The 144179-nt window shown below is 43.9% G+C and overlaps 1 protein-coding gene across 1 annotated transcript; it reads right to left on the bottom strand.

Moving 5' to 3' along the window:
• Window positions 1-52392: 52392 nt before the first annotated feature.
• On the bottom strand, window positions 52393-122505 carry LOC126291493 (odorant receptor 49b-like). Its single transcript, XM_049985001.1, has 5 exons — window positions 121667-122505; window positions 115835-115976; window positions 112870-112971; window positions 104006-104161; window positions 52393-52566 (listed from the first exon to the last, which is right to left on the bottom strand). Exons 1-5 carry the CDS (start codon window positions 122503-122505, stop codon window positions 52393-52395), a joined length of 1413 nt encoding a protein of 470 aa, XP_049840958.1.
• Window positions 122506-144179: the final 21674 nt, after the last annotated feature.

Here is a 144179-nt window from a genome sequence, read left to right as displayed (position 1 = left end):
TATCGCAGACTCGTTGCTCCTCTAACTGTACCATCTCGGAATTCGCAAAATGTGCGACACAACGTTCTACTCAGTACAGCACTCAACAATAACTAACAGGCAAACAACAATGAAACTTCCGGAAGTTACATCTTAAACACAGGCGTGTGCAGGGATACTAACCGCATTTCACTCCAACACACCTTTGGCGCGAAGTTTCGAATATTCCGGAATTTTTTGAACAGACCACACACACACACACACACACACACACACACACACACACACACACACACACACACAAACACAAACGTGCAGATGAATGTAACATTTTAGTTGGATCATCTCATGAAATCCTGACGCAACATTTTGGAATGCATCGTGTGTGTGTGTCTTTCTCTATATTCAAATCAGGCCCACAGAACCTATAAGGACATGTTGACACCGTGGATCTTTGTGCCCCTCCCAGGACAAAAAAGAGTTCTGTATCCACCGCTGCTTGCGTAGCATCTGTACAATACAGAGGGGTCCAAAAAAATTTATCCACTGTTTAAAAGTCCATAACTTGCAAACTAATTGACGGAGTTGTCTAATTTTTGGTGAAAGTGTAGCTTAAAGTCCAACTTAAAGATATCACTGTAGGTGTTCTAAATGGTCACCATTAACATCCACACACAAACGATGCCGTCGAACTGCAGCACTAACTACTGACTGCAACGTATTCCGTTGGATATTTACACATGAATTTATGACGCATTCTCGAAGTTCATCCAATGTGCGTGGCTTTTGTCGATAAACGATGTCCTGTAGTGTTCCGCACAGGTAAAAATCCAGAGGAGTTAGGTCTGGGGAACTTGTTGGATACTCCACAGCACCTCTACGGCCTATCCATCTTCCTCTACATCTACATCTACATACATACTCCGCAATCCACCATAAGGTGCGTGGCGGAAGGTACCTCGTACCACAACTAGCATGTTCTCTCCATGTTCCACTACGAAACAGAACGAGGGAAAAATGGCTGCCTGTATGCCTCTGTACGAGCCCTAATCTGTCTTATCTTTGTGGTCTTTCCGCGAAATATAAGTCGGCAGCAGCAAAATTGTACTACATTCAGCCTTAAATGCTGGTTCTCTAAATTTCCTCAGTAGCGATTCACGAAAAGAACGCCTCCTTTCCTCCAGAGACTCCCACACGAGTTCCTGAAGCATTTCCGTAACACTCGCGTGATGATCAATCTTACCAGTAACAAATCTAGCTGCCTGCCTCTGAATTGCTTCTATGTCCTCCCTCAATCAGACCTGATAGGGATCCCAAACGCTCGAGCAGTACTCAAGAATAGGTCGTATTAGTGTTTTATAAGCGTTCTCCTTTACAGATGAACAACATCTTCCCAAAATTCTACCAATGAACTGAAGACGACTATCCGCCATCCCCACAACAGCCATTACATGCTTGTCCCACTTCATATCGCTCTGCAATGTTACGCCGAAATACACTCCTGGAAATGGAAAAAAGGACACATTGACACCGGTGTGTCAGACCCACCATACTTGCTCCGGACACTGCGAGAGGGCTGTACAAGCAATAATCACACGCACGGCACAGCGGACACACCAGGAACCGCGGTGTTGGCCGTCGAATGGCGCTAGCTGCGCAGCATTTGTGCACCGCCGCCGTCAGTGTCAGCCAGTTTGCCGTGGCATACGGAGCTCCATCGCAGTCTTTAACACTGGTAGCATGGCGCGACAGCGTGGACGTGAACCGTATGTGCAGTTGACGAATTTTGAGCGAGGGCTTATAGTGGGCATGCGGGAGGCCGGGTGGACGTACCGCCGAATTGCTCAACACGTGGGCCGCGAGGTCTCCACAGTACATCGATGTTGTCGCCAGTGGTCGGCGGAAGGTGCACAACCCGTCGACCTGGGACCGGACCGCAGCGACGCACGGATGCACGCCAAGACCGTAGGATCCTACGCAGTGCCGTAGGGGACCGCACCGCCACTTCCCAGCAAATTAGGGACACTGTTGCTCCTGGGGTATCGACGAGGACCATTCGCAACCGTCTCCATGAAGCTGGGCTACCGTCCCGCACACCGTTAGGCCGTCTTCCGCTCACGCCCCAACATCGTGCACCCGCCTCCAGTGGTGTCGCGACAGGCGTGAATGGAGGGACGAATGGAGACGTGTCGTCTTCAGCGATGAGAGTCCCTTCTGCCTTGGTGCCAATGATGGTCGTATGCGTGTTTGACGCCGTGCAGGTGAGCGCCACAATCAGGACTGCGTAAGACCGAGGCACACAGGGCCAACACCCGGCATCATGGTGTGGGGAGCGATCTCCTACACTGGCCGTACACCTCTGATGATCGTCGAGGGGACACTGAATAGTGCACGGTACATCCAAACCGTCATCGAACCCATCGTTCTACCATTCCTAGACCGGCAAGGGAACTTGCTGTTCCAACAGGACAATGCACGTCCGCATGTATCGCGTGCCACCGACGTGCTCTAGAAGGTGTAAGTCAACTACCCTGGCCAGCAAGATCTCCGGATCTGTCCCCCGTTGAGCATGTTTGGGACTGGATGAAGCGTCGTCTCACGCGGTCTGCACGTTCAGCACGAACGCTGGTCCAACTGCGGTGTCAGGTGGAAATGGCATGGCAAGCCGTTCCACAGGACTACATCCAGCATCTCTACGATCGTCTCCATGGGAGAATAGCAGCCTGCATTGCTGCGAAAGGTGGATATACACTGTACTAGTGCCGACATTGTGCATGCTCTGTTGCCTGTGTCTATGTGCCTGTGGTTCTGTCAGTGTGATCATGTGATGTATCTGACCCCAGGAATGTGTCAATAAAGTTTCCCCTTCCTGGAACAATGAATTCATGGTGTTCTTATTTCAATTTCCAGGAGTGTATTTAATCGACGTGACTGTGTCAAGCGCTACACTACTAATGGAGTATTCAAACATTACGGGATTCTTTTTCCTATTCATCTGCATTAATTTACATTTATCTATAGTTAGAGGTAGCTGCCATTCTTTACACCAATCACAAATCCTGTCCAAGTCATCTTGTATCCTCCTACAGTCACTCAACGACGACACCTTCCCGTACACCACAGCATAATCAGCAAACAGCCGAACATTGCTATCCACCCTATCCAAAAGATCATTTATGTAGCTAGAAAACAACAGCGGACCTACCATACTTCCCTGGGGCACTCACCTCCGATGAACTCTCACCATCGAGAACAACGTACTGGGTTCTATTACTTAAGAAGTCTTCGAGACACTCCCATTTGGGAACCAATCCCATATGCTCGTACCTTAGTTAGGAGTACAGTTACCGGTGAGGTGTACCTTCAGAAGCTTCAGACGTCCATTTTACCTGCCATCCGAGACTTGCATGGAGACGGAAGGGATACTTTCAAGATGGTGACCCTGCCCACTACCAAAATCGTGTTAGGGCGTATCTCAACGAAAATCCACCAGCAAGATGGATAGGCCGTAGAGGTGCTGTGGAGTATCCACCACGTTCCCCAGACCTAACTCCTCTGGATTTTTACCGGTGGAGAACACTATAGGACATCGTTTATCGACAAAAGCCACGCACATTGGATGAACTTCGAGAATCCATTGTACAAATGGTTCAAATGGCTCTAAGCACTATGGGACTTAACTTCTGAGGTCATCAGTCCCCTAGAACTTATAACTACTTGAACCTAACTAACCTAAGGACATCACACACATCCACGCCCGAGGCAGGATTCGAACCTACGACCGTAGCGGTCACACGGTAGACTGTAGCGCCTAGAACCGCTCGGCCACCCCTACCGACAATCCATCGTACATTCATGTGCAAATATCCAACTGAACACGTTGCAGTCAGTAGTTCGTGCTTCAGTTCGGCGGCATCGTTTGTGTGTGGATGTTAATGGTGACCATTTCGAACACCTTGTTCGTTGGACTTTAAGCTACACTTTCAGCAAAAATGAGACAAGTTTGTCAATTAGTTCGTAAGTTATGGACTTTTAAACGGTGGATACATTTTTAGGACCCCTATGTATTTACGTTCAAGCGTGCATTTCTTTCGGTGATCGCGCGTTTTGGTCCAAACCCTACAGATGAGTGGAAACAGGAAATGTCTTACCTCACAGCGTGACAGCTCGCGCTCCCTCCGAGTACAGAAGGTTGCCGGAGCCCCAGCGTCGTGTGTCGCAGTCCCGGAGCGCCACTCCTCCAACTGGTGCGTGGTGGCGAGTGCTTACCGGTGCCGGCCGGCCGTGAGTCAGCTCCACTGTGAGAGACAGGCCGTAAAGCGCGCAGACGGAAGGAGGCGGCGGCGGCGACCTTGCGATGCCGGAGAGAGCGGGACCGCCGACCGTGACCGTGCGGGTCAACGATCAGAGCTGGTCGTGGCGACACGTGTGTCGGCGCGACCAGCCGCAGCCATTCATCGGCCAGCCAGGTCTTACCGCCTGCCGAAAGTCGCAAGTCGCCGCTCGGCGGAAGAGCGAGGTACTGGTACTTGATGCCGATGATGACGTCATAGCTGCAGTTTTTTGTCACGTAGCCGTGTAGCGACAGACGATTGGCCAATGGCTACCTACACAAGGTCGTGCTTAGATCGCGTGTTGCTAACGCAGAGCAGGAATAGCTGTGCAGTGGTACACTATTATATCAACAGCATCCAGGCACCTATTAGGGGACATTACACTGAGGCGACAAAAGTCGTGGGATAGCGATAAGCCCGTATGGCAATGGCTGTAGCATCGCCTGCACAAGGTACAATAGGGCAGTGAATTCGCGGGGCTATCAGTTCTACTCAGGTGCTTAATGTGAAAATGTTTCCCTATAGTCTGGAACCGAGCGACCGTTACGGTCGCAGGTTCGAATCCTGCCTCGGGCATGGATGTGTGTGATGTCCTTAGGTTAGTTAGGTTTAAGTAGTTCTAAGTTCAAAAAATGGTTCAAATGGCTCTGAGTACTATGGGACTTAACAGCTATGGTCATCAGTCCCCAGTCATCACGAGGCAGAGGAAATCCCTGACCCCGCCGGCAATCGAACCCGGGAGCCCGGGCGCGGGAAGCGAGAACGCTACCTCACAACCACGAGCTGCGGACTCTACGTTCTAGAGGACTGATGACCTCAGCAGTTAAGTCCCATAGTGCTCAGAGCCATTTGAACCATTTTTTGAAAATGTCTCCGACGTAATTATGGCCGCACCGCGAGAATTAACAGAATTTTAACGCGGAGTGGTAGCTGAAACTAAACCCATGGAACATTTCATTTCGGAAATCATTAGGGAATTCAATGTTCCGACATACAGAATGACAAGATTGCGGGAGGGAACACCAAATCTGAGACATTACCTACTACGGGCAAGTCAGTGGCCGATGGCCTTCACTTTACGACCGAGGGCAGCAGCATTTGCATAAAATTGTCAGTGCTAACAGACAAGCAAAAGTGGGATGCTTTAGGATAGTACGGTGAAATTAGACGTTAATGGGCTATAGAAGTAGACAAAAGACGATACCAGCATGATACTGTATCATCTGCAGCGCCTTTCCTGGGCTCGTGGCTTTGTCGGCTGTATCCAAAGTCAGGCCTTGTCAGGTGAGTACCGATTACAGTTGGTGAAAGCCGATGGTAGGGTTCGAGTGGGGCGCAGACCCTACGGCAATATGGATTGACAGGAACTGGAAGAAAGACGAACGTAATGGGAATAGCAGAAATGAGAGCAGCGAGAAACTTGACATCACAACTGGTCATCACGACGTTGAGGAATTCTGCTACCAAGGCAGCAATATTACTCACGACGGATGGAGTAAGGAGGACATAAGACGAAGAGTAGTACTGGCAAAAAGGGCATTCCTGGCCAAGAGAAGTCTAATAGTATCAAATACTGGCACTAATTTGGTGAAGAATTTTTTCGGAATGTACGTTTGGCGCACAACGTTGTATGGTAGTGAAACATGAACTGTGCGAAAACTGGAAAAGAAGAGAACTGAAGTATTTGATATGTGGTACTAAAGAAGAGTGTTGAAAAGTAGGTGGACTAATAAGGAAAGGAATGAGAAGGTTCTGTGGAGAATCATGAAGGAAAGGAATATGGGGAAAACACATACAAGGAGAAGGGACAGTATGATAGGACATCTTATAAGACATCACGGACTAACTTACATGATCGTAGAGGGAGCTGTAGAGGGTAAAACCTGTAGAGGAAAACAGAGATTAGTATAAATCCAGCAAGTAATTGAGGACGTACGTTGAAAATGCTATTCTGCTGCTCTAAGATGAAGAGACTGGCGCAGAAGAGGAATTCGTGGGGGGGCCGCATCAAACCAGTCAGCAGACAGAAAGAAACCCACACAATCTTTACGTTTGGTGCACATTGGAGTCAAGCGAATTTCCGCAACTACACAGCGAAACTCCACTATATTCTATCGGTATATGGTCTAAAAATAATGTTCCTCCGACAGCCCATTCGATAATGAGTCTGCAATAGTAGAATAAATGAAATGAAATTAAAAAAGCGGGTGGTTTTGTACGATACTAACAAAAATCACCAATTTAAACTACAGTTGCAGTTTGTAGTGGGACGCGAAATTGAAGCGTCACCCATCCACCAGTGTCAGCCCAGTTTGCAGGTGAATATAAGTTTAATTTAGTGTGTTGTTTATGCATTTTTGTAATATTTGTAATGTTTGCGAATTATCTAAAGTTTTGTATTTATTTTTATGTTTCATGTACGGAGAGGGCGGCGCAACGAACGGAGACAGCATCTTCGCTGCCGGACCAGAGAGGAAATTGCTGGCCACTAAAGGTCGCGGGTCGACAGCCAAAGAGCAACAGAAGATCCTGAAACCGAGTTGTTGCGTCGTGGTCCTAAAAACTGAAAAAATAAGAATTTGTAATGTTTCTACAACAATGCCGTCATAGAAATTTTAATCATGTTGTAAATGTTCAGTCCTACCTTGTCAAGGCTCAGGTTCACGTCTATGTGGTATATATGAAGATAATAAACAAGTGTATACTACAAAAGTTTAAATACGTGTTCCGAGAATTTATTTATGAAGAATTATATTAAGGAAGAAGTATTACTGATTTATTTGACAAGATTATTAATTTTTGACAACGTTCATCACGAGTTTGAGTCTTAAAAGGTTATTCCATGTGGTTGTAATATTTATTAAAGCAGATAACTTGCATTCATATAATTTCTGAGAAGAAACAAACGACATCCTAATTGAAAAAAAGTTTGCGCAAACCAATTGGACTGAGCGACCTAATTCTGCGTATACGACTCAAATGATGATGTTTTAATTACAGTTTCGTTCAAGAACCATTCAGAGACAACTTTAAAAAAACTTTAAATAATTTTGAAGTGTTTTGCAACTGACGTAGGTGACGAAGTCTGCACATGGTCATATGTCAAAAGAAAATCATTTATACAAAACTTACGTCGTTACACTACAAATCCATTTCGGAAATCTACATCTACATCTACATGGATTCTCTGCGGAATCACATTTAAGGGGCTGTCAGAGGGTTCATCGAACCACCTTCACAATTGTCTATTATTCCAATCTCGTATAGCGCGCAGAAAGAATGAACACACATATCTTTCCGTACGAGCTCTGGTTTCCCTTATTTTATCTTGGTGATCGTTCCTCCCTATGTAGGTCAGTGTCAACAAAATATTTTCGCATTCGGAGGAGGAAGTTCGTGATTGGAATTTCGTGAGAAGATTACGCCGCAACGAAAAACGCCTTTCTTTAATGATGTCCAGCCGAAATGCTGTATCATTTCTATGACTCTCTCATATTTCGCGATAATGCAAAACGTGCTGCCCTTATTTGAACTTTTTCTATGTACTCCGTAAGTCCTGTTTGGTAAGGATCCCACACCACCCAGCAGTATTCTAAAAGAGGACGGACAAGTGTAGTGTAGGCAGTCTCCATAGTAGGTCTGTTACATTTTCTAAGTGTCCTGCGAATAAAACGCAATCTTTGGTTAGCCTTCCCCACAACAATTTCTATGTGTTCCAATTTAAGTTGTTCGTAATTGTAATACCTAGCTATTTAGTTGAATTTACGGTGAGCCGTGGTACAAAATGTGCTGTTTTGAAGAGAGCGCCGCGGCGCGTTGTGTGAAGCAGTCGCCCTCCGTTTCTCCCGGTGGCGCCACTATGGTAATCGTAGCTTTGGTGTCTCCCTCTGGTGGAAAAGGGGAAAGGTTGCCTGTTCACGTGCATTTAAGAGGCGCTATTAGTTCTGTAGAGGATCCCTCCAAAACCCAGGCGATCATTGTAGGCAAAACCACCCCTTCCTTCCGCCTCCTTGATTTCTATCTCACCGTCTATGGCTGTCTTATGGCCCTCGCCCCCACCCTCAAGTACTTTGGCGTCACCCTCGACCGTCGACTCTCCTGGACCCCACATCTCTGGACAATCCAAACCAAGGCACACTCCCGACTCCTTCTTCTCAAGCTCCTTTCCGGCCGTACGTGGGGTCTGGACACCTCCACCATACCCCTCATTCGCCCATCCGTCCTGGATCTCCGCCCCCCCCTACCTTTCACAAATCCCTCGAAGTCCTTGAACGCCGTGCTCTCCGCCTCGCCTATCACAACCGTCTCCCCTCCCCCACACAGATCCTGTATGATCTCATTCCATTCCCCCATCTCCTCCTTTTCCTTGAGAGGATACGGATCCTGTACACCTCCCGCAAACTCGACCCTCCTCACCCATTTGTCTCGCCCATCCTCTCCCGCCCCCACCCGCTGCCGTGCCTGTATTCCCACATCCCACCCGGTCTCCATTTCTCCACCCTCCTTACCCTCTCCCAAGGTGGCTTCCGCCAGCTCCCCCTCCCTGACGATGTCCTCCTCTCCTCCATATACCCCTCCTACCAACTTTGATCCTCCTTCCCTCTTCCTGTGTCTGTTCCTTCGGGCACCCTCCCTCCCTCCTCCCCTTCTCCCCACTCCTCCCCCGGGCTTCCCCTCCCCTGTCCCTGTTCTCCTCCTCCCATCTCCTCAGCCATTGGCGTCTTTGTTCTCCCCTCCACCCTCTCCACCCCCCCTCCCGCCCTTCTTACCCTCTTGGCAGGTCCCCGGACTCGCACACGCTACATGGACTTTCGCGCGCCGGAGATCATCGCCATCAGTGTCTCGTGTGTGCCATCGTGTTTAGTGTTCAGTGTTCACCGTCGCCCTCCATCGTTCACCTGTGCCATCGACATCTTCAGTGTTTGTGTGTCATGTCAACAGTTTCAAGTGTGGATAATCGTCGAGTGTGAACGGCTCCATGTTTGTCTTTCTGTGTCAACTGTTTTCTTGCCCACCGTTCTGTAACCTATGTGTAATCTTTCTGTATTTCCTCATTGTGTATCCTCTGGCTGAAGAGCGACAGCCTGCCTGTTGTACAGGTTTTAAAATAACAGTAAAGAAAAAAAATTCTGTAGAGGGCAGTCGGTCAGTCGAGGCGAGTCTAGTCGGTTGATCAGCCAGCTCAGTGTTGGGCAGTTAGTGCCTGTCGTGCGAGTATGTCTGTCGTTTGGATCAAACTTTAAGTTGGAAAATGAGAGTGTTGCCACTCCACCAGCAACAGAACTCAGTTAGTGGTCGCCCGGTCGGGGCTGAGTTCCTGCATCTGTCAATCTGCCATACATTAATAGCTGCCTCTGTTATGTCTGTCGGATTCGGTGTTAACGAATTTATTGCTTAAAGGCCGAATTCTTGAAATATGTTTCTATCTTGCTTATCATCTTGCGAGGTGGTGTATGTGTAATGTTGAGCATGTTGCACACTTTATGTAAGTCTGAATTTCATGGGTTTTATTTCAATAGCCATTTTTATAAAGTTGCCACCCTTCCACCGTAAGAGCCCATTTAAAAACAAATTTCACTTTTGGTGGACAATAAGTTCTTAGTGTGAGTGTTTGTACCATTTCCATCCCTCTTACAGTTCAAAATGGTTCAAAAGGCTCTGAGCACAATGGGGCTTAACATCTGTGGTCATCAGTCCCCTAAAACTTAGGGCTACTTAAACCTAACTAACCTAAGGACATCACACACATCCATTCCCGAGGCAGGATTCGAACCTGCGACCGTAGCGGTCACGATGTTCCAGACTGAAGCTCCTAGAACCGCACGGCCACACCGGCCGGCCCCCTCTTACGGGGTGCATAGTTATTGTGTTTGTGTGAATTGTTAAAACTTTAAGTTTAAAGTAATCTGGTGTGTTGCAGATTTAGATTTGCACCAGCCCGAAGGCTCCTACTGTGTATATATATATATATATATATATATATATATATATATATATATATATATATATACTCCTGGAAATTGAAATAAGAACACCGTGAATTCATTGTCCCTGAAAGGGGAAACTTTATTGACACATTCCTGGGGTCAGATACATCACATGATCACACTGACAGAACCACAGGCACATAGACACAGGCAACAGAGCATGCACAATCTCGGCACTAGTACAGTGTATATCCACCTTTCGCAGCAATGCAGGCTGCTATTCTCCATGGAGACGATAGTAGAGATGCTGGATGTAGTCCTGTGGAACGGCTTGCCATGCCATTTCCACCTGGCGCCTCAGTTGGACCAGCGTTCGTGCTGGACGTGCAGACCGCGTGAGACGACGCTTCATCCAGTCCCAAACATGCTCAAAGGGGGCAGATCCGGAGATCTTGCTGGCCAGGGTAGTTGACTTACACCGTCTAGAGAACGTTGGGTGGCACGGGATACATGCGGACGTGCATTGTCCTGTAGGAACAGCAAGTTCCCTTGCCGGTCTAGGAATGGTAGAACGATGGGTTCGATGACGGTTTGGATGTACCGTTCACTATTCAGTGTCCCCTAGACCATCACCAGAGGTGTATGGCCAGTGTAGGAGATCGCTCCCCACACCATGATGCCGGGTGTTGGCCCTGTGTGCCTTGGTCGTATGCAGTCCTGATTGTGGCGCTCACCTGCACGGCGCCAAACACGCATACGACCATCATTGGCACCAAGGCAGAAGCGCTGAAGACGACACGTCTCCATTCGTCCTTCCATTCACGCCTGTCGCGACACCACTGGAGGCGGGCTGCACGATGTTGGGGCGTGCGCGGAAGACGGCCTAACGGTGTGCGGGACCGTAGCCCAGCTTCATGGAGACGGTTGCGAATGGTCCTCGCCGATACCCCAGGAGCAACAGTGTCCCTAATTTGCTTGGAAGTGGCGGTGCGGTCCCCTACGGCACTGAGTAGGATCCTACGGTCTTGGCGTGCATCCGTGCGTCGCTGCGGTCCGGTCCCAGGTCGACCGGCGCGTGCACCTTCCGCCGACCACTGGCGACAACATCGATTTACTGTGGAGACCTCACGCCCCACGTGTTGAGCAATTCGGCGGTACGTCCACCCGGCCTCCCGCATACCCACTATACGCCCTCGCTCAAAGTCCGTCAACTGCACATACGGTTCACGTCCACGCTGTCGCGGCATGCTACCAGTGTTAAAGACTGCAATGGAGCTCCGTATGCCACGGCAAAATGGCTGACACTGACGGCGGCGGTGCACAAGTGCTGCGCAGCTAGCGCCATTCGACGGCCGACACCGCGGTTCCTGGTGTGTCCGCTGTGCCGTGCGTGTGATCATTGCTTGTACAGCCGTCTCGCAGTGTCCGGAGCAAGTATGGTGGGTCTGACACACCGGTGTCAATGTGTTCTTTTTTCCATTTCCAGGAGTGTATTTCTGCCTCTGAATAATTGTAACTTGATATTTCGAGGGTACTTTTCTGCTTATAATTTTAAAACTGTTTTGAATAAGCTTTCAGGCATAAAATTCAAATTTGTTACATTGTAACTTGATATTTCGAGGGTACTTCTCTGCTTATAAATTTTAAATCTGTTTTTGAATAGGCTTTCATGAATAAAAGTTCCATTGGTTGAAATTTAATTTGTTTCCATCAGTTAGTCCTTGGCAACTGCTTCCACGCTCACATAGTGTGTTAATGTTCTTGGTGAATCGCTAGTAAATAAAGTAAATTCTTTAAGAAAAGAATCTGAAAGTAAATTTTTACGGTTCACACGGCTTTCAGATTAGACTGATTTATCGTGCAACCGAAGTTTAACGAGTTCCTTTTAGCACTCACGTTGCTCTTCTTTGATGCAAACAGACAGTGTAGCAGCCATGATTAACAGCAGGGCAGCGATAACAAAACTAACCTAGCAGCTTGAAAACTGCAAAAATATAAGAACAAATAAATAAAGCATGCGTCATCAACGTAAAACGGCAGTGCCACCAAAATAAACAAAAATATAACTAAATTGCGGATAATAATTGACTTACCCTCTTGCCTTGTCGGGACAACGCCACACTTATGATAAATAAGGGACGATCTCGTAAAATACGGGACGTCTGATCACCCTCGCGTAGCTGCTGTTGGGGCCGTCTCACATAGATACTACAAATTGTAGTAACTGTTTAGAACCTGCTCTTCATTTGCACTCAGGTGACAAAAGTCATGGGATACCTACTAATTTGTATCTAAGCTCTATGGGACTTAACATCTGAGGTCATCAGCCCCGAGACTTAGAACTACTAAAACCTAACTAACCTAAGAATAACACACACACATCCAGGATTCGAACCTGCGACCGTAGACGCAGCGTGATTCCAGACTGAAGTGTTTAAAACCGCTCGGCCACAGCGGCCGGGGCCTATGCAGGATTTTTGTGAGCAAACTGACATCTCGATTACGTCCCTTTAATGTTCGATGGGGCGTCATTTCAGGCGATCTGGGTGACCAAATAATTGAATTCTCCATATAATTGAATTCTCCATATTCTTCAAACCAATCACGAAAAATTGTGACCCAATGACATGGTACATGGTCGTCCATAAAAATTCCGTCGTTGTCTGGCCAACTAACCAAACATAACCATTTCCACCTACCGATCGGTTCAGTTAGATAAGAGGACCCAGTTCATTCCGTATAAACACAAGCCGCCACCACCTTGCACAGTGCCTCGTTGTCAACTTGGGTCCATGGATTCGTGGGGTCTCCGCCACACTCGAATGTTGCTGCCAGCTCTTGCCAATTGAAATATAGGCTCCTCTGACCAGGCGACTGTTTTCCATCAGTAGGGTCCAACTGAGGTGGACCGATGACCATCGCAGTCTGGTCCCATCAATCTCACAAACCAACCAACCGACTGAGGTGGTCACGAGCCCAGGAGAGTCGCTGCAGGCGATGTCTTGTTAACAAAGGCACTCGCGTCGGTCGTCCGCTGCCAAAGCCCGTTAACGCCGGACTTCGCCGCACTGTCCTAATGGATACGTTCGTCGTGTGCCCCACATATTCAAGTATTGTTGCTTGTCTGTCAGCACTGACAAGTCAACGCATACGCCACTGCTCTTGGTCGTCAAGTGGAGGCCGTCGTTTTCCGAGGTGAGGGGAAATGCCTGAAATTTGGTATTCTCGGCACGCTCTTGTCACTGTGGACCTCAGAATATCGAATTACCTAGGGATTTTTGAAATGGAATGTCCCATGCTGCCTTCAGAGTCTGTTAATCCCCGCCGTACGGTCATAATCGCGTTGAAAACCTTTTTCACATCAATCACGTAAGTACATGCGACAGCTCCGCCAATGCACTGTCCTTTTATACCTCGTGTATGCGACACGTACGCGTGCACATCGCTATACCGTGGCCTATGCCACCTCATTGAAATTAAAGCTAATGCCGATTGCTCAGTGGGAATTACATGACCGCGCTTGAGACATTCCAGATTCTCACGTGGTTGAGAAAATGCGAAGCTGAGGTAGTTTTTCCGAATGAATAATATTTTCTGTCCTAGTCTCTTTAAAATCTTTGAACTTTCGCCAGTTTAATTTACCCAGTTCTTATTGAGCCAGTAGGCTGAAGTTTAAGCCATTAGTCAGCAAGAAACAATATGAAAAAAGGGGGATACGGAAGTACTAAGGAATGACGAGATACGGTTGAAGTTCTCTAAGGCTATAGATACAGCCATAAGGAAAAGCTCAGTGGGCTCTACAGTTGAAGAGGAATGGAAATCTCACAAAAGGGCCATCACAGAAGTTGGGAAGGAAAACATAGGTACAAAGAAGGTAGCTGCGAAGAAACCATGGGTAACAGAAGAAATACTTCAATTGATCTATGAAAGAAGGAAGTACAAAAATGTTCCAGAAAACTCAGGAATACAGAAATACAAGTCACAGAGGACTGAAATAAATAGGAAGTGCGGGGAGGCGAAGACGAAATGGCTGCAAGAAAAATGTGAAGACATCGAAAAAGAAACGATTGTCGGAAGGACAGACTCAGCAAACAGGAAAATCAAAACAACCTTCGGAGACATGAAAAGCAAGGGTGGTAACATTAAGAGTGTAACGGGAATTCCACTGTTAAATGCAGAGGAGAGAGCGGTTAGGTGGAAAGCATACATTTTAAAGGCTCTATGAGGGGGAAGATTGGTCTGGTATGATAGAAGAAGAAACAGGAACTGATTTAGAAGAGATAGGGGAGCCAGTATTAGAATCAGAATTTAAAACAGCTTTGGAGGACTTGAGATCAAATAAGGCAGAAGGGATAGACAACATTCCATCAGAATTTCTAAAATCATAGGGGGGAAGTCGCAACAAAACGACTATTCACGTTGGTGTGTAGAATGTATGAGTCTGACGACTTACCACCTGCTTCGGAAAAACATAATCCACACATTTCTGAAGAAGGCAAGGGCTGACAAGTGCGAGAAATAACACACAATCAGCTTAACCGCTCATGCATCCAAGTATCCAAGTTGCTTACAAGAATAATACACAGAAGAATGGAAAAGAAAATTGAGGATGCGCTAAATGACGATCAGTTTGGCTTAAGGAAAGGTAAAGGCACGAGAGAGGCAATTCTGACGTTGTGGTTAATAACGGAAGCAAGACTAAAGAAAAATCGACACTTTCATAGGATTTGTCGACCTGGAAAAAGCGTTCGGTGCAGGGGGGACATCAGTAGCAGACTAGTAATGAATAAAGTGTACTAATAGCAAATGTAGGCCTTAATTTGAGTAAGACATTTCTAAGAATGCATGTCTGGAATACAGTATTGTGTGGTAGTGTAACATGGACTGTGGGAAAACCGGAACAGAAGAGAATCGAAGCATTAGATGTGTGGTGTTACAGACGAATGTTGAAAATTTAGTGGACTGATAAGGTTAGGAATGAGGAGGTTCTGCGCAGAATCGGAGAGGAACGGAACATATGGAAAACACAGATAAGAAGAAGGGACATGATGATATGACATCTGTTAAGACATGAAGGAATGACTTCCATGGTACTAGAGGGAGCTGTAGATGGCAAAAACTGTAGAGGAAGACAGAGGTTGGAATACAACCAGAAAAAATTGAGGACGTAAGCTGCAAGTGCTACTCTGAAATGAAGAGGTTAGCGCAGGAGAAAAATTCGTGGCGGCCCGCATCAAAGGAGTCAGAAGAGACTGATGACAAAAAATAAATAAATAAACAAATAAAATACGATTTTTACCCTCCACGCTGTCCTACAGTACTAAATTAGTGATCCCTTGATTCCTCAGAAAATGTCCTACCAAACGATCCCTTCTTCTAGTCAAGTTGTCCCACAAATTTCTCTTCCCAAATTCTATTACCGAGCGAGGTGGCGCAGTGGTTTGACACTGGTCTCGCATTCGGGAGGACGACGGTTCAATTCCGCGTCTGGCCATCCTGATTTAGGTTTTCCGTGATTTCCCTAAATCGCTCCAGGCAAATGCTGGGATGGTTCCTTTGAAAAGGCACGGCCGACTTCCTACCCTAATCCGATGAGACCGATGACCTCGCTGTCTGGTCTCCTTCCCCAAAGACAACCCAACAGCAACCCAAATTCTATTCAGTACCTCCTCATTGGTTACATGATCTACCCATCTAATGTTCAGCATTCTTCGGTAGCAGCACATTTCGAAAGATTGTATTTTCTTGTCTACACCAATTATCGTCCAGGTTTCACTTCCACTCATACCTAGATTCCATAAAAATACTTTCAGGAACTACTTCCTGACGCTTAAATCTATACGCGATGTAAATAAATGTCTCTTCTTCAGAAACGCTTTCCTTGCCATTACCAGTCTACATTTTATATCCTCCTACTTCGAGCGTCATCAGTTATTTGGTTCGCGAAATAGCAAAACTCATTTACTACTTTAAGTGTATCATTTCCTAATCTAATTCCCTCAGCATCATCCAATTTAATTCGACTACATTCCATTGTCCTCGTTTTGCTTTTGTTGATGTTCATCTTATATCCTTCTTTTAAGGCACTGTCCATTCCGTTCAGCTGCTCTTCCAAGTCCTTTGCTGTCTCTGACAGATTTACAATGTCATCGGCGAACCTCAAACTTTTTATTTCTTCTCCACGGATTTCAATTCTTACTCCGAATTTTTCTTTTGTTTCCTTTACTGCTGGCTCATTGTAGAGATTAAATAACATCGGGGAGAGGCTGCAACCCTGTCTCATTCCCTTCCCAGCCAATGCTTCCCTTTCATGTCGCTCGACTCTTATAACTGCCATCTGGTTTCTGTACAAATTGTAAATAGCCGTCCGCTGCCTGTATTTTACCCTTGCCACCTTCAGAATTTGAAAGAGAGTATCCCAGTCAACATTGTCAAAAGTTATCTCTAAGTCTACAAATGCGTTTCCTTAAACTATCTTCTAAGATGAGTCGTAGGGTCAGTATTGCCTCACTTCTTTCAACATTTCTACTGAATCCAAACTGAGGTAAAATTTAGCGCGAGTTGTAGTCAAATTGTTGTATTTGACCACCAACGAAACCCGTTTCATGTGCCAGTCGTTGTCAGAACACTGTTCTATGTAGTTTTCGGTTCATTACGCCGGAGTTAAGTGATTTCGAATCTGGGTAAATTGTTGGTGCTCGTGTGGTGAGTTTTTCTGTCACCGAGGTAGTCGCAGAGTTTGGTGCTTCCAAGTGCACCGTACTAAAGATTTACGCCGCATACTGGGAAACCAGAAGAACATCATCCTCTAAGTCACAACGGGGACGAAGGAATGTATCGAGTGACTGTGACAAACGGTCACTGAAGAGGACTGTGAAGGAAAATAAGACGACACCTGCGAAAGTTACTGCAGAACTGAATGTCGCATTCGCGAACTCTGTCAGCACCAAAACAACACGAGGGGTGCTCCACAATCATGGAAATGATGGAAATGCAGTACCGAGCAGAGTGGCCGCGTCGTTTGAGGCGCTACGTCACGGATTGCGCGGCGCCTCCTGCTGGAGGTTCGAGTCCTCCCTCGGGCATGGATGCGTGTGTTCTTCTTAACGGATGTTAGTTTAAGTAGTGTGTGAGTGTAGCGAACGATGACCTCAGCAGTTTGTTGCCTTAGGAATTCACACACATTTGAACATTTGAATTGCAGAGCAGCTGGAATTCGAAAAATGCTCATCACAGATGGAAATGCCCTGAACAGGAAAACTTAGTGGGTGCGAAGCAATAAAACCTGGACTTAAGCGCAGTGGGAGAAAGTCATTTGGTCAGACGAGTTTTGTTTCATACTCTTTCTAGCTTCTGGCAGAATTTAAGTACCAAGACTGAAACCTTGCGAGAGTAGATGATGATTTGGACAGGCATTTCGCGGTGTACCATGGGCCACATAGTTACTCAGCAACGTCAAGCATTATGTGACAATTTTGGCCAATCAGTTACGAGGTCTGTTCAAAAAATTCCCGAACGCTTGTAGGTTCGCGCCAGTGGTGCCTTGTAGCGAAATACGTTTGGCATCCTTGCACACACCTGTGTTTAATGTGTAACTGCCAGAAGTTTCATTGTTGTATGTCAGTTATGTTCAGTGATGCATTGAGTAGATCGTCGTGTCGCACAGTTTGCGAATTTCGAGATGGCAGAGTTAGATGGCAACGCGTCTGCATTAATTTTTGCTTGGAACTCAAGGAAAACTATACAGAGACATTCACCAGACCATACAGGAAGCCTACGGTGTTGAGTGCTTAGGCCGTACTCTGTGTTGCGAATGGTTCACACAGTTTAAAAATGGGAGAGTGAAGTTACAGATCACTCTCTCAGGACGCCCTTCGACGTCTACCGACGACGCTCCTGCCAGGAACGTCAACGAAGTCTGTCCGTGAGATTACAGAAGAAAGTAACGTTTCAGTTGGATCATGTCATGAAATCCTAACACAGCATCTTGAAATGCATCGTGTTGCCACCAATTTCGAAAGACTAAGGCTAAGGAAAGGCAGACCTACGTTTGTAGCATTTGTAGACTTAGAGAAAGCTTTTGACAATGTTCACTGGGATACTTTCTTTCAAATTCTGAAGGTGGCAGGGGCAAAATACAGGGAGCGAAAGGCTATTTACAATTTGTACAGAAACCAGATGGCAGTTATAAGAGTCGAGGGACATGAAAGGGAAGCAGTGGTTGGGAAGGGAGTGAGACAGGGTTGTAGCCTCTCCTCGATGCTATTCAATCTGTATATTGAACAAGCAATAAAGGAAACAAAAGAAAATTTCGGAGTAGGAATTAAAATCCATGGAGAAGAAATAAAAACTTTAAGGTTCGCTGATGACATTGTAATTCTTTCAGAGACAGCAAAGGAGTTGGAAGAGCAGTTGAACGGAATGGATAGTGTCTTGAAAGGAGGATACAAGATGAACATCAACAAAAGCAAAAAGAGGATAATGGAATGTAGTGGAGTTAAGTCGGGTGGTGATGAGGGAATTAGATTAGGGAATGAGACACTTCCAGTAGTAAAGGAGTTTTGCTATTGGAGAGCAAAATAACTGATGATGGCCGAAATAGAGAGGATATAAACTTTAGACTGTTGATAGCAAGGAAAGCGTTTCTTAAGAAGAGAAATTTGTTAACATTGAGTATAGATTTCAGTGTCCTGAAGCCGTTTCTAAGAGTATTTGTATGGAGTGTAGCCATGTATGGAAGTGAAACATGGACGATAAATAGTTTGGACAAGAAGAGAATATAAGCTTTCGAAATGTGGTGCTACAGAAGAATGATGAAGGTCAGATGGGTAGATCGCGTAACTGATGAGGACATACTGTCCCACAGGGAGCTGCTTGATAAGAAGTAATAAGACACAGGTTAACAAGATCGGGGGTGCTACGGCGTAAAGTCCAGCGTCGGGACGCCAGTCGAGAACGAAAGAACTGAGATGGCTGTGACAAGACGTCAGCCAATCGCACGCTGACCGACCACTCTCCAGGACGACAATGCGACAGCAGCGGCCTCTGTGCGGAGAGGACACGCGGCCCAGTTCTACAGGTGCTTCAGGACTAGCGATGTGAATAGAAGCCTCAACCGTATTTCTTCGCTTGTATTAGAATTGTTTATACTGAAGAACCATTTACTTGAGACACATCTATGTAATTCTCAAAGTAATCTTATTTACTTTTCTTAATAAAACTCATTTCTGCGATTTGCTTGAATTGTTGTTTAGAGATCCGATAAAGCAGGTTTCCTAGACACCCCATATTCGACGACTGAGCATGATTAAATAGTTTATTACGACCACAGGAGAGAGATTTAATAAGGAAGGAAAATTCTTCTCAATAAAATGTAATGCAATTTCTCAAACACTAACATGTATACGCCTGGAACAGTCAGTGAACAAACGTAGTGGGGTGGGAAGACTTCGCCACTGATAATCCCTAAGGACGGAGGTTAGAGTTGGAGCTAACTGGCCGAGAGGTGCGCCTCGAGATGTCGCTGGGAAGTCGCAGGTCCAGCTGCGGTGGCTTTTGGCCGGGCGCCGACTGACGGGCTGCTAAGAGCCGGCGCGTGAGTTGGCCCACACCTCCGGTGAAGCGAACAGCAGACGTGTCTTTTTTTTTTGATTTTTTTTTTGTAGTTTCTTCCCTGTGCTCCTTGTGGCAGCGGCACACTGCGCCGCTCTTCAGCCTAGCGAAATATACAAATGTAAGAGAAAGAGAGTTTAAAAACGACAATCGGACAAAATATTAATGAATTAATCAAAAGGAGGAGAAAGTAAATGGGGGACATTGTCACAATTTAAAACCACAGAGTGAATAAATAAAAATTAAATTGGACGAAGACAGTGAAGAAACGCAGGCGACAGTTATAGCACGATGAAATCGTAGGTCATAGCATTAAAACCCACATGGCACGAAAATATTTTACAACACCATACTTGTTAACAGAACACAAACTGAAGTCACGAAGCACTCCACAAGTTAAAACGAGAAGGACCTGCCAAGTGAGGGGAGGACACAGGGAGGGATGAGAGGAGTATGATGAGGGGTAGGCGAGGTGGGTGCGGTGGGGAGAAGTAGCTGGGAGCACACCAAGGGAGAGGGGACGGGGGGGGGGTGGAGGGTGGGAGAGGGAGCAATCCAGGAAGGAGCGCAAAGGCAAGGAAAGGAGGGGGAGGGAGCAAGAGAAAGATGGGAGGGGGCCGGGGTAGGAGGTGGGATGCCGCGAAGGGAAGGAGGGAGAGCCCTAGGCAGGAGGGAAGAAGGTAGGGGCTAGATTTGGAAGACCAGCATATGAAGTTTGGAGAGGAGACACAAGGGGGTGAGGGGATTGAGTTTGTGAATGGTGTAGAGGATGCGGCTGTGTTCGAGTTAAGTAAGGAGATGTGGGGAGGTGAGTAGGTCATAAAGGATCCTCGTGGGGGACGGAAGATGGGTACGGAAGATGAGGCGGAGCGCATGGCATTCAAGAATCTAGAGGGATTTATAGAATTTAGGAAGCGACGTGTCATTTTGTTTCATAGGGTGGAGCTCCTCCACGCCCACGCCGGCCTGATGGGCAACACTAAAGGTCTACTGCCATCTCTGAGTATTGGTTTTCACGTGAGGTCTCGCAGGATGTGGGTACTGTGATGTTTTCGTATATCTAGTTATGAATAACGATTAATACGCGCTCATCTGGAGATAGATTGGGTCGAAAGTTGAACAAAAGATAGCGGTTTGAAGGGCAGAGGAAACCAAGTGCCAACGCAAGAGCGAAGGGAAATCCTCTTCGACAGTTAGGCGGGTTTCTTGCTGCCTGCGACAGGTCATGCAAGGGTAGGCTTTGTTAGTAGTGGGTCTCATGCAGGTTATGGAGCGGCGGCTGCAGCTGGCTACCGGTGTTGGCTTCTCAGTCAGCGTCAGCACACCTGTAGCACATGGGTTCATCACAGTTTAGTGTCCGATAGGCCGTTTATCAGAAGCACAGCGTGGGGCAGTGCTGGCGGTTTGTTTGTGCGATAGTGTGCGAGCTTGTCGGCTTCCCTGTTGTTACCTGTTGGTCAGCTTTCATAGCAGCTGACATATCCATTGTTGCTGAGTTACTGGGACTTGCCGATGTTGTCGCTTGTCAGTGTATGTTACCTCGCCATAGGTGTTTATGCCCTAGTTAGTAGCGTCTTTGGCCGCTTATGCTGCCACTTATGGTGGTGCAAGGGGGATGGGGGTGGGAGACATCTCTTGTTTTATTTTGGTGTGTTGTGTCCAAAGAGTGAACACCTTTGGCGATTTTTTTCTTCTGGAGTGGCAAGGTGTGAGAAATGGTTTCACTTTATAGTGTATTCGCTTGCAAAGGGATTTGGGCTCTCTGTGGGTCCTTGAGTCCTTTGAGGCTGTTGGTTATAGACGAGTGATGGACAGGAACTAAACCGAATATCTGAAGATTGCATCATTTTTTATGTTCCTATCGGGGTGCAATAACAGCTCGAGGCACCTTGTATTTGTGCCAGTGTTGTGGTAGGGCCTGGCCTACATTCTCAAGTTGACGGACATTTCCCCGATACTCGTCTAATTTGTGAAAAAGACGAGTTGCCTGGTCTTTTATCTTCTCAGCGACGTATTTTTCTCCAGTCAGCTCGTGTATTTCTCTCGTCCTGTCCTACCGCGCGGCGCCTAGAATCCACTTCAAAATCTGTTTTGTAAAGGTTGCAAACTACGTATATTAGAGTCACATGTTGTTCCCCAAGACGTCGAGCCATACAGCAGGGGTGGTTGTACCGTTTCTCTATAAAGTTTTAATTTCGTTGAGGGGTTTATATTCCTAGTCGTGAAATGCGGCGGAGTGCCCGGATCATCTTCATAGTAATCAGTTTTCTGTCTTCGGGAATTATTTCGGCTTGTGCCTCCCTATATAGCCACGGCGCGGAGGAATTCGTGCCGATCCAGTTCCGCACACGTGACACTGTGGAGGAAGTAGGTTTCTGGCATGGAGGACCTCGTGTGGTACTTGTCCTGCCGTTTGTCGCCCTTGCTGTGCTCGATTCACTCCACGGATGCGACGCCTTGTGTTTATGCAACCCGTGATACTCCAATGTTTGAGGGGTTGCCGGGCCGTTTAGGCGAACGGCCGGTACATGGAAGACAGGGGTCCTGTTCACAGAGTTCATCATGCAAGAAGGTATTTGTGAGGAGAACGATGAATTTTTGCTTCTCCCTCGAACACTACAACCAACAGATCTCAATATTTTTGAAGTGCTGTGGTTTACTTTGGAAAAAAAGGATGTGTGATCGCCACAGGCCTGAACTTGCCAGTATTTTGCAGAAACACTGGTATACGATTCGCTTGAAAACAATGCAGAGCCAATGTTTAACCATTCCGAAACGTCGGGAAGCTGTTTTGAACAACTGTTTTCGTAAAGCGTGTTAGGCACGGTAAAGCGTTGTGTCTGAGGTGTTTTCTATATTTTTGTCCCCCTCCCCCCCACAGTATAGCTGTAAACATTTTATTCGGTAATTTAATACATATCAAGTCTAAGCTCGCGATATGATAAAGTGTGACATCTAACATCATCATACTCTTCCTACATACTTCTGTATTTGTTATTGCAGCCCATCTGATGATGAGTCTACAATAGTAGAATAAATCAAATAACATTAAAAAAGCGGGTGTTTTTGTACAACACTAACAAAAGTCAACAATTTAAATTACAGTTGCAGATTGCTATCCGCAATGGATGTAATGATCATGCTTTAGAGCACGACATGATGCAATAAAGCAATAGTCGCCATTGCCGTCAAGACAGAGATTGAACTTGAATGTTACATGATTATTCAATTTTCCCCTTTTTATGTTTTCTTCTGCAGCAGGCAGAAGCAAGTGCATCTAGATATTGTGTGGTAGTGTGTGTGTGTGTGTGTGTGTGTGTGTGTGTGTGTGTGTGTGTGTATGTGTGTGTGGGGGGGGGGGGGGGAGAGGGGGGTGTAAGCTGGCAAAAAGTGCTTTGTCAGAAGGAATTTCTCATGAATACCATGATGCAGTGCCGTGTAAGTATTCTAAAACATAGCGAAGAAGCAATGAAAGGGTCTCAATGGTAAGATTCGCTGTTGGCGTTGCTTTCCTTAATGAAAGTGAAGAAGAACTGCAAGATGTGCTGAATGGAATGGGGAGCCTAGTGTATACGCAATATGGATTGACAGTGAATAGAAGAAAGACGAACGTAATGAGAATAGTAGAAATGAGAACAGCGAGAAACTTGACATCACAACTGGTCATCACGAAGTAGACGAGGTTGAATCCTGCTACCTAGGCAGCAAAATAACTCTCGATGGAGTAAGGAGTAAATAAGAAGAAGAGTAGCACTGGAAAAAAGGGCATTCCTGGCTAAGAGAAGTCTACTAGTATCAAATATAGGCATTGATTCGAGGAATAAATTTTACGGAATGTATATTTGGAGCACAACGTTGTATGGTAGTGAAACATGAACAACGGGAAAACTGGAAAAGAAGAGAACTGAAGTATTTGATATGTGGTACTACAGAAGAGTGCTGAAAATTAGGTGGACTAATAAGGTAAGGAATGAGAAGGTTGTGTGGAGAATCATTAAGAAAAGGAATATGTGGAAAACACAGATAAGGAGAAGGGACAGTATGATAGGACATCTTTGAAGACCTCACGGATTAACTTACATGTTCGTAGAGGGAGCTGTAAAGGGTAAAACATGCAGAGAAAAACATAGATTAGAATAAATCCAGCAAGTAATTGAGGACCTACGTTGAAAATGCTATTCTGCTACTCTATGATGAAGAGATTGGCGCAGAAGATGAATTCGTGGCGGGACCGCATCAAATCAGTCAGAAGACAGAAAAGAAGCCACACAATCTTTACGTTTGGTGCACATTGGAGTCAAGTAAATTTCCGTTATTCCCGACAGCGCCACTCCACTATAGTCTATCGGTATATGGTCTAAAAAATAATGTTCCTCTGACAGCCCATCTGATGATGAGTCTACAATAGTAGAATAAATCAAGTAACATTAAAAAAGCGGGTGGTTTTGTACAACACTAACAAAAATCAACAATTTAAATTACAGTTGCAGTTCGCTATTCGCAATGGATGTAATGATCATGCTTTAGAGCACGACATGATGCAATAAAGCAATAGTCACCGTTGCCGTCAAGACAGAGATTGAACTTGAATGTTACATGATTATTCAATTTTCCCCTTTTTATGTTTTCTTCTGCTTTTTCTTTTCCCAAAACCGCTTCATTCTTTGACTGTGTTCGTGTTTCCTTTGTTCTGTCCATATTTTCCCTGGTTTCTTCCTTTCTTTTACTTCAAATTTCGTGTTCATAATTTTGTTTCAAAATTTGCCTCTTTCATGTATCGTTTCTTTGCTGATTGCTGCGTGTTTAGGTTTTCTTCTATTTCATGTAACCAGTTGGTTTTGTTAATTGAGCTGCTGACTACATCAGAAATCTACTTTGTGAGTCTGATGTTGTTCGTTCTGTGTATGTGCCCAAAGAGTGTTAATCGACGTTTGCTGATTACTTCTGTGAGTCTGTCTGTATGTTCGTATAGTTCTTTGGCTGGCATCTTCATCCGTATACCATCTCTATGTACAGTCCAAAAATTTTCTGTCTCTATGATGCCCCGATTCTGGTCGTTTTTTATGCATAGAGGGCTTCTGGTAGTGCAGCTGTATTGTAGTGACTGAGTTCCGGCTTTCTTGAGATGCTTCTTTTATTGCAACGCGTCCATGTGAGTTTGTACGCTTCTGTCTTGGATACCTTGTTTGATCCTCCTATTTGTATGTAATCTACAAGACACTTCAATATTTTCAATCCCTATTTTTTTTCACTCCCTATGTCGTGTGCATGGATTGTGTTTTGTTGCTCGTTTTTCTATATATTGTTTTTTCTCTGTGATATCTGTAAATTCGTTTTAGCAGACACTTTATGTAAATATTTCAGGGCTTCTTGCGCTGCTTGTCTGTTGCTGCTGAGTATTGCCAAGTCATCTGCAAATGTTAGATATTTTATGATTGTCTTGTTTGCACGTGTTCTTCCTAACTGTATTCCTTTTACTTTTTCTTCCCGCTGCTCATAATTTTGTCCATGACTATGTTGAATAGAAATGGCCAGAGAGCATCTCCTTGCCTGACCCCTGTATGTATCTCAAATGGCTCTGAGATTTCTCCGATAAATTTATTTTGGACGTAGTCTCTGTGAGCTTCTGTTCTATCAGTGCCCTAGTTTTTCTGTCTATTCCATATTCTTCGCGTGTGTCAAATAGAGGCTGCCTCTCAATGGAGTCATAGGCATTCTTAAAGTTCACAAATGTAACCACAGTGTTTTTCGCCTGTATGACATTCAAGAGTGTACACAGGTTCCAAATTTGTTCAATACAGGGCCTTCCCTTTCTGAACCCTGTCTAGTATTCACCTACCTTTGTATCCACTTGTGGTTCCAGTCTATTCAGTAACGTCTTTAGAGAATTTTGTAAGTGACCGGTAATAATGATATCCCTCTGTAATTATTAGGGTCTGTCCTGTCTCCCTTTTTGTGGAGTGGATGAATCAGTGCGCATCTCCATTCCCGTGGAATTTTCTCTGTAGTCAACATTTACAAGAGAATTTTATGACTTTTCTTTGTAATATTTTGGTCTGTGAGTTTCCAGATCTAGGCGATAGTGCCATCTTCCCTAGGGGCTCTGTTATTCTTTAGTTTTTGTATAACCTCCTCTTCGAGTCTGGGTTTGGTAGTGTTTTCGTGAAGTGTAATTTTTCTTTGGGTTGCTCACAGATGAGAACTTTATCAAAGTATCCTTTAAGAATATTGCAGTTTTTTAGTGTTTGTTTCTAGAGTTCCATTTGTTCTTCTGAAGAAGGTATTTGGAGCTTGATAACCCATTATATTTTACCTGCATGTTCTGTAGAAATTTATCGTATTATTTCTCTTAAAGTAGTCCTCGATTTCATTTAGTTTATATTTGCCTTATGCCGTTTACACTGCCCTAATATACACTCCTGGAAATTGAAATAAGAACAACGTGAATTCATTGTCCCAGGAAGGGAAACTTTATTGAAACATTCCTGGGGTCAGATACATCACATGATCACACTGACAGAACCACAGGCCCATAGACACAGGCAACAGAGCATGCACAATGTCGGCACTAGTACAGTGTATATCCACCTTTCGCAGCAATGCAGGCTGCTATTCTCCCATGGAGACGATCGTAGAGATGCTGGATGTAGTCCTGTGGAACGGCTTGCCATGCCATTTCCACCTGGCGCCTCAGTTGGACCAGCGTTCGTGCTGGACGTGCAGACCGCGTGAGACGACGCTTCATCCAGTCCCAAACATGCTCAATGGGGGACAGATCCGGAGATCTTGCTGGCCAGGGTAGTTGACTTACACCTTCTAGAGCACGTTGGGTGGCACGGGATACATGCGGACGTGCATTGTCCTGTTGGAACAGCAAGTTCCCTTGCTGGTCTAGGAATGGTAGAACGATGGGTTCGATGACGGTTTGGATGTACCGTGCACTATTCAGTGTCCCCTCGACGATCACCAGAGGTGTACGGCCAGTGTAGGAGATCGCTCCCCACACCATGATGCCGGGTGTTGGCCCTGTGTGCCTCGGTCGTATGCAGTCCTGATTGTGGCGCTCATCTGCACGGCGCCAAACACGCATACGACCATCATTGGCACCAAGGCAGAAGCGACTCTCATCGCTGAAGACGACACGTCTCCATTCGTCCCTCCATTCACGCCTGTCGCGACACCACTGGAGGCGGGCTGCACGATGTTGGGGCGTGAGCGGAAGACGGCCTAACGGTGTGCGGGACCGTAGCCCAGCATCATGGAGACGGTTGCGAATGGTCCTCGCCGATACCCCAGGAGCAACAGTGTCCCTAATTTGCTGGGAAGTGGCGGTGCGGTCCCCTACGGCACTGCGTAGGATCCTACGGTGTTGGCGTGCATCCGTGCGTCGCTGCGGTCCGGTCGCAGGTCGACGGGCACGTGCACCTTCCGCCGACCACTGGCGACAACATCGATGTACTGTGGAGACCTCACGCCCCACGTGTTGAGCAATTCGGCGGTACGTCCACCCGGCCTTCCGCATGCCCACTATACGCCCTCGCTCAAAGTACGTCAACTGCACAAACGGTTTACGTCCACGCTGTCGCGGCATGCTACCAGTGTTGAAGACTGCGATGGAGCTCCGTATGCCACGGCAAACTGGCTGACACTGACGGCGGCGGTGCACAAATGCTGCGCAGCTAGCGCCATTCGACGGCCAACACCGCGGTTCCTGGTGTGTCCGCTGTGCCGTGCGTGTGATCATTGCTTGTACAGCCCTCTCGCAGTGTCCGGAGCAAGTATGGTGGGTCTGACACACCGGTGTCAATGTGTCCTTTTTTCCATTTCCAGGAGTGTATTTCGATGCTTGTTTTTGGACTTTGTGGAAATCCTGCATGTTTCAGTTGTTCTGTTGCTCCTAAACTTCTTTCATGCCTCAACTCTTCGTTCAACTACCTGGTCACAAGTTGCAATCTACCATTTATGTTTCCGTTTCCTGGGAGGCTGACCGCAACGCATTGCATTCTGAATTGTCTTCGTCAGGTCTGTCCAATTCTCTGTTGTATTCTGATTAATTTCTTCAATAATTTTATCTTTGTTTTATGTATTCTGGATCTGGTCTTATAATTTTGTTCTGTGTTGTCTTTCTGTTCTTTGAAATTGGCCTAATCTTTACTTGTACAAGCGGTAGTCGGAGTCGAAGAACTTTTGGCGAGTTCTGACATTTAGAATTTCACTTGTTATAGCTACGTGGTCTATTTGGAATTCTCCCCATGTGTTTTTGGGCGTTTTCCACGTTGTGAGTTTTCGTCTTGGTTTCTGAAATTGTGTCGACATAACTTTCAAGTTAAAACTTTGACAGTACTTTATGAAAAGCTCCCCATTCTTGTGTGTGCGTTTGTGTGCTGTACGTGGGCCTGTGATCTGCTTGTACTTCATATCTTTGCCTAGTTGTGCATTGAAATCTCCTCGCACAATTCTGACGTGTCTTTGTAGTATTTAGTTTGTAATTTCTTCCATGTTTTCCCAAAAGTAGTCAACTTTTAGTTGTGATCATTTATAGGTGCATGTGCATTGTTGATTGCGTATCCTTTGTTCCCTAATTTGAAGGTTACTGTAGAGAGTCTTCCTGATACTAAACTGAAATCTATGATGCTGTCTATGACAGATTTGTGTACTGCAAATCCTGTGTCGATCTTTTGTGTTCCCCGCCTGACAGCAGGTTTTCCTTTTTATATCCTGTAGTTTTCCATGTTTAAATGGTTCTTTTCAATAGAACGCGTCCTTTGTATTGGGAGGAATTTGATGCGAAATTTTTCTAGTACATCAGTAAGCTGTTTGAGTTTGCCTGTCTTAAACAGTGTATTGGTGTTGAGTGTGCCAATAAAATGTTTGCGAAGCAGTTCCGAGAAGCTCCGACTTTTCTCTGTTTCACGATATATCGATACATATTCTGGCATACCGGCAGTGACAAGGTTCTGGCAGAATGAGGATACCCGAAACCCAGCTTCGATGAAAGACCAGCGAGATAAGCCGAGTTGTAGGTTGTGTACCCGGGAGCGACCTTGGAGAAGAAAAATAAGTAGCGAACTAGAAACCGCGGGCAAGTCGCTGGCCAAACAAGTGACACAGCATTTCAACAGAACGGAGCGTGACTTGCGGACTGTGCAGAGACAATTGGGTTGTCCTTTCCAGTTAGCGGGCAGCGCCGCAGCAAGGGACGGGGCCTTGGAGGAAAAAGTATCCAAAGGCCGCGGTCTCGCTAGGGAGGAGCCACGGCCCTCGCTGTGTTTCGCGTTGCACGACATCACAGGGAGCTAATTTCAGTTTTGTCTGGGACAAAAAATTAGCTAGACTTAATAAAATGATTAAGGCAGTGTGTAACTCACTGATGCGCCAAAGAAACTAGTATAGGCATGCATATTCAAATACAGAGACATGTAAAAAGGCAAAATACGGCGCAGCGGGCGACAACGCGTATTTAAGACAACAAGCGTCTGGCGCAGTTGTCAGATCCGTTACTACTGCTACAACGGCAGGTTCTCAAGATTTAAGTGGGTTTGAACGTGGTGTTATAGTCGGCGCAGCATCTCCGAGATAGCCATGAAGTGGTGATTTTCCCGTGCTACCATTTGAAAGAATGTTCAAATGTTCAAATGTGTATGAAATCTTATGGGACTTAACTGCTAAGGTCATCAGTCCCTAAGTTTACACACTACTTAACCAGCCGGCGGGTGTGGCCGAGCGGCTCTAGGCGCTTCAGTCTGGAACCGCGCGACCGCTACGGTCGCAGGTTCGAATCCTGCCTCGGACATGGATGTGTGTGATGTCCTTAGGTCAGTTAGGTTTAAGTAGTTCTAAGTTCTAGGGGACTGATGACCTCAGATGTTAAGTCCCGTAGTGCTCAAAGCTATTTGAATCATTTGAACCACTTAACCTAAATTATTCTTAGGACAAACACACACACCCATACCCGAGGGAGAACTCGAACCTCTGCCGGGAGCAGCCGCACAGTCCATGACTGCAGCGCCCCAGTGCGCTCGGCTAATCCCGCGCGGCGCATTTCAAAGAGCGTACAGTGAATATCAGGAATCCGGTAACACATCAAATCTCCGACATCGCTGCAGCCCGAGAAAGATCCTGCAAGATCTGGCCAACTGAAGGGAATAGTTCAACGTTACGCCTCGCCTGCGTCCGTCAACACTTACAGTGGACTGTTGACGACTGGAAACATGTTGCCTGTTCGGACGAGTCTCGTTTCAATTTTTATCGCGCGAACGGGCGTGTGTGGGGATGGAGGTAGCCTCATGATGGACCCTGCATGTCAGTAGGGGAGTGTTGAAACTGGTGGGCGCCCTATAATGGAATGGGGAGTGTTAAGTTGGAGTGATATGGGACATCTAATACGTCTAGATAGACTCTTGCAGGTGACACGTACGTAAGCATCCTGTCTTTCACCTGCATACACTCATGTCCGTTGTGCATTCCGACAGACTTGGGCAATTCCAGCAGGACAACGCGATGCCCCACACTTCCAGAATTGCTACAGTGTGTCTCCAGCAACACTCTTCTGAATTTAAAAACTTCCGCTGGCCACCAAACTCCCCAGACATCAACATTATTGGGAACATCTGGGATGTCGGGCAACGGGCTGTTCAGAAGGGATCTCCACCCCATTGTACTCTTACGGTCTTACGGATTTACGGACCGCCCGGCAAGATTCATGATGTCATTTCCTTCCAGCACTACTTGAGACATTAGCCGAGTCCATGCCACGTCGTGTTGTGGTACTTCTTCGTGCTCGCGGGAGTCTTACACGATATTAAATAGATGTACCAGTTTCTTTCGCTTTCCTGCGTAGAACAGCTCTTTGGGCTACCGAAATTTTTCCTTGCTGTTTTACTTTTCGATGTATTTTTCTATGAATCAGAGTTTCTAATTAATTGTACTGATGTTTGTATGATGAAATTAAATGTTTCCTCACTCTGAAGTTAAATAAATGATAATTATAAGCTCGAGATACGCTGGCTTAGTCAGGTCGATCCGATATTGACAGAGAGTATAGCGAACTGGCAGTTGTATTACGGTGGCACAAGCGCGCCAGCAGTTGAGTTCAGTGCAGAGCAGTACGTGGAAGAGTGTTGACAGAGAGAGAGAGAGAGAGAGAGAGAGAGAGAGAGAGAGAGAGAGAGAGAGAGGCAGTCAAGTTCAGTCGCGAAACTACTCTTGTTTGAAAAATGGTGGTGATGCAGTGGTGTTGAAATACATAATGGCTCGGCGTACATCTTGAGTAGATGGACGGAGTACAGGGTGATCAAAAAATCAGTATAAATTTAAAAACTTAATAAACCACGGAATAATGTAGATAGAGAGGTAAAAATAGACCACATGCTTGGAATGACTTGGGATTTTATTAGAACAAATAAAAGTATTGCTAGACGCGTGAAAGACCTCTTGTGCGCGTCGTTTGCTGATGATCGTGTGCTCAGCCGCCGCTTTCGTCTTGCTTGGCCTCCCAGGTCCCCAGACCTCAGTCCGTACGATTATTGGCTTTGGGGTTACCTGAAGTCGCAAGTGTATCGTGATCGACCGACATCTCTAGGGATGCTGAAAGACAACATCCGACGCCAATGACTCACCATAACTCCGGATATGCTTTACAGTGCTGTTCACAACATTACTCCTCGACTACAGCTTTTGTTGAGGAATGACGGTGGACATATTGAGCATTTCCTGTGAAGAACATCATCTTTGCTTTGTCTTACTTTGTTATGCTAATTATTGCTATTCTGATCACATGAAACGCCATCTGTCGGACATGTTTTGAACGTTTCTATATGTTTGGTTCTAATAAAACCCCATGTCATTCCAAGCATGTGTGTCAAATTGTACCTCTCTATCTACATTGTTCCGTGATTTATTCAGTTTTGAAAGTTATACTGACCTTTTGATTACCCGGTATATGTCATTAAAATGGCACACTATTATCACCTCAAGAGGATGCAGATCAACATGAAGAGTGTTGTGGACCCAGTTTCATTTGTTACGGAGCTACAAGAAGAAAAGTCTGTGCCACGCATTGTAAACGAACAATGCCTTAGAATGCTCCGGCGACATCTCAACCTGAAGTAAGATCCAACTAAGTACTCGAATCAGACTTGTATACGGCTAGCCAGAGGTGTAGTTTATTTTGTATTTGAATAATACCGAGTTATACTAAAAAGGCTTTACCTCCACTTTTAGCTAAGACAAAATACGTAAACAGGATCCCTCCTATCCATCACTGACGACCAGAAAGGGCCTTAATGATTGATAAACAACTGCAGTGTTTTATGAAAGAAATTACAGCAACTAAAATTTCAATAATTTGCAAATCAATATTTAATGCAAGTGCTTCAATGTAGTAACGAGTAATTTCACAGACAGTGCTTACCAGAGTAAAATTGAGTAAAAGATATTTTTTGATGCACTTTTTTTCATGGATAAATAAGTTTTCAATTTTATGCAATAGTAGTCAGTCAGAAATACGTGTTAACGCCTTGAGCCAATGATAATAGTAATTGCACAAAAAGACTAGCAGTAATTGTTAACAGTGATAACAGTTGAAGTTACAGGAAACGAATGAGTCAGTAAAATCTTATCATGAGCTTTGCCATAGTTTTACAATCGCCATTTGACTCTGCAAATTACGTGACTTTGTCACATAGGAAAATGATCACTGAATCACGTTATATCATTTCGATAGATTTTAAGCTAAATGAAAACATTCAGTAAAGAATAAATATAAACACCTTTTTTGGAAAATTAAACAGAGAAAGCATTACTGTGAGTGGCGTCTCGAGTTTTTGCATTGACCAATTTTTTTTGTTGGTTTTGTGATTGTAAATAATTAAACTACTGGGCATTAAAATTGCTACACCACGAAGATGACGTGCTACAGAAGCGAACTCTAACAAATAGGAAGAAGATGCTGTGATATGCAAATGATTAGCTTTACAGAGCATTCACGTAAGGTTGGCGCCGGTCGCGACACCTACAACGTGCTGACATGAGCAAAGTTTCCAACCGATTACTCATACATAAACAGCGCTTGACCGGCGTTGCCTTGTGAAACGTTGTTGTGATGCCTCATGTGAGGAGGAGAAATGCGTACCATAATGTTTCCGACTATGATAAAGGTCGGATTGTAGCCTATCACGATTGTGATTTATCGTATCGCGAAATTGCTGTTCACGTTGGTCGAGATCCAATTACTGTCAGCAGAATATGGAATCGGCTGCTTCAGGAGGGTAATACGGAACGCCTTGCTGGGTCCCCACGGCCTCGTATCACTAGCAGTCGACATGACAGGCATCTTATCCGCATGGTTGTAACGGATCATGGAGCCACGTCTCGATCCCTGAGTCAACATATGGGGACGTTTGCAAGACAACAACCATCTGCAGGAACAGATCGACGACGTTTGCAGCACCATGGACTATCTCAGCTCGGAGATCATTGCTGCGGTTACCCTTGAAGCTGCATCACAGAGAGGAGGGTCTGCGATGGTATACTCAACGACGAACCTGGGTGCACGAATGGGATAACGTCATTTTTTCGAATGAATCAAGGCTCTGTTTACAGCATCATGATAGTCGCATCCGCGTATGGCGACATCGCGGTGAACGCACATTGGAAGCGTGTATTCGTCATCGCCATACTGTCGTATCACCCGGCGTGATGGTATAGGGTGCCATTCGTTACACGTCTCGGTCACCTCTTGTTCGCATTGACGGCACTTTGAACAGTGGACGTTACATTTCAGATGTGTTACGACCCGTGGCTCTGCCCTTCATTCGATCCCTGCAAAACCCTACATTTCAGCAGGATAATGCACGACCGCATGTTGCAGGTGCTGTACGGGCCTTTCTGGATACAGAAAATGTTCGGCTGCTCTCCCTAGCTAGCAGATTCTCCAGATCTCTCACAAATTGAAAACGTCTGGTCAATGGTGGCCCAGCAACTGGCTCGTCACAATACCCCAGTCACTACTCTTGATGAACTGTTGTTTCGTGTTGAAGCTGCATGGGCATCTATACCTATACACGCCATCCAAGCTCTGTTTGACTAAATGCCCAGGCGTATCAAGGCGTTTATTACGGCCAGAGATGGTTGTTATGGATACTGATTTCTCGTGATCTATGCACCCAAATTGCGTGAAAATGTAATCACATGTCAGTTCTAGTATAATATAAATGTCCAATGAATACCCGTTGATCATCTGGATTTCTTCTCGGTGTACCAATTTTAATAGCCAGTATTGTACGTCGTTGCATATCATGGGGTGTAGTTGGGATGTCTTTGTACACAGCGTCTTTCGACTTTCACCAAAGAAAAAGCCTACGAGCGTCAAATATAAGGATCGAGCCGGCCAAAATACAGGTCCTCTGCCTCCAAGCCAACGATTTTGGAACAAGTGTTTCGTGCGCTAAGGGCTCGACAGCCATCATTTTGGTACCGTAGGTTCCTCCCAGTCTGCTGAGGAACGTCTTCCAGCATCCGTGGAAGATGGTCTGTTAGGAGGCTGCGATTCTTGTGCACGTTCAGTGTTCCATCTATGAAAAAAGAACCTATGACCTGATAGTTCAGTGTCCCATGCCACAAGCTTACGCACTATGGACGATGACGTTCCGCCTGCCGAAGAAGACGAGGATGTTCAACAGACGAGTAGCGAAAGTGATTGGTAAGTGTCTCGTCACTAATCAAGGCACGTGATACATCTGGAGTATCCTGTCCTAATGGCCATGTGGAGAAGTTGACATGATTCTCATAATCTTGGTGAATAGAGACGTTATAGGGATGGAACCTATGCCTATGGAGGATGCGTAAGACACTTGCCTGACTCATGCCACTTCCTCGTGTGATTGCGCGGGAGTTAACGTGAGAATCAACTGCAACAGCAGAAGGAACACTACCTCCACCTTCTTCTGTCGTCACTTGTTGCCTACTGTTACGTTGTGTAGGTGTTACACTACCACTTTTGTGTAACTGGTTGAACAGGTTGATAAATAATTGCCGAGATGGTTGACGTCTATTGGGATACATTGCCGTCTGCGCCACACAAGAACGAACTGCATTCTTCCTATACTCTCCACACGCTATGGGCATGTCGGCTTTTCTGCATTGGTAAATCCCATCCTTCACTCACGACCTACTGCCTGGACTGTCACACTCTTACTGCCTAGTACGAGGCGCGTTTATTAAGTAAGTACCGTTCTAAAATTAAAAAAAGACGAGCTGAGATATCTCAATAATTTTATTTTTACATGAAAGCCTGTACCTTAATCTACGCACTGACGCATTACAGTCTGATTCTTCCTTGTTTACATCCACATCTAAATTTATACTCCGCAAGCTACCCAACGGTGTGTGGCGGAGGGCACTTTACGTGCCACTGTCATTACCTTCCTTTCCTGTTCCAGTCGCGTATGGTTCGCGGGAAGAACGACTGCCGGAAAGGCTCCGTGCGCGCTCGAATCTCTCTAATTTTACTTTCGTGATCTCCTCGGGAGGTATAAGTAGGGGGAGGCAATATATTCGATACCTCATCCAGAAACACACCCTCTCGAACCTTGGACAGCCAGCTACACCGCGATGCACAGCGCCTCTCTTGCAGTCTGCCACTTGAAGTTTGCTAAACATCTTCATAACACTATCACGCTTACCAAATAACCCTGTGTTGTGTACTGAGTGTTTAAAGACGCCTTCGATAATCTGGAGTCCCGCCGACTGTGAAGTATGGGCTGTTATAAGATTTCTTAGTGTTAAAGGCCTGTGAGATCTGAGCAGTTTACGGAGAAAACATTATGAGTGATGGAATGGTAAGAAAGTGGGTGAGGGCATTTAAAGATGGCCGCACAAATGTGCGAGATGAACAACGGAGTGGGCGTCCTTCGGTCGTTAATGAAAGTTTGGTGCAGGAAGAGGTGAGAGAAAACAGACGCTTTACGATTTCCTCCTTGCGGGATGATTTTCCTAATGTTTCTCGTAGTGTTTTGTATGGCATTGAGACTGTGCGCACGTTGGGTACCGAAAATGTTGATAAATGTACACAAAACCAAACGTTTTGACAGTGCATTGACTTTCCTTGAGCGGTTCCACAACTACGGTGATGATTTCTTAAGTCAAATTGGTACGGGAAATGAAACATGGGTGGCCTACGTCACACCAGAATCAAAGCTACAGTCCATGGAAGTTGAGCAAGGGCATCGTTTTGCTGCAAGACAATTCCCGTCCGCATGTGGCGAATAAGACCAAAGATCTCATCACATCTTTTCGATGGGAAACTCTAGATCATCCTCCGTATCGCCCCGATCTTGCACCCAGTGACTACCATCTGTTCCTGCACATGAAGAAACACCTGGGCGGTCAGCGTCTTCAAGACGATGACGAAGTCAAAACAGTGGTGATTTAGTGGTTAACAAGTCAGGCGGCAGACTTCTATGAGGAGGGTATTCAAAAACTGGTACAACGTTATGACAAGTGCCTCAGTATTGACGGATATTATGTAGAAAAGTAGATTAAGGTACAGGTTTCATGTAAAAATAAAATTATTGAGATATGTTAGCACGTCTTTTTTTTTAATGTCAAAACGCTACTTACTTAAAAAAACACGCCTCGTAAGTCGCACTTCACTCAAACAACAAACAAGCACACTGTAAGCAAACATAACGACGTCGTACCTAGCAGCTACGTAGGCTGAATGGCGCAGACAGGTGACAGTTTGTAAACTTGTCGAATACGATGTCTCGTAAGCGACTGTAACGATCACCACCGTCTTTTCTAACTTACCCTAATTTTACTTTGTTAACGTGAATAGCCACTGTCCCATTTAAATAAAGTGTATATTATCACAAAAATAGTTTCTAAGTATTAGTACAATCTGTTTATTGGCTAACAATACGAGCTTCTGTCTACCAATCCATTCTGTGAAAACCGCACATCAACATTTTCGCTATATCGGCGGTGCAAGTTTTAAGTGATTCACCCTGGGTACTGCACAGTCATCATAACTTAGCGGAATGAGATCTTTCCTCGTCAATCAATCTATTAGTGGGAACCTTAACGAAATACCTGCAGTAGGTCGTGAGATGAGCCCGAACATAGAGACAGAAGCCGCGACAAGGGACTTTTATATACAGGGTGGTCCATTGATCGTGATAGGGCCAAATATCTCATGAAATAAGCGTGAAACGAAAAAACTACAAAGAAAGAAGCTTGTCTAGCTTGAAGGGGGAAACCAGATGGCGCTATTGGTGGCCCGCTATATGGCGCTGCCATAGGTCAAACGGATATCAAGTGCGTTTTTTTAAATAGGAACCCCCATTTTTATTACATATTCGTGTAGTACGGAAAGAAATATGAATGTTTTAGTTGGACGACTTTTTTCACTTTGTGACAGATGGCGCTGTAGTAGTCACAAACATACGGCTCACAATTTTAGACGAACAGTTGGTAGCAGTTAGATTTTTAAATTAAAATACAGAACGAACGTACTTTTAAACATTTTATTTCGGTTGTTCCAATGTGGTACATGTACCTTTGCGAACTTATCATTTCTGACAAGGCATGCTGTTGCAGCATGATTACCTGTAAATACCACACTAATGCAATAAATGCTTAAAATGATGTCCGTCAATCTCAATGCATTTGGCAATACTTGTAACGACATTCCTCTCAACAGCGAGTAGTTAGTCTCCCCTAATGCTCGCGCATGATTTGACAATGAGCTGACGCATGTTGTCAGGCGTTGTCGGTGGATCACGATAGAAAATATGCTTCAACTTTCCCAACAGAAAAGAATCTGGGGACGTCATATCCGGTTAACGTGCGGGCCATAGAATGGTGCTTCGACGACAAATCCACCTGTCATGAAATGTGCTATTCAATACCGCTTCAACCGCACGCGATCTATGTGCCGGACATCCATCATGTTTGAAGTAAAAAAATGGCTCTGAGCACTATGGGACTCAACTGCTGTGGTCATTAGTCCCCTAGAACCTAGAACTACTTAAACCTAACTAACCTAAGGACATCACACACATCCATGCCCGAGGCAGGATTCGAACCAGCGACCGTAGCAGTCGCACGGTTCCGGACTGCGCGCCTAGAACCGCGAGACCACCACGGCCGGCATGTTTGAAGTACATCGCCATTCTGTCATGCAGTGAAACATCTTATAGTAACATCTGTAGAACATTACGTAGGAAATCAGAATACATTGTACCATTTAGATTGTCATCAATCAACTGGGGGCCAGTTGTCCTTCCTCCCATAATGCCGCACCATACATTAACTCGCCAATGTCGCTGATGTTCCACTTGTCGCAGCCATCGTGGATTTTCCGTTGCCCAATAGTGCATATTATGCCGGTTTACGTTACCGCTGTTGGTGAATGACGCTTCGTCACTAAATAGAACGTGTGCAAAAAATTTGTCATTGTCCCGTAATTTCCTTTGTGCCCAGTGGCAGAACTGTACACGACGTTCAAAGTCGTCGCCTTGTAATTTCTGGTGCATAGAAATATGGTACGGGTGCAATCGATGTTGATGTAGCATTCTCAACACCGACGTTTTTGAGATTCCCGATTCTCGCGCAATTTGTCTGCTACTGATGTGCGGATTAGCCGCGACAGCAGCTAAAACACCTACTTGGGCATCATCATTTGTTGCAGGTCGTGATTGACGTTTCACGTGTGGCTGAACACTTCCTGTTTCCTTAAACAACGTAACTATCCGGCGAACGGTCCGGACACTTGGATGATGTCGTCCAGGATACCGAGAAGCATACATAGCACACGCCCTTTGGCCATTTTGATCACAATAGCCATACATCAACACGATATCGACCTTTTCCGCACTTGGTAAACGGTCCATTTTAACACGTGTGGTGTATGACGAAGCAAATACCTGTTCGCACTGGCGGAATGTTACTTGATACCACGTACTTATACGTTTGTGACTATTACAGCGCCATCTGTCACAAAGCGAAAAAGTAGTCTTACTAAAACATTCAGATTTATTTACATACTACATGAATATGTAATAAAAAACGGGGTTTCCTATTTTAAAAGACGCGCTTGATATCCGTTTGACCTACGGCAGCGCCATCTAGCGGGCCAACCATAGCGCCATCTGGTTTCCCCCTTCAAGCTAGACGAGTTTCGTTGTTTGTAGTTTTTTCGTTTGATGCTTATTTTGTGAGATATTTGGCCTGGTCATATCAATAGACCACCCTGTGTATAGAAGATAGAGGATTTGCTTGGTAGCTTTATCCTAAAGTAGTACATTTAGAAAGTCCTTGGTGATGGGGTCCTATCACCATCTCATCTGAACTCGGATCGATCCGCCGGCCGTGGTGGCCGAGCGGGTCTAGGCGCTACAGTCTGGAACCGCGCGACCGCTACGGTCACAGGTTCGAATCCTGCCTCGGGCATGGATGTGTGTGATATCCTTAGTTTATTTAGGTTTAAGTAGTTCTAAGTTCTAGGGGACTGATGACCTCAGAAGTTAAGTCCCGTAGTGCTCAGAGGCATTTGAACCATTTTTTTCCCCGGATCGAATCCTCCGAAATTATGGGACCTAATCGAGGGGTCACCTCATCCACAAAATCTTCTACCAGCCACACTTCCGCAGTTATAGACAGTTGTAGAGGCAGCATGGCTCAATATTTATGCAGAGGACTGCCAACTACTTGTTGAGTCCATGCCACGTCGATTTGCTGCACTATACTGGGCAAAAGGAGATCCGGCACGATATTATAAGGTACCTCATGGTTTCTGTCACCTAGGTGTGTGTTTCTGAGTATGAAATGTAGCTAACATAATAGAAATATCTTTTAACTTTGGGAGAACATTTATATCTATCTCCAGTCTCAAGAAAATGAATTATATGTATTGCACTCACCACCAAACACATGCTCAAGCAATACAGTGGAGTGAACCATGCAAAGCATCCATTGCCCATCATAAATACTTAGAGATATCGAAACAATCTTTTCAGAAATGATAGGAAGTGGAAACCAGAGTATTTTGACACATATCTAACATGAGAAACTTCCTTGTCTACTACGATATGTAAGCAGTTACAGATGTATTCAACAAAAGAAGGTAATTGCTTAAGAGACACCGATAGCTGATGAAATGGCAATTGTCGTTGGTTTGCAACAATGTAAGTGAAAAATTTATATTTATATAGAGAATGAGAGTCTTCGTAAGTTATTGACCTGTCTTGACCTGTGGTGCTTGTTTAGCACACTGTTTCAGGCTTCCATCTTAGTTTCAACTGAATTACTATGTTATGAAAATAAATGTTGCTACTCACCATATAGCGGTGATGCTGAGTCGCAGATAGGCACAACAAAAAGACTATCACAATTAAAGCTTTCGGCCACTAGGGCTTTCATCAACAATAGACGAGACACACACACACACACACACACACACACACACACACACAGCTGCAGTCTCAGGCAATGAGACCACACTGCGAACAGCAGCACCAGTGCATGATGGGAGTGGCGACTGGGTGGGGGTAAGGAGGAGCCTGGGGTGGGGAGGGGGAGGGATAGGATAGCGGAGGTGGCGGATAGTGAAGTGCTGCAGGTTACGCGAGGAGCAGGGGAGAGCTGGGGAAGAGGGGGATTAGTGGGAAACGAGACAAGTAAAAAGACTGCGTGTGTTAGTGGGATGACAGCTGTGTAGTGCTGGAATGCGAACAGGGAAGAGGCTGGATGGGTGAGGACAGTGATTAACGAAGGTTGACGCCAGGAGAGTTATGGGAACATGGGGTGTATTGCAAGGAAAGTTCCCACATGCGCAATTCTGAAAAGCTGGTGTTGGTGGGATGGATCCATGTGGCACAGTCTGCGAAGCAGTCATTGAAATGAAGGGTGGTCCTCTTGTTTCTTGTCCACAGTTTGTCGGTGGGCCTTCATGTGGACAGACAGCTTGTTGATTGTCATAACTACATAGAATCCAGCACAGTGGTTGCAGCTTAGCTTGTATATCGCGTGACTGGTTTCAAGATAGCCCTGCCTTTGAAGGGATAGGTAATGTTAGTGACCGGACTGGAGTAGGTGGTGGTGGTGGGGGGGGGGGGGATGTATGGGACATGTCTTGCATCTAGGTCTATTACAGGTGTATGAGACAAGAGGTAAGGGATTGGCAGCAGGGGTTGGGTAAGGATGGACGAGTATATTGGGAGAGTCTTTTTGTTGCGACTGTGTGCAACTCAGCATCTCCGCTATAAGGTGAGTAGCAACTTTCCTTTTCATAATATTGTTACGTTCTATCCTGGATTCTCCATTACTTGAATTACTATGTTAGTCAGTTGAATGTTTGTAAATTCTACAGAGTTTTGGCAAAAGAAGCAAATTTTAACATGGCAACAATATAGGTGGCAGTATTGCTCAAAGCTCGCCACTGATGACCCTTCTGTGAAGGAAAAAAAAAAAAAAAAGAAAGCAGTAAGAAATCTGGAGGGGGGAGGGGGAGGGGGGAGAATCGCCCCTTCTGTTCCACTTTCGGCTGAATCTTGCACCCTAGTGTGTTTTCAGTAATGAACAGCTGAAAGCGAAATTTATAAAAGGAATTCGTGTCTACAGCTCAGTGATTGGAGGAACATGAAAAAATTCACAAAAGATATCATACCATCTTACCCCCGAACAGAATTAAGGACTGATCATTTCATCTCAAATAGCTTTTACTACACCAAAGATAATAATATTCTATTTGCACTTAGACAGGTATTCAACAGGATTCTACAAATCGTCATAGTGATCGCATTTTCAGTGTTACAAAATAGTTGTGTTGACTCAATTAGATCAACTGTTCTAGTGGCGAAAGGAGCATATTTATATTCCACAAAACGTGGTCGATACCTTTTATGAGCCGCTTGTAAACTGTCTGTCAAGACAAAAATAAATTATGTGGTTAACATATCGCAAGGTATCTGAAATGAAGAAATTCTTGAAATCAGGATAGGAACAAAAAGATGGTGCACTGTGTGCTGGGAATTGTTTTCATATTTCTCAGAACACTGAGCCATTCATTGTTCAAGACATGTTCGGGTACAGGATTCTGTCGAACTTACAACGGATGTGGAAAGTTATTCTTCCAAGACCTATTACTCCGGTTTTTTTGTCACTGGTGATTTTTGAGTAACACCACCAGTTTTCTTTTTCCTGTGTTAAGATTTGCTTCCTTTGCCGAAACACGGCAGTGAGTTACATAATTTTGAAACGTCACAGTGACTATGGTCTTTAATAAAACAATAGACACTTGACCATGAAGCTGACGACTGGAGAGGAGCCAGTGTGTGCCGTGGTAGCGGTCGGGAAAACCGACCGGTTAAAACCGATACTGGTGTTTTTGTTCTGAGTGAACGGTATTTTTCGGTATTTGTTTGACCTTAGTTGTAAAAAGGTGTTTCTTATTTTTTACTAATAACTGAGAAAAAAAGAAACAGAAATATCAATTAGCCATAAAGACAGTGCTAAAATTTTTCGTTTTCAAATTAACATTTTTTTAAAAAAAGTAGTATGTTTCATTGGTGAAAAAGGGAAAGGTGATCAGTGTTATTTTATGAACAACGCCGACAGTGACGAGGAACAAAAAAATGCATAAGACCTGGTAAGGAAGTGCTGAGACAATATGGGTAATATCTGTGTTGCCGTTTGTCGGTGGCTTAAGGTACGCACCTGATTTATACAGCAGTTTCTCGATGTCGTCTCCGGTTATCCGCTGTATTGCAGAATGACGCAAATCCTAACCTGGAATTTTTTTTGTAAAACGATATAGCAATAAAGTTGAATGGTTCACAATCGATACAAAAGAGTTACATGTTTGCACCTGTTGCTTCATTTGCTTAAAAGATTAAAGATTTGTCTGAAATTTCTATGAAATTATATAACAGACAGGAAATTACGGTAACAGTAGTAAATAAAACTTAATTCATTCATAGTATACAAAGAAAGTAACTTATCTGGTGCCTGTGTCTACAAAACACTCTTCATAGTCCTACAAAACGAACAGATTAACACGAAAAATATAGTTTTTCAACCTCAGTTTTCACCCTTTGGCACTGACTATTCGTTATGCCCAGACAGTGATATGAACCTTGAGTACAATTTGATTTTTGAACAGAGTTTCAAAAATTATAATCATTAGGAATAGTTGATCTTTTTATAGTATCCAAACAATTATTATTTTTCGAGAAAAGAAGCGAACGGTGGGCAGACCGAGTTTTCTTTTACGGGGGTTGGAACTTGAATAGTTCACAACCGATACAAAAGAGTTACATGTTTGCACCTGTTGCTGTCCTTCAAAGTAGTCACGAGCGTTGTGTAGAACCTGTCGCCAGCGATGTGGAAGGCGTAGTATACCGTTAGCAGAGCCTGTTATGTTGATGGCGCGAATGGAGAGGTCTAAAGTTATGGTTATTCTCGTGTACGTCTGTGATGGTGTTCCCGGGTTCGATTCCCGGCGGGGTCAGGGATTTTCTCTGCCTCGTGATGACTGGGTGTTGTGTACTGTCCTGAGGTTAGTTAGGTTTAAGTAGTTCTAAGTTCTAGGGGACTGATGACCATAGATGTTACGTCCCATAGTGCTCAGAGCCATTTTTGTGATGGTGTTATCCTAACGTATTACGTTCCTCCACGGACGACCTTCAATGCACAGAATTACTGTTCGTTTTTGCAGCATCACCTGCGACCGGCTTTGTGAAAGCAGCGGTGACACTTTCTGAGAAGCCCACCCACCATTTTTCACGACAATGCGCGAGCGCATACAGCGCATGCTGTGGCTGCTCTGTTCGGTCGATGGGACTGAGAAGTACTGTACCATCCACCATACTCCCCGGACTTAAGTCCTCGTGACTTTGATTTCATTCCGAAGATGAAGGAACCACTTCGTGGCATTCGCTTCAGAACTGTTCCAGAGGTTCGAAAGGTAATAGACCGCTCCATTCGCACCATCAACAGAACAAGCTCTGCTACCGTTATACTACGCGTTCCACATCGCTCGCAACGGGTGCTACACAACGCTGGTGAGTACTCTGATTGACATTAACAGGTGAAAACACGTAACTCTTTTGTATCGGTTGTGAATAAACAGTTACCACTATTGAAGTTCCAACATTCGTATTTCTCTACTTGATTTAATATTTTAATTCTGTCTATCTTGAAAGTGAGAGAGTGAAAAGTTTTCCATCTTTGTTGGATTTCTAATTTTAACTACAGGAACTAATAGGAGTAAAAAACTGAAATCGGTTATTTCACAGACGGGTTATTTTGACCGATTTCAACAGTCAGGTTAAACTGGCGTGGAAAAGAAAACGATATAAACGAAGACCGGTTTTTCAGCGATAACCGCCATCTCTAAGCCATAAGGGTGCCATGGGATACACAACGCGATTCCGTCTGGTTCGCGTCGCCAGTAATCTCGACAGCAGCCGTTACATGTCTGAAGGCTGTTAGCTGTGCGCTATGTCTGAGGTCTCCAAGTCTTAATTTTTCAACAAAATAACGCAAGACCTCTTGTTGTACTAATGTAGGTGAAGGCAGAGAACTTTGGCTGTTGCTCTACGCAGCGCATTGCGGAGTTGTCACTGAAAATATCTGATAGCAAGTAGCAGAGAGATCGACACAGCTGAACTCACCACTCGCCAGCCAGTAAAACTAATGGACTGTGTGTGGAACAGATACGAGAGGCACCACAGAACGGCACATCCGAATCTGTCACACAAGCTCGGTTCGACTCCATGCAAGTCAGACTAGCGCCACTGTTCCTGACACACTTGGCAGCCCTGAGTGCTGTATTTCCACCCTGTTTACCCCCAAATCACGTACAACTTTAATCGTACTGTTCCTGCTACACTGAACATACAGTAAGGTGACCATGGTCACGGTTTGCACATATACAGGTGATGGTAATGTCGAGTACGCAAAGTATAATAGGACAGTGCTTTCGCAGATCTGTCATGTGTACTCATGGGTGATAACGATTTCTGAAGTGATTACAGATGCACGACGGGAACAACAAACTCTCCATCCAATCCAAAGCACACAACCACCTCCGACTCCTCAAACTCCTCTCTCGCCGGACTTGGGGGTTGCACCCGTCTACCATCCTCCACAACTACAAATCCTTAATCAATCGTATCCCCTGTTATGCCAGTCCCACCTGGATATCCACCACCCCCCCCTCCCCCAATTCCAAATTCTATGTCCCTTCAGATCCTCGAGCAACATCCACTCCGCCTTGCCTTCTGTATACGCCTCCCATCCCCCACGCAGGTCCTCTATGACCTCATTCCTTTCCCCCATCTCCTCCAGTTCCTCAAACATATCCGTATACTCTACACCTCCTGCCGCAATGAACCTCCTCACCCCCTGGTTGCTCCTCTCCTCACCCACCCCCGCCCCCTGCCACATCTTCACTGTTGTGGCCCCCCTACCCTCCATGTCTACACCCTTCATCTCCTTTCCCAGGGTGGCTTCCGTCAACTCCCCCTCCAAAATGATGCCCTCTCTCCCTCCATTTATCCCCCCTATCAACTCTGATCCTCCCCTGCTTTCCTTTGTCCTTTTCCCTGGCTTCCTTTCTCCTCCCCCCCTCCATTCTGTTAATTCCCACCTACCCTCTCTCTGCCTCCCTTCTCTCCCCCGAGTCCTTTTGAGTTTTCCTTCCTCTGCCTTTCCCCATTCCCTTTCATGTCTACCCTGCTCCCCCCTCTTCAGTCCTCCCCCTTCGTCGTCGTCGTCGTCCCCGCCCCCCCCCCCCCCCCGCCATTTCGTTTTTTCCTCTCCTCCCCCCACTTTTCGTCCCCCTTCCTCTGTCCAGGTCCCCCTCTCCCATCTGCCCTTGCCTGTGGAGTGTCATCTTCGTGCCGACCTTCTAGTGCAGTGTTCCTAGTCATTGTTACGTGTTGTGCGTCTTTCCAAAGTGTTGCGAACGGACATCATGCTGCCTGTTTTTATTGTTTCTTATCTTCTTCTTATGTTTTAAAAATTCAGTAGCGGTGTACTAAGCTGCTTCCAGCCCGCCCCCTTCTGGGGAGAATCGAAATCCAATAAAGGAAAAATGAAATAACAAATTTTGAACGGGGAATGTTAGTTGAAGCTAGACGCATGGGACATTTCATTTCGGAAATCGTTAGGGAATTCAATATTCTGGGATGCACGGTGTCAAGAGTGTGAAGAGAATCAGTGGCAGTTGCTGTGTCAGAGCGCAAGAGCACGTGAACACATTGTAGATTTATTGTTTTCTTTGAATGTTGCCTTAACGAAACATAGGTGAGGTAATCTGAGACATACGTCTCTTAAATCTACCGCACTAGTGCTCCTCTAGGCTTGGCATCAGGTTCACGGGCACATCTTCAGTTGTACACGTCTTAAAGTGCTACTGCACATATGCAGCTGGGATGACGTAACTGCCTTATGGGTAAAATACATACGGATCTGATTAATAACATGCACTGTTTGTGGCCTGCACAGCTACGCCATGCCACTGAGCTACAAGTGCTACTATGTGGTAGCACATTGTGGCAGACGATGATCTTCATTCGGTTAGCAGTCGGCAAAAGTCCGTTAAATGGTAGCACACCCCTCCGATATCAATTCGCTCACTATATACACTACTGGTCATTAAAATTGCTACACCAAGAAGAAATGCAAATGATAAACGGGTATTCATTGGACAAATATATTATATTAGAACTGACGTGTGATTACATTTTCACGCAGTTTGGGTGCACAGATTCTGAGAAATCAGTAGCCAGAACAACCACCTCTGGCCGTAATAATGGTCTAGATACGCCTGGGCATTGAGTCAAATAGAGCTTGGATGGAGTGTACAGGTACAGCTGCCCATGCAGCTTCAACACGATACCGCAGTTCATCAAGAGAAGTGAATGGCGTATTGTGATGAGCCAGTTGCTCGGCCACCATTGACCAGACGTTTTCAGTTGGTGAGAGATCTGGTGAATGTCCTGGCCAGGGCAGCGGTCGAAAATTTTCTGTATCCAGAAAGACCCCTACAGGATCTGCAACATGCGGTCATGCATTATCCTCCTGAAATGTATCTTTTCGCAGGGATCGAATGGAGGTTGGAGCCACGGATGGTAACACATCTGAAATGTAACGTCCACTGTTCAAAGTGCCGTCAATGCGAACAAGAGGTGACTGAGACGTGTAACCAATGGCACCCCATACCATCACGCCGGGTGATACGCCAGTATGGCGATGACAAATACACTCTTCCAATGTGCGTTCACTGCGATGTAACCAAACACGGAATTGACCATCATGATGCTGTAAACAAAAGCAGGATTCATCCGAAAAATGCCGTTTTGCTATTCGTGCACCCAGGTTCGTCGTTGAGTACACCATAGCAGGCGCTCCTGTCTGTGATGCAGCGTCAAGGGCAACCACAGCCAAGGTCTCCGAGCTTATAATCCATACTGCTGCAAACGTCGTCGAACTGTTCGTGCAGATGGTTGTTGTCTTGCAAACATCCCCATCTGTTGACTAAGGAATCGAGACGTGGCTGCACTATCCGTTACAGCCATGCGGATAATATGCCTGTCATCTTGCTTCCTAGTGATACGAGGTCGTTGGGATCCAGCACGGCGTTCCGTATTACCCTCCTGAACCCACCGATTCCATATTCTGCTAACAGTCATTGGATCTCGACCAACGCGAGTAGCAATGTCGCTATACGATAAACCGCAATCACGATAGGCTACAATCCGACCTTTATCAAAGTCGGAAACGTGATGGTACCCATTTCTCCTCCTTACACGAGGCATCACGACAACGTTTCACCAGACAACGCCGGTCAACTGCTGTTTGTGTATGAGAAATCGGTTGGAAACTTTTCTCATGTCAGCACGTTGTAGGTGTCGCCGCCGGCACCACCTTTGTGTGAATGCTCTGAAAAGCTAATCATCTGCATATCACAGCATCTTCTTCCCGTCGGTTAAATTTCGCGTCTGTAGCGCGTGATCTTTGTGGTGCAGCAATTTTAATGGCCTGTAGTGTAGTAAAATTATATCAGGCGCCATTGTTGCGTTATTATTACTATTATTAATATTATTGGCAGTGGTTGCAGTTTTGTTTATGATCGTAACGGTCATACAGCAGTCGCTGTTTCCTACTTTCAAATTTAGCTGAATCAAAAAATTTGTGAACATTTAAAATGTATGCTCACGAGCCGACACTGCCGAGAATATCACATTTCAGGCATTTTTCTCACCACGAACAACGGTGAGGCCGACAGCCTTCAGTTAACAACCGAAAGCAGCAGCGTTTGCGTAGAGTTGTCTGTGATAACAGACTACGTGAAATAACCGTAGGAATCTGTGTGGGACATACGACGAACGAATCCGTTAGGACACTACGGCGAAGAATGGCGGTAGTAGTGAAGCAACTTAAATCACTTAATAAAAGCAAGTCTTCTGGTCCAGAGTGTATACCAGTTGGGTTTCTTTCGGAGTATACTGATGAGTTAGCTCTGTACTTAACAATCATATACAACCGTTCGCTCGACGAAAGATCCGTACCCAAAGACTGGTAAGTTGCACAGGTCACACCAATATTCAAGAAAGGTAGTAAGAGTAATCCACTAAATTACAGGCCCATATCGTTAACGTCGATATGCAGCAAGATTTTAGAACATACTTTGCTTTCGAACATTATGAATTACCTCGAAAAGAACGGTCGTTTGACACAGAGTCAACATAGGTTTAGAAAACATCGTTCCTGTGAAACACAACTAACTCTTTATTCACATGAAGTGTTTAGTGCTATTGACAACGGATTTCAGATCGATTTCGTATTTCTGGATTTCCGGAAAGCTTTTGACACTGTACCACACAAGCGGCTCGTAGTGAACACGCGTGCTTATGGAATATCGTCTCGGTTATGTGACTGGATTTGTGATTTCCTGTCAGAGAGATTATAGTTCGTAGTAATTGACGGAAAGTCATCCAGTAAAACAGAAGTGTTTTCTGGCGTTCACCAAGCTAGTGTAATCGGCCCTTTGCTGTTCCTCATCTATGTAAACGATTTTTGAGACAATCTGAGCAGCAATCTTAAGTTGTTTCCTGATGATACTGTCACTTATCATCTAGCTAAGTCACCAGAAGATCAAAACAAACTGTAAAATGATTTAGAAAAAATATCTATATGTTGCGAAAACTGACCGTTGACCCTAAATAGTGGGAAGTGTAAGGTCATCCTCATGAATGCTAAGAAGACTCAATTAAACTTCGGTTACACGACAAATCAATCAAATGTACAGGCCGTAATTTCAATTAAATACCTTCAAATATCAATTACGAACAATGGAATTTGGAAAGAACACGTAGATGATGTTGTGGGAAAAGCGAACTGAAGACTGCCTTTTACTAGAGGAAACTTACAAAATGTAACAGATCTACTAAAGAGACTGTCTACACTACGCTTCTCCGTCCTCATTTAGAACACTGCTGCGTGGTGTGGGATCCTTACCAGATAGGACTGACCGAGTACATCGAAAAAGTTCAAAGGCAGGCAGCACATTTGGTATTATCGCGAAATATGGGAGAGAGTGTCACATAAATGATACAGGATTTGGTGTGCACATCATTTCAAGAAAGGCGTCTCTCGTTGCGACGGAATCTTCTCATGAAATTCCAATCACCAACTTCCTCCTCCGAATGCAAAATATTTTGTTGACACCAACCTACAGAGGGAGGAACGATCACCAAGATAAAATAAGGGAAATCAGAGCTCGTACGGAAAGATACAGGTGTTAATTTTCTCTGCGCGCTTTTGCGAGATTGGAATAATAGAGAATTTTGAAGGTGGTTCGATGAGCCCTCTACCAGGCACATAAATGTGACTCAGAGTATCCATGTAGATATAGATGTAGATGTAATGGGCTGTGGCACCAGACGACGGACGCGAGTGCCTTAGCTAACAGCACGACATCGCCTGCAGCGCCTCTCCTGGGATCGTGACCATACACTGTGTGATCAAAAGTATCCAGACAGCCCCCCCCCCCCAGAAAAAAAGTTTTTCGTATTAGCTGCGTTTTGCTGCCACCTACTACCACGTACTCCATATCAGCGACCTCAGTAGTCATTAGACATCGTGAGAGAGCAGAATGGGGCGTTGCGCGGAACTCACGGACTTCGAACGTGGTGAGGTAATTGGGTGTCACTTGTGTCATACGCCTGTAGGCGAGATTTCCACACTCATAAACATCCCTAGGTCCACTGTTCCCGATGTGATAGCGAAGTGGAAACCTGAAGGGACACGTACAGCACAAAAGCGTACAGGCCGACCTCGTCTGTTGACTGACAGAGACCGCCAACAGGTGCTGAGCGTCGTAATGTGTAATAGGCAGACATCTACCCAGACCATCAAACAGGAATTCCGAACTGCATGAGCATCCATTGCAAATACTCCGACAGTTAGGCGGGAGGTGAGAAAACTTGCATTTCATGGTCGAGCGGCTGCTCAAAAGCCACACATCACGCGGGTAAATGTCAAACAACGCCTTGCTTGGTGTAAAGAGCGTAAACATTGGACGATTGAACAGTGGAATAACGTGGAGTGACGAGTCAGTAACAGCTTGCACTGTACGTGCTTGAACATTGTCCTACAAAATGATAGGTCCTGCAGAAAGTGTCTCTAAGCTGCTCGTAGGTTGTGTTCCAAAAATGAACAACACAGAACCAGAAGTGATGACACTTTGTGCACGACCCGACCATCAGTTTGTAGGATAATGCTCAAGCACGTACAGTGCAAGCTGTTTCTGATTTGTTTGACTGATGGGGCTGCTAAGTGCTATACCACCTACTGCACTTCCCTGAGTTAAGCCCTCGTGAGTTCAACTCGATTTCTAAACTGAAGGAAACGCTTCACAACGTTCGTTTCAGAACTGCTACAAATTCGTCGGGCAATAGACCATACCGTTCGAACTGTCAAGACAACTGGCACAGCTAAGAGTATCCTACGACTTGCACATCACTAGCAACGGGATATACACAATGTTGGTGACTACTTTGAAGGTCAGTAAAACTTTGAAACACGTATCTGTTTTGTACGAGCCGTAAATAAATAGTTGCCACTATTTAAGTTCCAACCGCCGTATAAAGAGGAAACTTAAATTTTAACAGTTCATTCATACTTTAAAAACGTCCGCAGCTCGTGGTGTCGCGAACAGGGGGTCCCGGATTCGATTCCCGGCTGGGTCAGGGATTTCCACCTGCCTCGAGATGACTGGGTGTTTATGTTGTCCTCATCATTTCATCATCATGCATGAAATTGGCGAGACTGGGCTGACCACAGGTTGGGAATTTGTACGGGAGCTGATAACCGCGCAGCCGGCCGGAGTGGCCGTGGGGTTCTAGGCGCTACAGTCGGAACTGAGCGACCACTGCGTTCGCGGGTTCGAATCCTGCCTCGGGCATGGCTGTGTGTGGTGTCCGTAGGTTAGTTAGGTTGAATTAGTTCTAAGTTCTGATGACCTCAGAAGTTAAGTCGCATAGTGCTCAGAGCCATTTTAACCATTTTTGATAACCGCCCAGTTGAGCGGCCCACAAACCAAACATCATCATCATATTTTACAAAAAAAAAAAAAAAAAAACGTAATAACTGGTCTGCTGCTAGTGTCTATATAGTATGCCTTTACCTCCTTGTAGTCCTTGAAAGCGGACAAATTATAGCGTAAAATAAAGTTCTTCAGTCTCAGTTTTCAGCCTTTAGCACTGACTGTTTGTAATGAACAAATAGTGACACTTTCCTCGATTACAACATGCTTTTCAAGTGGGGTTTCAAAAACAAAAAATCAGAATACAAGGGATTTTTCGAATATTCAGTCACTTTATGCTTTTTGAGGATAGCAAAAAACAGTAGAGGGACTGAAACTTCTTTTATTTGCATATTTAATGTAATGTTAGAACTCTTTGTATCTTCAAACTGAGGGAGTCAGTGTTTATCAATCTAAGATAGATTATATATATGAGCGAGGTTTCTACGGCTACCTCTCATCCCAATCTCCATCGTTCACGGTCATTCCAATCTCCTCCTTTAAGACCTCTCGCCACCATTGCTTCGTTGACGTCGTCTTTCCAGCATCTCGCAGTTCTACCGCGCTGTCTTCTTTGATGTGGAGTCCATTGCCATATGGCCAACTTGCGTCTGGCATACGCTGTAAGTGACCATACCAGAGTAGGCGCTTCCTTTCTAGGTCTAGGATTGTGCTTTTGACATTCATAACCTCTCTGATCCTATCATTTCTAATATGGTCAAGTCTGGAGTATCCGCAACACCGTCTTTTCGATTTCTACGTTTTTTTTAAAGGAAATAATCGAAAATCGGTTATTTTGAGCGGTTTTAGCAGGCCGGTTAAACTGGCTTTGAAAAAAATAAAAAGCGACTCGTTGCTTCAGCGATAACCGCCATACCTACTTCACAGCGGTTACTGGCAGACACAGCGCTCACCTGTTGGCGCGAGGCGAGCAGCGGGTGTGACGTCACGACTGCAGGCGCGCCGCGTCAGCCGACCTGTCCCGTGTGGAGGCGGCAGCGGCCGACGCCGCACTGGCAACTGGCCGTCTGCTGTTCTCGCGGGGCAGTGGAGGGGGCGGCGGTAAACGGAACCCCACGCCGCTCTGACGGCGCTGCGCGCCATCCGGCTGCACCTGCATCTGGACAGCCACCACGCACAACACGTCGCTCTACAGATGCGCAGCGGTGGGTACTCCGTACCAATGTTAGCGCCTGACGGCTTTGCTGATGACCAGAGACCTGATTATGCACTACTGGCGATTAAAATTGCTACACCAAGAAGATGACGTGCTACAGACGCGAAATTTAACCGACAGGAAGAAGATTCTGTGATAGGCAAATGATTAGATTTTCAATGCATTCACACAAGGCTGGCGCCGCTGGAGAATCTACAAGGAAAGTTTCCAACCGATTTCTCATACACAAACAGCAGTTGACCGGCGTTGCCTGGTGAAACGTTGATGTGATGCCTCGTGTATGGAGGAGAAATGCATACAGTCACGTTTACGACTTTGATAAAGGTCGGATTGTAGCCTATCGCGATTGCGGTTTGGCGACATTGGTGCTCGCGTTGGTCTAGATCCAATGACTGCTAGCAGAATATGGGATCGGTGGGTTCAGGAGGGTAATACGGAACGCCGTGCTGCATCCCAACGGCCTCTTATCACTAGCAGTCTAGATGACAGGCATCTTATCCGTATGGCTGTAACGGATCGTGCAGCCACGTCTCGATCCCGGAGTCAACAGATGGGGACGTTTGCAAGACAACAACCAGCTGCACGAACAGTTCGACGACGTTTGCAGGAGCATGGACTATCAGCTCGGACACCGTGGCTGCGGTTACCCTTGATGCTGCATCACAGACAGGAGCGCCTGCGATGGTGTACTCGACGACGAACCTGGGTGCACGAATGGCAAAACGTCATTTTTTCGGATGAGTCCAGGATCTGTTTAGAGCATCATGATGGTCGCATCCGTGTTTGGCGACATCGCGGTGAACGCACATTGGAAGCGTGTATTCGTCATCGCCATACTGGCGTATCACCCGGCGTGATGGTATGGGGTGCCATTGGTTACACGTCTCGGTCACCTTTTGTTCGCTTTGACGGGACTTTGAACAGTGGGCGTTACATTTCAGATGTGTTATGACCTGTGGCTGTACCCTTCATTCGATCACTGCGAAACCCTGCATTTCAGCAGGATAATGCACGACCGCATGTTGCAGGTGCTGTGCGGGCCTTTCTGGATACAGAAAATGTTGGACTGCTGCCCTGGCCAGCACATTCTACAGATAAAACGTCTGGTCAATTGTGGGCGAGCAACTGGCTCGTCACAATACGCCAGTCACTACTCTTGGTGAACTATGGTATCGTGTTGAAACTGCATGGTCAGCTGTACCTGTACACGCCATTCAAGCTCTGTTTTACTCAATGCCCTGGCGTGTCAAGGCCGTTATTACGGCCAGAGATGGTTGTTCTGGGTACTGATTTCTCAGGATCTATGCATCCAAATTGCGTGAAAATGTAAGCACTTGTCAGTTCTAGTGTAACATATTTGTCCAATGAGTAGCCGTTTGTCATCTGTATTTCTGCTTGGTGTAGCAATTTCAATGGCCAGTAGTGTATGCATTTGCGTGTTGCAGATGTATTTCCACATTTGGCTCCTTTTCTACGGTTGTTGCATATTTTAACCAAAAGCCAGTGATGATTCATATTTTCGCTCTATGTTAAAATTATTTTTAAAAATGTAGGCTGGCAGGCTGTATTTCGGTCTCATTCTGATGTCTCCCAGATCGACCGCGACCTACAATTGCGTGCGATCGCTAACCGAGAGACACTATTCGGAACCCTTAGTCGAATGTCTTCTGTTTCAGCGACCTCAAAGTTGTAACACTGCAACTACCTGACGAAGTATTGTTGTGTTGTCTGCGCGAGTGGATGTTTAATTAACACGGTAACTGTATTCATATTTGAATGCATTATGCAATATGAGGCATGATTACAAATGTTTACTACACGTTTAGAATGTTATTTTTGTTAAACTCATTGCGATGCATTACAAAAGTTTTGATTTAATTTTATATTACTTGCTACAAATATATATAGCACACTTGAAGATAAGATAGTTTTTCCAAGTAACCTATGAGGATTATTCCTCGAGAATCCCAAAAGAATGGCCGTTACCTTACCAGCTGACAAAATCGTCTTTGCACCCTTCGCTGCACATTCACCAGCCTTTGCCCATTATTTTGACTACCGCTTTGACTCCGGTCCTTAATGATGGATCCAGATTTCATTAAGTCACAAATCGGCGCAAAACGTCTTGCGGACTGCGATTCAACATCGCTGGACTTTGGGCTGAAACGCTGTGCCGGATGCGCTTTTGGCCGACTGTGAGCAATTGTGGATATTACGTGCTAACTCAGTTGAGACGCCTACATTCTCAGCAGTCCCACGAGTTTTTAATCGGCCGTCTTGCATTGCCACACATGATGGATTTTGTTTATGGTTTTTGTGATGACCTAAATTGGACGATCTAGCATGTTTCGTCTTCGGTGCTTGCCCAATCACGTTTAAAATGATTAACCCAAAAGTAAATGTTCTTCAATGATGGTGCAAAGTCCGCGTGAACGCTGTCCAGTTCTGTTTTCTATTCGTGCAGCAGTCCAACCTTTTGAATGAAAATGTTTAATAACAGTATGAAATTCGTTTTTCTCGTTTTTAAATTGCAGTCGACAGTTCGACACACTGATCAATTCGTACGGCTGTCAACAATGAACTGTAGGCTATATATTGTTGAAATTCTTTATACGATTCTTTGTATAATCAAACTTTCCAACCATGAAAGAGGAAAAAAATGTTCCATTCTTTCATGCAAATTTACCGAACTGATCAAACAAGCCTGAGCATTCACGGATACATATTACTTCTGTTTGAAATTCGTTCCACAGCATCTGATCGGTACGAGACACACACGCCTGTGAGTCGTACAGAACTGGGAGACAATACAAAATTTCGCATCTCACTTCCACTAGCCCCGCAGTGAACCCTCAGCCCCTATGGTAAGCGGCCAACTTCACTTAGTTCACTGTCGAATTAACCAACATTAGTGAAAATTACGCACATCTTAAAATATTACTGTCTCTCTAGGTATTTTTGTTTCTTACTGAGCAGGAAAACCACACCATTAAGGAGATGTTAACTTTAGCTGAATTCGGCTGTTAATTGCTAGTTGGGTATTATGACAGCAGCTTTTGCTCTCGACTTCACTCGTGTAGATCTCGTACCCGCACGAATTTAGAAAAATCCTAAAGCTTATTACCGATGAGAAAAATGGATATAAACAACTGCAGGCGACGCTGCCGAAAGCGCTCAATGTGAAGTACCGATGTATTTGTAAGCACAGATGCCAATATTTGAAGTATGAAATACCGACAGACCTGGATAGGAAAACAGCCTTGGTGTATTTGAGGAAATTACGAAAATTAAAGGATTTCTTTATTTACAACTTTTGATGCTTTGCCCATAGGAGCCATTAGAAGCAAACTATCTGAGCTAGTGAATTGTTTCACTTCACTTACCTTGATAAGACACAATGAAAACCTCTGCAGAAATGACGAGAGTGACTTTTGGTGTCAACTCGAGAAACTTATAAATATTAATAGATCTTTAGTCTCAATTCCAGAAACATATCAACGAGAATGGCAGCGTCCACTTGACAAAGTGTTGCGAGCAGAAATCATGCTGTCGCTGGATGTGATTTTTGTCTCTTGCGAACACAAACCAGAACGTGGCCGTGTTTTTTAGTTGTCTTTCTATTATTTTACCTGTCTACTACCTGTGTATTTTATTAGCATCGCCAACCCTTTGCTTTATGTTTTAAGTGCCCCTATTTTCAGCCATTTTACCATTAAGTCACCAATGTTATTATTTATCTTCATTTTTTAACAAAAATTCTGTAGGCAGAAGGCGGTGTCCTAAGCTGCTGCCAGACCGCCCCCTTTGGGGGGAATCGAATCTCAATAAAGCAAAAAAAAAAAAAAAAAAAAAAAAAAAAAAGCCGGAGATCATGATGTACCCAAGGCGCCAGCCTCCCACTCTCGGAGCCTGGGGGTGAATCCACCACGTTCCCGCCACTGTAGTTTCATAAGACGTACTGGGAACAAACCCGCCACCAGCTGTTAGTTCGCATTCAGAAAGTCCTTTACAAATTGTCAGCACAGAAAGGGCCTTTTTTGTAGCTAGGATAATGTTTACTTAAAGTAGGTGCTTCAACTGGCGACCCTCTGACGCTACACAAGCTTGGTAACGTCGAACGGTGTTTGACGAACTCTTTCAAAGATTCCTAGCATTGCCCTAATGTGATTGGCAGCATGTTGAATGTGATCCATTAATTCCTCTTGTTTTCTAGGTTGTTTACGTTCAGGTGAACTATAACATTGAAGAATCCCCACAGGAAAAAGTCCAGTGGTGTGAGGTCTGGTGATCGTGGAGTACTTCTGCCAATTATCCGGCCGTCGAAGAGTTCATTTAAATATCAGCGCACAGCATGACTGTTACATGCGGGCGCCAGCTCGCTGGTTAGGTTTTTGCATAAAGTGAAGATAATTTGCCCCAGTAAGTCGAGGAGGTTGATAGACTCGCCCAATCAGATGGTCACCCACAATGCCTGCTCAAATGTTGAGCGAACATCGTTCCAGGTGTCTGTGGGCGTACGTGACGTGAGGATTTACCCCTGCTCAGTGATGGTTTCGAGTATTGTAAACGCCATCTCGATGGAAGGTGCACTCGTCGGTAAACAACACAATGGCGGGGAAGTCGGGATCTCGTGCAACACGTCACAGAAACCACCGGCAAATCCCTAGTCTGTGTTCATAGTCCGCCATATGATTTAGGTCTTGGACAGATTGGAAACTAAATGGATGCTGCGATCATCCCTCAAAACCTCCAAGACTAATCGATTAGTGACCCCCATGTCGTGTCCAACCACTAGAGTACTTGTCGTAGGCGCTTCCTCGAAGAGCTCGACAAGTCTCTTCAAATTCAGCATCTTGTCGTCATCAGTAAACACTTCCGGGCTAAATTGCCGTGGTCGATCTGTAGAACTCCTTCTCCCTGACGTTTCGCTCTCAACTACGGAGAACGTCTTCTGAGGTGAGTCGACCACTGGCAGCTAGGAGCTGGGGCCGCCGCTTATATGGAGATCGTAGAGGGCGCCACCACACGTCACGTGGCATCGATGCGTAGCTATCTCTGGCTATTGTCTGTTCTCTCGATTGCAGGCAATCGATTGTCACGTGACTGATGCAACGTCGACCGCCATATTTTGTCCAATTTTAATCCTTCTTCTTTACGATTAAAATTGTATTGATGTTTGTGGTTTCCAATTGCCTCTCTATATATACGTGTATAATAATGCGACGTCCTCGCTAGCACGCTTGTATCACTGAATTTTATTTCGTGATTTTCATCCTTAAAAACATGTTCCGCTACTGCCGATTTGTCGATATGTCCCAAGCGACAGTTTCTTTTGTGCTCCGTCAAACGTGTATTGATGCTTCTTTTTGTAGTTCCCATGTAAACCCTGCCACAACTACACGGAATTTTATACACCCCTGGGGTGGCTAGGGGATGACGAGCATCTTTTGTTGATCTTAGGCACTCACTAATTTTCTTAGTAGGTCTGAAAATAGTCTCCACCTGAATCTTGGCTAGTGCTTTCCCAATGCGATCCGTGATGTTATGGATGAAGGGAAGAAAAACTTTTCGAGCTGATGGTTGTTGCTGTCTCCTATTTTTAGGCATTTTTCTACTTGGGTGAAGTGCTCGGTTAATCTCGCTTTTCGTATAACCATTTTTCGCAAAAGCCATTCGTAAATGATTTAGTTCTTCTTGTAAGTAGCCTGGTTCACAAATATCGTGTTCGAGGTCATCCAACATCACCATGATATCCCACTAAGCCTGTTTCACCAAGTCGCTGGTGAATTGCTGTAAACATTTGCAGGTGGGAGTGGTGTCTTGCTGGTTACCGTTTCTGATACAACCATCAAGCTTCATGAGCTTTACCATCGGCTAGTCCATCAACAAAACCGTAACTCGTTCTTCAAACGAATACCGTGCCGCCATGCTTACTGTATGGCTAAATCGCAGGTGTCGTGTGTGTGCTCTGAAGCGAAGTTTACGTGCGAGTGCCTCTGACGTGAGGTGGAGACAAACAGCAAGACCTATTCGACACGACTGTGTATCACGTTGGGGCAGTGACGGGGCGAGGGCAATTTGTATGTGTGAACCGACGACCAAAGTGCTGAACCGACAAAAGGCAACAGGGAAATCTCACGGTCAATCGGACCGCGTGGCGCCAAGTTTCTCTAGTTTAAAAATGGTGCGTTGTCGACGTACACAACGTTTGTAACTTTGGTTCCTACTGGCATCATCTATCCAGGGATAAAATTTCGTGACACAATTGCCCTGTATTGATTATAATATGTATAGTTTGGCTCAGAACCGTGGGCCTCACGAATACTTAAGGGCCACATGTGTAGTTTGATGACCACTGGTCTATGTGCATCCATACTAGCCATAGATTGTATCAAGCCTTCACGGTCATTACTCGAAAATGTATGTTAGCGACAGTAGGATCATTTTGAAGGAAGCCGTCGGTTCTTATTTTCTCATTACTGTTTCACTAAAAGAACGTTGTCTTTCCCATGGGATATTCATTAGACTTCACGGAGCAGTGCCAAAGTACTCGCACATTAATCGAATCTGCCAGTAACATGTCTGGCTCACACTTCCAACGAAATCGCATTACATGATTGATTGCTCTGTGGCGTGTTTTAGGTGCTGATTTCACTCGTTTATCAGTTTTTTTTACTGCTCTAACGATACAAATACACTACAATGTTGGTTGCAATGCCCACTACGCTATTGGCAGTAACTCGCTGTAGAGCTACATGGCGACCACTTCATCAGAGGTTTACTATTGCGAAAAATCCAGGAAAGTGTGTGTTAGTGATATCTATATTAGAGTCCCAGCAGGATACAGTGGCAGATGCGCAGTGATCATTATACTCCCAACGAGCTGGGCGAATTCATTCGTTTGTTTGCAAGGGAAGGCACACATTTTTTGCCCGTCTTCGGTCGGTTGGCCGCCCGCTGCGATGACATAATCGAAGCGCCCACAACATTCCTCATAATTCATAAATTGCTTGCGATTGGTAACTGACAGCATGCAAACAGGAGAGCATTTTGCCATATACTATGAGAAACTTCATTACCTACCGAGTTATTCCATTACCTAAAACTCTCGAAAAACAGGGGATAAAAGGAGAACTCTGAAGTCTTGACAGGCAAGCCCTGATTTTCGTTACGTGATTACGATGATCGTTTATCCCTCTGTAGGTGGTTGTCAGTTTATTGACAGTAAGCATTTTCTAAAGTATTAACCTGAGCCCTTTACCATACTGAAATAATGAGAGCTATGGTGTATTTGCCATATGAAAATGGGACGATCAATAACAACAATGATCCTCAAAGTTTACAGTCAAATAACTAAGACAATAGGCAAGCAAAGCACAGTTTGTAAGGTTCCCACGGTCGTTCTCTGAATTTTCCATTCCGATTTCCATACACACTTCTGTACAAAGTTGTCTCTAGTCCACCACAGTTTGGTTTGCCAAATCTAGTTCTCGGTACATACATTTTAATTTACCCTCGTAAACCCATAAATACATAACCTGCGAAATGGTACTAACGTTCATATTGTTTCCAGAAAACCAGGAATTCTTTCCAGTAGAATACTTGGAAAAGTGGGGCTGTAGCTGCATTTCCCTGATGATTCCGTCCTCACAAACCTTTGACTCCTGAAGAGCTATTTCATACCAACATTGATACATTTTCGTGTGTCTTCAGTTGATCTTTGATCTCTGAAATATGCACTAATGGACGACGTTCACCGTGCTGAACTAAATCACTTAATCACTTCAATTTATGGAACTTTCTGCCACAATCACAAAATACATCATTATGAATCTCACAAATACACACCAAAGACAGCGAAGGAGACAGTAGTTTCAGTTTTAGTGCTAGAAATGCATTGCATCTATTCTCGCCACTCACTGGTTAAGTGAAAGTATCATCTCATTAGCTATGCAAAACTGGTGCATTTCCAGCCTATGAGCAGTAGATCAGCAACGAACGCTATGACTGTCGCTGGCCCTTGTTGTCGTTTCCAGTCCTACGTCTAATTTGTTGCAGTTCTCCATGCTGCTCTATACTTTGCAAGCCTCTTCATATCCGAATAACTGCTTTATACTTAAAACTGTTTATATTTCATGCTTACTCATTTGGACTGTATTTGGTAAGTTACCATGTCATGTTTTCTTCTCTCTCATCCTCTTCCTCCTTTTCTTCTTTTTTGGTATCAGACTAAGCATAATGTGTATGTAGCTTAAACTCATCATACTGAACTGTGCATTTTGTCGTTTACCTTTTCCTTTACACTTTTGTTATGTTGTTTAGTCAATCCATGTAGTTGGTTTTCAGTTATATCTAATAAGTGGTATAATGTTTCCTTTATGGAGGTTTAATTACTGCATATGCCTCTTTTCCGTGGTGTGGTTATGTACAATTTATTTTTAAAAGCCTCCATGTCTAGGGTTCAGACTGGAGTTAGGCAATATGCTCTGGTGGGAAGACATTAAGCAAAATGCAGAGTTCCTACCAATTCAAAACAAAATTTACCCGCTAATTTTATGGATTATTTGGATATTCAGGGATTGAAAATCTGTCTTAGCTATGCAGCAAGTAGTGGTGCTTGATAAAAAGTTTTGTGTAAGATTCTGTCTGTTTGTTATGAGCTCATCTGCAATGTCCTTCTTGCAACCTATCTAGCTTTAGGTAGTTATTCACTTTTTGTTTTTCATCCTCTTTCCCATTCTCTTAACTTTTTCCAGTGCACAGCTTAATAATAATGATTAAAAAATGTCTCATTGTCTGACGTCTGATACAATATGGAAAGGAGTAGAAACTGTTCCAATAAACTTAACTTTAGACACTGTGTTTATAAGACTTTGTTAGTTATTTCCAATCTTTTGCTATTAGATGCTGATTCATTCATGATTTTAAGTCTGCTCCATCAAATCATAAGCCATTTTAAAATGAACAACTGTCAACATTATCTTTGTGTTAGACATTCTCATGTATGTAATTAATTGTTTAAGGTTTAGAGTTGCTGTGGACAGGACTGCTGCTTAAAAGTCTAGCTGGATACTTCCAGTTAAATTACCTAACTGAGGATTTCATATGTCCAGAATAGTTTTTGAGAAAATTTCATGTTCTAAGGGTAGTGATGAAATTCCTCCATAATCACTGATATCTGTAGGTGGGTGAATTAACCCAAGCTTACAGTTTCCTGAAATTGTTTATGTATCCCAGACCTAACCTAATTTTTCTTTTAGAATTATGATCCCTAGAGCTTGGCTGTCTTTTGGAATTTCTGCTGTAAGACGAGCTTCACCTGAGGCTTTGTTGTGTTTTAATTGTTTTTTGATCACTTATGTTGTGACTGGGACATAGTGCACACAGAAAGAACAAAACAATCTTCAAATGTGTGTAAAATCTTATGGAACTTAACTGCTAATGTCATCAGTCCCTTAGCTTACACACTACTTAACCTAAATTATCATAAGGACAAACACACACACCCATGCCGGAGGGAGGACTCGAACTTCCGCCTGGACCAGCCACACAGTACATGACTGCAGCACCTTAGACCACTCGGCCAGTCCTCTGTCGCAGAAAGAACAAGTTGCAAAATAGACAGGTAACTTCACACATCACAAGGAATAGTATAAATAAAGACACTGCCACAGCCACATGGCTGCCGTTGAATTAGTTACTTAAAAAAGTCTATATGCATTATGCACTTCTACTGCCTGATAGTTTTGTTATTCAATGACACTTCTTAATTGGATGATGAGTCATAGCCTAATATCTTTGTGCAGACAGGCCCCAAGCTGGACTACTGTGTGAAATCTAGAATAATAAAGTTTGCGATAGTTTCATCCCAAGTCCAAATGATGGAATCCTCAGAGCTCATGGTCAAACAGCTGAGGGCTGGGGCCTGAGCAGCTGGCAGCTGAGTTTGGCAATGCTGGCAAAGGTGGAGAATGTCTGAGGCCTGAGTCCTCAGAGACTGGTGGTCAATGCCACTTGTGGTAAACGAGTTAGCTGCCTGGAGGACAGCACAGATGGACTGCATCTCAGTTCAACTGCTCAATCTGATAAGTTTGGTGACCGGAACTGAACTTTCTAGCTCTGGCCATACTTTGGCATATACTGTGGAGGTGGAGGAATGCAGTGCAACTTACTTGACAGCAAGTGACCTGGTGGATGGAAGAAGTGCCATGATTGTCAAGCTTCCTAAAGATGTTGAGAAAACCATCTGAAGGTGATTGGGTGTTGCTGGTCACAGTAGCGGTTGCCATAATTTGCTATGACGACACTCCACTGCTGTTTTTGTTGCCCTGGATTGCCGAGTTTGGTTCTCAACGATGCTAGTTGTGTTGTCATCTGTACTGTTTTGTTCATTCATTGATGACATGGTGCTTCCAGGCCTGCAATTTGGCAACCTGGAGAAAATTGTGTGCGTTACTGTTGAGCTATTTGTCTGGATAAGGCAATATTGATGCTTGGTTGCTTTGAGGTTTCATTTGGAATATTATCATGACATTCCAGTTTTTTGGTAGTTTGATCTTTTATTGTTAATACCAAACTTCCTCGGTTGGGGATAGAGTGTGGCAGTGCAGTAGTTAGCACACTGGATTCATTTGTGAGGACAATGGTTCAAACCCATATCCAGCCATCCAGATTCAGGTTTTTCCTGGTTTCCCTAAGTCTCTTTACGTAAATGTCAGGATGGTTCCTTCAAAAACACAACTCCCACTGACGTTCTCCATCCTTTTCTAATCTGAGCTTGTGCTCTTTCCCTAATGACCTCATCGTCGTGTGGAATTATTATTAAAATTCTTGAAAATTCTTATAATTTTGTAGGGTGTACTCATGCAACTTCTTTTTATCTGTTGCTGCCACAAGCACTGTGTTCTTTCATGTCCACTGTAACTTGGATTTTATACCAAGAATGACCAATACTAACATTACGTTTTAGAACCATTATTCTATATAATATCATAATTATTATGTTACATTGACAAAACTCAAAAATACTGACATGCTTACAACACTGACATACATCTTATGTAAGCAATTACATGCTTCTTGCACAAAATCTCATAAGACACTGACATAAAATGCCAACATGTCTGCCCCTTTATATATAATTCCAAACAATCCTCAGCATTGTTATAAAGTTTTTTTAAAATAAAATTACAATTAAAACTGTTGTCTCAAAATTAACATATTTCAACAGTTGAACTGGCGCTTATAGAGCAGGTACATACATGGATTTTAAAGCATTTAAGATTTTTTGAGTGTGCAAATACTCAAAATATGAAATGTTAATGATGCCGGTTCTTTTACTATTTTTATAAAATGCGAAAGATACATGGTTCAGAAAATGTTTCTACCGATTACAGGACCTATACACTTCATTACAATTATAATTTAGTAACCAGTTTCATGGCAATAATTCTACAAGCACAGATCCACCTTTTGTTTACATGAGTGATTCCTGTTTATTTCAAACTGGATCGAAAATTACATGTTTTAAATGGGTTTCAATGGACTGTTACATCTCACATGGCACTAGTTTCTGAATATATTTAGAGTTGTGATTTTGTCCGCAAGTATTGTTTCTTTCACAAACAGTTTGATGATGTAGTGTACAAAGCAGCAGACTTGAGTTGTAGAGCTGATAGTGCTATACCAGGCAGATTAGTGCTTGTGGAATGTATGAATCAAGACAAGAAAAATAAAAAACAGGACACTTTAGACTGAATTGGTGCTATTTTTGACAGCAGGTGGAACAAGATTTGGTCACTTGATGTGCAGTACTGATAGAGATAAAGGTGTATAGTAGCAAGAACTTGAGCATTGGGGCTGCCACTGTATACATAATTTGTTTTTTAGTGTCTGTGTTTTCTGGATGATGTATCTGTATCTCAGGAAACAGACACTGTAGATAAAGTAGTTCACAATTTTATGCTGATCTATCATTATTTGTGTTTTACACTGCTCAGCAGCAGTCATAAAAAATTTTTGCCACACTATGCTTCCTTGCAGGCACAAAAATAGTTTACAAACTCAAGGCCAATTTGTTTTTCATTTCAGTTAACTTCCCATGGTATATTCTAAACTGCAGTAAAAATAGATGCATGGTCATCTTGTTTCTCTGTGACTGTGATAATTTTAATAGATTGTGAATCATGTGAATCCCCTGCTGCTGCATTTTGCCTAAAGATATTATGACACAGTGATAAGTGTGACAGATCTTTCCTTCTCAGGTTGCAACAGCCAAAGTTTTCAGAAGACATGAAAAACAGAGTCCACAATGCCAAATGTTTTCCACAAGCTGGACTGCTTTCTGGGCAAGAGTAAGTGATTTTAAATCTTTATGAATAAGAACAATATACATAAAGATTTAAAATCACTTACTCTTGCCCAGAAAAGCGTCCAATATTCAGCAACACATATTTTCAATAAGTTGCCAGCAACCATTAAGAGTTTAGTTTCAGACAAGGCACAATTTAAACATAATTTAAAAGAATTTTGGGTGGTCAACTCCTTCCATTTCATCCATGAATTTCCCAACAAGTGCAGTAGACCATTTTAATTAAAATTGTCTGGCCTTTAAATATGTCTGCTTGTGTCTGTGTATGTGCGGATGGATATGTGTGTGTGTGTGTGTGTGTGTGTGTGTGTGTGTGTGTGTGTGTGTGTGCGAGTGTACACCTGTCCTTTTTTCCCCCTAAGGGAAGTCATTCCGCTCCCGGGATTGGAATGACTCCTTACCCTCTCCCTTAAAACCCACATCCTTTCGTCTTTCCCTCTCCTTCCTGAAGAAGCAACCATTGGTTGCGAAAGCTAGTAATTCTGTGTGTGTGTTTGTGTGTTTTGTTCATGTGCCTGTCTGCCGGCGCTTTCCCGCTTAGTAAGTCTTGGAATCTTTGTTTATATATATATATATATATATATATATATATATATATATATATATATATATATATATATATATATATATATATATATATGATGTAAATAAAATAGAAAGAAACTTCCACATGGGAAAAATATATTAAAAACAAAGATTCCAAGACTTACGAAGCGGGAAAGCGCCGCCGACAGGCACAATGAACAAAACACACAAACACACACACAGAATTACTAGCTTTCGCAACCGATGGTTGCTTCTTCAGGAAGGAGATGGAAAGACGAAAGGATGTGGGTTTTAAGGGAGAGGGTAAGGAGTCATTCCAATCCCGGGAGCGGAAAGACTTCCCTTAGGGGGAAAAAGAAAAAGGACAGGTGTACACTCGTGCACACACACACACACGCACACATATCCATCCGCACATACACAGACACAAGCAGACATATTTAGGCAAAGAGTAAGGGCAGAGATGTCAGTCGAGGCGGAAGTACAGAGGCAAAGAAGTTGTTGAAAGACAGGTGAGGTATGCGCGGCGGCAACTTGAAATTAGCGGAGGTTGAGGCCTGGTGGATATCGAGAAGAGAGGATATACTGAAGGTGAGCTTTAAATTGATCTACAATCAAACAAGTGTGTCGGTGGATAAAAAGGTCTTGGTTTAGAGTGATGGAAGACATTATTGTTAAATATTTCAAGAAGTGCAGCATAAGGAATGCTTTCATTGGCAGCTAAGACCTTCTTATGTATGAAGATGACAATACTGACTACGAACAGGAAGAAGAAGAAGAAGAAGGAGAAGAAGAAGAAGAAAAGTTCAGATGACAGTTTTCAAGAATTTTGAAGGTTCATTTTGTAAGCTAAGACTTTTTAAGGCTGGGTTTACAATTGTATAATAAAAATGGTAAAAATGTTATTTTTTAATAAATTGCTTAAAAATTAAAAATTATTTTATAGTCTGTAATATCTTATACTCTTTAAAGTACAGTACCAGCAAAGAGAGCAATACAGTCTGTATAAAAATTGGTGCACATATGAATCTGTTTGAAATGTAAAATGACAAAGATTTTCTTCAGTTTGCACTCCAGATATTTGCCAGAGAACAATTCAGAGCCAAAAGACGTCTATACATGAACTGGTCTAACAGGTGCATGTAACTAGGAGGAGTTTCCAACAGAGAAAAGCCTTAATTTGAAACCATATCATTTGATGGTTGTGCAGCAGTTATGGGAGGATGACAGTCAGAAACATGTAGATTACTGTACATGGCTTCTGAATAACATCAACGATGGTCTGTTAGACCATTTCCATTACATCATGAATGAGGAAGCATGATTTCATCTTTCTGCTCAAGTAATTCAAGAAAACGAGGTATTGAGAAATAGAGAACCCTAATGTCGTATGTCAGCAACCATTTCACGATGAAAAATCAGTGTTTAGTGTGGTATAACATGAACATGCATCACTGGACTGATATTTTTTGACACTACCCATAATATGGTTGCACATACAGAAATTTTTGATATATCTTGAGCTCAACTCACTGAATGTGAATGATAATAATGCAGCTTCCAGCAAGATGGGGCAACATGCAAAATATCTAAGGTATCTCTGGAATGAGTCCATGATGTCTTCACCAAGGGATGAACTGTCAGCAAATATTTATGTCCACTATGTTCACAGGATCTAACAACATGTGATTTATTTCCTGTGGGAACACTTGAAGAGGAACTGAAAGACAACATCTGTCATGAAGGTGCTGCCATTAATATCCAAATTTTACTTCAGGTGTTTCTGAATATGCTCAGACGTGCACAGCTGTGAATTGATGTTGAAGGGGGCTACTTTCAACATCTTCTGTAAATTCTATAAATTTAATTTTCATTGTATTTTTCATTGTAAATAAATGGTAAGTCCATTTCAGCTCTTCACCTCTGTAACTTCACTGCATTTTCTTTAGACTTACATGGCCTAATTTTTTCCCTATGAACTATGGACCTCGCTGTTGGTGGGGAGGCTTGCATGCCTCAGCGATACGGATGGCCATACTGTAGGTGCAACCACAACGGAGGGGTATCTGTTGAGAGGCCAGACAAACGTGTGGTTCCTGAAGAGGGGTAGCAGCCTTTTCAGTAGTTGCAGGGGCAACAGTCTGGATTATTGACTGATCTGGCCTCGTAACACTAACCAAAACGGCCTTGCTGTGCTGGTACTGCAAACGGCTGAAAGCAAGGGGAAACTACAGCCGTAATTTTTCCAGAGGCCATGCAGCTTTACTGTATGGTTAAATGATGATGGTGTCCTCTTGGGTAAAATATTCTGGAGGTAGAATAGTCCCCCATTCGGATCTCCGAGCAGGGACTACTCAGGAGGACGTCATTATAAGAAGAAAGAAAACTGGCTTCTACACATCGGAGCGTGGAATGTCAGATCCCTTAATCGGGCAGGTAGGTTAGAAAATTTAAAAAGGGAAATGGATAGGTTAAAGTTAGATATAGTGGGAATTAGTGAAGTTTGGTGGCAGAAGGAACAAGACCTCTGGTCAGGTGACTACAGGATGATAAACACAAAATCAAATAGGGGTAATGCAGGAGTAGGTTTAATAATGAATAAAAAATAGGAGTGCACGTAAGCTACTACAAACAGCATAGTGAACGTATTATTGTGGCCAAGATAGACACGAAGTCCATGCCTACTACAGTAGTGCAAGTTTATATGCCAACTAGCTCAGCAGATGATGAAGAAATTGATGAAATGTATGATGAGATAAAAGAAATTATTCAGATAGTGAAGGGAGATGAAAATTTAATAGTCATGGGTGATTGGAATTCAAGAGTAGGAAAAGAGAGAGAAGGAAACATAGTAGGTGAATATGGATTGGGGGTAAGAAATGAAAGACGAAGCCGTCTGGTGCAATTTTGCACAGAGCATAAATTAATCATAGCTAACACTTGGTTCAAGAATCAGGAAAGGAGGTTGTATACATGGAAGAACCCTGGAGACACTAAAAGGTACCAGACAGATTATATATTGGTAAGAAAGAGATTTAGGAACCAGGTTTTAAATTGTAAGACATTTCCAGGGGCAGATGTGGACTCTGACCACAATCTATTAGTTATGAACTGTAGATTAAAACTGAAGAAACTGCAAAAAGGAGGGAATTTAAAGAGATGGGAACTGGATAAACAGACTAAACTAGAGGTTGTAGAGAGTTTCAGGGAGAGCATAAGGAAACAATTGACAAGAATGGGAGAAAGAAATACAGTAGAAGAAGAGTGACTAGCTCTGAGGGATGAAGTAGTGAAGGCAAAAGACGATCAAGTAGGTAAAAATCCTTGGGTAATAGAAGAAATATTGAATTTAATTGATGAAAGGAGAAAATATAAAAATGCAGTAAATGAAGCAGGCAAAAAGGAATACAAATGTCTCAAAAATGAGATCGACAGGAAGTGCAAAACTGCTAAGCAGGGATGGCTAGAGGACAAATGTAAGGATGTAGAGGCTTATCTCACTACGGGTAAGATAGATACTGCCTACAGGAAAATTAAAGAGTTTCAATACATTCAGCATTGCGGCCCTGTCAGCAACTGTATAAATATTAAATTCAAAATTAACAGCCTCAGTTGCGGAGTTACCTAGATTTACCTAGGTTTCAATTGGGATAACCCAACCTTCTTCAGAATTACACTTACTAATGTTTGTCTATAATGGACACTGTCAAACTAAAAATACAAATACACCAAGTGTCATCATATTTTAAAAACTTAACTGAAGCTACCTCAGCCCCACTTCCTAACCGCGATGCGGCAGCCACAAGTGTTGTACTGGAGTTTCAGTACATGCACACAAAAATCCCACATTGACCCACTTCCATCTCTGTAACTTGCTCCATTTATGCACTAATTCTGAAGCTAAGTTTTTTTTTTTACTTCACTCCAGAATTAATTCAGGAAACAACTCTCAAACACTTTGTAGGTATCAAATGAAGCACACATTAAATTTGCCCATGATTGTGCATGCCCTTGAGGTACCTTTTGGCAAACTTAATTTTTGCCTTTCCTGACATTCTTCACTCAAAACCATCTTTACATGCAGCAACAAAATCAACTGGATGGTATTTTACATCATATACAAAGCACCTCATTGATCCTAAATTAACCTATGGAACAATTATCACAGCAGTAGCCTGATTTGCTGCTAAGGAATTTAATTCTGCCCTCGTGTCTTTAAACTGTTGGCCATGCTCCACAACTTCCTTAATAGATTCCAAATATTCTCTGTTCTTAAGCAGCTCTTCCTCACACTTTACTATTCTACCCAACAAAATGTCAACAGATTTATTGGTCTCTTTCTCAAGCACATTTTGCCTCAGCACACGATTCTTAACATCAGCATCCAACTTTTCCTGTATCTTTTCTAACCTATCCCCAAAATCTTTGTCCACTGAGTTGAACCTGGTTTTAACTATGCCCTGCCTCCTCAGAAATCTTACCAAAATCAGCCCTTATAATTTTGAATCAATTATCCCTGCTATATCAGATTTAATTTTTCCCACTTCAATCCTTACACTTTCTGTTACACTTTTCTCTACATTCTCAAATTCTGTCCCTACTGAACTTATTTCTGTTTTAACTGAACTTATTTGTGTTTTAACTGAACATAGATCTGTTTCCAAAGCCCCCATACTAAATTTGAGCGTTCTAATACTAGATTGCATTTCTAACAAAATTTGCATTAATTGTGATGATGTATTATCTGAAAGCTTGCTTCCCCTCCCAGATTTTGGACTATCTATCTCATCAGTGAATTCCTTTTCAACATTTCCACAGTCAGATAAAGGACTAACTGGTCCACTGTTACTATCTAAACCACACAGACTGAGTGAATACTTAATTGTTGGAAGCTCAGTCACTGACAATAACTGTGCAGGTTCACACATCCTATGCAGTTGGTGCAAGTAGTTAACTGATCATTCATGTTTGCTGCTGCTACTGTGCTGCTGTTGCTGTATGCCGATGTCAATGCTGTTGTTGTTGTTGTTGTTGTTGTTGTTGTGGTCTTCAGTCCAAAGACTGTGTTGGGAAGCAGCCTACTCATGCCATATAGAATTCATATGATTTCCATTGAGTGCCAGCCTAGTCCGCTCTAACTAGCTATAATGTCATGAATGTTGTGCAATACCTTAAAAGTAAAGTAAATAATCTGAAAAATTAATAGTATGTCAGGAGTGATGCTAAAATAATAATATGTTAAGTTTCAGTTTAGTAACTTTAACAGTTTTCAAAATTTGGGCCTTTTACATAAAAACCATTGGCACAACAGGAAGGATTCCTTTTTCATTGCAATTTAATGGAAGCAGCATGGTGGATCTCACAAAGTAATATTTGGGTTAAAATTCATGATTTTCTGTTTTGTTGTCCTAAAAGTACAGAAGCAAGATAGAGTAAGTAAGTGATTAGATAAAGCTAGGATGTTTAGATTTAGGTGGAATGGAGATATGCTATAATAACAAAGATGTGAGAAGTTTCCAAAACTATAGCTGTAGCGTCTCTCCAAAGAGGGCACGTTCAGAGCTCATCTATTGTGTGCAGTGCAACTAAAGTAATTCTATCACCAAAAGTATTTAACCTAGCCACATCAGAATATTATTACAGATACTTACCTGTGTGCCGATAGCAAATTAAATTGAGAGCTTCATTGGCCTTCAGCAAATGAAGCAATTAATTATTTAGTAGCTTGAAGTGGTGGTCTGCTAGCTCCAGCAGCTAGTCAGGAAGGCAAATGTTGTCAGCTGTGCCTTCAGCAGTCCACACCGTGGCTACATTAATAAGAGTGCTGCAAGCTAGAGTCAGGCCCCAGTTCTTCTCTAGATTCGTATCTGCACGCACTCTGTGTCGGAAGCCACTTCACGTCTGTGCAGTTGTAAGAAACAGCCTTGGATGCCATATTACGTAAATCGGTATGTATGTAACAATGAGTTCGCATTTGGGGTAAAGTGTTAATTGCAGAATGATCTCAGTGATTTATTCTCAGTTTGTGTATGTCGTATTTTCACATGTAACTGCAGGGCAGACCTTCTACCATTACTAGCGTGGCATTTGATGAGTATTAACATCAAATTTAGGTGAGCATTCACTTTGAACGTTTACATCAATAATGGTTATTGAACAGTTTCATTATCTAGAGCTAATAGGATCCATGCAATAGACTCTGAACAGCTCTGGTAGTACAATAGCTGATGGTAGCATTGGTTCGTTAAACAATTGTCTAGAACTTTACACTTTATTGTTTTCAGAATATAGTGAAAATTGTTATAGTAAACTGCATTTTCTATGAATCCCAGACATCATCCTAAATCCTCAGCATAATGAACTTCAATGATCAATAACTTTATTTCTCCATCAGAGTGGGTACAGTGAACCTTAATTACAGGCATCACGTTTTTGCTAATCGCATTACTACATTGTAGTTAGAGAGCCTGTGTTGAGAATAGCAACAATAGAGATAAATTCTCCATGCGCTGCCCCACAACTGGTTTGATGCAATTCTTCCTGCTACTCAATGCTTTTCAAGCTTCTTCATCCCTGAATAAGTACTGCAACTTACATCCTTCTGAATCTGCTTAGTATTCATCTCTTGGTCTTCCTCTATGATTTTTACCCTCCACACTTCCCTCCAATACTAAACTGGTGATCCCTTGATGCCTCAAAATGTGTCTTAGCAACTGGTCCCTTCTTCTAGTGAAGTTGTGCCACAAAATCCTCTTCTCCCCAGTTCTATTCAGTACCTCCTCATTAATTGCATGATATACCCGTCTAATTTTCAGCAATCTTCTGTAGCACCACATTTCTTTTCTTGCCTAAACTATTTATCATCCATGTTTCACTTCCAAATGTGGCTACACTCCATACAAATACTTTCAAAAAGGGCTTACTGACACTTAAATCTCTACTCGATGTTAACAAATTTCCCTTCTTCAGAAACGCTTTTCTTGCCTTGCCAGTCTACATTTTATATCCTCTCTACAACAACCATCACCCGTTATTTTGCTCCCCAAATAGCAAAACTCATATACTACTTTAATCGTCTCATTTCCTAATCTGATTCCCTTAGCATCACTCAACTTAATTTGACTACATTCCATTACCCTCATTTTGTTTTTGTTGATGTTCATCTTATAGGCTCCTTTCAAGACACTGCCCATTCTGTTCAACTGCACTTCCAGGTCCTTTGCTGATGAACTCAAAGTCACCATCAATAGCCCATGCTGCCATGTCCACCACTGCTGCTGCTATTTGCATGTCACTGAAGTCTCCACTGCTGCTGGCCACTGCAGATTCAAACTCAGCAAGCTTCTGCATAGTCTCCTTCTTCTTTCTTGAAATTCCAACTTTCCCACACCTAACTTCTGCAACTGCTTCTCTGTCTCTCACACACACATAGCTGCTGCAAAATCTTATGCTCTGAACCCCCACACAAACTGTTCATCGTGCAATAGATTTGGGACCTGGATCACAGAATGTTGTAATGTGTTAGAATTAAACTTGTAATTTTGAAGGACCTAAATTAATGTCTTGGACAAGAAAACCCATGTTGTAGTGCTACTTAACAGTTATCTGCTGCGTAGAAGCTTTCTAACCAGAAGTCCATACAAGCAAACCAATTGTGATTTTACCTGATGTTGCTCACACCTTAGGTAATTGGGTTACACTTGGCTCCATTATGGAATAGCTCTATGTAATGAGGGTTGAACTGTGCAGATCTGCTTTCATGCCTAGCAGCTAACTTGCTACTAATAGTAATCTGTAGCTACCATCCTACAGTCAAATGCATTGGCTAGAACTGTGAATTAATAAAATACACAGAAATATAAAATAAAGTGCAAATAAATAATTTATTAAAGGGTTCTACACTAATATCTGTAATTGATGTAGATGACAGAATTACTTTAAATAATGTTCATTCAAGGAAGGAAAGTAGTCCAATGATATGAGTTAATCGGCTGAAGTGGCCGTGTGGTTCTAGACGCTGCAGTCTGGAACTGCGAGACCGCTACGGTCGCAGGTTCGAATCCTGCCTTGGGCATGGATGTGTGTGATGTCCTTAGGTTAGTTAGGTTTAACTAGTTCTAAGTTCTAGGGGACTAATGACCTCAGAAGTTGAGTCCCATAGTGCTCAGAGCCATTTAAACTTTTTTTGATATCAGTTAAAATGCTGACACAAAATAATCTTATCAAATGCAGTAAAGTTTCATTGAGAGTGTTTCATGAATAGTAACAGGATCACCAGGCTAAATAGTCATCAAAGATTAATGAAAATTACGACCATTTCATGATCATGAAGCATAAAATAGTAGCTCATATTCTGTCTACCCTCAGTTCCACAATGCAAGAGGAAAAAGTTAGATTACTGTAGCACTCATTCACCATCCAGAATCAGTTACTTACACAATTGAATAACTCATTTTATCTCAGGCAGGTCTGACTTTGTCACGAACCCAATAAAAAGTGTCCAGGATCGCTCCCTTGAGCTCTTCACTTGAAAAATCTGTCTCCTTTTGGCTCCAGTACAGTTTGACTACTGTCTGCTTTCTCATTCACTGAAGGCCATCCTCCCCAAATACATTGTTCTTATATACTACAGACATCATTCAACTCAACATGACTACTTCCTGGACTAAACTAAAATGCTGGAACAATATTTAAATAAAAGAGATTTGATAAACATTTGGTAACACTCAGATCGTTTAAAATAAATTACAAATAAATATTCATTCATAAATAAATAAAGTAGGATTCTTGTGCAAGATTGCTGCTAAATATTGTGGAAACAATTACTTATAGCTTCTTGACAGGAGTGTCTTTTGTCACTCTTTACAATAGTGGTGTGAGTTGACACATGTCACTGACTGCTTCTTGAATTACCATGATTTTCTGTTAGTGGTTGTAATCAATAGTTAAATAAATATATTGCAAAAATAGTTACATATTCATTAAGTAAATACACACATATGACAAAAAATGAGGTGGTCATACTGCATTCATTTGCTTTAATTATGGGGAACATGATGTTCTGATACACCTTTGTACAATGGAAAGATATAAAAAATATAACAAATCAAGCAACAAAATAGATACAGATAAGTAGCTTTCAAGGATGATAGTTACAGTGAAATGCTATCTGAGATTATTTGTTGAAATTGCATGAAGCGGTTAAAAGTTGATAATTCAGAGGTTCATTGTGAAAATATTTAGTCACTGTAAACAGCCTGGCTTCTTAAGGAATAAGTGTGTGGTATGAAGACCCCTTACCATGATTTTCCCCACTTCTGGTCAAACCTATGTACTTGCACCTGGGCACACCAACAACAGCCACTGTGGCTGGACGAGCCCTTGGGCTGTCTGCTAGCATTCAGCTTCGCAAATAAATTCACTTCAGCTCATATCAGTTCTAGGAAGCCTATTAGCTTGCCTACAGTATGTAAAATTACAACTTGTTTACTGTACTGGAAATATTTCTTTACCATATACCCCACTGACAACAGATAACCAAAACCCCATATAGAATGTTGTTTAAAACAGTTTGAGCCACCCTCCAGTTGTGATCTTCCTCCCTTCCTTTCCACAGTAATGTTCTAGGAATTTCCACTTCTACTCTGACCTCAGCTTCCTCTCCTAAATCCCTGTCTGCTAAGTCCAAGATAATTCATATGGAACACACTGCCATCCATAACATAAAAAGTGATACAGACCTTATCGTTAAGCCCACAGTCAAAGGCTCGAGCATAGTGGTCATGAATCATAATGACTATGCAACTGAGGGTCTCCACCACTTTTCAGATACCTCTGCATACAAAGCTGACACCATGATTGAAGCCCAGAAGTCCAGCATGACCTCAAGAAGCACCTCTAGGCCTCAGGTCCATCCAAAAATCTGACACTTGGCTCCATCTTCCTTCTCACACCAGCAACCCCCTGCATTCCTACCTTTTACCTAATCCACAGAAATCCCTACATGCTGTACCATTGGGGAGAGGTATACTGCCACAGAATGAACCTCTGCCTTTGTTATAATAATGTCCTGTGATCAGGGCCTCCCGTCGGGTAGACCGTTCGCTGAGTGCAAGTCTTTCGTGTTGACGCCACTTCGGCGACTTGCGCATTGATGGGGATGAAATAATGACGATTAGGACAACACAACACCCAGTCCCTGGGTGGAGAAAATCTCCAATCCAGCCAGGAAGCGAACCCGGGCCCTTAGGATTGACATTCTGTCGCGCTGACCACTCAGCTATCGGGGGCGGTCTCTGCCTGTGTTGACCAACAGCGTCTAACCATTGTCTGTAGCCTCTCATCCTACATCCAAGGCACTGCTCACTTCCTTCACTGACTCTCCATAGTTCCTGTCCTGTTACCACCAGACTCCTGGTTGACCACTGTGGATGTGAAGTCCTTGTATGACAACATGCACCCCTGGTGGCCATGGAATACTATCTTTACAAAAAAAAAAAAAAAAACCTTCTTACCATATCCACCACCTCTTTCCTAACCCTCCTACCAGCCACATCCTGATCCTCAATTATTTCATTTCTGAAACCCAAATCTACAGAAAAATCCGTGGTAGTGCCATGGGTATTCATGTGGCACCATCCTGTGCCTACTTATTTATGGACTATCTGGAGGAATCCTCCTATGGAGTCAACACCTGAAACCTCTTGTTTGATTCAGATTCATTACAGAAATTGTCATGGGCTGGACTCATGGCAAGGTCAACTTTTGCTCTTTCCTCCATAACCTCAACATGTATTCCAAAATCTGCTTCACCTGGTTTTTCTCAGCTCATCGAGCCACCTTCCTAGTATTTGATCTCCACCACTTAGGTGGCTTCAAAAATATGTCTGTCTGTATCAAGCACACCAACCTCTACCAGTACTTCCACTTTGGCAGCTGTCACTTGTTCCATGTTGGTAAGTCTCTATACAGCCTCATCATCTGTAGATGCTGCATCTGCAGTGGTAACCAAAAGATGTCAAAATATACTGCTAACCTTACCAGAGCCATTACTGACAGACAATATCCTAGGCAGCTCATCCATAAACATACCTCCCATGCCGTATGCTCCCCTGACACCAGTAAACCTGTTAACCATCCACTGACTAGCACTCCTCCTATTACCCCTGCCTTGAAAAGTGTGAATACATCCCTCTCCAGGGCTTTGACTACCTCTAGTTGTAGCCAGAGATGAGGGATATCCTATCCAATATTCTACACACATCTGTGGGCCACCCAGTTTACAGAATATCCTTGTTCATTCCTATTCCAATCCTACTTGCATTCCCAGGCCCTATTGGTCATTCCCTTGTGGTCAGCCCAGGTGCACGTACAACCATCCACTACCTACTGCTGTAGTTCAGTCACAGGTACTTCTTACACAGTATCTGTGAATGCAGCCTGTCAGCTATGTTGCAATTACTATGCAGAATTTCATGTGGGCAAGACAAATAGCCAACAGTCTACGCACATGAATGGCAATGCCAAATTGTGGCAAGCTGCAAACTTGACCAGCTGCTGACCATGTTGCACACAATAACATGAATGGCTTCAGCACCTGCTTCACTATGCCAGTCATCTGGAAACTCCCTTGCACCACATGTTCCTCTGAATTTCAAAGATGGGAATTGACTTTCCAGCATATCCTGCATTCTTGCTATCCCCCTGGGCTTAACCACCATTAACCTTCTCCCACTGCCTCACCTTATCTTTTTCCTTCACTCTTCTTCCCCCCCCCCCCCCCCCGACACACAAGCAGGCATCTCTCTCTCTCTCTCTCTCTCTCTCTCTCTCTCTCTTCTCTCTTCTCCCCCCCCCCCCCCTATCCCTTCCTATCCTACCCCTCTGATTTCTCTTCACTCTCCCTTTTCCCTCTTCACCTTCACTTTTCTCTTATTTCCCCCCTTACCTTCCCCCCCCCCCCCCTCAGTTTTCAGTTTCATCCCCTCACCCTTTGCTTACATCTCTTTTTGCTATACCCTCTGTGCTCTTTTCATCTTGTTGTGCAACCCTAGAGTCATTTGTCCAAAGACTTGCCTCTTTCCCTCTACCCCCTCCTTGCTTCCTACCCTATCTCCTGCCCCTGCCCCCCTCTCCCTCCATAAGCTCAGGCAACTTCTTTCAACAATTGAGTCTCAATAACTAATTTTTCTGTGGCTGTGTTGTTGTGTGTGTGAAAGTGTGTACCTTTGTTAGGAAACAAGCTGGTGACTGAAAGTTAGTGTGAATCCTCGTTCTGTTATATGTTTCTGTTCTTCACACATAAATCCCTGTAGGTGGTGGTTGCCTTTTCCTTCTTCTGCATATGAAGCTTTAATTATGACTTTTCCTCATCCAGTGTCCTAGCCAATTTCTTTTCCTCCTATTGTTTCCAGCTTTAGTCTAGTCTTACTCATACTGTTTAATGTAACAGTATCCCTCATTTTGTTTGTCCATTTCATACCTCACTTTCTTCTCCAAATCTCAAAAGACTTTAAGTTATTCTTTTTTCTTTTTTTAATTTATTTATTACAAATTGTATTACTGATTGTTTTAACCATACATTCCTGTAGCTATCATATTACACCATACACATTTTATTATTCCTGCTTGTACTGTCACATCTCTCTTCTGTTGAAAGCAGTTTTGAACTAAATCATCCAAATTCTATTCTATTCTATAACAGATGATAAACAGAGCAGGTGAAAGATAAAAACTCTCCCAAATCTAATACCTTCCCTATCATATCATCTCTTGTTCATACTTTTACTCTTTATGTCACATGTAGATTGTGTTTTAGACCCCTTTCTTCCCAGTTAACTGAGACCTCCTCAGTACATCTAAATGTCTAGGCCACATAACTCCATCATAGGATTTTACAGGTAAACAGAAACTGCACACATAATAGTTCTGTTGTATGTCTTGTACCTTTCCCCCTGCTACAATGAAATTGTCCTTCATCCAGTTTTCTCTCAGTTCTACATTGCAGTCATCTGTCAACTACTTCCAGTTGAATTTTTATCAAGGAAGTATTAAACTTGCTATCCTGTATTATGTACATTTCATGGCAATAATTTTCTTATAGGCACCATCAATATTTCAGTCAAGTCATTTGGCATTCCAGTTTCTCATAAACATTACAATGTAAATGCAATACTTGAGCCATTCCTTGGTTCAAACATTTCATTTCCTTCTGAGCCACCTCAGCTTCTTCCATAATGATGGCAAATCCTTTGTCAAACTATGGTCCCTCCCTACAATTTTTACACTGCACACTTTTTCCGTTACCAAATTAACAATACCCTGATGACAAATCTCTTTGGACAGTAATGAAGCAACTGCTTAGTTCACTTACAAACTAAAGATACAAGCATATTACCAATCAGTCATTTATTTATTCATACACCATTTCACCACCTTGCTCCTCTTCCACTTTCAAATTAATGCCAGCCCATTCATTTTATTTCTTGTGCAGTTATGTTAGTAGTGTGTCTACTTAACTAAGTATAACTGGGGCTCACAAAAAGAAACTGTAGCTTTGTAGTGACTAAATTATAAAAAGTGTAAAGAAATGTCAGATAGTTTATTCAGTTGGTTATATTTTACATTAACAAGCTTATTTATTTATTACCTGTATACACTTCTTTTTTATTCACTATTATAAAAGTTACAAATGACAAAATTGGACTGAATTATATTATGTATGGTCTGATCCCAATAGCAGTGACAGTCATGGTAGATGGTGTTCTACAGATCAAAGCGTGGAATGTCTTATCTCTTAATTGGGCAGTAGGTTAAAAAAATTTAAAGAGGGAAATGGTTAGGTTAAAGTTAAATATAGTGAGAATTAGTGAAGTTTGGTGGCAGGAGAAACAAGACGTCTGATGAGGTGAATACAGAATTATAAATACAAAATCAAATAGGAGGATGCAGGAGTAAATTTAATAATGAATTAAAAAATAAGAGCTTGGGAAAGCTACTACAAACAGCATAGTGAATGCCTTATTGTAGCCAAGAGAGACACAAAGCCAAGCTTACCGTGGTAGTAAAAGTTTATATGCCAACTAGCTCCGAAGATGATGAAGAGATTGAAGAAATGTATTATACGATAAAAGCAATTATTCAGATAGTGAAGGGAGACGAAGATTTAATAGTAATGGGGGATTGGAATTCGGTAGTAGGAAAAGGAAGAGAAGGTGAAGTAGTAGGTGAATATAGAATGGGGTAAGAATTGAAAGAGGAAGTCACGTAGTAGAATTTTGCGCAGAGTGTAACTCGATCACAGCTGTTGCTTGGTGTAAGATTCGTTAAAGAAGCTTTTATATGTGGAAGAGTCCTGGTAAGTCTTTCCGCTCCTGGGATTGGAATGACTCCTTACCCTCTCCCTTAAAACCCACATCCTTTCGTCTTTCCCTCTCCTTCCCTCTTTCCTGAAGAAGCAACTGTTGGTTGCGAAAGCTAGAAATTTTGTGTGTGTGTTTGTGTGTTATTTTATTGTGCCTGTCTACCAATGCTTTCCCGCTTGGTAAGTCTTGGAATCTTTGTTTTTAAGAGATTTTAGAGAGTTTTAGAGAGGGCAAGAGGTAACAACTGACAAGAACGGGGGAAGGAAATACAGTAGAAGCAGCACGGATAGCTTTGAGAGATGAAATAATGAAGGCAGAAGAGGGCCAAGTAGATGAAAAGAGGAGGACAAGTAGAAATCGTTGGGTAACAGAAGAGATACTGAATTTAATTGATGAAAGGAGAAAATATAAAAATGCAGTAAATGAAACAGGTGGAAAGAAATACAAAATTCTCAAAAATGAGATCGACAGGAAGTGCAAAATGGCCAAGCAGGGATGGCTAGAGGACAAATGTAAGGATGTAGATGCATATATCACTTGGGGTAAGATAGATACTGTCTACAGGAAAGTTAGAGAGACCTTTGAAGAAAAGAGAACCACTTGCGTGAACATCAAGAGCTCAGATGGAAACCCAGTTCTAAGCAAAGAACGGAAATCAGAAAGGTGGAAGGAGCCTATAGACAGTCTATACAAGGGTGATGCACTTGAGGGCAGTATTATGGAAATGTAAAAGGACATAGATGAAGATGAAATGGGAGATATGGTACTGCATATAAAATATGACAGAGCAAGGCCCTGGGAGTAGACAAAATTCCATTAGAACTACTCATAGCCTTGGGAGAGCCAGCCCTGAAAAAGCTTTACCATGTGGTGAGCAAGATGTATCAGACACACAAAATACCCTCAGACTTCCAGAAGAATAATAATTCCAATCCCGAAGAAAGCAGATGTTGACAGGTGTGAAACTTACTGAACTATCAGTTTAATAAGTCATGGTTGCAAAATGTGCACACTAATTGTTTACAGACAAATGGAAAAACTGGTAGAAGCTGACCTCAGGGAGGACCAGTTTGGATCCCATAGAAATGTCGGAACAGATGAGGCAACACAGAGTCTACGACTTATCTCAGAAGATAGGTTAAGGAAAGGCAAAACTACATTTCTATAGAGAAGGCTTTTGACAATGCTGACTGGAATACTCTCTTTCAAATTCTGAAGGTGGCAGGGGTCAAACACAGGGAGCAAGAGGCTATTTACAATTTGTACAGGACCCAGAAGGCAGTTATAAGAATCGAGGGGGCATGAAAGGAAAGCAGTGGTTGGTAACGGAGTGAGACAGGGTTGTAGCGTATCCCTGATGTTATTAAATCTGTATATTGAGCAAGCAGTAAAGGAAGCAAAAGAAAAATTTGGAGTAGGAATTAAAATATATGGTGAAGAAATAAAAACTTTGAGGTTTGCTGATGACATTGTAATTCTGTCAGAGACAGCAAAGGACTTGGAAGAGCAGTTGAACAGAATGAACAGTGTTTTGAAAGGAGGATATAAGATGGACACCAACAAAAGAAAAATGAGGGTAATAGTATGCAGTTGAATTAAATCAAGTAATGCTGAAGAAATTAGATTAGGAAATGAGACAGCCAAAGTAGTAGATGAGTTTTGCTGTTTGGGGAGCAAAATAACTGACGGTGGTGAAAGTAGAGAGGTTATAAAATGTAGACTGGCAATGGCAAGGAAAGCTTTTGTGAAGAAGAGAAATTTGTTAACAATGAGTATAGATTTAAGTGTCAGGAAGTGTTATTCTGAAAGTATTTGTATGGAGTGTAGCCCTGTATGGAACTGAAACATGGATAGTAAATACTTCAGACAAGAGGAGGATAGAAGCTTTTGAAATGTGGTGCTACAGAAGAATGACAAAAATTACATGGGTAGATCACGTAACTAATGAGCAGGTGCTGAATAAAACTGGGGAAAAGAGAAATTTGTGGCACAACTTGACTAGAAGAAGGGATAGGTTGGTAGGACACATTCTGAGGTATCAAGGGATCACCAATTTAGAATTGGAGGGAAGCATGGAGGGCAAAAATCATAGGGGGAGACCAAATGTTGAATATGCTAAGCAGGTTCAGAAGGAAGTACGTTGCAGGGGAGCTGAAGAAGCTTACACAGGATAAAGTAGCATGGAGAGCTGCATCAAACAATAAAGACATGGTCCAAGAATACCTAAATCATCATTAATGGTTTATTAATTAATACAGGATACACATTCACCAAACAGCTGCTGGCAATTACTTGAATGTGGCAGCTGGTAGCAGTTGAAAACCCGATGTCATAGTCGTTGAAGACTACCAACTTGGGCTGATACGTATCAAGCAGAACCATGGAGCAAAATGACACTGCTATGGGAACAGATGGCAGTGCTTGTTATTTATATTAAACTTTATAATTTTATTGTTTTATTATAAGAAATTATGTTTCAAAAACCTGATTTTCTGTTAGTATTTTGTAAAAATTGATTTCTCATTGTAAGTTTTAATACAAATACAAATTTCCAAAATTGAAACATGTGATATATATGGGTGCAGGGAATGGGGTTGTGTGGTCATGGGGGTTCATTCTGGCATATAAAATTTTAGAAGTCAAGGACAAGTTCAGAGGATGAGGACCATTTGTAAAGTATAAGTTAGGTTTGTTCACAATTGTGAAAAAATAAATTTATGATTTTTGTTTGTTTGTAGCTACATGCCTGTGGTACTGCTACGTGTATATATCCCACACCGCAAAATACCCTAGCAAATCATTAGAGCACCCAAAACAAAATGGTGCAGGCTATTGAGAAAGTGAAGTGTCATGTGATAATTTGTTTGCATAGTTATGGGAAAGAATTTTAAAAGGCTGTGTGGTTGCTTAAAATTCTTTCCAATAATTACATTCATAATAGTTACATACCTGTATAAGGACTTTGTCTGATTTAGAACTATAGTCTGATTAAAATTACTTGATAGTTGACAGTCAATGCATTGGAGCTGATTTCCTCCAATGAGAGTGCATAACGCCATGCCCAAACCATTCCCTGGTGCCAGATTGCCACAACAGTTTGTCACTTCACTTCCTTGTCTAACATTCTTTGTTGATGATTGGATAATGAATCATGGGTCTGGCACTTCTATTTCATATTTCATGACACATTATAACCACACCAGAAACAATGCACATACTAAACTATGCTAATGAAATACACATGCTTCACACAAAGAACTAAACAAACATACTGGGTACTTTCATAGAAGTCACTGTTCAGTGTCATGCATACAATTATCATAATTACAGAGATCGGCTTACCTTAGGGAAGCTTCATGCAGCATTGCGTGAAGTCATATTCTTGAAGGCTGAAATTCATCACAGTGACTGGAGCACCACACACATAAATATAGCTGCTCAAACCAATTCTGTGACTTGGGACAATGGTTAGCTTAATAGTAAACTGCTGTGCAAAAGATTGTATGTTTGAATCCCATCAATGGCAACGAAATTTTTATATTTATGAAAGTGATCAAAAGAATCTGATAATTTTTTTATTCAGGTAATTGGTTTAAATGTAATATTTCATTTCTAACTCCTTGTTGCAACATTTTCATAAACACATTAACTTTATTTGCTCTTATTTTCCTTATCATGATTCGCTTTTCACATTCTGTGACCAAGTGCCAACAAGGGGTGCTCATTGGTTGGTAACTTAGCAACTCAAGTAGCTAGTGTGAGGATACTTTCTGGTAACCATTGATAGGGAGAAATTACAATTTGCTTTTAGTGCTGAAACTGAATTTTTTATTTCTTGAGTTTGCTCACACAGTTTAGCTGTAACCACCATGAACAAAGTGACTGTGATCTTAGTTCTGCACAGTTTGATAATGGCTGTTTTCTCAGATGCATTGCATATGACCATGTTGTGGTTAGCTTAGTCTGCTGCAGTTCAATCATTGGTCACTTAAAATCAGCCATTGACAGAGCATCTCGCATTTCCCTTGGTGTCTGCTTCCATCACTGCTCTGTGTGACACATCAACAGCATTTGTGAAGTGATCCACTGTTTGTGTGAGTTAGCTATAACTGAGCAGCAGCCAGCAGCCAATGCGGCAACACTGCGGCAATTGACAGATGTCAACTATCAAGTAACTTAAATCAGAGTGTAGTTTCTAGCAACACAAGGGTGAACAGTGCTATAACAATTCATGCTGAGTTGATGTAATGTATGGCAACCATCTACACATATGAATGTGGTTATGTGATGTGCATAGATGCTTCCAGTGTGGTCAATGAAGCTGAATATTGAAGAATGAAATGGCAGACCATCTATTTGTGAAGAACTGAGATTCGCTAGGGAAGTGGAGGTGCTTGTGCTCAAAGACCGGAATATCAAAATGATGGTGGTAGTGGAAAAAGTGGAAGACAGTCATGGATCTGTTTACGATAACCTCCACAGTTCTTTGTACAAGACAAAGACCGCCACTTGTCAAGATCTGAGACTGGTCACAGTCATTCAAAATGACTGCCAAACTTGAGGCAGAAGCAGAAATGTCAGGCCTATCCAGATAATTTGTTTAGCCATCCAATCACCATAAGGAGAAAGTTTCCCAGGAGTAGACCTATACTGTCAGGATCCTGAAGAGGTTACGCAAGGTGGCTGAGATGAAGTGTTGTGGAGTGCTGTCTGAGGATGTATTATTGCTCTATAACACTGCCACAGGACAAGCAAACATGCTGCTTCTTTGGGCTATTGAATGTTGCCTAACTCCCTGTTGATTGTTGCCTAACTCCCTGTGTTCTCCGGACATGGGCACACAGTGGTTTCTTCTTCATTTCTTTATTATGATGGTGATAAGGTGATTTTCAAAGTGGAGCATTTATGGAACAATCAAAATGCATTCCTTCAACAAAAGGTGATCCATTGCTGGCAAAAATGTGACACTGAAGAAAGTATGACAAACACCTATACCAACTTTCGGGGTCACAACTTGACTATTTAGATTAATTTCGAAACTCAAGTTCACTAAAGCATTAACTAACTATGATGTTATGTAACACTGACTTTTTTCCATGTTAGATCACACAGTCACAGAACATACTTGATGACAAAAGGAGATATTTCATATTGTAATAGAAACGGAAAATGAGAGCCAAGTGTTCTGTTATGCAATACCTTCTGGATCTTTTATAGTGTGCAAGATTCTTAAATAATTCACTGCTGATTCTGAAAAAGAAGAAAAAGAATGAACTGTTTTTGAAATGCAGGTTCTAAGTTGCCAGTTACACAGAATTCATCTATTTTTATTTTGGTACCAAAATGGTTTCATTTTTATTTTAACACCTTGGTTCAAATGGCCCTGAGCAGTATGCGACTTGACATCTGAGGTCATCAGCTCCTAAAACTTAGAACTACTTAAACCTAACTAACGTAAAGATATCACACACATCCATGCCTGAGGCAGGATTCGAATCTGCGACCGTAGCGGTCACGAGGTTCCAAACTGAAGCGCCTAGAACTGCCCGGTCACACCAGCCAGCTTTATTTTTACACCCCATGAAGCATTCTTTTTGAAGATGAACATTACAAGTGGCATAACTAGAATGGGCTACTACGAAATAGAGCTCATTAATCATTACCTGGAATGAAATAAAGCCTACAGATCTTGAAAATGATAGTGTGCAAATAAATGATACTGCAGTCACACAGCAGGTGGAATTTTTGTACAGCAATACTGTATTCAGTTGTCAACTATTTCCTGTGTGCAGAGAGTGTGCCTTTCTTCACAATTTTCAGGTGCAACTAAGTAGCACTAAATGTTTTTTCAGATCCATGTATCATTTCTTGTTTCCTAAAATTTGCTTCTGAGTGTGTAACATACATAAATGGAGCACATTTTTTCTGAAACTGAAAGAGGAACATCCTATGTGATTGAAAAATTTGACATCACAACCCCAAAGACACTATAGTTGTAACTGATGTCATATCTTCCCACCAGTTAGCACATAGGTTGCTCCCTCCATGTGATTGGTATCATCTGTGGCTTTCAGGATTATGTGAGAAGCAGAAGTTACGTTTCACAGGGCAGATGTTTCAGGAATCCATGTTGGCTGAAATGGAGGAAGTGAGTCTGTTTGCCATTTATTGCACACTTACATAAAAACACTGGACTTTTGTCAGGTTTTTGTCACATAAAGTGTCAATCATAATTTTGCAGTCTTTGTTAGTGAGACTTTACTGGGCTCCATTTGAAGTCCACTTTTGATGAAAGACAATACTCTCTTCTTTGTCAAGTTTTAAACTGAAACGTGTGTAATTTTCATGTTTGTTGAGTTATTCAGTGATCAGTGTTGCCAAACTTGTGAGTTATTTATGAAATTTCTTTAAATATCAGCATAAGAAGAGAAAAAACCTTGCATAAGAAAAAGTGTAATCAAACAATGTGAGCTTCCAGGTTGGAATATAAACATTATTAGGAAAAGGATTGATTGCTTCTCACCATAAATATGCCACACTGAGTATCAGAAAGACAGAATGAAAAGACTGTTAGACATTTAGTTTTTTGCTAAAGTGTTCTTTTGTGAAAGGATTTTCCTGAATGCTAAACATATACCAGTCTTAGTGTTCTGCCTGTTTGCAACACAACAAGTCATCTTTATGGTCTGCCCTTTTCCTAAAAGTGTAACTGCTATCAGTACATCAAGCAACTTTTCATATGCTCGACAATATGGGTGGTTATCAATTCTGCTGGTAGTCTGAAAAATTCTAACACACTTTGGCTTTTAACTATGGTATGCTTCAGTGATTCACAATATCAGATCTCATCATTGGATCCTTTTCCACCTAGCTTTTGTGTCTTACATTTCTCTTTATCCTGCTGGACATAAACTGATGGAAAAAAATTACTTATCAAAATATTATTAACCCAGAGTAATAAAATTCCAGGAATACATTTGTCTAGGTAACATATTTAAGTGATTAATGTTGCAAGATCTCAGGTTAATGTAAATGCAAGACAAACCATTTGAAATGCTGGTTCATGAATAATCGGTGTAGCCACCAGAATGTTGAATGCAAACATGTAAATGGGGATGCATTGTGTTGAACAGATGCACACGGTCCGTCAGTACAGTAACAGTTGCTGTTTGTAGTGATGTTGGAGTTGTCATCTGATGATATCCCTGATCTAGCTGTCGAGCAGCCCAAGGCAACATGTCACTACTCTGTAGAGCATGTTTGGTGACAACAGTGGCATGTGGGTGAGAATTAGCCTGTTGGGAAACACTCCTTGACAGCACAGTTAATAAAATGTTCCGGGCTATTATGCCGTGGTCAAATGGATTTCATCTTAAAACTCGACATTTCGCCCTCATTTGCGGAGGATATTTTCAAGGATGATCGAAGCTTTTTGAGATCTGACTCACACCCTGGCTCGCTACTTAGGCCAGTATTACACTATCAGATTTCTTTGTCCAATATCTTTGTCAAAGAAATTTGAGGGTGTAATAGAGAACTTTGTCAAATGTTGTCAAATCTAGGGCCTCACTGTAGATTTGATCAAAGAAGTTTCTTGTCTTTTGTTCATTGCAGCGTGATATGTTACCATGTGGAGTGCAGTGGTCTGTCATCTGTAGTGCTTTTATAAACATTGCCGGTAAATACAATTGGTGTGTACCGACAACTACAAAAGTAATAGAGATGTATGAAGCTGATGAGGCACTTTACAACGTGAGGTGCCCTGAATACAAAAATATATTAAGAAGATTGGAGACCTGACCTAACCTAATCTAAGCTAAGCTAAACCTCTCCTGTAGCAAGGAATCGGAGTGTTCGGTTAGCTGGTCTTCGGCGGATATAGCAGTTCTTAAGTGAGTATTGTGTTTTGTGATATTAGACACTTCACTGAGCACATACAGAAATCTAAGCTCATCCATTTGTAAGTAATTGACGTACGACTTGATGTCCTTCACTATAAGCTCACGTAACAAGTTTTGTTGAATGCTTTTATCATGTTGTCATAAAACCCATGGCTTCACCCATGTACGTTTTCATTTTCCCCCCCCTTCTCTTCCGCATGTGCACACAGTGCAATTACGTTACATGCAACTGCTGCGGTTAATAAGTTGTTGTTGTCAGCCATCTTGAACATTGACGAAAAATATGATGACAGTGTAATACCCCTTTTTAGCGCCATTTCAAAGATCTTTGTCAAAGATATTTGACGGATATTTGATCACATCTTTGATCAAATCTTTGACAAAGAAATTTGATAGTGTAAACTGCAGCAAAATTCCGTTTATGCGTGCACCCGCGCAGTAGCGTGACGTCGTATGTTTCGAATACCTGACAGCAACTTTTTCGCACCAGAATCCAAATGTCCGCCTGCCTAACGAAATTCATGGGGCGTTTTAAATCTCTGTGGTCTCTCTGTATAGCCTTTCATGGTATCTACTTGTGGCTGACAGTACCTGAATCCTATCGAAATGAATGTGGCGGTCCCCTGGTTGCAAACCATGTTCTGAAACAGCCGATCTTTCAGTCTCCCGTCCTCTGCAATTGTCCTTGTGCTCTTCTAGTCGTTTTTTGACAGTTCTTTTTGTAGTACCCTTTTGTAGTACCTCCTTACATCTATCTGGAATCCTGTAAATTTCATCTTTTTGGATGGCCTAGCTTCCTTGGGCGATTTTAGGTGATCTTATATCTTCCGTCAGTGAGCGCTCAGCTACCATCTACTCTCTTCTGCAAGAAGGAAATCAGTACCAAGACTAAGTTATCTGTGCACCGTTCAATCTTTTGACCAACATTGTTGTATGGGAGCGAAAGCTGGGTGGGTTCAGTTTACCTTATCGATAAGGTTGAGCTTACGGATATGAAAGTAGCCAGGATGATTGCAGGTACTAGTAGGTGGGAACAATGGCAGGAGTGTGTCCACAATGGGGAAATCAAAGAAAAACTGGGAATGAACTCTGGGTTCAAATGGTTCAAATGGCTCTGAGCACTATGGGACTTAACATCTGTGGTCATCAGTCCCCTAGAACTTATAACTACTTAAACCTAACTAACCTAAGGACATCACACACACACACACACACATGCCCTAGGCAGGATTCGAACCTGCGACCGTAGCGGTCGCGCGGCTCCGGACTGAGCGCTTAGAACCACGAGACCACCGCGGCCGGCGGGAATGAACTCTATAGATGTAGCAGTCAGGGCGAATAGGCTTAGATGGTGGGGACATGTTACCCTCATGGGAGAAGCAAGGTTACCCAAGAGACACATGGGTTCAGTGGTAGAGGGTAGAAGGAGTCGGGGTAGACCAAGGAGAAGGTACATGGATTCGGTTAAAAATGATTTTGAAGTAACAGGCTTAACCTGAGAAGAGGCACCAATATTAGCACTAAATAGCAGATCATGGAGGAATTTTATAAGGGGGACTATGCTCCAGACTGAACGCTGTAAGGCATAATCAGTCTTAAATGATGATGATGATTGTTATTATTATATATTCCGTGTGAGTCTGTAGAATACAGCGACCTTCCACTTTATCAAGATTTTTCCTATGCGGTCAGTCACGTCCTTAATGAATGGCAGGAAAATTTTTGATTTCACCGGCGCTTGAGCATCGGTATGATTTCTATGCGTTCGTCCTAACACTCTTTCCACCTCAGCGAACGAATCACCATTCTTGAGCAATGCATTGGTGAGATGTTTTAATTCTGCTTCAAGCAGCTCTGGTTCGCAGATCTTCCTTGCTCTATCCGCCAGAGTTTTTATGACGCTTCGCTTTCGTTGTGGGTGGTGGTTCGAATCCCAGTGTAGGTAACGATCTGTGTGCGTGGATTTTCGGTACACTGTATCGCCCAAGTCATCACCTTCTTTTTTGAAAACTAGCGCACCAAGAAAATTTAATTATCTGACTGCCTCCTCCTTCTTCTTGGCAAACTGAAGCTTCGGATTGATCCCGTTTAGATGTTTGAGGAAACGATCCATTTCCTCCTTGCCATGCCGCCACAAAACAAACGTATCATCCACGTAATAGAACCAAATATTCGGCTTCTTGTTGGCATTTTGAATTGCCTGCTCCTCGAATTTTTCCACAAAGAAGTTCGCTATAACAGGGTTTAAGGGGCTCCTCATGGCGATACCATCCGTATGTTCATAGAACTCTTCGTTCCATTTGAAATACGTGGTTGTGAGGCAATATTTAAACAGTTCATCAATATCGGGAGGAAAAATTCCATTCAGGTGTTGCAACACTTCATTGAGTGGAACCGTAATGAATAGCGATAACACATTAAAGCTAACTAACATGTCCTCCGGCTGTACCACTATGTCATTTAATTTTCTGATAAAATGTGACGAATTCTTGATATACGATTATCAACCTAACAGTTCTAAGAACTTTGTCAGTGGAGTCTTTACTTAGTTTCCTATATGTTTGTGGATCTAATAAATCGTTAATCTTACTATGATAGTCGGTCACATTAAAAACAACCGTTAGTTTTCCCTTGTCAGCGTGGAGAATGATAACGCTATTGTCCTCATTCCGGCGTTTTAAGGCACTCCACCCATCTACAGTTAAATTACTTTTTGGAGGCTTTGCGAGAGACAATACTCTTATAGCTTCTATACGGATTTCTTCAGCGGTAACCTTGTCCGCACTACGAATGCCTACCTCTACACAGGTTATTATTTCTTGCGTGGACACAACTCACGGGCTAATGGCAAAATCCACCTTGGCAAGGACAGATCTCTCGTCGTCAGATAACGGACGCCCTGATAGATTAATGACTGTGCAGGAAGCGTCAAAATGTTGGATCCTCTTATTAGGTTGCAAGTTACCAAATTTATTTTTCTGCCTATTAGATGTGGTCAACATACGCTCCCTAATAGAATCGTGGGAATTATTAGATCCGCAAACATATAGGAAACGAAGTAAAGGTCCCGCCGACGAAGTTCTGAGAACTGTTACGCGGTTGATAATCGTGTATCAAGAATTCGGCACATTTTATCAGTAAATTAAACGGTATACTGTTCTAACCAGAGGACATATTAGTTAGTTTTGACCTGGTGTCGCTATTCACTATGGTTCCGCTAAATGAAGTGTTGCAACAGCTGCATCGATTTTTCCTCTCGATATTGCTGAACTGTTTAAATATTGCCACATAAATGCATATGATTTGAATCTCAGGACTTCTTGTTGCTTACAAACATACATATACACGTAACATACATATACACGTAACATACATATACACATAACACACACACACACACACACACACACACACACACACACACACACACACACGCAGACGCAAACACACACACACACACACACACACACACACACACACACACACACACACACACACTGATCTATTTACAAAAAGATAGTAGTCCATAGCAGATCAACTATAGTCATGTTCTAACGACCATAATTACTGGAGAGCTATCATATAGAACCTAAAGTTTACTTTTTATCCCGAGAGACCCATGTAGTGTATCGAGCCTCATGATCCATGCGATACCACAGAAGCATTTAAGCCACCGGTACTGTTCCAAATACAACCTGTGTCCCTTAGTACCACTCAGTAATACACTGTACTTATTTCTCCGTCATAACGCCTTTATACCTCATACGTTTTCCCACTATGCCGTACACTGCTTTACATAGTTATCTTCGGTGGATTTTCTACTATCTTCGCCACTGTATTTCGAAGGACCTGGAGCAGTATAATGACGACGTCACGTATAATGACCGCCTTGCTTGCATGGTGTATCTACATTTCACTTTGTCAACACGCTACTGCAGTTTACAGCTACCTTATTACAACATAAATTACTCGTAATCAATCAGAGTGCTGTGCAGAAATGGAAAAGAAACAAGGAGGTCTGTACCAAACCACATATCTACTTGCATAGAGCCTTGGAAAATTATTAAACTTACTACATTAAAACATGAAATTACATCTACCCTGGTCTACCATTTACACAACCATCTCCAACTGCTATTTACCTATATATCCCCAACATATCTTCAGCTTGCCGGCCGCAGTGGTCTCGCGGTTCTAGGCCCACAGTCCCGAACCGTGCGACTGCTACGGTCGCAGGTTCGAATCCTGCCTCGGGCATGGATGTGTGTGATGTCCTTAGGTTAGTTAGGTTTAAGTAGTTCTAAGTTATAGGGGACTGATGACCACAGCTGTTAAGTCCCATAGTGCTCAGAGCCATTTGAACCATTTTTTTCCGCTTCATTCGTGACATATTCTACACAGAAAGGAAGAAAGGTGATGTAAACAAATCAACGATAAATGGAAACAAAGGCCCACAATTGATTTAAAATGCACATGCTGCTACTGACTTGCAATGGCGATGACAGCAGCACACATTGGCACAATGTTTGGTGGTCATTACCTTTGCTGTCTAGCCTTTGCTGGTCAAATCTAGGAGACGAAAGTTTCTTCGTCAGCTAGACACAACATCACGGTATCAGTGACCTCAGACACAGAGGCGGGGTTATTAGTATACTGGCAATAACTTGGCTTGTAGAAGAACAATCTTGCTTTATGTGGGTGTCTCATGTATTTGTGATGCAAAAGTTATTCTGTAGGCTTTATTACAAATGTATATTTTTTACATCTGCTGCTTGAGTGATGAATCAGTGGCTGATTACAGAAGAGGGTAGGGTGGTGCTCAATTCTTGCTGCTGCGGTGGACAGGGCTGCCTGCCGTCCTCTTAGCGGTTGTTGATCTGGCTGAGCAGTGCGTAATAGGAATAGGCCATGTTCACCAACTGCAACAGAAAGCAAGGCAGTAAAAGCCGGAAGAAGCTTGTGAGGGTGTTCTTTGTCTCTAGTTAATGCCAAATTTGCTCATAAATGAAGTGTGACGCGTGGTTTGCTACAGTGCGTATTTTGAGACACGGAATGAGATGGTTCAAATGGCTCTGATCACTATGGGACCTAACATCTGTGGTCATCAGTCCCCTAGAACTTAGAACTACTTAAACCTAACTAACCTAAGGACATCACACACATCCATGCCCAAGGCAGGATTCGAACCTGTGACCGTAACAGTCGCGCGGTTCCGGACTCAGCGCCTAGAACCGTTAGACCAGCTTGGCCGGCCACGGAAAGAGATGTCTGCGTAAACAGATTACAGGGATGTGAGCTTCAGTGTCTCAATTAGCAGATACCTCGACATGCAGATACAACGTGCTCCACGGGAAACGGACAATTTTATAATGAACGGTAGGCTACTATGTTACACTCCTGGAAATTGAAATAAGAACACCGTGAATTCATTGTCCCAGGAAGGGGAAACTTTATTGACACATTCCTGGGGTCAGATACATCACATGATCACACTGACAGAACCACAGGCACATAGACACAGGCAACAGAGCATGCACAATGTCGGCACTAGTACAGTGTATATCCACCTTTCGCAGCAATGCAGGCTGCTATTCTCCCATGGAGACAATCGTAGAGATGCTGGATGTAGTCCTGTGGAACGGCTTGCCATGCCATTTCCACCTGGCGCCTCAGTTGGACCAGCGTTCGTGCTGGACGTGCAGACCGCGTGAGACGACGCTTCATCCAGTCCCAAACATGCTCAATGGGGGACAGATCCGGAGATCTTGCTGGCCAGGGTAGTTGACTTACACCTTCTAGAGCACGTTGGGTGGCACGGGATACATGCGGACGTGCATTGTCCTGTTGGAACAGCAAGTTCCCTTGCCGGTCTAGGAATGGTAGAACGATGGGTTCGATGACGGTTTGGATGTACCATGCACTATTCAGTGTCCCCTCGACGATCACCAGAGGTGTACGGCCAGTGTAGGAGATCGCTCCCCACACCATGATGCCGGGTGTTGGCCCTGTATGCCTCGGTCGTATGCAGTCCTGATTGTGGCGCTCACCGGCACGGCGCCAAACACGCATACGACCATCATTGGCACCAAGGCAGAAGCGACTCTCATCGCTGAAGACGACACGTCTCCATGGGTCCCTCCATTCACGCCTGTCGCGACAGCACTGGAGGCGGGCTGCACGATGTTGGGGCGTGAGCGGAAGACGGCCTAACGGTGTGCGGGACCGTAGCCCAGCTTCATGGAGACGGTTGCGAATGGTCCTCGCCGATACCCCAGGAGCAACAGTGTCCCTAATTTGCTGGGAAGTGGCGGTGCGGTCCCCTATGACAGTGCGTAGGATCCTACGGTCTTGGCGTGCATCCGTGCGTCGCTGCGGTCCGGTCCCAGGTCGACGGGCACGTGCACCTTCCGCCGACCACTGGCGACAACATCGATGTACTGTGGAGACCTCACGCCCCACGTGTTGAGCAATTCGGCGGTACGTCCACCCCGCCTCCCGCATGCCCACTATATGCCCTCGCTCAAAGTCCGTCAACTGCACATACGGTTCACGTCCACGCTGTCGCGGCATGCTACCAGTGTTAAAGACTGCGATGGAGCTCCGTATGCCACGGCAAACTGGCTGACACTGACGGCGGCAGTGCACAAATGCTGCGCAGCTGGCGCCATTCGACGGCCAACACCGCGGTTCCTGGTGTGTCCGCTGTGCCGTGCGTGTGATCATTGCTTGTACAGCCCTCTCGCAGTGTCCGGAGCAAGTATGGTGGGTCTGACACACCGGTGTCAATGTGTTCTTTTTTCCATTTCCAGGAGTGTATTTAACCCTCCAGCCTGAGGGCTGGCGTTTGAAGTACGCCAAATGCAAATTAACTTAATGTTTTGCGAGTTTAGATTTTTTGTGGAGTCTGTCCAGACAGCCATTCTCTGATTACTGTTTCAGCTCTTAGGTTGCGTCCAGTGTCGAACATGTGTAGTTTCTCTGTCAGAAATTTAAAAGTGAATGTGACACGTCTCGCGCACAAAATACACCACACTCCTGGTGATGAGAGTAAAAGTTCTCCTGTTTAGTTTTTCTACATTCACCAATATAGCTGATATCTTGCACCTCATTTTGTATACAAATGGTCTATACAGTGCGAAGTACATTTCTCTCGATCGGGTCGCGTGGAAACGTCAGTCACAGCTGACAAACTTTAGGAGGTACCCATTGCGAATTCCGATGCTGAAATAGAGTACCGTTATTCAGATGGGGATCACGACAGTTCTGGTGAGGAAACGTAGCCACTGGATTCGACAAGCACGATTCACTAGGTGAACATGAATGCGATGTTGAAGATGATTGTGTGAAGGTAGCAGTGACCATGCAAATGTTCATATGTGTGTGAAATCGTATGGGACTTAACTGCAAAGGTCATCAGTCCCTAAGCTTACACACTACTTAACCTAAATTATCCTATGGACAAACACACACACCCATGCCCGAGGGAGGACTCGAATCTCTGCCGGGATCAGCCGCACAGTCCATGGCTGCAGCGCCTGAGACCGCTCGGTTTATCCCGCGCGGCAGGCATGCAAATGAGATGTACTTCACAGGAAGAGGCAAACGGAAGTGGAAGAAAATGTGCAATGTCAGCAAAAGAAATCAAACCAAAAAACATCGTGAAAACACTTCTTTACTCTAATAGAAATTGTGAATTCAAATTAAATAATAAAACGAAAATGCTTTAGCTCATCAAGTTAGTACACTTCCATTTATTATGTGCCTCTATACATAATCGTACTAGAAGCATGGCATCTGGAGCAAAGACTGACAAATGGTTCAAATGGCTGTGAGAACTATGGGACTCAACTCATGAGGTCATTAGTCTCCTAGAACTTAGAAATAGTTAAACCTAACTAACCTAAGGACATCACACACATCCATGCCCGAGGCAGGATTCGAACCTGCGACCGTAGCTGTCTCGCGGTTCAAGACTGCAGCGCCTACAACCGCACGGCCACCACGGCCGGCAAAGACTGACAATTAAACAACTAGAAATTATAATAAAATACTCAAGTATTCCATAAATACTGCTCCACTTAAGTGATAGATATGTTATACATTGGTGTGGAGTAACATAAAAAGAATACCGACTCGACAATTGAGGAAAAACTTTTTTTAATGCAAAACCAGAGAATATCATCTTCTACACTCCTCGAAATTGTCCCAGGAAGGGGAAACTTTATTGACACATTCCTGGGGTCAGATACATCACATGATCACACTGGCAGAACCGCAGGCACATAGACACAGGCAACAGAGCATGCACAATGTCGGCACTAGTACAGTGTATATCCACCTTTCGAAGCAATGCAGGCTGCTATTCTCCCATGGAGACGATCGTAGAGATGCTGGATGTAGTCCTGTGGAACGTCTTGCCATGCCATTTCCACCTGGCGCCTCAGTTGGACCAGCGTTCGTGCTGGACGTGCAGACCGCGTGAGACGACGCTTCATCCAGTCCCAAACATGCTCAATGGGGGACAGATCCGGAGATCTTGCTGGCCAGGGTAGTTGACTTACACCTTGTAGAACACGTTGGGTGGCACGGGATACATGCGGACGTGCATTGTCCTCTTGGAACAGCAAGTTCCCTTGCCGGTCTAGGAATGGTAGAACGATGGGTTCGATGACGGTTTGGATGTACCATGCACTATTCAGTGTCCCCTCGACGATCACCAGAGGTGTACGGCCAGTGTAGGAGATCGCTCCCCACACCATGATGCCGGGTGTTGGCCCTGTATGCCTCGGTCGTATGCAGTCCTGATTGTGGCGCTCACCGGCACGGCGCCAAACACGCATACGACCATCATTGGCACCAAGGCAGAAGCGACTCTCATCGCTGAAGACGACACGTCTCCGTTCGTCCCTCCATTCACGCCTGTCGCGACACCACTGGAGGCGGGCTGCACGATGTTGGGGCGTGAGCGGAAGACGGCCTAACGGTGTGCGGGACGGTAGCCCAGCTTCATGGAGACGGTTGCGAATGGTCCTCGCCGATACCCCAGGAGCAACAGTGTCCCTAATTTGCTGGGAAGTGGCGGTGCGGTCCCCTATGACAGTGCGTAGGATCCTACGGTCTTGGCGTGCATCCGTGCGTCGCTGCGGTCCGGTCCCAGGTCGACGGGCACGTGCACCTTCCGCCGACCACTGGCGACAACATCGATGTACTGTGGAGACCTCACGCCCCACGTGTTGAGCAATTCGGCGGTACGTCCACCCGGCCTCCCGCATGCCCACTATATGCCCTCGCTCAAAGTCCGTCAACTGCACATACGGTTCACGTCCACGCTGTCGCGGCATGCTACCAGTGTTAAAGACTGCGATGGAGCTCCGTATGCCACGGCAAACTGGCTGACACTGACGGCGGCGGTGCACAAATGCTGCGCAGCTAGCGCCATTCGACGGCCAACACCGCGGTTCCTGGTATGTCCGCTGTGCCGTACGTGTGATCATTGCTTGTACAGCCCTCTCGTAGTGTCCGGAGCAAGTATGGTGGGTCATGACATACCGGTGTCTATGTGTTCTTTTTTCCATTTCCAGGAGTGTATTTGATTTAGACGGTCAGTTATGAAACGGTATTATCCAAGTGGTCGTCATTCTCTCGACTAAAATTTTAAGCTATGTGGCAGAAGGTACTCTTAACCCAGGCCACCAAGCGCTTGTCAGGCAAAGTGACAACTTTGATAATGGCAGATCTGAAGCTCATTAAACTCTTGGGTTTGCTAACATAGAGACACAGCTACAAGAAAAAAGTGACAAGTAGTAAAGTTTTGTGTGGTGGCGTCAGTGGCCATGAAACGTCATTGGAATGAGAAATGAGGCGTTCAGGGAAATTGAAGTGTTCTTCACAAATGCTGCGGACTCATTTGCAGTGTGGAATGGCGCACTGTCCTGTTGGAAATAAACACTCTGCACGTTTGTCCCTCTTCTCTGCAATTCTGGCAGAAAGTCGAGTTCAGCCCTTGTACGTAACATGCAAGTTCACCGTCACTGCTACGCTGACATACTCAAGAAAAGAAAGAGGAAAAACGGCAGGTTCTTTGGTTTGCTCCAGGCTGGATACTGACACACATAAAATGTTAATCCACTTCGTTACAACATAGATAAGACGAATCACTTAACCTTGTACAACACATTTCCCTAGCCCCCCACCCCACCCAGGGATTCAGCATTCGCCCGCAGAGCACGGGCTTGGCCGCTGCGTGCCGCCAGTGCTCTGTCACCGAAAGTTCTGAGCATGTATCAGCCACCACTGTGTTGTGGAACGTTGTCTCAGGGAAGAGGGTGCTGACTTGACCACCTGGATCACGAGGATGGAAAAAAACATTTATAAAAAATCCCCTCAATTTCAAGGTGTACTGTACGCTGATGGGTTGCATGCCTGTTGAGGCGGAACAGTCTTTAGCGTGCACCCTCTGGGAAACCTGCCACACCTCAGTTGTATAACGCTTACCTAGGCATGTGGGGCTCTGTCTAGGAGGACTCTGATTTTCCTAGTCGCTCGCAGAACCGAGATGTAGCCCTCGAAATTTGCCCCTCCTTCTTCCAGTGGAATAGGTGGGCCGCTAGTAATAACAACACCCAATGTAACAAGAGGGATGATGTAACCAGTCCCCCAGATTTGGGGATTACACAGAGCCTTTCAGTGTCTTGTGACGGAAAACATGCTGGTGGTAAAAATGGAAATGGAAGTTTGGCGTCATTAACCGGGAATCCGCTTACAGGGCAGGTCCAGTCGCCTCAGTGCAGGTCTTATTACATTCGACACCACATTGGGCGACCTGCGCTCCAGATGGGGGATGAAATGGTGATGAAGGCAACATAACACCCAGTCACTGAGCGGAGAAAATCCCCGACCCACTCGGGAATCGAACCCGGGCCCCATATGGACGGCAGTCTGTCACGCTCAGCTATCGGGGCAGACATACTGGTAGTGAGAATGTCGTATTAATAGTTAAAGGCAAAGAGGTTAGCTTTGAGAGCGTTTCATCTTTTTACATACAAAATGGATTAGAAGCATTGCTGGAAGTTTAAGATCTACCAGGTCCTTGGGAAATAGGACCCTGTAGGTAGAAACGTCTAGTTCCCAACAAGTGAAGAACATCCAGAGAGCACAATGCCCCGACGAGTATACAGCAGGTAGTGAACTGAACGGCTACTTGAATTACAGAAAAGGTATTGCGACTTGCTGGATCTGGTTGACCATATCCAAGAAGAACTGAAAGCTTAGTGGTCCCAGGGTGGCATTGTTGATGTGCAAAACATAATGAAAAACGTGGATGGTGATCTAGTGAAATTAGACTCCTTTCCACTGACTTTCAACAGCAGAGCATGTCTAGATGGGCCTCATTCGAGCAGATATGTGGCCTTATTTACCCAACCTAATATGCTCTTTTAAATGCCAGCGCTTTAGGCACACTACTGATAAGAGCTAACCCACTTGCGGCAAATGCGGTAAGCCTGATCACGGAGGAGTCTGTTGTTCGTCTCTACTTAAGTGTGTAAATTGCTCTGGAGATCTACCTATCTGGAGTAGGAACTGCAGTTGCTTCGTTGAAGAATGAAAGATACAGAAGATAAAAACAACAGAGTGCACCACTCATGGTCATGCCAAAAAGATGTATAAGCCCATGAACCCACCCACATTACTGCCCTCTTTGCTTCAATTCTTAAACAGCCAGTCCAGGAAACAGATGCTGCTACACAAACGGAGGTCGCTAATGTTAACGGGAGTACCCGCGTTTGTGAATGCACTTGTGCTGCTGCAGTTACTTACAGCCAGTATCTGCTTCCAGAACATCAGACAAGGCCAAGGTTCTTAACGTTGAGGACCTCCCTCCTCCTGAAAATGTTCGGACTGTTCCACCGTCCAGCGCTGCCACTACCAGCTCCGCAGTTATGCCACCAAAACCTCTCCAGGCCAAAAAATTGAAGTTTAAATGAAAGAATCAGATGGCGATGGAGACTGGAAGCAAGTTGTCTGACGATGCCGACATCCCTCTCTACGACATCTCTCATGACTCAACTGCTGAGTCGATGGACTTTGATGGTCTGGGGCACACATCTCGCCCTAACATAGGGCATCCACACAGTAAGGGCTCCAGTCTGCGCGGGAAAGACAGCTTGAAAATGCAATCACCATGATGGATGCCTCCATTATTAAAGTTTAATGAGATTGGACACATATAGAGGACCTGAAACTCCTAGCACAGGAATGCCCCCATACATGTGTTTGCAGAAAACGAATTTAAAACGTCTGATGCTCAGTACTATATATATGTACACTCTGTCTCATGGATGACCTGACTGGGGAAAGGGCCAAGGGATGGGTCGCTTTGTTTATCAATAATGCGCACAATTCCCCAGCCCCATACCCAGTCTCTGCGGTGAGGATGGTGAACCGACACTTTCCATCCGAAGGCAGCTCCTCATGGTGTGGCAGATGTGTCGGTTCGTCGCTACTCCCACTTCTCCAGCATTCCATACCACTGCACGTCCAGCTATGGAACGCCTCTTTATCAGTCGCCCAAGGCCAATGAGGCCGTTTGGCATCCGTGCAAAATGTGTGCTAGGGTCCGTTGGTATGGGGCACATACAGGATCAGGTCCACGGTTCTAACCCACAGCCAACCTGGTTACTGTAGAGATCCAGAGTGAGTTTAGATTTAGTGTAGTATAGGAGAATTGCATTCCTTCTTCAGTTTTTAATACAATATTTCACGACAGTTTAAACGAGCACCGAAACTATGTAGTTATATTTATAGATGAGTCTAAACAGTAGCCATGCACATTATAAAAGTGTGTGTATGTTTGTTCCAAACCTCCTCCTAAACCCCTAGATCGTTTTTGACCAAACTTGGTACACGTTATTATTTAATATCTGGAAAGAAGCCTCTTATTGGAGTGGGGTAATAACGTGGAGAGAGAAAGAGGAGTAGGAGATGGACACAGATAAGGTTGAGGAGAAGATGGCAGAGATATGGGGAAGCAAAAGTGGACAGGAAGGTAAGAAGGGGAGATTAACAGAGAGAGGAGGAGGCGCACAGAGAAAGGAAAGAGATGAAATGGACAGAGAGAGAACGACGAAGAGGTGGGCAGAGAGATTGGGAGATGAGGAAATGGACAGACAAAGGGAAGGGAATGAGGTGGACAGAAAGAAGGTAGAACATGAGATGGACATAGAGAGGGGAGTTGAAGAGAAAGAAGAGGGGAGATGAACAGGGAAAGAAGGGAGGAGGAGGTTGACAGAAAGAGGAGGGAAGAGGAGAAGGATGTAGAGGGGCGAGGAGGAGATTGGCAGAGAGTGGAGGAGAGGAGAAGCGGATGGACAGGGAGAGGGGAAAGAAGGAGCTGGAATGGAAGACTGGAATAAATAATTACCAGGGCAGCACTGGATGCTCAGATAATTACAGATATGAAGAAAATTGTTTCCTTGTTTCAAAATCACATACAAAAAAAGCGTGCACATAGTTCTACGAGTGCGGAGACAAGATATAGACAGCTAATGTCATGTATCTATGTACGAAATTCAGGCGTTTTAGTTAGAACTAGGAAACCCCGTGTGTTTAATGAATCGAGCTTTCATGTAAAAAGCAGTTTCAGACGTCTGATTACTTTATCAACAAGTTAATACGTTTAATATTTGATTTTATGTGTGTAAGTGAAAAAATGTTTAGGAATAGTTTGAAATTATGCTTAAAGTTTTTTCTGGAAGTCGCCAAGTGCTGTCATTATGTTACACTGTGTGAATATGGTCTGGATAATTTGCACTCCATTATAAGCATAAGCTTTTCATCAGTCTGATTGTTTATGACATCATAACTCATGAACTACGAGTCATAAAGTGACATAACTGTGCATGTACATTTAGTGGAACATGTGCATACTGTGTGCAGACTGCGTTACAAATAGAATTTGTAATAAACGACTAATAAATTAAAGTATAATATCCGATGCTGAAATTTCACTGGATGAATAGCGATAAATTATTTTCCTTCGTCAAAACGTTTACCAAACGTTTGTAGATAAGTGTTAAGTTTTTTGAAACTCGGTAAGTGTTTACATTCTCATATACTGCATGAACACATTCTGGGTAATTTGTGTGCAGCTAGTGACGCTACGTCAGGGCAAGCACACACTGTTTCGAACAGTAAAACTCACTATCTTCAACTTTTAAACTACGATTATACCTCGTAATGAGTAGATGATGAAAGCATTTAAATTTTTAGCTAATTATAGGAAGTACTGAAAATGAGACTTTTGCTGGCCCTCGAAGGCAATTGAGAGGCAACGTGCAACTCGTTGGGGTTCTGGCTTTAGTAATACAGATGAGAATTCATCTGTCCCATGCGGTGATCCAAGGATATGTACCGCATTATATTTCATGTTCATTTCAAATTATGCTTGTGAAGTAGAAGAGAGAATAATTTCTATATCCCGTGTTTCTAGTTTATTTTTATGCCCTCCATAGTTGCTTTGGGAGATGTGGTCATAGATAACATTTTTCTTACGTTATCTGGCAAAAAATACACTACTGGCCATTAAAATTGCTTACACTAAGAAGAAATGCAGATGATAAACGGGTATTCATTGGACACATATATTATACAACAACTCACATGTGATTGCATTTTCACGCAATTTGGGTGCATAGATTCTGAGAAATCAGTACCCAGGACAACAAACTCTGGCCATAATGACGGCCTTGTTACGCCTGGGCATTGAGTCAAACAGAGCTTGGATGGTGTGTGCAGGTACAGCTGCCCATGCAGCTTCAACACGATACCACAGTTCATCACGACTAGTGACTGGCGTATTGTGACGAGCCAGTTGCTCGGCCACCATTCACCAGACATTTTCAAGTGGTGAGAGATCTGGAGAACGTGCTGGCCAAGGCAGCAGTCGAACTTCCTCTATATCCAGAAAGGGCCGTACAGGACCTGCAACATGCGGTCGTGCATTATCCTGCTGAAATGTAAGGTTTCGCAGGGACTGAATGAAGGGTAGACCACACATCTGAAATGTAACGTCCACTGTTCAAAGTGCCGTCAATGCGAACAAGAGGTGACCGAGACGTGTAACCAATGGCACCTCATACCATCACGCTGGGTGATACGCCAGTATGCCGATGACGAATACGCGCTTCCGATGTGCGTTCACGGCGATGTCGCCAAACACGGATGTGACCATCATGATGCTAGAAACAGAAAATTCGTCCGAAAAAATGGCGTTTTACATTCGTGCACCCAGGTTCTTCGTTGAGTACACCATCGCAGGTGCTCCTGTCTGTGTTGCAGCGTCAAGGGTAAACGCAGTCATGGTCTTCGAGCTGATAGTCCATGCTGCTGCAAACGTCGTCGAACTGTTCGTGCAGATGGTTGTTGTCTTGCCAACGTCCCCATCTTTTGACTCAGGGATAAAGACGTGGCTGCACGATCCGTTACAGTCATGCGGATAAAATGCCTGTCATCTCGACTGCTAGTGATACGAGGCCGTTGGGATCCAGCACGGCGTTCCGTATTACCCTCCTGAACCCACCGATCCCATATGCTGCTTACAGTCATTGGATCTCGACAAGCGCGAGCAGCAATGTCGCGATACGATAAACCGCAATCGCGGTAGGCTACAATCCGACTTTATCAAAGTCGGTAACGTGATTGTACGCATTTCTCCTCCTTACACGAGCCATCACAACAACGTTTCACCAGGCAACACCGGTCAACTGCTGTTTGTGTATGAGAAATCCGTTGGAAACTTTTCTCCTGTCAGCACGTTGTAGGTGTCACCACCGGCGCCAGCATTGTGTGAATGCTCTGAAAAGCTAATCATTTGCATACCACAACACCTTCTTCCTATCGGTTAAATTTTGCACCTGTCGCACGTCATCTTTGCGGTGTAGTAATTTTAATGGCCAGTAGTGTAATATAAATTAGAATCACTTATTATTGTAAACATATGGCTTTACGGTTCTTATTGGAGCAGCTTATGTCCTGTCCACCAGACCACGCCAGTTCTGCTAAGACAGAGCAGGTTGCAGAGTTGGGACACGGGCATTACTGGACCCTTTCCTCGACCTTTCCTGGGCAGAGTAACAGCAGTGGTTTAAATGCAGGACACAAATCTCGAGACGGGTTGCGAGAGGAGAGGGGGCTGGACGGCTTACCGACACGAAGGCAGCCCTGTTGACCGTGTAGAGGTGCCCCGCTGTCAGCTCCGGTGGTTTCTGCGCTCGACACATCATCAGGTGCACAGCGCGCTGGCTGTCGAGGCCCGCCTCGTACCAGGGGGCGCTGTACGCGGCCAGTGCCACCGCCTCGCCCTGCAACACACGTGGATTCTGTCTTGTTGCAGCCACGTAGAGGGAGTCAGTTGTGAAAGCGTGACTGTTGTGCGTGAAATCTTATGGGACTTAACTGCTAAGGTCATCAGTCCCTAAGCTGACACACGACTTAAATTATCCTAAGGACGAACAGACACACGCACGCCCTAGGGAGGACTCGAACCTCCTCTGGGACCAGCCACACAATGGCTGTTGTATCACGTGGCTGTAGTAATCTGAGAGACAGCTCGGCTCTCTTGAGGAAGCTGCCTCATCTAGCTCGATAAGCAAAGGTAGCAAGCCAAGGAAAGCTGTGGTAGGTTACAACCAAAAGATCGTCATACTTTTCCCGATTATTTTCTCGAATGTTTCAAATAAATGATAAATATTCGTATAACAGCCAAATCATGAAACTGTTTCCAAGAGCGCAATTGCAGTTTTCTACTGCACTCTTCAAAAATTTGTATCCAAAGGTCAGCAATAATTTCACATACCACTTTCACTTTAACACTCCGTAGTTACATTCGCGGTGTTCAAAAAGTCTCTCCACAGTGGCGTATGATTGTTAGCCGCGAGTGCCGTATGCCGCAGTGAATACACCGAAATGAAACTCAGTGAAATACAAGTTATTAACTCATTGAATACTCATTTTTACTTACAAATTTTCACATTAAATGTTGAAAGTGTCCCCCATGTTGTTGAATACACAACTCAATTCGTCTAATCATGTTTCCAAACTCAAGCTGCAACATTTTTTCTGTAACAGAAGCAGTGGATATCGCAGTTTTCAATTCGTCGATGGATTCTGGAGGCTTTAAATAGGCATTTGCTTTCGCTGCACCCCAGAAGAAAAAGGCAGGTTGTGTAAGGTTAGGCGATAGTGGAGGCCAAAGTCCGTGTGAAATTATGCGATCACCAAAACCATCAGCAAGCAGTGACATTAAAACGCGAACTGTATGTGGAGTAGCACCATCTTGTTGAAAATAACCGTTCAGCATTTCACTTAACACAAGTTCTCCTATAAATGGGTACAGAATGTGACTGCAATATCGCTGTGCCTTTATTCATTCGTTGAAAAATTTGGGACCCACAATCCGACGTCTAGAAATTGCTATTTTCACGGAATGAAGTGGTTCCTCATGAATACGCAATAGATTTCCAGTATTCCACATACGAGAATTTTGCGAGTTCATGTGCCAAAATAAATGAAAAATGGCTTTGAGTTTTATCCGACTTAACTTCTGAGGTCATCAGTCGCCTAGAACTTAGAACTAATTAAACCCAGCTAACCTAAGGACATCACTCACATCCATGCCCGAGGCAGGAGTCGAACCTGCGACCGTAGCCGTCGCTCGGTTCCAGACTGAAGCGCCTAGAACCGAACGGCCACTCTAGCCATCAGATAAATGAAGCCACGCCTCAACAGTGGAAAACGTTTCATTAAGAATATCCCGTCCAGTTCGTTGAATGAAATTTTTGAACCATTGATAATAATACAGTCTCTTGACATGATCAGTATTTTTCAGTTCTTGCACGACTGCCACTTTGTATTGGAAAAGTTCTAATTTTTTCCCTCCAGCTATGTGGGTCGTTCCGACACTAACATTGATTTCCTGGGAGAGTTTTGATACTGGCTTTTTCGGACTCGTGGACGTTTTATCGGAAATACGTTAACACGTAACGACAAACACCAACGATGGTACTGACGCTGGCTGAGATAAACGAAGCAGTGGAATGTAGGGAGAGTCCACTTGAAGGGAAGTAACCCAGGCAGGCGAACAATCATACGGCACGCGCGGCTAACAATGACATTGCACGGCGGAGAGACTTTTTGAACACCCCGTATAACTCATGACATTCTGTCATTAAAACTGGTTCAAATGGCTCTAAGCGCTATGGGACTTAACTCTATGGTCAGAAGTCCCCTAGAACTTAGAACTACTTAAACCTAACTAACCTAAGGACATCACACACATCCCTGCCCGAGGCAGGACTCGAACCTGCCACCGTAGCGGTCGCGCGGTTCCAGACTGAAGCGCCTAGAACCGCTCAACCACACCGGCCGGTTTCTGTCATTAGTCGACCACATTAGTATCGCACATTGGAGTGAGTGCGCTTCAGGCGACTTATCACGAGTTAGTGCACATTCAGGATTGAAAGTACCGGATGGTTAAACTTATAGATCTGTTCATTAATCAGTCCACTTATGGAATATGCTGAAAACAATAGTAGTTTGGCTTTCTGCCACCAGGTGAAAATATGGCGCTGCAAGCAGTCAGAATGTGGTCTGGGAGCAGGCAATGGGGAGGAGCGATCGAACACATCATAATGGTGGTCCTGTCACGTTTATTAGGATATGGTCACAACTTACAACATTTGTTCAATGTGGTCCCCCGGCTCAGCAACTTGCTGCACTGATAATGCGGCATGGTCGACAGTAGCTCAGATCGTATCCAGCATGACTAGAGCGAAATGTCATCGTAGGCTATCCTCAAAATCAGCAAGCGTCCAGATACATATATGATGGGCATGTTCTTCCAGATATACTCACAACCAGAAGGGGGACCAGGAAAGCCAAATATCTTGCCTAGAGATGTTGCAGTCGTTACCAAAGGTAAGGTAACCAACATTCACTCTGAGAGATCTACGCCGAATCGCTGTTGAGGAATGGGACAATCTGGATGGGATGGAGACGTTGAGCTCGGTGGTCCCTTCGTAGCTGCCATAGAGGACCAGTGGCTTGATAAACTTGTGGATAGTATGCTTGGAACACTCTCTTTCAAATTCTGAAGGTGGCAGGGGTAAAATAAAGGGAGCGAAAGGCTATTTACAATTTGTACAGAAAGCAGATGGCTGTTATAAGAGTCGAGGGATTTGAAAGGGAAGCAGTGGTCGGGAAAGGAGTGAGACAGGGTTGTAGCCTATCCCCGATGTTATTCAATCTGCATATTGAGCAAGCAATAATGGAAACAAAAGAAAAGTTCGGAGTAGGTATTAAAATCCATGGAGAAGAAATAAAAACTTTGAGGTTTGCCGATGACATTGTAATTCTGTCAGAGACAGCAAAGAACTTGCAAGAGCAGTTGAACGGAATGGACAGTGTCTTGAAAGGAGGGTATAAGATGAACATCAACAAAAGCAAAAAGAGGATAATGGAATGTAGTCGAATTATGTCAGGTGATGCGGAGGGAATTAGATTAGGAAATGAGACACTTATAGTAGTAAAGGAGTTTTGCTATTTGGGGAGCAAAATAACTGATGATGGTCGAAGTAGAGAGGATATAAAATGCAGACTGGCAGTGGCAAGGAAACCCTTTCTGAAGAAGATAAATTTGTTAACATCGAGTATAGATTTAAATGTCAGGAAGTCGTTTCTGAAAGTATTTGTATGGAGTGTAGCCATGTATGGAAGTGAAACGTGGACGATAAATTGTTGAGGCAAGAAGAGAATAGAAGCTTTCGAAATGCGGTGCTACGGAAAAATGCTGAAGATTAGATGGGTAGACCACATAACTAATAAGGAGGTATTGAATAGATTTGGGGAGAAGAGGAGCTTGTGGCACAACTTGACTAGAAGAAGGGATCGGTTGGTATGACATGTTCTGAGACATCGAGGGATCACCAATTTAGTATTGGAGGGCAGCGTGGAGTGTAAAAATCGTAGAGGGAGACCAAGAGATGAATACACTAAGCAGATTCAGAAGGATGTAGGCTGTAGTAGGTATTGGGAGATGAAGAAGCTTGCACAGGATAGAGTAGCATGGAGAGGTGCATCAAACCAGTCTGAGGACTGAAGACAACAACAACAACAGTATGCCACGACGAATAGAAGCCTGCCTTAAAGCAAGAGGGCGTGCTACTGAGGGACCGGCGTGTACAGCAGTCTGGACCACCACCTCTGAAGCTCTCACTGTATGGTGGTACAACATGGTGTGTGTGGTATTCATGAGAATAAAAATGTTTATACGCTCCTGCAAATTGAAATAAGAACACCGTGAATTCATTGTCCCAGGAAGGGGAAACTTTATTGACACATTACTGGGGTCAGATACATCACATGATCACACTGGCAGAACCGCAGGCACATAGACACAGGCAACAGAGCATGCACAATGTCGGCACTAGTACAGTGTATATCCACCTTTCGAAGCAATGCAGGCTGCTATTCTCCCATGGAGACGATCGTAGAGATGCTGGATGTAGTCCTGTGGAACGGCTTGCCATGCCATTTCCACCTGGTGCCTCAGTTGGACCAGTGTTCGTGCTGGACGTGCAGACCGCATGAGACGACGCTTCATCAAGTCCCAAACATGCTCAATGGGGGACAGATCCGGAGATCTTGCTGGCCAGGGTAGTTGACTTACACCTTCTAGAGCACGTTGGGTGGCACGGGATACATGCGGACGTGCGTTGTGCTGTTGGAACAGCAAGTTCCCTTGCCGGTCTAGGAATGGTAGAACGATGGGTTCGATGACGGTTTGGATGTACCGTGCACTATTCAGTGTCCCCTCGACGATCACCAGAGGTGTACGGCCAGTGTAGGAGATCGCTCCCCACACCATGATGCCGGGTGTTGGCCCTGTGTGCCTCGGTCGTATGCAGTCCTGATTGTGGCGCTCACCTGCACGGCGTCAAACACGCATACGACCATCATTGGCACCAAGGCAGAAGCGACTCTCATCGCTGAAGACGACACGTCTCAATTCGTCCCTCCATTCACGCCTGTCGCGACAGCACTGGAGGCGGGCTGCACGATGTTGGGGCGTGAGCGGAAGACGGCCTAACGGTGTGCGGGACCGTAGCCCAGCTTCATGGAGACGGTTGTGAATGGTCCTCGCCGATACCCCAGGAGCAACAGTGTCCCTAATTTGCTGGGAAGTGGCGGTGCGGTCCCCTACGGCAGTGCGTAGGATCCTACGGTCTTGGCGTGCATCCGTGCGTCGCTGCGGTCCGGTCCCAGGTCGACGGGCACGTGCACCTTCCGCCGACCACTGGCGACAACATCGATGTACTGTGGAGACCTCACGCCCCACGTGTTGAGCAATTCGGCGGTACGTCCACCCGGCCTCCCGCATGCCCACTATACGACCTCGCTCAAAGTCTGTCAACTGCACATACGGTTCACGTCCACGCTGTCGCGGCATGCTACCAGTGTTAAAGACTGCGATGGAGCTCCGTATGCCACGGCAAACTGGCTGACACTGACGGCGGCGGTGCACAAATGCTGCGCAGCTAGCGCCATTCGACGGCCAACACCGCGGTTCCTGGTGTGACCGCTGTGTCGTGCGTGTGATCATTGCTTGTACAGCCCTCTCGCAGTGTCCGGAGCAAGTATGGTGGGTCTGACACACCGGTGTCAATGTGTTCTTTTTTACATTTCCAGGAGTGTATGTCTCTCTATTCCAATTTTCTACACAGGTTCCGGAATCTCTAGCAGATGTGTTCACAGAGAGAATGACAAGTTGGCTGTCGTCAGCGAGGCACTGGAACTAATTACAAACAACTGCGAAAAATACGTATCATGTAGTGTGTAGCTTACAGTATTTGTGTATAAAAGGTATTATATTTCGATTTAAATAAAACGATAGCAGAATCATACAATCACTTTGTTCAAAGTGTCCGGATTCACTGTTCGTATCGGATATGACACGTGTCGTCAGCACAAATGACTGTGTCAGGAGTCATCGCGCGAGCGACGGAGGTTTAAGCTATGCAGGGCATGGCCAATTCTCCAATGGGTTACCGCTTTGGGTTGCCGCTTTGCTTTCACGGCAAAGGAGATGAATGGTGGTCACATAAAGTGTCTGATGACCAGAGTTCTCTCCTGCGTCTTGGATTAAAATCCGAACATCTCAACACTGTGTCACGAAGTGAGACCATGCGACATTATTGGTGGTGATCCATCCTTGGGGTGGAGACGTTCAGCTCGGCGGTCGCTTCGGTGCTGTTAGAGAGGAGCAGGCAGCGTTCCAACACCAGTTTTCATCCTTTTCATTCTATCGTCATCATCATCGTCATCACCATCATCGTCATCGACGTCATCATCATCGTCGTCATCATCGTCATCATCATCATCATCATCATAATCATCCATCACAGACATGAACCACACTGTACACAAATCCATCAGAGTTACTAACATTTACCAGATACACTTAAAAAACAACTCTCTCACTTCATGAAGGAAACGCGACATTCTATGGGAAGCCCGGAGAACCTTCCCAATTAGGCAGGTGGCCTTCCGATTTCGAGCCTCTCAGTTACCACTGCCATACGATTTTACTTGTATGATCACAGCGGAGTAGTTTGGGAGTGATGATAGCACAGACTGAGGAGGGAATATGGTACGACAACTGCCGGCCGGAGTGGCCGTGCGGTTCTAGGCGCTACAGTCTCGAGTCGAGCGACCGCTACGGTCGCAGGTTCGAATCCTGCCTCGGTCATGGATGTGTGCGATGTCCTTGGGTTAGTTAGGTTTAATTAGTTCTAAGTTCTAGGCGACTGATGACCTCAGAAATTAAGTCCCATAGTGCTCAGTGCCATTTGAACCATTTAGCCATTTGGTACGACAACTAAGTTCAAATATGAGTCGATTAGAGTCTCAGTTAAATGTACATATTTTGATACAAGATCCAGAAATACATTAATTTGAAGCTCACACGATTTGAACAAGGTAAATGGGCACTGGCACTGAAATAGGTGGTAAACGTGCTGGGATACGAGATAGTTATAAACTGACCGCGAGGCAATTCACAGCCAATGAAAACAGCTACACACATAAGTAATCATCAAATTTCTGGATGATCTGATTTATCGCAGCCAGAGAGCTACAAGATCATTAACTGTTTATTTGACTAAATGGTAGCCATCTATCTACTTTCTGGTGTCTATAGGAGTCAGTTAAAAATGTTTCAGCGTGTCGCCTTAACAGTAGAAGCATGTGGTCTGGATACTGACTGTACCAGCCACGGAAACGCGTCTCCAGGAGAGAACAACTCGTGTCCCAGTAAGACAGAGCTGTAGTTACGGTGATGGTAGGGACGGGAGGTTATATTTAAATGTCAAGTTTTGAAGAAAACGGCCGGTTCTTCGTAATCAACTTAACTTTGGTAATTTTTATAGTTTTGGACAGACTGGTTGGCTGTGTCAGGTTCCCAGGCTGTGGCTGTTTCTAATGGCCAGAACCACGTCTCTGGTGTGTTCATGCACGAAGGGGAGAGAGCACCGTTACCAAACTCCTCATCTGCGCCGTCTCCCCAAGCGCCCTTCAGACTATTGATCACATGTAGCCAACAGAAAAGTGTCTCCAGCAGATCCATGACGGTCTTTTCGAATTAGTCAGGGAAAGTATGTGTCATTCCGTCGGGTACCAGGGCACGTTTGCATTCAGGGCAATGAAGCAGCGAATGCATCAGCTAAGAACGCCTGGCTGGAAATCACAAATGCTGAATGTGCTGCCCCTGTCCACGCAGATACATTACTACTGAGACACAATGTCATGTGAATGTGGGCGGGGGAGTGGTTAGAGCTGGACAACAACAAGCTGAGGCTCGTGAAACCGAGGTGGTGTTCCCACTGGGGCGGAAGGAAGTACTTTCAACGCGCCTACAGATAGGACACTGTCCTCTGGCGGATGGACTGCTCCTTCGGCAGGAAGACCCAACAGTATGCAGTGCATGGTGTACAGGTTTCTGTAAGCCACATTTTAACTTAATGCATTATATACCAAGCCACGAGGAGCGCAACCCACTTACCAGGCCGGCCGTTGTGGCCGAGCGGTTCTAGGTGCTTCAGTCCGGAACCGCGCCGCTGCAACGGTCGCAGGTTCGAATCCTGCCTCGGGCATGGATTTGTGTGATGTCCTTAGATTAGTTAAGTTTCATAAGTTGTAAGTCTAGGGGACTGATGGCCTCAGATGTTAAATCCCATAGTGCTTAGAGCCATTTGAACCACTTACCAGTTGACCTGTCCTGCATTTTGGATGATGATGAATCGAATGGGTTTCGTCATTAAAGATTCTGTATATGTCTTCTCAAAAGTATCTTAGGTAGGAGGCTTTAATGTGTTTCTAGGGTGGTTGCTTCATCTTTTCTTTTCCAATTGATCATGTAGACACTGTTCCGTGCTTCACTGTTTTAGATGTAATGTGTTTGTAGTCTATGTATTTTACTCTCACACTGCCCTGAGGCATGCGTCTTTCGCTGTTTTGTGTGACAGTCTGAGTAAGAGAGTCACAGGACGACTGCGGATTCCATTTTTTAATTCCTGTTTTATTGCATCCTTCTAAGAACCACACGTGTACTCTTTTACTCGAGTACAGGCGCTGATGACCTCGCTGTTGAGCGCACTATACATATCACCACCACCACTTCGAAGGAGGGTTCAAAGTTAATACCATTTGATTCCATACAACGATAAACAGCATATAGATGAAAATGACTAATTTGTGAATTACGTGTAATTATGACCGCAAAAATTACAGACAGTATCTCTAAATTGGCGTCTCATCGAATCTCTTAATCCACCCTCTAAATGCACATAAAATCACGAATTAAATTATACTGAAAATTGCTTCGACAGGAAAAATGACGCTAATCCCAATGCATTGTTAATCTCTAATGAATCTCATTCTGATGTGGCGATAGCACTTTCCTGCCCTGGAGAGCGTAGCATCACAAAGTGTCTGTGGATTGTGATGAAGCGCCTACCTGCTCGGCTACCTGGTGGCCTCCCCAGCAGTAGATGAACAGCTCCAGTCCCAGGCCAGGCAGCCAGCCCGCGCACTTCAGCTTCGAGCTGACCAGCTGGCTCTGTGTGCAACAAAGGAACAGTAAGGAAACACTGCTGTAGCGTAGCTCTCACTACATTACTATATTGGAAGGTAATTCTCACACTTGTGTGTGTGTGTGTGTGTGTGTGTGTGTGTGTGTGTGTGTGTGTGTGTGTGTGTGCACCAATAGGGTTCACTTATCAGAACCCCTACATCACTGAAAAATATGTGATTCATTTTGAGCTAACTATATCCCCTCATAAGTGTTTTCTTGGCAAGGATTATAATTTTCAATTTTGTTACCTTTGCAATTCCCCAATTGTTACAGTTACATGTCTTGTATGAGGGTGATTCAAATGAAAACCTTAAAAGTTCCATACTTTTCCGAAAAGTCGTGTAATGGAGCTGGTGTGTGGTAGTAGTGTCTCTCGAGGTTCAGAGAGTGACCGACAGGTGGCAGAGTGATGAAGCAATGCAGGAGAAGGCAGCAGTGTGTACAACAAGATTCTGCCCTGCTGTCATCATGCATTGCGATTGAGCAGCAGTCTGTGATGTGTTTTTTGTCTAGTGAAATTGCTGAACTAATAGACGTTCATCGCAGAATGATAGAGAATTATGGTGATTTGTCTTTGTCGTTTCAGCAAGTATACGAGTGACATAGGTAATTTGAAAGTGGTGTAACTTCTGTGGAGGATGCCGCAAGACCAGGTGAGGCTCAACTCATAGTGACGGACGAGAACATTGCGTTAGTGGAGGAGCTTGTAAAGGTGAACAGACGTCTACCTCTGTACGAAACCGCCACAAGTCTGAAGATCAGTGATGGTTCAATGCAGAATGTTACCCACAATGTACTGCACTTCAATAAGGTGTCTGCATGATAGATGCCACATCAATTCATTGCTGAACTGAAAGACCGTCACGTCAATGTACGGGAAGAAATTTGGCGTCATTTCCACATCGAAAGTGATACATTTCTGGGAAAAATTATTGCAGGTTATGAGACTGGGATCCACTATCACCAACCAGAAGCGAAAAGGTCTAGTAGGGTGTGGCGCTAGAGCTCATTGCCGGAAAAAAATATTCCCCACTCAACTGTCTGCTCGAAAAGTCATCTTCATTCTCGTTTGGGACGCAAATGGAGTAATTTTGGAGCAGTTCGTGGACAAGGGAGTGACGGTAATCAGTACTTGTCATTCAGAAACGCTGAAAAATCAACTTCACACTGGCAATCAGGAGCAAAAGACGAGGACTACTGACTTCTGGAGTACTGCTACAGCATGACAACACTGGACTGCATACAACCCATAAGACAATTGAGACTATTCAGGAAACTGAATTTGAATGTCTGGTACATCCTCCTTAATTAAATTTGAATGTCTGGTGCATCCTCTTCCACTCAAAGAAGCAATGGGAGTCAGGCATTTCTGAAGTGACGGAGAGATAAAAACTGCAGTGCACAAATGACTCCACACATGACCAAAAGAATTCTTTCATTATGGTATCTATGCATTTCCGAAGCGATAAAATACTTGCATTCACCGTCATGGAGCCTATGTCAAAAGATGAATGCGAGTTTTTTGTTCATTGTTACAATTAAAAATGTTATAGCAGTTTTATCGTTTTCATTTGAATCAGCTTTGTATGTTGTTATATAACAATGGCTAAAAGTCGCTTTTTTCTGTAAATCCTTCGACATTCTGTCCAGAAAAGATTCTATCTTTTTCAATTGTGTACGATCTTTAGATAGACACTCATATAAATCAAGAATACACATAAGAGTGACACATAATCATCCCCCCTTCCAAAACAAATGTGTTTGTTTATGTTGCACCAATTTTTTTAACGTATTTATGCAAACATAATATTTCTCAAGCACCTTCAAGTAATACTCCAGAATATAAATAAAAGAATATGATTTCTTTATTCATTGTGTCAAACATTTCAGTATGCAAGCACCATCGAATCGTAATACAATGTGTATGATGCCTTTGGTAGACGTTCAAACTGCAGTAATTCACTTAAATTAATATGCAAATGAAGAGTTTTCAAGGTTGTATTATTCTCAGTAAACACACACATACCCATACTTCAGCTGATATAAGCGGCAAACTTTGCCTATAAATAATCAACTTGTAATTAAGAATGAACTTATTTTTACAATTATTGTAGATTGTATTAACATATGCAATCAATAGTAAAGTACACATCGTAAAAGTAAATAAATGTAAGAAAACATGCAAGCTTGTTTAGCATAAATGATCTGAATAAGTGGTGCACTCTTTGTATGTGACCAGATATGTATTTATTTACATAATATGCTTTTATTATTCGACATAAAGTGTGCAAATAACGATTTGAGTCATTTAACTTATGTAATGCCATCAGAAAGAAACAGAGGCCAGTCAGTGGTATATTAAGTATTGCATGTCGTAATTTTTTAAGACTTGGACCATAGTTAACAGAAATTTTGACCAATGGTACTAATGATAAAAAATAAACGATTACTAATATAGAAATGACAAAATATTGGTTTATTATTCAATATTAAAAGATGTATCACTATCTACTTATTACTAACAAAATTTATAATTTTTTATTTACAAGATATTTAAAAACTCTGAGAGTTAATTCAATAGAAATAATTCAATTTAATAAAACAATAATTCAGCTAAAATGTGAAGGTTATACAAACTTATTTTAGAAGAAATGATTATTTTAAGTAATGTTTGTAGCATGATGAAATAAAACTTATGTTCTATCCAAGCATATTAAAATGGAGTGATAACCAAAAATTCTTCTGTTTGTTTACCAAGTTAGAAATGTAAGAACAATTATTACTGATTTAATAATGCAAGTGAATTTGTAGAAAGGGTGAAATACGTGAGAGAGAGTGACCTACTTACATGCATGACCTGGAAGAGCACCACACATACAGACAGTGTGCCAACTGCAAACTGTGCCATGGCGAATGGACTCATCAGGTCATCCAGCGTCTCGATGAACCTGAAAGCAGAGCTCTCTGTACTGCGACACCATAACTGTCCCCTACAATGATAAATTTAAGTACATTCACAAACTACAGTGGCTAGCAGGACAAACCGACACTCTGAAAATGCTGTATTATATGTACATCTAAACATCGATACATCTATCTTTGACGCTTAGTTATCATTTGTATCTACTCCTACATGTAGTTTATCACCTGAAATAGCGATATTTCCAAGTCGGTATGTACAGCTGATGTGCTTTTCCGCAGTGTGAGGCCCATATACAGAGATTCCAGTAATAATGGATAAGATGTTTAATACTGTTATTTGTATATTCTTCAGACAGAGCACCGCTTATTTTTAGTATACAGCTGATAGTTAACGTACTATAAATCGAAGTGTCTTGTTATTGACAACTGGTCTGTAAAGACCAGAGTTATCGTGTTGCTATTGTTGTGGTCTTCAGTCCTGAGACTGGTTTGATGCAGCTCTCCATGCTACTCTATCCTGTGCAAGCTTCTTCATCTCCCATTACCTACTGCAACCTACATCCTTCTGAATCTGCTTAGTCTATTCATCTCTTGGTCTCCCTGTACGATTTTTACCCAGCACGCTGCCCTCTAGTACTAAATTGGTGAACCCTTGATGCCTCAGAACATGTCTTAACAACTGATGCCTTCTTCTAGTCAAGTTGTACCACAAACTCCTCTTCTCCCAAATTATGTTCAATACTTCCTCATTAGTTATGTCATCTACCCATCTAATCTTCAGCATTCTTCTGTAGCACCACATTTCGTGTTATATATATATATATATATATATATATATATATATATATATATATATATATATATATATATATATATATATATATATATATATGAGGATATCCACAGATTAAAATGATGTCTTACAGTTCCTAAGAACTTAAAAGCAAGTGTCAAGCATATAAGATAAAATACATAATAAATGGTAGCAAATGCTTAAATAATGTAGTTCAAGCTTTCAAGAGCGAGGATCCACCAGATATTTAACCTTACTTTATTACTAATTCATATAGAAGGAAAATTTCTCGAGTTAAACTTAGTAAATGTTGCTATAACATCCGAATTATTCTGGTTAAGGATTGAGCTGACATTTCGTGGGAACTTACCACGTTTTATTGGATGATTTTGTCTCACCTGCAGCCTCTGATGTGTAGTTCATATTCGTGCTATTGCACAGTTTGCGGCCTTAGAACATTTTCGTTGATACATCTGCTAACTGTTTGGTAATCGAAATACGCAATGGCCAGTACAGCTATATTCCGCTGATTTGACGACATCTAACTCAAAGGATGACCGTTGGACGCAGTAGGCACTATGTAGCTGCGCTGCAATTAAAAGAGAATCAGTGGTGGTGCAAAGCGTACACCACTCCTGGCTAAAGTGAACTGTATGCGTACTGACTAGCTGCTAATTGCAGTTTGGCCACTGCCTTGTCAACTTGGAATGACTCAAAGCTGACATGGACACTGCAGCTAATGAGACCTATTAGCTGTGGGAGGCTAGCGGTACTACATGTTTGCCAATGAGAATCCCCGCACATGTAGGGCGTGATTCAGCTGCCCCAACCGATGTCGTTTTAGGCAGCCTGCAATGTTGTAACAGGCTCCTAAAAACCGCGAGCGAGATTTTCATGTTTTCTCTCTCACCAAGCGCAGACTGTTAGTCCTGCAGTAAAAATGAACAACATCCTTTTTGTAGGAAATTTAGTATAGTTAAATTTTGTACCGGGTTACGTTTTTGCTGGAAGCCACGGTTTTCGGGCTATTCACGAGAAATATACTAAAGTGGCCTTCAAACGCTTCTCCACCGGTTTTGATTCCATTTAAGAACCATCTTCAGACTCCAGAACGGTGGGTGGACTCTGTGGAGCAAGTTGCGCCGACCCTCGACGGTGGAATAACTGCCACCTATTCACCCAGTTATACGTCGTGTCCCATAGGCTCGTGCACAGACTCCTGCGTCCACAAACACTTTCGCATTTATGGATGGCTACGGAGGCAGCATGGCTCAACATTTCTGCAGGGCACTTCATGTGTCCATGCCATTTCGAGTTGCTTCGCCACGCTGGGCTAAAGAAGTTCCGACACGATATTAGGATATGTTCCATGACTTTTGTCACCTCAGTGTGTTACCATTTTTGATTTTTGGTACTGATATATGGTTTTTTAACACGAAAACTTTTCAAAAACCGAGGGTTTTTGTGCAAGTAACTGATAGATGTACTTTGTAAATTATTGGAAGAGCCAGGAAAGCACCTGGATTTACTACCTGGGAACACATTGGAGTGGGAGATGTATTCACAGAAGTAACGGAAATACGACATGTAGATGTGATCAGGACACGACATATAACCGGGTGAACGGGTGGCATCTGGACCGAGCAAACTGTCAAATGGAATTTGAGAGGCAAGAATGAAGACGGACAAAGGTTATGGCTCAACGATGAGGTCATTCCAGACGGAGCTCGAGGTCTGACTGGGGAAGGACTAGGAACTACGTCGGTTGTGCCTTTTAAAAGGAACCGTTCTGTGGTTTACAGAACCATGTGTTCCCACTCTGACATCAACTCAAGAATTGACTGCTCTCGTTTGTGCCTGTCAAGCTACTGGGGCAATGAGTGTTCGCCTATGAATCGTTTATAATGTTCTGTACCACACACCACTGCATGCAGTTGGCACTGTACTCAGGATTCGCCCTGAAGTCGCATAGGAAATTGCCAGAGATATAAAAAGAGATCGTGTCTCTAGAAAACTGGAAAGGTCTAGCCAAGAGACGAGTGTTGACCTCTACAGCTTCTGTGTTGTATGCCATTATTGGATAATGCTTCCGAACATTGGTTGCTATCCTTAATTTGTTCCTCACCTACAGCCTTGCAAAATTAGTCGGTACCTTTTTATTGCACCTGGTACATTTTTCTGGTCTGTCCCTTGCTGTTGCTACTCCAGGTGGTCATATATAGAAATACTCAGAAATCCTTGCGAAAATCCCGGCACAACTTTTCCTCTGGGTATTAGCAAGCACTCATACTAGTCTAACACTATCTGACCAAAAATATCAGGACACCACTGTGTAATATGCAGTTGATCATTAGCTGTCACAAGAGGTGGGACCAGTTGGTATAAAAGAACACTAGGAGTGTTGTGTTGTCAACAAAGAAATAATAGTATCAGGACGGGTTTGTCATTGACCTCACTCACTTCAAACGTGGACGCCGCACAAGTAACTAACTCATCATGGATATTTCAACCTTTCTAAAGCTGCCCATGTCAAGATGTTGGTGATATGATTTTGACTGTGGAACGCAGACGAACAGCGACAGATAATCCAAATACAGGCTGAACTCATCCACTGATGAACAGGGACCGTCGAGCATTGGGGGGCGTGTGAATTGTGTATTAAACTGGGGAACTAGAAATGACAGAGAGGCTTCGTCCTGCCATAGTCCTCAGTGGTTCAAAACCCCACAATAGGCTACAGCAGTCCACCCAACCCACCGCCGCCCCACACCGAACCCAGGGTTATTGTGCGGTTCTGCCCCCAGTGGACCCTCTCTGGGAACGTCTCATACCAGATGAGTGTAAACCCAATTGTTCGTGTGGTAGAGTAATTATGGTAAATGCATACGTGGAAACAGTGTTTGCACAGCAATCGCCGACACAGTGAAACCGAGGCGGAATGAGGGGAACCAGCCCGCATTCGCCGAGGTCGATGGAAAACCGCCTAAAAACCATCCACAGGCTGGCTGGCTCATCGGACCTCGACTCTAATCCACCGGGCGGATTGGTGCCGGGGACTGGCACGCCTTCCCCTTTGGGAAACAGCGCGTTAGAACTTGTGGCTGGCCAGGCAGTCTGGGGAGGGGGGGGGGGTTGTTGTAAAAAACTGCGTGAAAGAAGTGCAAGGGACCAGTCATGAATAGCAAAGCGTCATCAGCAATCCAGCTAGTACTATGACGGTGTGCAGCCAGCTAATAGAAATGGGGTACAGTGGCAGTGTGCCAACAGTGGAGTACAGATGGGGTGGTGTAATCCTATGGGGTTATTTTCACGATTAGGGTATGGTCGTCCCATCGTACTTACATAAATGTTAGATGCAGAAAAATTTTAACCCACTTACAGCATTTTGTACTGCATAAAGTAGAGGAACATTTTGGAGACGATAACTGATTGTATCAGCATGACAATGCGCCTTTGGTAAAGCAGCATCTATAAGGAAATGATCTGGGGACAACAACATTCCTGCCATGGATTGGCCTGAACCGAATGGAACACGTTTGGGATGAGTTAGAAAGTCTACTTCGCTGCAGACCCCAGCATCTGGTACCATCACTTTCTCTGATTTTGGCTCCCTAGGAAGAATGGGCTGTCATCCTCCACATACATTCTGACACACAATTCTACATCTACATCTACATTTCTACTCCGCAAGCCACCCATTGGTGTGTGGCGGAGGGCACTTTACGTGCCACTGTCATTATCTCCCCTTCCAGTTCCAGCAGCGTTTGGTTCGCGGGAAGAACGACCGCTGGAATGTCTCGGTGCGCGCTCGGTCGTGATCTCCTCGGGAGGTATAAGTAGGGAAAAGTAATATGTTCGATACCTTATCCAGAAACGCACCCTCTGGAAACCTGGACAGGAAGCTACACCGCGATGCAGAGCTCCTCTCTTGCAGAGTCTGCCAGTTGAGTTTGCTAAAGATCTCCGTAACGGTATCACGCTTACCATATAACCCTGTGCCGAAACGCGCCACTCTTCTTTGGATCTTCTCTACCTCGTCTGCCAACCCGACCTGGTACGGATCCCACACTGATGAGCAATATTCAAGTATAGGTCGAATGAGTGTTTTGTAAGCCACCCCCTTTGTTGATGGACTACATTTTCTAAGGACTGTCCCAATGAATCTAAACCTGGAACCCGCCTTACCAACAATTAATTTTATATGATCATTCCACTTCAAATCGTTCTGTACGCATACTCCCAGATATTTTACAGAAGTAACTGCTACCGGTGTTTGTTCCGCTATCATATAATCATACAATAAAGGATTCCTCTTTCTGTGTTGAGGATCAGTTGGCACTCCCTGCACCAAGGGTCTATCCGCTACAGATCTTCCTGCATTTCGCTGCAATTTTCTAATGCTGCAACTTCTCTGTATACTACAGCATCATCCGCGAAAAGCCGCATTGAACTTCCGACACTATGTACTAGGTCATTTATATATATTGTGAAAATCAATGGTCCCATACCACTCCCTGTGGCACGCCAGAGGTTACTTTAACGTCTGTAGATGTCTCTCCATTGAGAACAACATGCTATGTTCTGTTTGCTAAAAACTCTTCAATTCAGCCACACAACTGGTCTGATATTCCGTAGGCTCTTATGTTGTTTATCACGCGACAGTGCGGAACTGTATCGAACGCCTTCCGGAAGTCAAGGAAAATGGCATCTACCTGGGAGCCTGTATCTAACATTTTCTGGGTCTCATGGACAAATAAAGCGGTTTGGGTCTCACACGGTCGCTTTTTCCGGAATTCATGTTGATTCCTACAGAGTAGATTCTGGGTTTCCAGAAATGACATGATACGCGAGCAATGTGTCCTAGCAGCCATCATAAAGTAAAAGGTGGGCACACCCCATATAGGTAGGTGTGTGGGTACTTTTGATCAGATAGTATAGATTGAACAGGATGGCGGATGTATGTACCTCAGTAACTTCTGATGTGTCTTGATGCAGCTGCACAACTCCTCATGTATGTCTGGAGACCTTTTGACAACTGGTTCTCGCCCATCGAAAGAAGCCTCCCTGTAGTCGCTGCTGCGAGGCAGTCTGGTCAGGCGAGAGCTTAGTATCTCAAACTGGGCAGAGATGTGGCTCATCACCCCTAAGAAGTACAGCTCGACGTTTACCGTGATGAGGCCAGCGGCTTCCGTCGTGTAGGTCTGCAGGAAGAACACAAACCAGTAGTGAAAGGCGTCCGCAGCCTTCATCCAAGGAAGCTGGACGAAGGGCAGTCTCCTGGTCTCAGAGTCCTCCAGTAGCGGCACCATCGGCCAGTAGACGCTCACCACCACAAAGTAGAGGTTCACCAGCACTGTCATCACCAGTGTCTTCCTGTGGGCCTCCTCGAAGGCACGTACGGACTTCATCTGAGCCCAGGACCCTCCCTGTTCCAGGATCAAAGCGTCGAGGCGACGAACGAGCCGGTTGAAGTCTGGCTGGTAGCACAGGAGGAGCAGCGCCTTCGCCAAGCCGGTGACCATCGGTAGGAATGCCGTCAGGGCGGAGGTGACTTCTTCCAAGCCCTCCAGGAGGCACGTGCCCACGACGCTCATGGTCAACGAGACCGCTATGGACACCAAGCTGAGAACGGTGTAGGCTCGGTACGGCCAGGACCTACTCAAGGTCCACTGTCCGAAGAAGCTCAGGATGTGAATGTTCAGCTTGAGAGGGGACTGACCACTCTCTCGCCACGACAGGTGATGAGATTGTGTCCACATCTTCAGTTCCTCCACTTCACCACCACATCCTTCATCTTTCTTCATTCCGAAACAAAGGTTTCCCCCCCAATGTAGCCTCACCAAAGGTGACTTCCGCACCTGACCTTTTCCACAGTCCAGGCTTTACAACCGGTTCTTATTCGATGTAAACTCGTCGATGGCGGTAAAGTATCGAATTCTGCTTGTGATTCTCTGGTAGCTCTTACGAAACTTGCGCGGAATTAAACTTTGAGCTTTGATCTGTTGTTTCAAGTACTGCGAGGGGGCGTCTACCTGATTAATTCGAGAGCAGCAAAGTAAATACTGTTGGAAGGAGTTTTAAACGCAGCGATGCAGTACCGTCACTCTCTTATTCTACGCGTTCTCTATTCTTCTTTAGAATCTACACGCCATCGTGGCAATCGAAGGTGCAGAAAACATTTCAGGTGTGTAACAGTGGAATGAAAATTTCAGAATCTCCCTAATGGTAAAGTATCTGTCGTTGACACCAAAGAGCATTCTTCCTTTCTATCGCCGTAAATATTTTATTGTTTTTCTCTCTGACCTGGCGCAGAAAGAGCAGTCGTTTAGATGGCGTGACATTAAAGACGGCCCGGGAGCCTCTTACTTTTCTCAGCGGAAAAACAAAAATCAGTGAAGTTTAATATTGATTTTACGTCCGTCTGGTGACTGATACAAATCAAATGGCATGTACTGTACACAAGATCCGTACAAAATTTATTGTTTACGGTTCAATAAAGCAAATAAATATAATTACCAATATTACATATTCGCTCCACGAAGCGTTACGAGAACTTTACGTCCCGCTCTCAGGAGTCTTTCTCCATAACACAATAAGGCTTTCACACTTTAAATCCTGCAGCCAAACATTTCTTTAAATAGTTACGTTCCATATACACTCGAGCAGTTTTTTTCAATGTCCAGACTGTTCTGTAGAGAGATTGCATTTTTCCCGTATTTTCTCCGTCGTTTAAGTTCAATCTGCCGCCAGGCCCTTCTACAATTTCGGCGGAGACGGTGGCACTTCTGGAAGCTCAAGTTTGTCTCTTCCATTCCTTCCCAAAGATATTACCATCTCTGATCCTCAAACCGTCCTTCAAAATATTCAACACCGGGGATGAAGCAAAATATGTAATCGCTATTTTTTGTATCCAGTTTCGGAATATATTCGCAGCACAAGGATGGGGCCGGACAATCCATTTTCTGTGGGTGCCTTCCACCGCAAGTATCCTATATAATGAGGAAGCTGATGCATCAGCCAAGCAAGCGACATCTTTAGGCACGGTCCTGGATCTAGAGGTACCCAACACAGGCTACCAACTTGAGGTCAATCAAGGGTCAGTCAAACCAACAATGGCAAGATATGTGAAGCGTTTCCCAGCAAACGAAAGGCGGTTATTACGCAGTGCTCCAACCTCGGATTCCTTCACAGACGTGGTTCATGAGGACACATTTGGACCGATCCACGATTTCTACTATCACAAAACATCGCTTCAAACAAGCCTCTTTTCCTTAACTTCTACATCGGATCAGCGTTTACGCTTCGCCGGTATCTGAATGTGATCCTGCGTCGGAAGCTGATGTCAACCACATCTTGTTTATGTGTCCCAGATTTGACAGCGGACGGTTGGGCTTTCTGGAGACAATGCTGAGTATGGCACACCACCTTCCTCAATCAGCTATTTCTCTTCTATTTACCAAAGCTATATGCCTTTTTCAAGTGACTGTTGAGTTCCGGGGCTAGTTTAGCAGGGGATACAACCCGTCGGCTTTGACCAATGACATCAGAATTGGCCATAGAGCATGTATTACAAAGATGAAAGTGTTGAGAAGAACATTCAGAAACAAAGGAATGCGAGAGAGAAAAACTTTACTTCACATATATAAGGGCCAGTAGTATTTTCACGTTAACGATATCGGGTATTTATATCTTAGTATTTCTCCGCTAAATACAATGGAAAGAAATGAAGGAAATACATTACTAGCAAAGAATAAATCACGTTACGTGTATGTCAGTTGTATCTCGAAACTCTTTCAAACTACACTCCTGGAAATTGAAATAAGAACACCGTGAATTCATTGTCCCAGGAAGGGGAAACTTTATTGACACATTCCTGGGGTCAGATACATCACATGATCACACTGACAGAACCACAGGCACATAGACACAGGCAACAGAGCATGCACAATGTCGGCACTAGTACAATGTATATCCACCTTTCGCAGCAATGCAGGCTGCTATTCTCCCATGGAGACGATCGTAGAGATGCTGGATGTAGTCCTGTGGAACGGCTTGCCATGCCATTTCCATCTGGCACCTCAGTTGGACCAGCGTTCGTGCTGGACGTGCAGACCGCGTGAGACGACGCTTCATCCAGTCCCAAACATGCTCAATGGGGGACAGATCCGGAGATCTTGCTGGCCAGGGTAGTTGACTTACACCTTCTAGGGCACGTTGGGTGGCACGGGACACATGCGGACGTGCATTGTCCTGTTGGAACAGCAAGTTCCCTTGCCGGTCTAGGAAGGGTAGAACGATGGGTTCAATGACGGTTTGGATGTACCGTGCACTATTCAGTGTCCCCTCGACGATAACCAGAGGTGTACGGCCAGTGTAGGAGATCGCTCCCCACACCATGATGCCGGGTGTTGGCCCTGTGTACATCGGTCGTATGCAGTCCTGATTGTGGCGCTCACCTGCACGGCGCCAAACACGCATACGACCATCATTGGCACCAAGGCAGAAGCGACTCTCATCGCTGAAGACGACACGTCTCCATTCGTCCCTCCATTTACGCCTGTCGCGACACCACTGGTGGCGGGCTGCACGATGTTGGGGCGTGAGCGGAAGACGGCCTAACGGTGTGCGGGACCGTAGCCCAGCTTCATGGAGACGGTTGCGAATGGTCCTCGCCGATACCCCAGGAGCAACAGTGTCCCTAATTTGCTGGGAAGTGGCGGTGCGGTCCCCTACGGCACTGCGTAGGATCCTACGGTCTTGGCGTGCATCCGTGCGTCGCTGCGGTCCGGTCCCAGGTCGACGGGCACGTGCACCTTCCGCCGACCACTGGCGACAACATCGATGTACTGTGGAGACCTCATGCCCCACGTGTTGAGCAATTCGGCGGTGCGTCCACCCGGCCTCCCGCATGCCCACTATACGCCCTCGCTCAAAGTCCGTCAACTGCACATACGGTTCACGTCCACGCTGTCGCGGCATGCTACCAGTGTTAAAGACTGCGATGGAGCTCCGTATGCCACGGCAAACTGGCTGACACTGACGGCGGAGGTGCACAAATGCTGCGCAGCTAGCGCCATTCGACGGCCAACACCGCGGTTCCTGGTGTGTCCGCTGTGCCGTGCGTGTGATCATTGCTTGTACAGCCCTCTCGCAGTGTCCGGAGCAAGTATGGTGCGTCTGACACACCGGTGTCAATGTGTTCTTTTTTCCATTTCCAGGAGTGTATATTGCTTAAGTGCAGTACGGGATACAAGTTTAGCGTGCGTCGATTTCTTAGTTTTAAGTCGCATTGCTGTGCTGTTGTTCACTTGAACTATGTATCGCCTGTTTCAATAAACCCTAAATGAAACACACGATACAAATTAAAAGTTCATTCGAAGTGTGTTGCCTGTTGCCTAAGTACAGTATGGAATACGAGTGTGTCGTAAGTCGATTTATTCGTTTTCACTATCGTTACTATCGTGTTCTTCACTTGAACGATGTATCCTCCGCTTCAGTAAACACTAAATGGAACACAGGATACAAATTTTAGTTGTGTCGGGGGTTTCGCAAGTACACATTCGAAAATGTTGTACTGATACTAGAGCTGGAAAACGAAACAATATCGACAGCTGTAAAATTTCTGCTACGTACTTCACAACACAAAAATACACATATTGGTGGAATAAAACAATGAAATATGGGAAAATAGTGAAATACAGTGAAAGAAGCAAATGGAAAAGTGAACTTACCACTTGGAAATCTCAAGGAACAGCGAAAGCTCGCCTAGACAGAGAGTAACGAAAATCACATACCCACACTCACAACAAACACAACAATACGAAACCTCTCTCCCTCCCTCCCTCTCCCACACATACGCACACACACACACACACACACACACACACACACACACACACACACACTCTCTCTCTCACTCACTCTCTCATTCACCATCCCTCCTTCCCCCCCCCCCCCCCCTCCTCCCCCTCTGTGAAATTATCTGCGATGTTTGGGACGGTACATTTTGCCAACATTTTTAATAAAAAAACATTTAAACGAGCAATATGTCCGCGGAAAACTTCGTCTCCACGAATACTCATCTAGGTGGCTTTGAAGAGACGAAATCTGACGTTTCCCCTTCCCTATAAGAGATTTTACCGCTGACCAGTACCCCTCTATACTGTTAGTGCAGGCGCCTGTTGATAGAGATCCAAATTCAATGTTGTGGTTTACTACTAGATGTTCATAGCCCCTAACCCCTAAATCCCTATATGACGAAAACTCGTCTGAAATAACAATAGAACCCTCTGCAACCTGATCTTCAATTAACCTAACCAAAACTTCCTTATTTCTATTTGGTACTATTCTGAACACTACATCGTCACAATGCTGACCTGAAACTACTGTCCCCCACACCCATAATCCCACCGGAGTTACCCCCCTGTTGTACTTTCTTTTCCAAAATGCGAACCCCCCCCCACCCCACCCAACGGCCCCCTATTTTTCATGTACTCCCCACAAACTTCCCTACAAAACTAGTACCAGTCTACTACCGTGCGCTTACTCACACGACATTCATGCACACAGAGCCACACAGGATATCTTAATCACCAACAGTATGTGATTTTCATTATGTCTCTGAGGGCGAGCTTAGATTTCTCGAACAATGTCCCCGTCCTAATAGATCGCCATAACCGGTCTCTGCTACACCTCCATACAAGGAAGTCCTGAGTACGGCGACTTGATACACTGGTGAGGCGCATATGTTCGCCGCACTCACGACAGCTGACGTATTCCGCAATGAGGCCACACATTTGCAAGAAGCAAATTGTGGTCAACGTGTCTTCACCCATGGCTTTTCTTAAATCGTCAAGATTCATTGGGATAGACAAATCCATTCCAATAAACGAAAATAAGACACTAAAAATTATTCTACAATAAAAAACTAATACTCCAAATTACCTCAATATCATTACGAAAAATATTAAGTACCGTTTGAATAAGAAATAAACATACGATCAATAATTTAAATAATACCAAGAGATCGCTTTTATATTCACATTCAATTATTTTAATGATAGCGCTTATTGGAACACAGAACTGTTGTAGTATCTATGCCTCGAAGTGAAGACATTACTATCTATGACTAAGGCATGACGTCATGGTCAAAGCCGACGGGTTGTATCCCCTGCTTCACTAGATCCTAAGTTCCTTAAGAGTACTAGGTCAACCGAAGACTGGGATACAACTCGTCGGCTTTGACCAATGACGTCATATTTTGGTCATAGATATTTATTTGTTTATTTTCAAGTCATAGATACTAAATCGGTTATCTTCTACGGCGAAGCATCATTTTCGTAAATGGAAATATGTTATTAAGAGACAGATATTGAGTACGCTTTTTGTCGCTTGTGGTAATTTTAAATCGTTTGTGTAAATGTTTTGAATCATACTTTTGTCTGATAGTGAGTCTTTCCATTTGCTGTTTGCTCTGCATTTGATTCGTATCTTATTCTATATAGGTCAACCGAAGAACAGGATACTAGTACTAGAAAAAGCAGAAAAAGCGACCTGCATAATACTGGGATCCGGTACCTTAACTGAACTATTCTTCAGTTGACCTACATTAGTCAGCTTAAGTAGAGGATACAAATTTTATATTTGACGTTTGAAATATGGATTTATGTGATGTATATTGACGTTCTGTTTTCTCTGGGTTACAGTCATTTGTTTCTCAACATTCGTCCATGCTTTTAAATTTTTGCAATCCATCATTTGTGGTAACTTGTAACATCATTGGTCGGGACGGGTTGTATCCTCTTCTTCGATGGTTCCAGAGTACTGGGCACAATCTGTAGGCTTTAATGGTGTACATGTTCTATTTTTCTGTCTTGCTCCTGTTGATATTTCAGGGATAGTGTCAAGTGTAACTCAACACAATTTTACCTACCTTTTCATCTGATTGTTGCAAAAATATAGTGGACACAGGTGTGACAGTTTGAGCTTTCTCTACTTGTCGATATGCATTTCTGTACTCTTTTATTCAATTATGTGTAGATTGTAACTATGTGTTATTGATGGCAAGATCGAGTTGCTACTCGGAGGGTCGAATAAATAAAAAAAATGTTCAAAACTCCTAGCACATGCTGTGACCGTCCATCGGAAACAGTGCGACTGCACCACGAGTTGTGACGTCACTTGCGTCTCGGTTGCCTCGTTGTTGGCGCTAGCGCGAATGGCACCTGGGTTTCCAACTATCTCGTATTTCCCGAGAAATCTCGTATTTTGTCAGGTCCAGTGTCCCAAATTATTTCGAATTTATCCAGCCAGTGTTTTTGTCACGTTTGGAATGGTAGTATCTCGCCTGACACTTTCCTTACAGTCTCTGGTCCTGTGGTGAACAAGTAAACCGGCAACAGCGCTTAAATTACACTTAGCTAGTGGCGGCTAGTGTGCATGCATTCTGGCTGTTCACAAATTTTTAGATTGACATAAATATGAGAGTGCGAAATTAATAGCATCTGTTGTATAACAGTTATGCTTATCAACAAGTTTATACAACTATGCCACTGCTAATTATAATAATTATAATGGTATGCATAACTTGTCTGAGAAAAGAAAGACTTATTTTTGTTGAATTTTGTTGTTTTGTATGTAATTAAGTACAGTTTAGCGCAAGAACAAAATAATGTTTAACCTTTCACTACTCTCAGTTTCGCAGTTTTGTGTACGTGTATTTTTTATTTCTTCGGGCGAATTTACGAGATCCCTAACGCACGTAATAGTTAACGAATTAACTTCTGGGTTGAAAATCAGACATTCTTGAGTTGCATCCTCACAACAACTCACGCTTATTTATACTTCTTTGTTCAATGCCTCTTGTAGTCACGCTTATTTGATTTCGTTCGTCCGCAGCTCGTGGTCTCGTAGTCGCGTTCTCGCTTTACGAGCACGGGGTCAGGGATTTTTCACTTGCCTCGAGATGACTGGGTGTTTGTGTTGTCATCATCATTCATGAAAGTGGCGAGATTAGAATGAGGGAAGATTGGGAATTTGTACAGGCGCTGATAACTGCCCAGTTTAGCGCCCCAAAAACCAAAAGGTCACTCATCTTATTTGATTTCGCCACTTTCTCAGTCAACGGATCTGGTCTGGGAGGCCCTAGTTCCCCTGCGTTTAAATTTTCGTGGTAATATTCTTTTATGTTAGCACTTAAAACAGATTCAACAAACCTCATGTTGACACTGCACACGAAAGTTGATTCCACCACAGTATACAACCAACTCCAAACACAAACAACCATTTTTAGAAATAATGAAATTCAAGTAGTAGGGCCAACTCTTTACCAACCTGGTTATTTGACTAGAATACAGATGAGGCGCAGAGAACCTTAAGGGCCAAAAACATACCGTCGTCAATCCCATATTTGACTGAGTTTCAGAGAAACCAGTGAGATATTTTTGTGAATAGTCATATATATATATATATATATATATATATATATATATATATATATATATAATGTGGGCAACAGATTAACCTGTGATGCAATGTGGTGTGCGTACTGTAAGGCCTTAGGTACACACCATCAGATTATTTGACTTGTCCCTGAAACGACGTAGTCGAGTATCAGAAATATGTTTCGTCGTCTTATCGTGGCGTGTTTATCTTCTGCCGTTAGGTCAGACGATAGAAATGCCACTTGAACGCTTAGAGTAGCAGATTGACAGTGACCAATGTTAAACAGAACTTGATTAATTTTCACACACATTTATTAAAATAATAACAAGCATAAACATAACTTAACTTGCTTCTGGATGCTATTTACAATTGACAATCTGAAGTTCCTTTGGTCTTGGTACGTTAATATTATTTTCACATATCTCTGATACTTGACAAAGTGTCTATACATTTATCTTCATGGCTATGTACAGGAATATGATAGTCTTATTAGGTGCAGACTGAAACTTGACTATAGACTGGTACAGACAACTGCAGACTCGTACAGACTGGTGCAGACAAATGCAGACTGACTAATCGGAGGTCTGTACACTCGTTATAATACCTCGCGCGTTCAGGTATCACTGCGCGAGTGTGATCCGTGAGGCGAAAAGGTTCTACGTTAGCAGCAATCTCAATGGCTGCGTTACATATTAATACGCGGATCGGCGTAAGCAGAATGTGGTCCGTCTCTAAGGCAGCGCCATCTCGTAGTGCGGAGACGGACGAGCGCTGCGCCTGCGCTGTTGTGCTTAGGGGGGCGCGCTCTAGTGGGAAAGTTGTGTACGCGCTGACTACGCGGAACTATGTACACAACACGGCAGAAGATCAACAGATGTCAGAAGCAGGAATAAATGCAATAATCTCACAATCGAAGACAATGTTATTTATAGTTCTCAGTGCCACAAATAGATTACCGTATGATACTCGTAAAATCCAAAACATAATAAATTATATCGCTTTCAGAATACCACAAAGTTGGTTTTTCTGTCTGTATAAGTGCAACACATATTGATTTCTGCTCTAACTTTACCATGGAATGAATGAATTGTCACATCTGAGGAGTGCGCTAGCCTGTAGCGAGATTTATGCCAAAAGAGCGGGGAACAAAGTGTGCTGCAGTGTGCTGCCACCTGGTGGCGTTGATATAAACTTGTAGGTTAATGGTAATGGCTATCTGTGCACATTGTCTATTAAATCCGTACGTACAGGGTGTTTCAAAAATGACCGGTATATTTTAAACGGCAATACAAACTAAACGAGCAGCGATAGAAATACACCGTTTGTTGCAATATGCTTGGGACAACAGTACATTTTCAGGCAGACAAACTTTCGAAATTACAGTAGTTACAATTGTCAACAACAGATGGCGCTGCGGTCTGGGAAACTCTATTGTACGATATTTTCCACATGTCCACCATGCAAAGCAATAATAAGGCGTAGTCTCTGAATGAAATTACCCGAAACCTTTGACAACGTGTCTGGCGGAATGGCTTCACATGCAGATGAGATGTACTGCTTCAGCTGTTCAATTGTTTCTGGATTCTGGCGGTACACCTGGTCTTTCAAGTGTCCTCACAGAAAGAGGTCACAGGGGTTCATGTCTGGCGAATAGGGAGGCCAATCCACGCCGCCTCCTGTATGTTTCGGATAGCCCAAAGCAATCACACGATCATCGAAATATTCATTCAGGAAATTAAAGACGTCGGCCGTGCGATGTGGCCGGGCACCATCTTGCATAAACCACGAGGTGTTCGCAGTGTCGTCTAAGGCAGTTTGTACCGCCTCAAATTCACGAAGAATGTCCAGATAGCGTGATGCAGTAATCGTTTCGGATCTGAAAAATGGGCCAATGATTCCTTTGGAAGAAATGGCGGCCCAGACCAGTACTTTTTGAGGATGCAGGGACGATGGGACTGCAACATGGGGCTTTTCAGTTCCCCATATGCGCCAGTTCTGTTTATTGACGAACCCATCCAGGTAAAAATAAGCTTCGTCAGTAAACCAAATGCTGCCCACATGCACATCGCCGTCATCAATCCTGTGCACTATATCGTTAGCGAATGTCTCTCGTGCAGCAATGGTAGCGGCGCTGAGGGGTTGCCGCGTTTGAATTTTGTATGGATAGAGGTGTAAACTCTGGCGCATGAACGATACGTGGACATTGGCGTCATTTGGACCGCAGCTGCAACACGGCGAACGGAAACACGAGGCCGCTGTTGGATCACCTGCTGCACTAGCTGCGCATTGCCCTCTGTGGCTGCCGTACGCGGTCGCCCTACCTTTCCAGCATGTTCATCCGTCACGTTCCCTGTCCGTTGAAATTTTTCAAACAGATCCTTTATTGTATCGCTTTTTGGTCCTTTGGTTACATTAAACCTCCGTTGAAAACTTCGTCTTGTTGCAACAACACTGTGTTCTAGGCGGTGGAATTCCAACACCAGAAAAATCCTCTGTTCTAAGGAATAAACCATGTTGTCCACAGCACACTTGCACGTTGTGAACAGCACACGCTTACAGCAGAAAGACGACGTACAGAATGGCGCACCCAAAGACTGCGTTGTCTTCTACATCTTTCACATCACTTGCAGCGCCATCTGTTGTTGAAAATTGTAACTACTGTAATTTCGGAAATTTGTCCGCCTGAAAATGTACTGTTGTCCCAAGCATATTGCAATAAACGGTGTATTTCTATCGCTGCTCGTTTAGTTTTTATTGCCGTTTCAAATATACCGGTCATTTTTGAAACACCCTGTATTTGGTCCTTACCGCAATTACGTCACGCCCAGTTGCGATGCGCAAAAACTGAAGCTGTTCTTGTGACCCTCACGCCAAGTTTCACGGAGTCTATTGGGGTAACAGTGTAACACGACACGGTAGATTTAGAGCCACATTTTTCAGATTATCGTATGTACATTACGTTTAACAGCATTCAGAGAAGAATAACCAATAAAACCGCAATTTGTCAAAAGTTAGGGTGTTATCTTGCTCTTGTGGTCTTCCACAACAGCCACCACTGGGTAGAGGACTTGTGCATTGTTCTGGTCAGATTCGTATTCTGTCACTTCTCCATTTAATACGAGTAGCGACGAAGATAGGGTGAAAGCACCACGAACGAAAAGAAAAACGTATGTTTACCGTGCATGTCGGCAGGAAACATATCCCAGATTCGTCTTGTGAAAGCTAACGCTCTCAAATCCTTCTGTTCTATCTGCAAACGAGAATTCAGTGTGGCGCACTGCGAAAATACCGACTCTACTGAGCATTCAAATTTGAAGATCACTTGTCAATGCCAATGGGGACTTAGATACCTCTTTGTCTGTTCCGAGCTAAAACTGAAGTATCTCCAAGAAATAATTGACTCAGTTCAGATAGACGTTGTACATAAAGATCGTTTGTATGATAAACTTTGCAATCCAAAGGGTATTTTGAACCAAGGCATTCAAACTTATTTGCATGTTTGTCTCCTGAAAACCTGAGTACGTGAAACTTCTTAGCTTTTTCCGACACTGCTGAATGCATCTGAACCTACTGTCTCGTTACTTATTTTAATAAAAAAAGATGGTTCAAATGGCTCTGAGCACTATGGGACTTAACATCTGTGGACATCAGTCCCCTAGAACTTAGAACTACTTAAACCTAATCTGTGGACATCAGTCCCCTAGAACTTAGAACTACTTAAACCTAAGGACATCACATACATCCATGCCCGAGGCAGGATTCGAATCTGGGACCGTAGCAGTCACACGGTTCCAGACTGAAGCGCCTAGAACCGCACGGCCTCGCCGGCCGGCACTTATTTTAATCATTTCAACACTGACCTACAGAATTTTCCCTGACAAAGACAACTCACACTCTACCTATTCTTTTATCACTCACAATATACAAGCCCAACGTAATCATACTGCTCTGTAATGACGACATGACTTAAAATAATTAACTCAAAAGAATAGCCCTCAATTAGAAGAAATCCTAATAATAACCCATACTTTTTCATAAGTCACTTACCTCATGGAAAATCTTCATAACACGAACTACAGCAATTACAGCAAGCAGCAACTACAGCCAGCTGTATAAAAAAGATTCAAACTACTATTGGCTCTAATTACTAGTAGGAATATGTTTAGCAAAAGAAAGATTTTGTTGAAGAGTAAACAATATATTAAGCAGATTTTACCTTAATCATGTGACATCCAGTTCCAAAAATTATGTAAAAGTCAATAATTCCACTATCCAAAGGTTAGCAAATACATCAGTCATCATTTTACAATGCATGTCTTACGGACACTGAATCTCCATGAAGGAACACGTCAAAACCGTCCGCTCGCTAACTGCTAACCTCCAACTACTAACTGCAAGTCCATCTAGCCACAGAGTCTCTTACTGAGGGCGCATAGCGCTGTCAGTGATATTAACACAGTCTACAGCGCTGCCAACATACAATCATATAAACAGGCTACTTACAGCATATCCACAGAAGGCAATGCAAACAGGAGGTACGTTAATGATTCGTCTACTTTGAGGGCCAAAAACGCTCAAAATTCCAATTTGCTGAAAGTAGCTACGTTTGTACTAAGCATTGCTCATTCAAATGCTGAGGTAGCAAGAATTTTTTCCCCAATGAAGCATAAATGGACAAAAGTGCGCCAAAAATGTACCACCGAGTTTATAAGGGCAGAACTGCAAATAACAGTGATTTTAATTTTAATTGTAGAGTGTTCCTTACACATGTAAAATAGAATGGATCTTTGCAAAAAGAAGCCAAGTCTGTAAACAAATACACATGTAAAATAGAATGGATCTTTGCAAAAAGAAGCCAAGTCTGTAAACAAATACTATCAAAAATGCAAAATAAAATATGCATGCACATTTTAAATATATTCCTGCTGTTCTTTCCAGCAACACTATTTGAAATGTTAAAATTTGTAGGCTTCCTCCTCGATCAGCTATTTTCTCTGCAAAAATTTGGCAACCCTAAATGCTACAGTCAGGTATAGTAAAGGATTGAAAGCCGTTGCTAATCACCTCACTAAATTTAAGGAAGACCTCTTTCCACCAGACTGTATTTTGAAACAGTACTATATTAATCTCCTCAGATGTATACGCTTCATCGGATTTTCGTTTCTTTTTCGCTGAGGCAGTTAACTACATTTGCCCTATCAGAACGTGCCTTCTGACCATCATACCTTTTTTCATTTCAATGACCTTCAAGTAGGTATTTTCTGCTTGTTTTTAGTAATTAACAGCTAGAATATGTTTACAGGATGTAGTGATATGCAGATATTGTTGTTCTGATTATTTTATCCTCACTACAATACGTCCGATATATATCCACACACAGTAAAAATAGTTTTGCATCACCTCGGTTCCTAGAGCTCCGAAACCTGTACAGCAAACTAGAATAGACATCAACATAAACATTATTTCAGCGCTTTCTATTGCTCATGAAAACCACACATTGCATGTTGTACCACCATACAGCGAGATCTTCAGAGGTTGTGGTCCAGATTGCTGTACACACCGGTACCTCTAATAACCAGTAGCACGTCCTCTTGCATTGATGATTGCCTGTATTCGTCGCGGCGTACTACCACAAGTTCATCAAGGTACTGTTGGTCCAGATCGTCCCACTCCTGAACGGCGATTCGGCGTAGAGCCCTAGAGTGGTTGGTGGGTTATGTCGTCCATAAACAGGCCTTCTCACTGTATCCCAGGCATATTCGATATAGTTCAGGTCCGGAGAACATGCTGGCCACTCTAGTCGAGTCATGTGGTTATCCTTAAGGAAGCCATTCACAAGATGTGCACGATGGAGGCGCCAATTGCCGTTCATGAAGACGAATGCCTCGCCAATATGCTGCCGATATGGTTGCACTACCGCTCGGAGGATGGCGTTCAAGTATCGTACAGCCGTTACGGGGCCTTACAAGACCACCAGCGGCGTACGTCGGCCCCACATAATGCCACCCTAAAACATCAGGGAACCTCCACCTAGCTGCAGTCGCTGCACAGTGTATCTAAGGCGTTAAGCCTGACTGGGTTGCCTCCAGACTCGTCTCCGTCGATTGTCTGGTTGAAGGCATATCCGACAATCATCGATGAAGAGAATGTGATGCCAATCCTGAGCGGTCCATTCGGCATGTTGTTGGTCCCATCTGTTCCGCGCTGCATGGTGTCGTTGTTGCAAAGATGGACCTCGCCGTGGACGTCGAGAGTGAAGTTGCGTATCATGCAGTGTATTGTGCACAATTTGAGTCTTAACACAAAGTCCTGTGGCTGCACGAAATGCATTATTCAACAAGGTGGCGTTGCTGTCAGGTTCCTCCGAGCCATAATCCGTAGGTAGCGGTCATCCACTGCCGTAGTAGCCCTTGGGAGGCCTGAACGAGGCATGTCATTGACAGTTCCTGACTCTGTGTATCTCCTGCATGTCCGAACAACATCCCTTGGTTCACTACGAGACGCCTGGACGCTTCCCTTGTTGAGAGCCCTTCCTGGCACAAACTATCAATGCGGACGCGATCGAACCGCGGTATTGACCGTCTAGGCATGGTTGAACTACAGACAACACGAGCCGTGTACCTCCTTCTTGCTGGAATGACTGGAACTGGTAGGCTCTCGGACACCCTCCGTCTAATTTAGTTCACGATAGGGAATGCAAGAGGAAGAAGAGAGCGAAGATTTTATGACAAAAATGACAAAGCGCGTACCGTCGCCAACGGCAATGATGTACCATTGCATGCATGTACCTGTGATGATGAACAAAGCCTAGAAAAGTAGTTTCACATGTGGGATGACTGTATGTAACTGTTTCTGGTTTATGAATTCCACTAAATGCAAAGTATTTTCCAGTTTCACAGAAAAAAGGAAGTGTACTTTTTTGCAATTTAATAACAAATAGCAGAATTATGGTACATCTTCTTGTTTAACTTTGAGACAGAATAATAGAACAACATATTGTACTAATCACATACGGCGTGTCTGAAAATTCATGTTACACACTTCTAGATGCTGCAGAGGGGACTCAGTAGATCAAGTTTTAGGTAGCAACCCATCCTTGGAAACGTAATCCAACGACGCTTCAGAGCGTCGAAGCTACAGCCGGCGGCGCCTGTAAATGTGCACTATGTCATCAAAAGTATCCGGACACGCTCAAAACATACGTTTTCCATATTAGGTGCATTGTGGTGCCACCTACTGCCAGGTACTCCGTATCAGCGATCTCAGTAGTCATTAGACATCATGAGAGAGCAGAATGGGTCGCTCCGCGGAACTCACGGACTTCGAACGTGGTCAGATGATTGGGTGTCACTTGTGTCATACGTCTGTCCGCAAAATTTCCACACTCCTAAACATCCCGAGTTTCACTGTTTCCAATGTGATAGTGACGTGGAAAAGTTAAGGCACACGTACAGCACAAAATCGTACAGGCCGACCTCGTCTGTTGACTGGCAGGGACCACCGATAGTTGAAGAGGGTCGTAATGCGTAATACTCGAACATCTGTTCAGGCAGTCACAGAGGAAATACAGACTGCATCGGAATGCACTGTAAGTACTATGACACTTAGGTGGGAGGTGAGAAAATTTGGATTTAATGGTCGAGCGGCTGCTCATAAGCCACACATCACGCCGGTAAATGCCAAACGTCGTCTCGCTTGATGTAAGGAGCGTAAACAATGGACGATTGAACAGTGGAAAACATTGTGTAGAGTGACAAATGACGATACAAAATGGGGCGATCCGATGGCAGGGTGTGGGTATGGCGAATGTCCGGTAGACGTCATCTACCAGCTTGTGTATTGCCAACAGTAAAATTCGGAGGCGGTGGTGTTATGGTTTGGTTGTGTTTTTCATGGGAGGGGGCTTGCACCCTTTGTTGTTTAGCGTAGCACTATCACAGCACAGGCCTACATTGATGTTTTAATCACCTTCTTGTTCCCCACTGTTGAAGAGCAATTCAGGGATGACGATTGCTTCTGCCAACAAGATCGGGCACCTGTTCATAATACACTCCTGGAAATGGAAAAAAGAACACATTGACACCGGTGTGTCAGACCCACCATACTTGCTCCGGACACTGCGAGAGGGCTGTACAAGCAATGATCACACGCACGGCACAGCGGACACACCAGGAACCGCGGTGTTGGCCGTCGAATGGCGCTAGCTGCGCAGCATTTGGGCACCGCCGCCGTCAGTGTCAGCCAGTTTGCTGTGGCATACGGAGCTCCATCGCAGTCTTTAACACTGGTAGCATGCCGCGACAGCGTGGACGTGAACCGTATGTGCAGCTGACGGACTTTGAGTGAGGGCGTATAGTGGGCATGCGGGAGGCCGGGTGGACGTACCGCCGAATTGCTCAACACGTGGGGCGTGAGGTCTTCACAGTACATCGATGTTGTCGCCAGTGGTCGGCGGAAGGTGCACGTGCCCGTCGACCTGGGACCGGACCGCAGCGAAGCACAGATGCACGCCAAGACCGTAGGATCCTACGCAGTGCCGTATGGGACCGCACCGCCACTTCCCAGCAAATTAGGGATACTGTTGCTCCTGGGGTATCGGCGAGGACCATTCGCAACCGTCTCCATGAAGCTGGGCTACGGTCCCGCACACCGTTAGGCCGTCTTCCGCTCACGCCCCAACATCGTGCAGCCCGCCTCCAGTGGTGTCGCGACAGGCGTGAATGGAGGGACGAATGGAGACGTGTCGTCTTCAGCGATGAAAGTCGCTTCTGCCTTGGTGCCAATGATGGTCGTATGCGTGTTTGGCGCCGTGCAGGTGAGCGCCACAATCAGGACTGCATACGACCGAGGCACACAGGGCCAACACCCGGCATCATGGTGTGGGGAGCGATCTCCTACACTGGCCGTACACCTCTGGTGATCGTCGAGGGGACACTGAATAGTGCACGGTACATCCAAACCGTCATCGAACCCATCGTTCTACTATTCCTAGACCGGCAAGGGAACTTGCTGTTCCAACAGGACAATGCACGTCCGCATGTATCACGTGCCACCCAACGTGCTCTAGAAGGTGTAAGTCAACTACCCTGGCCAGCAAGATCTCCGGATCTGTCCCCCATTGAGCATGTTTGGGACTGGATGAAGCGTCGTCTCACGCGGTCTGCTCGTCCAGCACGAACGCTGGTCCAACTGAGGCGCCAGGTGGAAATGGCATGGCAAGCCGTTCCACAGGACTACATCCAGCATCTCTACGATCGTCTCCATGGGAGAATAGCAGCCTGCATTGCTGCGAAAGGTGGATATACACTGTACTAATGCCGACATTGTGCATGCTCTGTTGCCTATGTCTATGTGCCTGTGTTTCTGTCAGTGTGATCATGTGATGTATCTGACCCCAGGAATGTGTCAATAAAGTTTCCCCTTCCTGGGACAATGAATTCACGGTGTTCTTATTTCAATTTCCAGGAGTGTACATGGCCTGTGGCGGAGTGGTTACACGACAATAACATCCCTGTAATTGACTAGGCTGCACAAAGTTATGACCTTGATCCTACAGAACACGTTTGGGATGTTTTGGAACGCCAAAGCCGTGCCAGGTCTCACCGACCGACATCGGTACCTCTCCTCAGAGCAGCACTCCGTTAAGACTGGGCTGCCATTCCTCAAGAAACCTTCCAGCACCTGATTGAATGTATGCCTGGGAGATTGAAAGCTGTCATCAAGGATAACACCATATTGAATTCCAGTATTACCGATGGAGGGCGCCTCACATTTGTAAGTCATTTGCAGCCAGCTGGCCGTTTTCTTTTGATCACATAGTGTGCGTATACGAAGGGTAATAGCATGATGATGGTACATTCCTTATAGAATGGTGTAGATGGATAAATGTATGAATTTGAGATAAGGGGCCGGCCGGAGTTGCCGAGAGGGTGCAGGCACTTCGGTTCGGAAGCGCGTAACGACTATGGTGACAGGTTCGAATCCTGCCTCGGACATGGATGTGTGTGATGTCTTTAGGTTGGTTAGGTTTAAGTAGTTCTACGTTCTAGGGGACTGATGACTTCAGGTGTTAAGTCCCATAGTGCTCAGAGTCATTTGAACCATTTTTTTGAGATAAGGGTCACTATACCGGAAATGAACGAGTCGAAAGCTATAATCGGAAACCGTTCTGGTACGTCTGACATAGGGAGACATTTACTGGTACTGTTGTTGCTAAGATTGCAGAGTAGACAACTTTCAGATGTGGTAGTATGGACTAAGACAACAAAAAATGTCCAGTTAACCAGGGCTCTAAAATGCATACCTTAAGAGCTACAAGTACTTGTTCTGTAGAGAAGATGTGTTTGATAGTAGCGAAGATGAACAAGTGCTCAGAGCTCTTAAAGTGTGCATTCCAGCGCCCATACTTACAAGAGATTTTTTTTCTTGCCTTAGTCCATACTACCATCTCTGAAAGTTGCATACTGTACAGTCTCAGCAACAACAGACCAATACTAAATTTTCGTCCCTTCTTGGTATTGTTTATCGTTGGATGATCCTATTAGTTGGTCTTGAATTTTGGTTCGTTGTATGGTAGACTGGAATAGAAATGTATTTTGAACATAAAACTGTTTATTTTCTTGAAAGTGTATATTTTTCGGAAGATATTGGCTGAAGCTCTGGTAATATAACTCTAGAACTATTCTTTGCAAGACAACCTTTGATTTACCTTTCAAAAAGTTTCGTGATAGAGAACACCATTACATGCTCGATGGAGTCATAAGGATTTGTCAGGTCCTTGCGGTTCATACACAGGCTCGACGTCTACTTGTAGGAGAACAGAATGACAGAAACGTTCTGGTGTTTAAGCTTAACTATAAGTACAGCTGTATTTGAATAGCTTATTTCCTCCACAATCAGAGTTTCTCAGAGCGGTTGTGTCTTGAAAGAAACTAAGGTTTGTACGGTATTTACAGTCTCGGATACTTCCTTGCCGAACAGGTATGACTTTGTAAGGCACTGAATTCATTCTTGCGGTTTCAAAAGCATTTTGGTAACTCTGCAGTAAATTCCTTTTTTATCATACCAAAATTGCTATCACATGCCATGTTAGATTTTCCTTTTATTGAAAATGCTATTTTGACAGTATCTGATGTCTTAATTGTATGAACGAAGTACTGACGGTGTGTGAACAATGTACTGTTCTCAGGAACTCTTACTTTTGGATCAACGTTTCCACTCACATAATAATGGAAAAAAATTAATAACTTCCTCCGCTCCTTTATTCCCTAAATCTTCTTTGTAAGTACAAAATATTCCATAACTGTTAGACATTTGATGAAATTTGAAACAGCAAAACGATAATTCTTTACATGGTAATGAAGACCTAAATGGCAAACAGGTATTTCATTCATGCTATCAGTTCCTTTTGATTCTTGCAATGTATCATAAAGAACAATCTCTGGCAGTGGGTCGTCAAGCCTAAACCTTCTATGTGCAGTTAATATCACCAAAATTAAGCTGGTTAAATAGGATTGTTTGTCATTCTATTCACATAATAAATTGATAACATGTCCTCTTTTGTGGGGTTGATTCCTTTGAAATATGCAAACATTGAGCACTTTCAGTCACTACCTAACTTTTGAGACATTGCCCTAATGTTCCTACAAACACTACTCGTTCTATCACAATGTTTTCTCTCGTTAAAAGATTAACAGGTGGCATCTCATCTTCGTCTGGTTATGATCCAACATGGTCATGTGTTTATGAGCTGTACATGTTCTTGTGTTGGTCGAGTAATATTTTTGGTAATAAAAAACTCCTTTCTCTTTAGCTCCTTCCTAATAAGACATCTGTGTCGTGTATGTTTTTTATGTCATGGTGTAGTTGGTTGTTGGTTTTTACTGTCGCAAATACTGAATACTCTGTTTACGAATTTATATACAGCGTCAGAATATTATGAGTAATAGTATCGGAAAAATACAGTCTACAAAACTTTTATGGAGCCTTTTGATGGAAAAGTATTGTTATGTACGTGGCTTTCGATAGGTCTGTGTCATTTGTAATAATTGCAGTAACAGGCAATTAATAGTTTCATTTCTGATGTTTCCAGTGAATAACACGATGCTTTACGTCTGTCCCTCCAAAGGAAATCTGTATTGGGAAATGAAGTCACTTAACATAAATGGCAAAACTGGTTGGGATCAATGGTATAGCGGGTATGAGAGAAGCCACTCCATTTGATGGATCTCTGACGATAGTATCTTCAGTATTTGACTTAGGTTTCATCTGGAAACATATAGGATTACAGAGTTTCGGACGATTTAGATTCCATAGTAGTGTGCTAATCATAAGTTGGTAACCATAGATAAAATTTCCCTTTTTTTCTGCTAAAAAGGGACGACGCTGTATAAATCGAAACGGTACACTGTTGTCTATACACATTTTGTTGGAAATTATATACAATGAGGAAAAATATATGGACGAAAAACAATTTGTCTTATGGTTTAAGTGACCTAATATTGTAGTTAAAACTGACTGCAAAAAAGAAGCTAAAGTACACATTTTCACAGCGCGCCACAACACTGCATTTTTTTACAGTTAGCATTAACAAAAAAACCTGTACAGTATTTTTTCAAAATGAACAGAGCTGTGGCCTGAATCAGAATATTGTGCAAAAATTTGAAGTAAATAAATCAAGGGCTTTTTGACATTTTTGGTGATGTCATTTGCCTATATATATATATATAGTGTATGGCTGCCCATATTTTATTAGAGCACGGCGTGAAAAATTGAAATAATTAGGTAAAGAACTTTTCTAAAATTTTGCTAACAGCTTTTACTCTTTGTATATTAAATATATATTTTTAGAGAATATACACTCCTGGAAACGGAAAAAAGAACACATTGACACCGGTGTGTCAGACCCACCATACTTGCTCCGGACACTGCGAGAGGGCTGTACAAGCAATGATCACACGCACGGCACAGTGGACACACCAGGAACCGCAGTGTTGGCCGTCGAATGGCGCTAGCTGCGCAGCATTTGTACACCGCTGCCGTCAGTGTCAGCCAGTTTGCCGTGGCATACGGAGCTCCATCGCAGTCTTTAACACTGGTAGCATGCCGCGACAGCGTGGACGTGAACCGTATGTGCAGTTGACGGACTTTGAGCGAGGGCGTATAGTGGGCATGCGGGAGGCCGGGTGGACGTACCGCCGAATTGCTCAACACGTGGGGCGTGAGGTCTCCACAGTACATCGATGTTGTCGCCAGTGGTCGGCGGAAGGTGCACGTGCCCGTCGACCTGGGACCGGACCGCAGCGACGCACGGATGCACGCCAAGACCGTAGGATCCTACGCAGTGCCGTAGGGGACCGCACCGCCACTTCACAGCAAATTAGGGACACTGTTGCTCCTGGGGTATCGGCGAGGGCCATTCGCAACCGTCTCCATGAAGCTGGGCTACGGTCCTGCACACCGTTAGGCCGTCTTCCACTCATGCACCAACATCGTGCAGCCCGCCTCCAGTGGTGTCGCGAAAGGCGTGAATGGAGGGACGAATGGAGACGTGTCGTCTTCAGCGATGAGGGTCGCTTCTGCCTTGGTGCCAATGATGGTCGTATGCATGTTTGGCGCCGTGCAGGTGACTGCCACAATCAGGACTGCATACGACCGAGGCACATAGGGCCAACACCTGGCATCATGGTGTGGGGAGCGATCTCCTACACTGGCTGTACACCTCTGGTGATCGTCGAGGGGACACTGGATAGTGCACGGTACATCCAAACCGTCATCGAACCCATCGTTCTACCATTCCTAGACCGGCAAGGGAACTTGCTGTTCCAACAGGACAATGCACGTCCGCATGTATCCCCTGCCACCCAACGTGTTCTAGAAGGTGTAAGTCAACTACCCTGGCCAGCAAGATCTCCGGATCTGTCCCCCATTGAGCATGTTTGGGACTGGATGAAGCGTCGTCTCACGCGGTCTGCTCGTCCAGCACGAACGCTGGTCCAACTGAGGCGCCAGGTGGGAATGGCATGGCAAGCCCTTC

The sequence above is a fragment of the Schistocerca gregaria genome, chromosome 9 (genome assembly GCF_023897955.1).
Source record: "Schistocerca gregaria isolate iqSchGreg1 chromosome 9, iqSchGreg1.2, whole genome shotgun sequence".
Lineage (NCBI taxonomy): Eukaryota > Metazoa > Arthropoda > Insecta > Orthoptera > Acrididae > Schistocerca > Schistocerca gregaria.
The sequence above is the reverse complement of the archived record's forward strand: the minus strand, read 5'-3'. Positions and strand labels throughout refer to the sequence as shown.

Coding starts and splice junctions, on each gene's coding strand:
- LOC126291493 (XM_049985001.1), bottom strand. CDS start 122,505: ATGAAGAAAGATGAAGGATGTGGTGGTGAAGTGGAGGAACTGAAGATG. Junction 112,972..115,834: donor TGCTCTTCCAGGTCATGCAT/GTAAGTAGGTCA, acceptor TGTTGCACACAG/AGCCAGCTGGTCAGCTCGAA. Junction 104,162..112,869: donor GCCACCAGGTAGCCGAGCAG/GTAGGCGCTTCA, acceptor CGTGTGTTGCAG/GGCGAGGCGGTGGCACTGGC.